This window comes from Agelaius phoeniceus, chromosome Z, assembly GCF_051311805.1.
Source record: "Agelaius phoeniceus isolate bAgePho1 chromosome Z, bAgePho1.hap1, whole genome shotgun sequence".
Taxonomy (NCBI): Eukaryota; Metazoa; Chordata; class Aves; order Passeriformes; family Icteridae; genus Agelaius; species Agelaius phoeniceus.
Window position 1 is genome coordinate 47,951,619 of NC_135303.1, and position 129,395 is coordinate 48,081,013.

The window sequence follows — 129,395 nt, forward strand, 5'->3', positions numbered from 1 at the left end:
GCAACATCAGAGAAAAAAAAAATCAGATATCCATGTCTTATGGCTCTTTTTCTTTGTTTGAAAGCTCCCCACCTCAGAAACCATGGCAGGAGCCTACTGTTGGCAGATCGTGATGGAGTAACCCCAGCAGGCAGCTAAAGCCCCATAACCACTCCCAAGTGGGATGGGAAAGACAATCAGAAGTCTTAAAGGCAGAAAAATAATGTATTGTGATAAAAATAGTTTAATCAGTTAAGCAAAGTCTGCACAGGCAAGCAAAGAAAACCAAAGTATTCATTCATCACTTCCCCTTTGCAGGCTCTAGGAAAACAGGGCTCCATCATGTGTCCCTACAATCATCACTAAGGTACAAAACATAAATTAAAATTTCCTTCATAAATCTTTTCCAGCTATCTGGACCTTTTTACTCGTCTCATGTTTAGTCAACTAATATGCAGACCTGCTTCTGATGTTTGGAAGACTAATAAACTTGTCATGTGAGGAGGGTTGTCCAATGACTTCCAGTTTCTCATCAGTAAATCCAAACTTGGTCTTCCTTGGCCTAAATGGAGGACAGGAGAAGGGGGAGAGTAAGCAGCTTTTACTGCACTAATCAGCCCACATCTTCAAAATGAAGACTGTAACAGTAGCCACTCACATGGCTGATGTTCTTCTATGTGCTGAAAGCATGAACAGCATTAGAGTTCCTAGCACTAAGCTATAGCCAGCACTGTAGATTTGGAATTTGCATTTTGCAGAGAGCAGCACTCATCTGCTTGTGCCATTTTTAGTGATGAGCTAAGAAGCATCAATAAGCAGAGTGGAATTTATGACCCAGTTAGCAGTGATTATGACTACTTATTGGCAAAAGAAGTTTTGGATTTTTTTTTTTAACCAAAAAAGGAACTGACATCTTACTTACAGTGAAGCTTTCAGAGATTATGAAGTTTCTACATATCCTTTGCTTCATCCTTTTATGCTTCTGGGTGTATTTGAGTACACACGTACCCGTAAGTGCATTATGTATTTCTGTATTTATGTATACAAACAGCAGGAGTATAGCCCATTACTGGTAGGATTGCTGTGAAATTCTTTCAAGGAAAGGCCAGGACTTCCTGTGGTCATATGCATAGCTCTAGAAAGCTCTGCAGGTTTGATCAGAGAAGCAAATATAGAGGAGCAAATGGTGCTTGTCTTACAATTTTCTCAGGAAAAATATAATCCGATTTTGAAGTCTTAAAAAAAAATACCACTAGATTTTTTGGAAGCCAGTTCAAAAACTGAACATCACCTGTTAAAAATGTGGTAGTTCATTCTTTGTGCCATCTAGCCTTGACATCTCCTGCCTCTTTTTCAGTTTTTATGCTGCAAATAAAATAATTCTCCAGTACTTCCTGCAACCCAGAGGAAGTCCCTGTACATTTTTAAGTTGCTTCAGGGAGCTCCATTTGGTAAAGCTGCACAGGTCCTGAAGTTTCTCACTGGGAACAAGGTCTTCACATAGTATCAGAAATGAGGTGAGAGCAGAGATGAAAAATACGCCCTAGTGGAATCTAGTTGGTTTGCTGGAGTCAAATTGGAGAGAGATTTGGTTTGTGCAAGAATGTTATAGCACAATACCTCAGGGCTTCATAGTCCTCCATGTTGTAAATCTTCCTGAACTGTAGAAGAGAAGAATTGGGGTGGAGAGTGGAGATTACAGAATGGAAACAGCTGGGACACAACATGAAGTCTCATAATTTCTTGATCTGCAGAGACATGGCCAACACAGCAGCAGTTCCAGAGTACGGTTTATTAAATCAAATTGAAGAGGATTTCCTAAAATTTCTCTTCCTGCAAGGCTGTCTGAATTGATTCTGGATCTTGTTCCACTATCAAGCTCCTGCCATTTGCATCTTCTCTACAGTCAGTGAGGTACAGTGAGGCTTGTATAATGGAAGATATTATCAAGTACATGCTACATTGGATTTGGGGGACTTAGCTCTACCTCGTAGCTGGGCTAGAAAGTTCTTATGCCGTCTTGGGCACCATCATCCTGACCTTCCAGCAAGAATCCTTCCACATATTTATGGTCAGAGGGAGTTTTAGGAGCTTGTTCTTCCCTAGACTCAGTCAAGGTCTTTCAGCTGTGTGCCACACACAGGGAATCAAATGCTGATGCTGCTGGTCCCATTTAAGCTGATGCTAGGTTTTCACTCAAGTTTCAAACATGGGAATCATAGTGGTGATCCTGAGCCTGGCAAGATTGTGGCTCAAGGCACTCACCAGTCCTTGCTCTGCCTCTTTGCTTGCCCATGCCTTAGTTCAGTGGAAAACTCCAGTGAGGGTTTGTGCACCTCATGGATCCTTTGATGCTCTCTATAAAGTGCCCAGTACAAATGACTGAGGTTCTCTGGTCCCAGTTCAGTAAGGACTGATTTCAAAGACAGGCCTATCTTCAGGAATCTTTTGGCTATATGTCACAAACAAATCAAATGGCCCGAATCATACCTGTGTGTGACCTCATCCCTTTCACCTCCTCCCACTGCCCACTGGGATGATTTGTCTCTCTGTCCTGTCTGTACATGGTACATGGGTACATTGCTCTATATGTACCCATGGCCCGTCTCACTGTGGACAGCTGCTGTCAGACCTACTTGGAGCCTGAAATGAGGTTATTTGCACTAATGCAATGTGATGACTTGGCCAGGCAGATGTTTACAGGACGAGCATTTTCTGCAGGAATTTTAATTGATTCAAGCACCAACACCTTCCCAAAACAGTTAATTCAGGACCACAACAGTTGCATTTTCTTTTCTGTCTCCTGGACATGATGAGGTAAGAGGCAGACACTATAGCAAACACTGAGTGGGTCTGATGTATTTCTTGGCACAGCAAAGGTGGAACACCAACTGAGCTCTCCTCCCCACATCAATCCCCACAGCCAGCTCTCAATGTCTCTGATTTCAGCAAGGTTCTTTCATCTTTGTGAAAAATATGTCTGATATTTTTTTAGGGATTCTGGACTCTCTTTTGATATATTATTGACCACTGACACAGGAAATTGACCTTTGGAGACCCTTGAAGATTTGTATTCTATTGATACACAAGTGAAAGCTCTTGCTTGGGAGTATTTGCTCCTCACTGTCTGGATACATTGTGTGTTCTGTCACAAAATCCTCTCAGAAACTTGCATGCTCCCAGTTCTGCTGCATGCAGACTCATGATCTATCTGTTTATCTGTTACTGCAGTACCTTGCCTTGCACTGTGAGTCACTAAAGGCTGCTGCGAATCAAACACTAGCAAACAAACATCTTCTAACAAACATCACAGGGGTTGAGCTGTTCAATCTGTTTCAGCACCAGCTGTTATCACATTATGTTACTCATAAACCGTGCTGATAAAGTGACAAATGACATTTTGTTTTAGGTACTAATCAAGGAGTTGTGGTCCTTCAGTGTGTCCCTTTCATCTGGTAAGTAGAGTGGCTTTGTAAGGGCTCAGTGGAAGAGCAGACATTCTGACAGTGATTCCATGCCTCAGGAAAAAAAGGCACTTGTTTGGCCAAATTCATCTAGAAAATCTACTATTGTGAGATATGACAGGGTTGTACTGATCAGGAGGGAAAGGCATCTTAGTCAAAGAGGAATTAAAATATTCATTATATCTCAAGCATGTCATCCAGTGAGGGAGTCTCCTTTTAGAGCCTTGTCCTGCCTCCTTTAATCAAAGTATTTGCAGCACCTTGTTCTGGAAATGGTTTCACAGAAAAAAAGGGCTGTCCACAGAGAGAACCATTAAGAAGTTGGGTAAGACACAGCACACCTAACCTATTGTACACTTCACTGCTTAACTGTCTCCACGTGTTGACTGAATGCACCTGAGGGGTTTTTCTGAAAGTCAAAGCAGACAACATATTCTACCACCCCTCAGAACTATGTACATACCTCGTGGCTACAACTGTACACCACTTACATAACCTTAAACAGCCAGTCTGTGGCCATCTGGAGGATCTCCCCCGATCAAACCAAAAGAGGTTTTTGTCATGAAGGAGAAATTCAAATGAAAATTGCTCAGCAGTGGCAATTTGTGACAGAGAAATTACCTGGCGTAGTTCACAGGAAGATTTAACTGCAGAACTGGTTTAACTGACTGGAAGCAGGGTTGCCAAAAACAGATCAACCACACAAAGGAGTGAAGATTCCCTTGCTGATGAGGAAAGAAATGCTTCAGAGTTATGTTACAGGATCATGTAATTCAAGTGGTCAGGGGCCACTCTGGTAGACAGAGCTGATGGTGGAGAATTAACCCAATGCTTGGCTGAGGTGCTTTATGCAGCTCATGGAACATCATCTGGTGGGTGGAGGTGCAAGTGCACATACAGATTCAGCGCATGCTGCATCTTTGTAGACTCCTTGGAGAACCATCAGTGAAAGGAAAACTGTATCCAAGGCACTTCACATCAGGTCTCTTTATACTTAAGTAAAAACACATGTTTAGTTCACCCCAAGGAATACAATAAAATAGTCATTACCTGTGTATTCTTATGTAATATAAAGTCATATTTGCCTAAACATACCAAGGATCAGTTATCAGCCTTTTTGCTCATATGTCAGCCAATACTTTACCACAAAGTCTTCTTTTAGTTCCTTCCTCTGTATTTCTTGAAAAATGTATTCTGGAATTGCCTGGAGTTTTTCCTTCTCCATCCACAAGGAGGTTTGTTTTTTCATACATTCATTCTGGATGGAAAATGGCTATCCAGACTGTACACACGGACATTCACATATGGTCATGCACACACAACAACATCCTCTTCCCCCATTACAGACATTCACCAATCTCCAACAGGAGCCTTAGTCTGAACCTAAATTAACCCACTGAAATTCATTTGGCTTTCCAGAAGTTTGTAAATAGCAAAGCCTTCAAAGATTAGTAGGCAAAATAAGCAATGCCAATCTTTGCCACCTCATCCTAGATTTGTTTCTCTGTATGCATGGACATGTTGGGGTCTCACTGGAGAAAAGAAGGAAACTCAGTACAGGTTCTCCTTTAACAGAGACAGCTATTCTCCTGCTCTGTTGGCAGAATCCTTCCTTTTCACTGAAGTAATGCAGCATGTCAAAGCAAAAGAAAAAGCATGTGCATCAATGAAATATGTAGCTCTGTCAAGTGAGAAGATAAATATCACAGAGTAATCAGTGTCCCTATAGTTGTGTTTTCTGGTTTTGGTGGATGAATAAATAATTTCTCTACTTCTTGCTAAATATGCCTAAGAGTGAAATGCAGCCCCAAGAGGCACTGAGAGACAGAGCCTGTCAATTCTGAATGTAGACATCTTGTAAATTCTCTTTGTGCCTCAGACCCACACAGTCACTAATGATGGGTTCTGTCATTCAAACCTATTTTTAAATTTCTGGTTATATTTCTCCAAGAAACTTTAGCCTGGGATAGGAGAAATTACTTCAGTGTGCATTTGATGGGAAACTACAGACAAAGCCTGTGAAACATTAAACAAGGCAGTAATAAATTCTGTTACATATAAACAAAACCACCAGTGCTAATATTCTGTCAATGCTCTAGCTCAAGGTGTATTACTCTTGCCTGTCCTCTTCTCGCTCTGTAACTAAACTCCAGTCACTATGATTGACAACACCTCTGTTCCAAATCAAATGGCTGTTCGTTCCTCCCTCCTTTCCTGTACCTTTTAATTCTTTAGGGAAGGTACAATGATATTTAAAGGCATTCGGTGGGAAAAAAAAATTAAATTTGGCCACAGGTCAAGACTGCATACTGATTATTTCTTTAAACCTGGCTCTTCAGCTCTGTCAGTGAATAAGCAAATACAAACCTAGCTTTCAGAGTGCTCCTTGCAGGTCTTCCATTGATTATACATACACTTCTTACACACTACGATGCAACGTCAGGAAGGAGATAGAATTCTCACTGGTAGGTAATCATTTAACAATTGATGTGTTAAATGTAATATATTTTTGATATGGAGAGAAAAGCAATATGCAAATATAGCAGAACAAGAATATAAGAGCTAATAAAACAGAACACAATATTACAATGAATCATAGCATATAAGATGTAATATGCCAGATACAGATGATGTGAATCCCATAAAAATATCACACCAGTAATGTCCAGCAGTTTGTTCAATTTCTCTTGTGATTCAAAAAATTCTAGCAGGTATTATGGCTGATTGCAATAGTCACTTGTTTTTGTTACATAATAGCCTTTTCATATCTATTTTTTCAGGTTTCCAGTTTTTCAAATTGAGAGCATGTTGTGTTCCATATTGGTCCTAAGGCTACAGGCCAAGTTGAAATCCAGAATTCTGCCATTGAAGTCCATCAATTCTGCCATGAAGTCCATCAATCTGCTCATTGATGTGAGCTTTTTGATATTTGGACCTCACTGTCTAAGTTACTGCAGAATTTACCAACTTCTGTGGGTTTACAATATAGAATACCAGACTTCTCAATGCAAGGGTTAGCATTGTCTGATACATGAAGCTTCCTATCTTTTCAGATGTCGTCAACACTGTCTCCAGTTATAACACCTCATCATCAGTGTATTAATAAAGCTTCAAGGAATACTTAGTATACTTTCTAAACAGTTACTTTCTGTAGTATGCAAATTGAATGACAGCTTTCACTTACTCTTTTATCAGTTCCTAGTGGAGGAGAAAGAAGTCTTGGATTGTATCCAAGCCTCAGTAATGACTAGTTTCACTCTCATAGTTTCCCTTATTCCTTTCCCTTGAAGTCCAGCAAAGTGACTCTGTGTTTTTTGAGTGATAGGTGTGGAATCCTCTCCTGATTTCCTGAATACCACACCAAGATATTTAAAGTATACTGCCGGTGTTGTTCAGTACATGCATCATATTCATTAAGGATATTAACTATATCACTTTTCCTGGGAACAGCTGCAGTGAGTAGTTCAGGGACACTGAACTATTCACTGTTCAAGGCTCTGTAATCTACGGGCAGTCACCATGTGCCGTGAGATTACTGTCAGCTGTACAGGGAGAATGAGACTTGATAACAATTCCCCACTCCTCTAGTTCTTTTATCAATTATGATAATATTAGTATATCAGTTCTTCTATCAACATAAATTCAAAATAATGTCAATTCAATGATCTAATTCTTTCATCAATCCACAGGTGGATAGCATTAGAAGGAAACTTGGAATGTGAAATGTCAACTAGATTGCTATGGGATAAAGGAGCAGCTGTTTGCAACAGATTGACAGCCAGGGATGTATTTGCATAAAGCAAACTGTGAGTCAAAGGGTGTGGTGCCCCTTTTTCCACTTTCCCCATGAGACCACCCATGAGTGTCCCTTGAATACACACTAGCTAAAATCTGAGCAGGAGATGAGTGAACATAGTCCAGGAATCTAATTGCCTAAAGGTTAGCTTTTAAATCTGTAATAGCAAGTCCACTTTTCTTCAGTTTGATGTTCCTTTCAGTCTGGCAACACTCTTCTACCATTACTTGGTAGCTATGACAACCATGAACTTCACATTGGGTTTAAATATTAGCCACCATGTCTAACAGTCATTTGAAAAAGCTGGTCTGTATTTCTGCTACTGCTTGTTCAGAAATAAAGGGATGCATAAATGGTGTTTTCCAGTGTGGGATAAAGCTGCATTACATACTACAAACAATGTCATATTCTCCACTGTAACATGGAAGAGCTTCACAACATCCCTCTTTGATGGGCGTTTTAATATATCTGAAGACTAGAGTATAAGAAATTTAGAATGACTGAAGCTGTTTTACCTGGGTTTTTTGTGGAAAACTTGTGCCATCACAGGTCAAAAATCTTGTAATCTACATAGAGCCTGACTGTTAGGGTTAATCCAGAGCAGCTACTGAAAGGATGAGAAACATCCTGCCACTGACAAAATAAAATGCATTATGAAACCACCTATCCTTTTGACTTCACTGTCCCTTCCACATTGTATTTCTCATACTCATTTGAACCATGTACTTTTTCCCTACAAATCAAAACTTATTAGAGAACAGTCACTCTAAACCAAAGAAGGGTTAATTTAGATTAGGTACAAGGGGCTTAAGAAATGTCGGAAGAGAGTTTACCACTGAAAACTGAGGCAAAAAAATGTTGAGTGCCTCAGCCTTTTCTGTACTAGACCAGTTGTCTTGTCTTATTTATTGGAGGCTTACATTTTCTTGGGTCTCCATTTCTGACCACATACCTGCAGAAGTCTGTATTATTCTTATTGTGGTAAAGTTTCTTCTCTGGTTGGGCTATCACCTGGATTAAGACCTCAATGCATTCCAGAAGTCTCCTGGCCTGCTTACGGGAGACAGAAGTTGCTGTGCTACTTTCCCAGTAGATGTCAGAGTATTTGAAATCCCCCATCTGGAACAGAGCCTGGAGTGTGAATCTTCCTGTAGCTGAAGTAAAACCACTTCATTAACAACCTCCCCTAGGTCTGGTGGCCTGTAGTAAACATCAGCCATGAGGTTTCCCTTGTTGGCTTGACCCCAATTTTTACCTATAAATTTTTACCCATTTCACCTGTTCCTTGCTGGTTTTGTATGGCAGCTCTCTGCAGTTCATCCATTTTCCACACAGAGGGTAACATGTTCCCCACTGCTGCCCACTCCTCCTTCCTTGCCTGTCACTTCTGAACAGTTTATAGCCACTGATGCAGTGCTCCAGCCATGCCATTTGTCCCTCAGTCACATCTCAGTGGCACTGATTCGACCACAGTGTTCCAGCTGCACAGAGGTTTCCAGCTGTACAGAGGTTTCCAGCTGCACAGAGGTTTCCAGCTGCACAGAGGTTTCCAGCTGTACAGAGGTTTCCAGCTGTACAGAGGTTTCCAGCTGTTACCCGTGCTGTGGGCATTGCTGCACGGGCACTTCACCTGTGCTGCAGATTGCCTCACCTCTTTGGATGAATACTCCCCAGTGCCATTGAGGCATTCCATAGGTCAGTTATCACATTTCAAGGTCCATTATCAGTTTTTTCAATCTCGCCAGCCTTGCAAATTACTTGCAGTAATTTTCTAATGATCAGGGACTTCAGCAGCACCAACAGAAACAAAACAGAGATAATGAAGGATTCATGGTAGAAATAATCCCATTGCAAAGTCTGGCTTATGCAAAGTCTTAAAACACCACTTCAGAGGCTATCAGATTTAAGAGATCTGGGCACAGTGGATGTTTAACTTTTTAATTTCTAGTGAAACAATATACCTAATCCCACAGTTTTCAACATTGTATCACAGTAAGACCCTGAAAATCATACATGTAGACTTCCATTTTTTATTGATTTTTTAGGAAGCATTGCAAGTTTGTAAACTTTATAACAAAAATCACAACAAAGGAGAAAAAAAAGAAAAAAAGCTTTTTATAACTTTTCCCTGGATCTGTTTGATATAAACTACCAAGGAGTGTAATTCTGGATAGCCAGCAGTATGTTTATTTAGAAAAATGAGTTAACAGTTTAAAACCTTAGACAAAACCTTGTGTTTAAGTAACTGAGGACCTTAAGGAGATTTGAAGGCTTTTTGTACACTGCTAAAAGCTTGCCTGTTTTCCAAATATGGCACTTACCCTAACAGGGTATTAGACTAAAGGTAGTATCTCTTATCATACTTGATAAAATGACTCCAGGAAAAAAAAAATCTGGATCTAGCTTTTGCAATGATGTTATCTTGAAAAGGCTTTATTTAAATTTAGAACTAACAGGAAAATGGAACACCAAAGCTCCAGAAGCAAATGAAGTGCAGTGCACCACAACTGTCAGGTTATGTCTGCAAGACTCCTGCCCCAAATTGCACAGAAACAGCTTTCCCGAACTTCCAGACAGCCTGTAGTTTGGAGTGTGCGTTAGACTAACAGCTGAAGTAACTTTGTATTTCAGAAATATCTCTTCTTTACTTATTTCTGGAAGATAATCTACATACAAAAAGATTAGAAAGACTGTCTTAGCTGAACGACTGGTGCTATTTTCACACCTTTTCCTGTAGGGTATAATTAGTATTCAAATTTGCCATTTTTGGAGGGCTCACAAAAAAGGAAGTCTGTGCCACTAAGCACTTTTAGGTATTACCTTCAACATGGGAGTAGTTTTAATGCAACTTCCCCCCAGGAAGTGAGTGAAAAATGAATCATCACAAAAGCAATAGTGGCTCTGTTCATGACTTTCTGCCAGCTGTGAACTGCCAAGAGCTTCACGCAGGCTGCATGTGCATGCCAGAGAGCAGCAATCTGAAAGAAGTGTAGACACCTCGGAAAGGTGAAGTGTAAGGAAAGTACTTCAGACCCTCATGTTTCACATAATCAGGAAATAGGAGCTGTTGAAGTTGTTTCCAATTTCAGGGCTGGCGACCTGAAACACTCCATGAAGCTTAGACAAACAAATCAAGAAATGTTCTGAACGACCTTAAAAAATTGTTGGACATAAGAATCACATCAATAGTCTGCTACAAACCCCAGAGTTGTTAATCCTCTGGGGAGTCATGATCATCTGCTCCCACACTGGATGAAAACCTCAACCAAATGATATGGAGAGAAAAAACTGGCACAGTGGGGCAGGCAAATGCACGATTTGTGGAAACGTTTCCCACTCATAGCATGACACAGGAGAAGGCAGCACTGCTGTGATGTGCAAAATGGAACAAATTCTCTGTCTGCACATTTAGATCTCAGAGAATTACTGTTGCTCCACTGAGGACAGCAAGTGCACCCCTCTGGCTAGTAAATTTCGCTATGCATTTTCTTTGTTAATGCATGTGTCATTTTTCCCACTATTCCACTCTTTCTGAGAGCCAAACCCGCTGGGCTCACTCCGCACACGCAGCTGTTTCTCCGCATCGCAGAGGCGCATGGACGCACGTACAGAGGCATTTCCCTCGCTTTCAGAGAAACTCTTAGCTGCGTCTTGGCTGCGCTCCTGGTGTCTTCTCATGCAAATGGATTTGCCAGAATGTTGTTCGTCTGACAACGAAAGCGGCGTCACCGTGACAGCTTAAGGAAACCCCTGTCCTTAACCTATCCCTTTACCGACATCCTTGACTTTTTTGCATATATACCGGCAGGCGCGGTTTGTCCCCGTGAGAGATCGGTACCCACCGCCCCCGGCTGACGCCTAGATGGGGCGGTCCCCGCTCCCTACACGTGCCTCTGGGGGCTGGCTCACCCCTCGATGGCAACCTTTGCCCCCGGAGCGGCGTGCCGAGTCGGGGCGGGGGGGGGGCGCGGAGGCGGACAGCGAGGGCGAAAGCCCGCGGCGGCGCCCTTGCCCGCGGAGACGGAGCGCGGGTCAGGGCGAGGATGGTTCCGGCCTCTGGGCGCAAGGGTTGCTCGGGGAGGGCTGCGACCCGCCGGGGGTCCCGACAGGGACCCCACTCCCGCTGTCCCGAGGGGGCACCGCCGCAGGGCGGTGCAGCCGCGCCTGTGCGCGCCCCGCGGGTCGTCACGCCCTGCGGCAGCGCTGCTGCGGGCGGCGAGAGGCCTTGGGGAGGCGCCGGACTGCCTGCGGACCGCTGGGGCTAGAGGCAGGGAGGGAAGGAGGGAGGCAGGGAAGGAGGAAGCAGGCGGGGAGACTTCCTCCTCGGCAGCAGTAAGCAGCTGCGCGGCTGGAGCGGCCGGCACGGCAGGGCACTGGCCCCCCCGCCCGGCGGTGGGCTGCGCCCCGGCCGGAGGCTCCCCACGCCGCCCATGCCACCCACGCGTTCCCGCTAGCGCTGACCGCTCCGCCGTCCCCGCGGTGGGGCTGCTCCGGGAGCGGCAGCCACCGCCGGCCGGCCGGAACGGGCAGCGATGCCGGTGGCCGCCCGCTCGGCAGCCCCCGGGGCGCAGCCCGACGCCGGCTTCCATGCCCCTGCCCGCCAACGGGACCGCGGCGTCGCTCCGCGCGGCGAGGAGAGCGGCGGCGAGCGGCACCTCCGTCAGGCCGGCGAGGCGGGCCGGCGCGGCAGATGGGTGGCTTCTTCCGCCGCCCCCTTCCTGCCTGCCTTCTCCTCCTCCCCTCCGCCGCCCCCCGCCTCCTCCGTTGCCTCCTCCCCCGCTGGTGGGGCCGCCGTCGCCGCCTCCACCTCCCCCTCGGCTGCTTCCCTTCTCCCGGCACTCCCCCAGACCCGCGCCCGTGTCCGCTCCTGCTCCGGCTTCCCGGGACTCGCCATGAGCGGCGGTTCCGGTCGCTTACCGCCGCCCGCCGCCCTCTGCCCGCCGCCGCCCCTCCACGGGCCGAGCTTGCCGGAGGCGGGAGCGCGGAGCCAGGGCCGGGGCAGCCCCGCCGGGCACGGCGCACCCCGCGGCGCCCCGGGCTCCAGAGCCCCGCCACCAGGTGAGCAGGAGAGGGGCCCCGGGGGACTGGGAGCGGGTCCGGGCGTCCCACCCCCGGCTGGCAGCGCAGCCGGCCCGCAGGGCCGCGGAGTTGCCCTCCGCAGCGCCCGGGGTCCCTCCCGGGTGGGGGCCACAGGCGGGACGGGACGGGAGGGAGGGCAAACTCCCGCTGTTCTGAGCACGGCGAGGCGAATCGCGGCGGCGGCTGGCGGCAGGCCATGTGTCGCCTGGCCGGCAGCGGAGTGCTCGGGGCCGCCTTTGAGCCGGTGCCCGGCGCGGCGATGGCTCTTTCCCCGACGGTCGGTCGGGATGCGGCGGTGCGAAGCTCGGGCAGCCCGCAGTGCTGGCGCTCGGGCGGGCGCCTCAGGCTGTGGCGCTGCTGCCGCCGGCGCTCCCCAGCCCCGCGCCCCTGCCCGCCCGTGCAGCTCCAGGGGTTGCGCTGTGCGGGGCACCGTGTGCCTGTGTCTTATCGCACTTTGATGTGTCCTGGGCAGCGCCGGGGCCTCGGCGGCTCTGCCGCCCTGCCTCCCTTACGCAGCGGCCGCCGGCCATCTGCTGCCTGTCGGCTGAGCCCCGCTCCTGGAAGGATTTTTGTGTGTGTGAGCGTGTGTGTGAGAGAGAGGGAGGGGGCGATGTGTCCGTATCCGTGCCGAAGCCAGGCTCCGCCCCTCGCAGCGGGCTGCCGGTAACTGCGGGAATTCACGGAGCGCAGTGACCGGTCATACCAAGTTCTTTGGTGGTGCTCCTAAATGCTGATTGCAAGTCAGTCTTTTGCCTTGTGAGACCCCCGTTGAGTGTCTTCGGGGCTCTCATCGTCAGTTCCACAGACGTGTTTTTGCATTTCCTCTTAGAAACCGCTCCGCAGCAGGGTCCCTCTGAGGAGCTGGTTTCGAACATGTGGTTCGTTCATCCTGAAGCTTCGATGTTTTCAGGACTGTGGTCCTAACATATGGGTTGATGTGCTTGTTTATAGTCAAACACAAGAGCCGCTTCCAAGGCTGTGCTGGAGTTTCCCACATGCTTATATTTAAACGCGTGTCTGTGTGGTTTTGGGATCAGGGCCTTAGATGTTTTCCTAAGCTGTTCTTTGTGAATGGCAGCCAGAATTAAGTTGTTTATGCGTATATGAAGTTACTAATTAGGAAGTGGTGTGGGAGAAGGTCAGAAAACAAGACATTGTTCTTTGGGCCTGGAGGGTGAAAAAATGAGGTGTCTAATTAAGTCTTTTCTTAGAATATATTTTTAGTGGTGCTTATGTCTTGGGCACTTAGTTGAGTGTTTATACTGATAGAAATCTTGCTCTGAAATGAGGTAGAGTTTATAGACAAGCTCCTCTTGAAATTCTGACTGACAACATAGTAAAGGATTACTTACAATGCAGAAAGTTGAGGGAGAACTCGTATTTTTATCTTTGCATTTTATTATATAGTTCAAAAGCAGCTTTTGCTGTGTCCTGAGACCTCACAGTACATGGGGCAGATTCACCCTCCCAGGCCTTCCAAATAAAATATATTAGGAGAAAAATATTTTTCCAGTATACATTATTTGGAAATGGAGGTTTTGTCTGATGAAACTCTCTTTCAACTTTTTGTTTTAAAATTGCATGGACATTCCTGGTGTAGATGATAACCTTATCTTAAAGCCTGATCTCAAAACATCTCTTAATCTTCTTAAGCTCTCAGCAGTCCTATAGACAAATTGACCTACTATGCTACTGTTGGGAGATAAAAGCTTTTGTATTTTCCATGATTTGGAAAGTCACGGTGGAGAAAACTATAACCTTTACCGTATAATATATTCATCACAGGCCTAGTGTACAATGACCTTAATGTTGGATTAAGGAATACTGGACTCTTTTTTCTCCAGAAAGGGGCTTTTTTGGGGTTTGTTCTGAAGTTTTGGTATTCATTAGTACAGTTTCTGTGTTTAAAAGCCCTTAAAAGTCCTGTGTTAAATGGCAGTTGCAATAACCAGAATGATTTTGCTCAGAAGAGCTCTTGCAGACACACAAATTGAAAGATTAAGTTTTACAGTATACTTAAGTCGCAGTAGCAGGTGAATGCTTGTTACTAGTCATTGTAACTATATATATATATTTACATTATATAAAAATATATAAAACATTTTCAGATAGAGTGATATGTGATTAATCTTATAATTTTGAAATAGTGTCATAATTAAAAGACAAATCCAGGAGATTTCTAGATTGGGCATGAGGAGTGTCTGTTTCTTTGCTTGCTTTTCTCCAAAGGAAAAGACTCATCATGAAGGTCTGTCTTTTTCAGTCAAATATTGGTCGCCAGAGGGAAAAACGATGAACTAAACTCAGGCATCAGGGCCAAAGTTGGACTGTTTTGCTGAGCATACTCTTAGTTGTAGTCTTAATCATAATATATTAACTTTTGATAAAAACCTGTATTGTGACCTAATCTTCAAACGTCGAGGGGCAGTGAAATTGCTGTACTTTGCATGCAAGGTTTGGAGAAACCTTGCATTCTCTGCTAGGAGAATGTTTGCTATGTTTCTCCTAGCAGAAAAATGTGCAGTGGTAGTTGGGTCTCTTTTGGTGTTGTTTCTTTTGTGTTTTTTTTTCCAGTATGTGTCAACAGAATGGAACATCTCCATTCATAGCTGTCAAATGTGAAAGGATATTGGACTAGAAATTCTGATGATTCTTTACTTCATTCAGAAAATTGATCCTGATCTTAAAAGGCATTTCACTGTCCATGAAGTAATTTGCCTCCAGTGGGGTACCTGCATCTCCTTGGTGAAAAAAAGTAATTCACCTAGAGGAAAGGTTGTCAGCTAGGAAAAGTATGTCTGTAGTGGAAGTTCTTTTTTTTTTTTTTTTTCTCTTAAACATCTTTGTTACTCATATCAGCTCTTTGGATGTCATCTGATGAACTTGGCTATGTCTACTTAATATTGCTTTTTCTCCTTCTGTGGCTAAGTCTTTAGTTAGTTTAATTGTTTTTTAAGGTACCCACTAAGTTAAGTCCTATATTAAGAGGGGTTATAAGAGGGGGGGTGCTTATTTTGGCAGATAACTGTGTTTGCTAAGTCTTTCAGTATGGAGAAGCTGAAACTTCTGTTGAAAGGATTAGTGCCAGTTTTCAAGCCTAGCTGATTGTAAGAATGTGAGGAGTTTGACTTCTTGTGAAGATTGTATGAAGTGTCAGTTAAATGCAGTAGAAAGCAGAATTATTAGTGATTCTGCTTAGTTCTGTATATGCTGAGCAGTTGTACTAGAATTGTATGTTCATATTGACACATACAAATTTTTGTGCTTTTAGCAGTTGTGCATAGTTATACCATCTCTGTGTGGTATTTGTGGTTTTGTTCTCAAACTGGAGAGCAGTTAATGTGGCTTTACAGTGAGAGTCACATTTAATTCTGGCATGCCTGGTGATAGATGCTAGTTTTTTTATTTATGACATGGTGATGCATTCACAGCCTTATAACCATATAAAATAAAGTGAGATGGAAAGACAGCTTCTTGGTAGGAACAGGTGAAGCATATTCAGTATGTGGAGACTTCTCAAGAGTTATAATTGATTTTGAGAGATTAAAGAAAAAATAAACAAACAAACAAAAAACCTCCCACTGAAACCAGAAACTATCATTAGAGCATCTCCATTTTAATTTGGTCAAAGTGTGATGTAAAAAAATGGCTTGATGGTACTTCTTGGTTAGAATTACCACAGTATTGTAAATCTGTAACTTTGTGTGTTTGAACATATTCTGTTTTGCACATGAGATTGCAATTACCTTTAGCACACCAGAATTGTTTATTATAGTGGTGGTATGTTAGTTTTGCTATTTTTGAATTAATAAGGAAGATAGGAGGCTATGTCTTTACATAAACTAGTTGTACTTTTTGAATAGATTATAGTAATTACAGATTTAATGTTAACAGACATATAATAAATGTTTGTTTCAAGAAGTTAGTTATAAGATATACGATCTGCATATTTATCAGATTTATTTGGGAAATAAATACAAATGTATTTCCTTAACAATTATTTTTAGATAAGGTGTATTCATTTTAAGCCATGCTCTGTGACTATCACTTTTTTATTTTTATTTCACTTTTAACTTGTAGTATTTACAGAAGCTGGAAATTTTGATTTTATGGCCTGAAATTGTTCTTTGGAAGTGTGCCTTTTAGGTGCCAGCATCAAGGCAGCTCAAGTGGATGCTAGCAAGTGTTAATATACTGCCATCCCCTGCCCCCAACATAAATATTTAAGGATAAAGTGAGGCTGAAACAAAATTTTTTAAAAGAAAATATAGAATATAAAATTAATATACAGTTCTTTTGATTGTAGTTCACAGAGTATGAACAACCTGATTGTTGTCTAATCCGGTATATTTTAGATGTAAAATGTGCAAAAGCACAGAAATTAAAAATTCAGAATATTCTCTAAAGTACAAATTTCAGTTTAATAATAGCAAGAAGACCAGAGATGTGTCTTTGATTTGGAAATGCATGCTCTGCTTTGTAACATCTGCTTATGAAATAATCTAAATTATCCTTTTGGTCTAAGTCATCAAAATACTGAGCTTGAGAATTATATTTGCATTGTCACAGAAAGGTTAAAATGAAAAACTGTTTTAAAGAATATTAATGGGCATGATTGAGAACACTGTAAATTCTTGGAAAAGCTGTGCTCAATTAAAAAATAATGGTGAGGTTCAGAGTTTTTTCTTTGCCTTTTAATGTTTAGTTTTGCTGTTTATACAGCCCTTTTTTCACCCACAAATTATTTTGGCAAAATGAAATCCACATGCAGACAGAATCTTTTTAACCAATTTTTTTTTTAAATTTCCTGAGAAAGATAGGCTTTAAATCTTTTTCAGTGGATCACTTTGCAGCTTTTTTGTTAGTTCTTGCACCCTAGGTATTTTAAATGATCTTGTATGGCATCTGCTTCATATTAGAAGTTCAAATGGAGATGTGTCATCTGAATGTAAGGATTGTCACTTTTAATGTGATGCAAGATGTGGATGGGTTAACAGGAAGGTACAGTACCAGAATAAGAGAGAATGTTACGAATTTTTCAGTGCCTTAGTTTTCAGTGGAATAGAGTTAATTTTCTTCCTGGCAGGCACTTTGGGCATCAGCCAGTGTGTGGTGATGGTGGTATTGTGCATCATTTGTTTCTCTTGGGTTTTATTTCTGGGTCACCCCTTCCCCTCACCCCCTCATCTCCCTGTTGCTTATAATTATAATTATATCATTAATGTTGATTTAGTATTTTATTTTATTTCAATTACTAAACTGGTCTTATCTCAGGACATGAGTTTTACTTTTCCTGATTCTCGCTCACATCCCACTGGCAAAGGGGGAGAGTGGTGGAGAGCTGCTGCTGGTACCTAGTCAGGGTTAAATCATGGCACACTGAGAGCTCCCTTTACATGAATATTTCAGTAAGATAGTACTGCTTTTCCCCACCTTTGTTTTACTGGGTTTTGTTTGTTTTGTTATGTTACACCTTTTTAGCGCCTTTTTTTTTTTCTTTACACCTTCTTGTTGCATTCTTCTATGCTTGTTCTAAACCTTTCTTTTCTTGTTTGTGTATGTGGAGTACAGTAAGTGCTTGGTTGTTAGAATTCCTTGCATAAAGAAAAGATCCTCCATTCTTGATAGGAAAAATAGTCCTATTCTTGTGTTTTCATTACTCCTTTCAGGAGGTTGCTTGATGTGTAATGGTAGGGCAAAGAATGCATACTTCACTTAAAGAAAGATGCAGGAAGTTTTTTAAATAGTAAGTCATAGGTATTTTCACAATTATTTTAAGCAGGCATGACATACAGTGTTTTCTGAGCTTCTGAAATGTACACACATGCTCCAAATGTTCATTCTAAAAACACTCTTCTTTAGATTTTCTCAAGAGAGAAAAGCATCCTGGCATCCCAGCTCTAAGCTCCTGATTTGCTGTTCCTATTGTCCCTGGCACTGTGTTTTAGGTTGAGTCTCTGCAGCCTCCGTCTCAGGCAAGCCCTTTGCCACCGCAGTGTATGAAAAAGTAACATCTGTTGTCAGTCTCAGGGTGGGAAAGTGTGTCATCAAGATGTTTCTCTAATGTCTTTTGTAATGACTGGGGTTCTGCATCCAGACAAATAATCTGTGTTGCTTGCTGCATTGTCTGGCAGCTGGTGTGGTTTTCTTGACCATGGGCTGTTATAATAACCAGCCTTCATTGTAGTATTTCAAAGCTCACATCTCTAAGCATTTGGGCTCGGTCACTAGCTTCAGGACAACCCCAAATGGGAAATTAAAATATTAAAGGAAACGTACTTTAGCATTTCAATTACTAAGACCAAATGAAACCCAAAGTTCCCCAAACCACAAGAAGATAATTCCAGCAAAATATCCCCCTGAAAAACTTAAAGTCTTTAACTGAATTTCTCTTCATCTGCGTAAGATTCACACAGCTGTAGCACAAGGGTGTGCAGCCAATATCAGTAAAGAATATTGCTTAAACTGTTAGAGGGTGTTTATGATTGTTTCTGATATCCTTTAAGAATAGAAATTGCATTTCTTCCTGTGATACTACCAATCTCTACTTCCAAAAAAAAGTTATTTGTGCTTATGCACATTTTTCTGGAAGGAAGGTACAAGGAAGGTAGTGATGTTATAAATTTTCTGCTGGCCTATGGAGGAGTAAAGTATATGAATTCTGTGAATCTTATTAAAATACTTCATAATCTGCATGCCTGGAAAAATCTCTTAGGAATACTCCCCTTAAATAGTCTAAATAGCACTAAAAGCCATGCACTGTATTTGTTTGCATGACTTCTAGTTGTGCAAGAGCCCAAGGAATGGCCATTAAACTATGAAGTATGGCTAGAAACATTGACTGTGTGTATAGAACAGTTGTGTCTGTCAGAGAATACTTAGAACAGCTCCTGTGCTGTGTGATTGAACCTGCACCATGGAACACCAACATATAGTTTGGAAACTTCTGCTGCCTATTTTTTCAGCATAGCTGAAAGTTATCTCCACTTTATCTTTTGCTGCTTGGCACCTAAAGTATATTCAGGTTCTGGAATGAAAATATTAGAGATTTATGTTTACTTTCTGATTGAGTTCTCGCTCTGTGAAGTTTTGGCTTTTAGGCACATGGATTCTTCTGCTTTCATTAAGAGCCTGTGCAAATGTTTGTGGGATCTGGATTGTGGTGGATTTTTTTTCTCCCTACCTACAAGTCAACAGTCTAAAGTGATTTTTTGAATTTCCATTAAAAATGCGTAAAAATGTGATCATCTCCTTTTTTAGTGTGTGCAAGCTCTCTGTATATATCTTTTCCATGGCATGGCTTTTTTCCTGTTTATAAGTTGAAATGGCCCAAAGCCAAGCAGAGTAAGCAGTAGTTTTTGGAAAGAATTATCATGCAGATTTAGTAGTAGGATATCGAGCCTTTTGGCACAGAAACCCTGTGAGTCTGTAATCGTTGTGGTTTGTGTGTGTTTTTGAGCAAGTTTACATGAAGTGTTTATGATATGATCTGAAAATCGCTTTTACAGCTTATTTTGGAGGTTGGGTACAGGTTAGACTTCTCAGCTGTTTCAGAAATGCATTTTGATTTTTGGAGGCTTGGAAGTGAAAGCTTTTAGCCAGCAGTATGACAAGTGTGTCCTGGTTTTATCATTGAAGACAAAGTGTCTTCAAACTTGAGAAATATGTGATTATGCTTGTAAAGATGAGCAAACTGAGGTACACACTGCAGGGGTGTATTTCAAAAAAGTGAGAGTCAAGATGTATTTGATGTTGTTTGTCACAAGGGCCTGTTGAGTTGGAAAAAGTGAATGAGATAGAAAAATAGTCTTTTCTTTATTAAAAATTTTAATTTAATTTTTATAACACTGTCAGTCTCTTGTGCCCGTACAGTATTGATTCTGCTTTTATGCACTGAGATACCAAAAAATATTACTAATGAAGAATTTGGACACTGAGGAAAAATAACTTAAAGGATTTGTTACATTTTGACAGCTTTTTATTTTATGAGGCATTCTGAACATGAAGGATTAGGGAAAAGCTATGAAAATGGTAAATATGGTTAAAATTATTGGGTGGGTGGCACCCATTCAGGGATAGCAGTTCCTGACGTAGTGGAGCTTGCTTGCTCAAGGGCAGCAAGCTGATGCAGGGGCTGTAGCGTGGGACCTGTAAGGAGAGGGAGAGGACACTAGGATTCCACAGCATGGCTGAAGAGATGGCCCAGGCTAGATCCCAACGGAGAGATCCCAATGGCCTCTGTTCTCTTATGGCAGATGAAGAAAAGGTAGTGCCAGACTTTCGCATGTGCTGGTAAGGCGAGTCACTGGGAATAGGGCTCAGGCAGAAATACCTAAATATCTGGCAGATAATTTTAGGAAGAATCTTTCTTCACTGTGAAGCAGAGAACTGTGGACATGATGGAACTTACAACTTTGGAGAGATTCAGAACTTTGCCAGACAAGGCACTGCTCTAAATTGGCCTGGTCTGAGCAGAGGGATTGAATTATTGGATATCCAGCAGTCTTTTGAAGCCTGAAAAGCTTTCTGTTACAGTGTAGTGAGCATGTTATCTTTAGCCTGGGGATGCCTGCTTCAGGCATTTCAAGTAGAGAAGGAGCAGCAATTTGGGACTGGTTTAGTTGCACGCGGTCAGACGTGATGGTGAGAACTCAGTTTGCTGAGTGTCACCTCAGTCTTGTGAGACTGCTTTTTTTTCAAGCTCGATTTTTTCACATGCTTCCTCCCCACACACTCAAAAATCCCTCTTGTTATGGGTGTTTAATATATAAATGCTTCTGGGTAAAACATCAACAGCTGTTTGTATTTAAAGCAGAGCTATACTTCTGCCTCTCATTCCTTCTTCGTAACTTACTTGCTGGTTAATGTACAAACAGTCTGTTTTCATCTGACAGACAAAAATATGCACTTCAATTCTTTATTTTTCAGTCCTAGAAGTGAAGGGGATGTTGGGTTCTGTCTTTCCTGGTAAACTCTCAGAAAGTGCCAGATAAATTAATTGAGAGATGTGTTCAGCAATGAGAGGGACTTTGAAATGCTCATTCTGGGAGGGCTTGTCCTATTTTGAGAAACAAGGTAACTCATCAGTAACTCATCATTTTGGTCTGATAACCCCATTGTTCTTGGGTTGTAGATGCAGTGCATCTGAAAAATTGTGGTTAACAAATACACTTGTATGTTCTCTTATGTAGACTACCAGCTTGAAATTTCAAGTTCCTAGCAGCTGCTTGTGGTACTGAAAACTAATTTTCAGCCATGTTGGGACCTATGTACTGCCTGTTTGGAGAGTGGGTGTCAGCTGCCTCTTCCTTGCAGTCAGTCCATGTGATGAATTGAAGAGGTGATTTCCTATAAAACGTTTGTGTTTTAAGCCTTTGCTTTGCTTTGCCTGGCTCTTGGTGTCTTGTCTGCTCCTTGTGTTTAAAAACTTTGTGCACCCCTCAGCTCTTTTGAAGATGTTCATGCTAGAACGTCCTGGATCGTTCTTATGGCTGTCCAGGCATTTTCTTTGCTTTTGCTACCTCCTTGGCAGATTAAGCTTGTCTATTTCAAGGCTATTGCTGGAGGAACAAATTTCAAAGTGCAGTGAAAAATCTTTGGTAGGCTGAATTCCACCGCTTGCAGATTATTATATTCAGCATTCTTGTGACCACTGAAGTTTTTTATGTTATCATTGGAGCAGTGACATCAAAAGGGGAGAGCTATCACAAAGTCTTAAGAGAGGGGAGACCGGGACATGTGGTTACGTATTCTCCAGGGCTGCCCAGAGTGCTCAATGGAAAATACAGTTAGCAGGCTGAGAGTGAAGAATCATGTCCTGGGAGACACATTTCTGGGACATGAAAATGATTCTCAGCACTGGTAAACAAAATGCTGTCCTGTTTCAGCTGCTTGGATTCCTTGTGATGATTTGATATGAACTGCAAAACTGGGCTTAGAACTTTTTTTTTATGGTGTTACCAAGAAACACTTTTTCACATGAAGCAAGCTGCTGTTGTTACGACTGTGTTATGAAAGAAGGGGAAGTAGACTTTGGTTGTTGTATACATTTAAAAGAAATGTGACAGTCTGATCTCTGGTTAAATCTGAACGTGCTCTTGCTGTAGCATATTTTGTTTTGGAAATACTTGGGCAGTGAGCGCTTAAATTCTAAATTTACTCACCCAAGCACTGCAGATGTTGCTTTCCAGAAAGCATTGTGAAACAGAGCAGATGGAGGCAGGTTTTGAGGAGCAGATTTGCTCTGTTGCCTTCGGAAGTGTAGACATAATTCTCAGCATCAACCACAAATAGTCATGCTTCAACTTTGCAAATCAAGTATCATTAGTAAACGTCTGATCTACTGGTCTGTGTTGATTTCACTCTTTATGCTGATGTTCAACAAGTCATGTGCTATTTTACTCTGAAATCTGTATTTGTAAAGAGAAGGGCAGGAGAAGTTCTTCCAGAAGTCCAGTGGCTGATCTTCATTACTATAGAGAGGCTATTAGAAATCTTTGTTTTGCTTTGAAGATAACACAGAAGCTGTTGAAATTGAAAAGGGTAGTGTGCTGAAACAAAAAATTGATACATCTCAAGTCACAAGGTTGTTACTCATTTGAGCTCTCCGTTACATATATATTGTGTTCTGGACTGGAGAGAGGTATGCCTTCATTAAGAGCAACAGTGGTAGTTTGTTCAGTTGTATAAAAACACTGGTGATAACAATCCCCACCAAAAGAAGTTAGTCTCTTAAAATGACCTGGATATAACTGCAGTAACTTGTCCTCTTTCTCAAAGTTTTCATGTCAAAGGGGTATTTTGGCTGCTAAGCTGCTAGACAAACAACTGAAAACTGGTGAGCTATGTGGATATGTTGCAGGTATTGGCTGACGTGCATCTGTGTTGCTGCTTTTGCTTTCAGATGTTACCATGAGTATCAGTTGGAGCACAAGGAGCTATGGTAGTAGGAGTATTTGGGAGAGCTGGGTCTTGTTTACTTGAGAAAGGTAAGAGTGTGATGGGGCTGTGGGAATTCCTGATGGAATAGAGTGAGAATGGGTGATAACTAGCCAGGCAAGATCACCCAGCAATGACATGCTTTACCTTACTAAGTCAAAGAGGATATCACAAGCTGAGAATTGGCAGCTACAGAGAAGGAAACACTAAATCCACATTGCCTCTGTAGCATGTTACTGAATTAGGAGGTATGAAGCAAATTCCAGAGTATAGTTCATTTCTGCAGAACATATGAGACAATATAGAAACTAAAGTAAAATTCAGTGGGGAAAGGAGGATATGTTGTGATGAGATAACTTTGAACACAAGGTGCCCACCAAAGCCACTCTAATCACTTACCTTCCTCATCTGGATGGTGCAGAAAAAGTATGACAGGAGGTTCAGGAAGTATGGTCAGTGCAAACCAGACTTGGTTCAGAAAAATTAATTTAATTAACTGCCAATGAGAAGCCAGAGAAGGATAATGAGAAATAAATACAAACCTTAAAACATCTTTCACCCACCCCTCCCTTCTTCCCAGGTTCAACTTCAGCTCCAGATTGTTCTTCTCTTCCATCTGAGTGGCTCAGGAAAATGGGGGCTGTGGTCAGTTTGTCACACTTGTCTCTGCTGCTCCTCTCTCCTCAGGTACTTTCTGTGAGGTCTCTCCCAACTTTTCTAGCATGAGTCCTCCCCATGGACTGGAGTTCTTCATGAACTGCCCTAGTGTGTCTTCCAGCATGGTTACAGCCTCCTTCAGGCACCTGCTCAGGTGTGGAGTCCTCCGTGGGCTGCAGGTGATCTCTGCTACACTGTGGACCTCAGTGGGCTGCAGAGGGATAGCCTGCCTCATCATAGTCCTCAGCACTATGGCTGCAGAAGAATTTCTGCTCCAGTGCCTGAAGCAGAATTTTCACTGACTTTGAGGTCTACTTTGCTGTTGTTGTGCAGGAGTTTTTCCCCTTCTTAAGTATGTTCTCTTAGAGATGTAGTCACTGTCAGCGATGGGCTTGGCCTTGGCCACTGGTGGTTCTGTTTTGGAGCTGGCTGCACTGGCTCTTGTACATAGAGGAAGCTTCTGACATCGTCTGACGGATGTTATCCCTGTAGCCAGCCACCAAAACCTTGCCACACAAGATGGTCTGAAAAAAATTTCTAATTATCCACATAAGTAACCAGTGCAGACAAACATTGCCTGTATGTATGTGTTATCTGACCTTTGTCTACACAAAGATTTTGATGTCATGATTTATCCACAGCTCCAAGACGGTTGCTTGAAGAAGGAAATACAACTTATTTCCATAGGGTGTCCTGGAGCAAGATGAGTTATATGATGAATTGGGTGAAAAGGGTAATGCAGGGAAGTAGACTGAATTCAGCATGTTTTATTTTCTGGATGGTGATTGCTTATGACTTAAACAGTTTTCTGCCTAGAAAAATTCTACAGCTGAAAAGGGTAATGTAGTTGACCCTAAAGGCAAGTTTTTCTGGGTTTCACATCCTATAACTTGCATTTAAAATTGAAAGTGAACTGCATTGCAGCCATTATATTGAAAAAAGAAGTATAAATATACAGAAGGAGCTAGATAAAGGCTGTGAATCCTACTAGATTACTCATGTGTCAGAAATAAAGATGCTCTTTATACTTGTAAGTTTGCCTTTGGGGAGCAGTCTGGAATTATTAAAAAATACAATAATGAAATTCCAATTAAAATGCTAAACCACAACTTTTTGATGTAGATAGAGGTTCATGTATCATGTCTTTTTTTAGCTTTTTGGGGATTTCAAATTTTTAACCTAAGATTGGAGGATTTCAAAAAATTGTGGGTGATGTTTATGTGTTGGGTTTTGTTTGTTTGGTTTGGGGTTTGTTTTTTTTTTTTTTTTCTGTGTGTCTGTGTGTTTCCCCCCCCCATTCCCCCCCCGCCACTGGAGAGAAAGCAACTGCAGAGCTAACAAAGCTTCAGAAATAATCCAGCTGTATAAATGGAATGGAAACAGTAGTGTTCAGACTAATCTGTGATTTTCAGTTAAATCTACTTATGACTGACCTGCTGCTTTGCCATTTGATTGAAATTTTTGCACTTTTTCTGTTGTCTTTGTAAATCTGGTACCTGGATTTTTGAGAGTGTTTTTGCAACAATCTTTCAGGTGGATTATTTCTATCTAGTACCCATCCTCTGGTAAAATATCAGTGGCTGTGATGTTCAGAGTAAACTTCAGAAAGCAGTTGCATCCATCACAATAATGGAGGGAGCTTTGAAAACATATTTTCATGTAAGGACAGAGGTCAGCAAGGTTGTTGACAGGAATAGAGAGTAATAAACTTTACTCAGCAGTGAAACCATGTTTCTGGAAGCGTGCATGGGTTTATGAGTAAGGAGAAAAGGGAAATGACTTCTGTCCTAGTGTGTGTAAGGAAGTGCTCCTTTCCAAGTAGCACTTGGTTTGCATACCAAGGAAAAACTGGTATTTGAAGGAATCAGCTGGTGTTGCTGTAGCTGACCCAGCTTGTATTTTGTACTGTGGTGAAAATGTGCCCATTTCTAGGCTTTCCAACGTGATCAAAGACATCTGTATTGTTTAAAGAAAATTTTCTGATTTGCGTTTGAAGGGATCTGTTTTTCACTGGAATGAGTGTGTATGGAGCCTCTCCAGGAGCTCTTAGGTAGATTATCCCTCTGTGAAGCTTTCACCCTGATGATGCAGCAGTCTCTTTAAAGAACACCATCTGAACCCTTTGCTAGAAGTGCTTCAGTGTTTCCTTTTATTGAGTGTGATACTGTGGACCTTTGGAACAAACAAAAGAATAAGGCGAAATCAAGACATGTGCAAGAGCTGGTTTGGTTGGTGCGTTAGGTTGGCATTGGGTGCTCAAGGGAGATAAGGACAGCCTTGGTCTTTTCAGAGTTCATAAAGCATTTGGCTTGTGCATGTATGTTTTCTCTACTTCATGTCATCAGGCATCTACTAGAATCAATGCAAGGAATATCCCAAAAACTGTGTTTCTAGGGTAATAGCTTTATGTATTCTTAAGGTGCAGCTAGGAATAGCAGAAATAGCTGCACATTATCACCTGGCTTCTGACCACCTTAGAACCTACTGCTGCAATTTAACACTAGCAGTAGGTGCTAACTGAGGTAAACCACTTGTCCAGGTCCACTGGGTGTTCTTACAGATACATACCTATGGTACGTAGGAAATCTGGAAGTGTTTCCCTCATTGGTAGTGCTGCTCTAACATGGGATCAAGAAAAGAAAGCAAAGAGATTGCAACCACTTTTTTTCTGCCTGTGTAGTAACTTCTAGGTGGTATTTGTTTCCTCCTTTCATCATCCATTGTACCTATTACAATCCATTTTGATACTCTTTAAAGGGCTACTAGGATGTACACAGTAAACACAAATGAGTGCTTTGTAAAAGTAAATAAATAGTGATGGCATTGATTTTTTTAATTTTTGGCTGTTAAAAAAAATCACCATGTGGAAATAATGATAGAGATAGCATCAGTGATGAAGGTACATATACTTGAGAACTTGGGAGGAAGAGAAAAAGAGAGCAAACTTTTTTTTTTTTTCAGGAAGAAAAGCCAGATTGTTCATGAATCAAAGTCAATAGCTTATGCAGTCTGTAACTGCAATTTTGAATAATCCTCACAAATCAGGGGGCTGAAGCTAGTACCTCTCAATTTGAGGTACTGATCCTTCCTGCCTGACCCTAAATAATATTGCAAAGCATAAGTTTGCAGGCTGGTAAATGTCAACCTCAGCTGCTGAATGTAATTTTTACCTGACTCTGCTGTATGGTTTGCTCATGTAGCCACACTGCTTTCCCCCTTTACAGTAATAGTACAGGGTTGTTGCTCTTTGTCTGGTACTTGATATGCACAAGCAAATACGATATAAACCATGTACAAGGCTTATAATGAATGTTAGACAGCTTTTCTTTCATATCAAGTGAAAAGCAGAAAACCTGAATTGCCCTTATCACCCAGAACCACGTTATCATTTCACAGAAACGTATTAGCCCTGTCATACTAAGCGTTTGACTGCACTTCCTCCCCCAGATGAACTGTTAATTAAAAACATTTTTGCATCACTTATTTTCAACTTATTCATTCTCATAAGCTTTTTAGTATGGGTGACATTTTTGGAGAGAAACAATTTCCTGTAAAAACTTAGAGAGTTTCCCATAATAAGGTGTTGCTTCTGTTATGAAAACAATGTAGGCACATTGGCAGTTAGACAAGTGAGGATCTGTGTCTAGAAATCCAGAGCACAGCTTAGTCATTTGATTCTAGGAGAAATGACATTAAATTAAATGGTTTATTGAGGCAAACTACTGATACCTGAATTAAATAATCTGAATTGTGTTTTTCTCTCTCAAACTGTCTCTTGAAAGAAGATCTGGACCTAGGTCTATTAGGAGCACTAAGCAAGGCTTTCAATCTTTCTGAGAGATTGTGTTGAGAACTTTAGTCACTGCTCTGTGCTGGGCTCTCTTGAAAGGATATTTTGAAGATGTTATAACATCCCACTATTAGAAAAAGTGGAAATCTTCTAGTATTAGACAGGTTGAGCTTGTGTCTGGCAGGAGCTCTCTGCAGTTCCATTTTTCCCATGCTTAAATCTTGGCCACACATACCATTGTTAATTTCCTTGATATTCAGATCCTTATTCCTAATATTTCCCTGTATTCCAGCTTGTCTTGCCATCCATCGCCTCTGGGTGTCTTGAGGAAGAAGAGAAACAAACCCATAATTTCCTCCAGAAATTCTTCTATTTTGACTTATGTAGTCTTAATGTTATCTGCTGTTCTTCTCTCTGATTTCAGTTTCCATGAAGGGTCTGTCACAAAGAAATTCAGCCTTCCCTCAGTGCTTGTATACTGCTAGAAATTCACAGCTGATGCTTGGTCATGTTCTAGGAAAATCATAGGGTTGGTATTGGGCTTCTGAACCAGGAAACAACATGGCATGCTTTTTTCTTCATGGTGCAGAATGCTTTTAGGTTCATTTCTGTTGTGCTTGGAGAGGCTGTATTTTGCAAAGTGCTGCAAACAGATGTTGCAGAAAAGAAAAAATTGTAATCAAGCAGACTACTTTCAGACTACTACAGAAAGTGTCAAATAGATTTTATCTGACCTGGGATCAGGAACATTCTTTTGCCTTGTTCAGGCACTTACTAGTCCTATAGGAACTACTAGGACTGTGAACAACTGCTTGTCCCTAGTAATTACACAATGTCTATTAATGGGTTTCTTCTCCTGAAAAGGACTGCTGTCAGTCCTGTTGATGGTGCCCTGTTCTTTATCAATAAAGCCCCAGCTTTACTGATACCACACAAAAGTACTGAAGAGTTTTCCAAAACCTGGAACCTGTCTACAGCTGGCCTTGCAAGTCTGGAAGGGAATGTTTGTAGAAGGTGAACAATGGCTTTTGGAGCAAATTGTTCTTGTTTCATCAGATACTGGCTAGTCATAAGCCAGTATCTGACAAATACAAGCTGACTGTACCTGTCCCATGATATTACCAAGCTTCAAGAAGTCCTGGTCAGGGACTTCCAGAGGGGGAAGTTCTACCAAGCATATTGTGTTCAGTGGGCTGGACTTTTTTTGAGGCACAGTGAGTGTTCTTCATCAACGTTCTTTTTGGCAGTATTATACTCAAGCGGTTTAAAAGCTGAAGAGTCTGTGTGCTGTCTTCTTGCTTTTCCCCACATTCATCTATTTAATCAGTGTTCTCTGACTAATTACAGGTTCTTAAGAATGCAGTTATCAAGGTACTGGAAAACCCTGAGGTATTGTTCAGTCTCATTCTATAGTCTTAATGGGACTACAGAAGGGGAGAAGGCAAAAGGAAGGTTTTGGTTCACAAGTGTAGCTGGAATGGTCTTTCTCCTTGTGTGGACTCTTTTGTAGTTACTGGCACTGTATTTCATCAGTCACTTTATTTGCTCCTCACTTGCAATTGTTAAATACTGTCATAATTCTGTTGTATATTTTTCTTCCATTTGACCCCAGGTCGTGCCCGCTGCTGATTTAATAGACTAGGAAATGAGGATTGCTTTGAAATGGATTGCTTTGAAACTTTGAAGGCCTTGTCCATAAATTGCAGAACCATTTTAGACAGATGAGGATAAACCCTCCTTAGTTGAACAATTCTGCCCACACTTAATCAAGCATATTTGCCTGTCTGTGGAACTGGCTGGGTCATGTCTTCCATGTTTACTTTATTAGCAGTGTGCTGCTCTGCTTGCTCCTGAATAGAGATGTCCTGAGGATATTCTGGAAATGTGGCGGTCATGCCCTGGCAGTGGGAACAAAGGTTGCACAGAGTAACTCCCTCTGATTTCAATGATGATTTTGTCTTCTTGCTCCTCCTTTCATCTCCTTAAAGGTATTTTTTGGCCCTCTCCTTGCTTCTACTTATGAAGTTACTTAAATTTGATTTTTTCCTCTTTAAAATGATAAGTAACCGGGTCAACAGCCTTGATTTTTAATTGCTTTGAATAATTAGGAAGCTTTTATAGTAACCCATCACTGCTTCTTCAAGATGATTTAGCGAATCTTCTGATCTCTCCATCCTCTGCTTTCTGGGAGTGTGTTCACTCCACATTCCACTGCTGGGATTGCCTTTTTTCCATGTCATTCCTAAGAGATATCTTAATAGAAAATCTTTCTGTTAAGCAGGAGTGTACAAAGCTGTAATTGCACTAGAGTGGGATGGAGTTTGGAAGATCTTACAAAACCCCCACAAATCTAATGTTTTTTTTTAAGGAACACTTCCAGCTGTTTACTGTATTCCAATTTGAGATTGTGTTTTTGCACCTGCTTGAGAAGTCTGGGTTCTGTCCACTAGCTAAATCAACTTGTTGCTTCTTTGAAATTAGCAGGACCAAAAAGTATGCCTCATGTCTGCTTTGTGTTCTAATCAGAGAAGAAAAGGCATGTGGTAATTACACTGCAGGGTAAATAACTGTAAATTTCTTAAGTAAGATTTGAGCAATGCAACTGAGGAAAAAAAAATCTCCTGAATATAACTGCCTAGTTACTTGTATTAGTACTACTAGTAGTTAGTAATACCACTAACTGGTAGTAGTACACCTAGGACAGTCTCCCTGTTCTTAGAAGTTCGTTTTTTAGAGGCAAAGTGAACTATGTTCTGAAAACGTTCCTGTAAATATATTTTCTTATTGAAGTAGTGTCACAAAAGGAGAATGGACTAAGCTTGTATGGGCTTTTGCAGTAGTCCAAATGCTGGAGGCAGTATTTATATTTTGCATCTGCAGTTGAGCTGGTGGGAAGAGAAAAGGCAGAAGGATTCGCCCTGGGGAGTTGCTGTACTTCATGTGCCAGCCATGTCCTTCATGTTTTCCAAATAAGCTTTGATTGGAGTTCTAAGCTTTCTGATACATAACATCTGTTTGCTGTCCAACTTAAGAAACAAGTGAATATTTGAGTCTTCTGATGGATGAGGAAGCTGAAGTGTTCTCTCTGATTAGCATTAACACTTTCAATTAAAAAGAAGTCTTTGGTGAGATGTACATTGTCATTAGCATGCTAGTTGGTCTGCATTATTGGCTAGACATTTAATGTCATGTTGTCAGTCTTGTATTATTTGGCAATATGCCTCAGATACAAAGGAGTATGAGTGAAATAAATTTTTAAAACTGCTGCAGTGGGAGAAATGGATGTTTTGATATTTCTGTACAATGGTATAGCAGATCTAGTCAGAGAAGCAAAGAATTGTTACATATTTGGGGTTAAGAGAGAGGGAAAAATGAACAGTTAAAGTAATTATGTGTGATACCGAACCCTGCATGCTTCCAAGGATGAGCTTCCAAGGGTTACTCAAAAAACTTGTGTTGTGTGGTTTAATTTCAGCTACAGCCATGAAAACATAGGATAACTTTCCTGTTCCTCCATTCTGAGTTAGAAAAGATTGTTTAATGATCACAGTTCAGCTCCTCAGTATTCAGGTAGCTACCTGAAGTTTTTCCACTGCTGTTTTTCTCCTGTGAGCAACACGTGCAGCTTCTTGTCCCTGTAAAGCCTTAAGTTTTAAAATATCTTATGTAAATTAGGGAATGGCAGGTTAAATATGTGTGATTATCCCAAAAATTGTCTGATGTGTGATTATCCCAAAAATTACTGTCATATTTGTTAATTTTGAACAATATACTTCTATGATCTCTGTTTCATGTGAGATACACTTAGTGCTTTCTCCAGTTTTTCCTGTGTAAAAGCTCCTTCTGGGTAATTTCTTTTAGAAGTTTTGCACAATTGCCCTCCTTAACTTGCGTTATGCCCTATGACCTTTTGCCTTCTCTTTTAGTGTGTCTTTCCTGTAGTCTTCTGAGATATTCTTCCTTGTCTGGTCACTGACTTTCATACTGTTATGTAAACCTACGACTTCTCATTTTTAGGCTTAAGTGTTGTGTCCTTTAGTTACTTCTTCTGTAAGTTAAAATGTACTGGTCTTTTTATGATCTCTTCATGCCCTGATCATTTTTGCTCCATGCTGTCTGCTGGCTTTGAGCATAACCTTTGATTCTTGCTTCTCTGCTTCGGCCTCCTTTATAAATTCAGCTTTCCTATAATTGTCACACCTCAGTCACTGAAAGCTGGGGAAGAAGAGACATATATTAATGTGGAACTAAAATATGCTCTAAGTGTGTTGCTGCTACCGGCTACTCTCTCCCAGCCTTTTAAGCCTTGCTGTGGCATCACCTTTGTAGCCTCCTAGTGCATGTGGTAAGCTGTTGCCCTCAGCTAGCCTAGCTTTGAGTAGCGGACTTTGTCTAGCATAGGTATGCTGCACTGAACACTAAGCAAATAACCGGTTAGGAAAAAAAGTGCTCACCCCAGTACCTTGATAATTAGCTTCATTAAGTGTATGTTTTTTCATGTAGGGAGTGAATCAGAAAGCATATTAATTCTGGAAAGATTGTACAGTTGGGTTTTTTGTGTTCCGTCATTTCTGTATCAAATATCATCATTTGGAGCGTACAAGATTGTCCTGACTGTAAGCAAAATTCACATTGTACTTTAACTTCTTTCCTCACTTTGCCTAGTAATAAATAGTGAAGGCCAGGTCTCTGTTGCTTATGTGTCACCTCACAACAAAGTTTTGACAGTCTGAACTAGCAATCAGTATGTGCAATAAATAGCACTTGACTCCCTTCTCTGAGCAGTGCTGAAACTTATCTTTTGTCTTCTCTCAGCATATGGTATCTTCAGGTTTTCTCTTTGAAGTTAATCAGACTTTTAAGTTCACAAGAAACTGAATCTTTGATGCAAGAGTCCACCAATATATATAATTGGTTTTTTGGAAGAGAAGCATTTTTGTACAAAAACTTAATTTGCTTATTTCCAGTAGTTAGTCCATAGTTTTGATCACTGTATTGTACTACAGCTTTTTCAGATGAGAGCACAGATAGTGAACAGTGTTGTAATGAATTTCCTTAATATGAATAAATTGCACCATTGGCTTTAATGCTCTACTGTAAGAGCAATTTGGATAAGTATGTAAATTCTGTGTTTACAATAATTACAGCTTTGGCACTACATTCAGTTTGTTTTGTAGTCAGTTATGTAGGGTCCTCCTCTTGGTAACTCTGCTGCTCTTACTTCTCAGAAAACAGCAAGCTGAAAAAAGGGAGCATTTTGTGGAAAGCTTTTAAAAGGTTTGCAGGTTCTAATGAACTATTGCTTTTCAAGGTTTGTAGCTGCTCCTATTTCTTGTCACATACGTGACAGAATTAATTGATTGTGCATTGCTAAAATGGTGGGTTTAGAACTCCTACTCAGCAAGTTTCTCCCAAATGATGCCTTTTTTAGGAGGAAGAAAGAGTTAGGGCATAGTCATTTCTAGTTCTTGCATTGAACTTTTCTAAGTTAGCTTTTAAATTGAACATGTTTTCTAAATTCATGGCTTTTGATTGTTTGAACATGTGGGGTTGGGGAGCTAACTGTTCTTTTACTGTATGTTTCCTTTCCACTGGTATACTACCTCCTACTGAGGATAAAAATGCCTTTTTATATTTTGGTGTTGCAACTGAGAAGGTTGCAAATGCACATTGAAAAATAAAAAAAGGAATTAATGGATTTTCTTCCTTGTTCTCCGAATAGGCAGACAGCAGTATGATTTTTTAATTTCATTTTCTTTGGCCTCAATATATTCTTGCCCTAAATCAAGTGGACAATATATTATGTTCTTGCATCCTCATTTGTGGATTGCGTGCCATCTCAAGAAGTGGCCAAAATAGCTGAAATTTAAAGGAGAAAGTAGTAGCTGTATTCCCTTCTGTTATGCCAGCTCTGGTTGTGGGATTGAGGAATAGAAGCAGTGAGCACAAACTGAAACATAGGAGCTTCCTTCTGAACATCAGGAAACTGTGAGAGGACTGCACGTTGGAACAAGTTGCCCAGGAAGATGTTGGAGTCTCCCATGTTGGAGATAATCATCTGGACATAGTGCTGAGCAACCTGCTCTGGGTAGTCCAGCTTGAGCAAGGAGGTTGGACAGGAGGACTGCCTCCAGTGGTCTTTTTCACAGCAGACTTGTTTCCATAGTAATCAGCAATGATGGCAGATTACTTCTTCCACATTAAAAAAGCTGTCAACATTTTTCTCTGAAGCATGAAATGAGAAGTTCCTACCTTCAAAAAATGTTATCTTTGTTCCAGAAGTGCTTCCTTTTCTAATACTTGGAAGTGACTTTTGAGGCCTTTCAAATTAAAACATTTTACCAGAAATTGATTTATACTAACTTCAGAAGGTAAAAGTCAAATATTTATTAAGTTTCAGTTTTGGGCTGTAGAGGAAAGTCAGTTTAGATAGAGTATCCCAGCTTCTGTTTTGGAGAAGGCAATCTTCCCATAGTAAACTCTTCGGAGGAGAGGGACACCTGAAGCAAGTATATATTTATGCTAAAGCATTTGTACCTTAGTAATGTATTAGGCAAATTTAAACTTTAAATTTTTTTAAGAATATCAACTGTTGCACTAATTTTGAATTTAAATAAGAATTGGCAGCTTTTCAGAGACTGGAAATACTGTTTTCTGACTGTATTTTGTAACATACCAGATGAATTTTATGAAGGAAGGTTAGGGGTATTCTTCGGCTGAACAGCTTTGATTTGAATTTGTCATCCTGTTCATAACTTTTCATGTTGCTGAGAAGTATAAGCCCTTGAAAGCTTTGTCAGTAAGCAAGTGTACTCTAACTTGTAACCCACTGGGAAAATTCCCACTTCATGAAGAGAAAAGATACAGGGTTTTGTACAGTGAGAGTGAGAACTACTTCTCTGGGACAACAGCAGCCCTCCAAGCAATCCTTTTTAGCTGGCTCAAAAAAAAACCAAACCCAAAACAATAACCCAAACAAAACACAAACAAACAAAAAACCCAAACAAAATGCCCCCAAACAAACAAACAAACAAAAAATCCAAAGCCAAAACAAATCACCTGGCTTTATTGCAGAAACATCTTGTTTTGTTATGACAGTCTTTTTGAGGGCAAGGTCATATGCTTATTTTCCCATTGAGATGATAAGGTCTTAAAGCTCTTTAGTTTTATCTGTTGATAAAAGGAGATTTTCAGGAAAGAAGAAAAAAAAGAAAGAAGTTATTTGAAAAATGAGGTATTTCTTATGAATCTATAAAGCGAAAATCTGTATTCTGCCTCTGGAGTGCCAAATAGATGAGGTGGTCCAACCAAGGCACACATTCAGATGTGTCAGCAGTAAAAATTGCTGATAATTGAAATTTTTTTCATGTATTCTTTAATTAAGTGCTGAGGTAGTACTTTACCTTTCAAGAACCTTCCCCCTTCAATATGAAAGAAGAACTGCCAAAAAAAAAGCTCATGTCATTCCAGAGTAATGCACAAGACAAAAAGATCTGTTGAGCAACTTTTACCAACTGTCACTTCTCCACATAGTTTTTGTTAAGTACCGCATATATGAATTTTAGGTTTTAGCAGCAAAAATTACTGGGGGTAGGGGGCGGGCTGGCAGTCTGTGAAGCAGTTTGCCATCTGGAGGTGGTATAAGCAATCTGTTCACCAGGGCTTTCATACAGAAATGAACTCTGGACATTTTTTCAGAGGACACTGGCAAAAGAACAGCTAGACAAAAGCAAAGCTCGTCAGAAAAAATACCCACACCTTGCAACAGCTACATGGTTTTCAGCCTCAGAGATCATAACAAATTCATCAATAAATTCGTGGGCTAGCAAACATGGTGTTACTGAAAAAGGGGAACACTTTTTGTGTGCTGTGGAAATCCAGTGGTCACTTCTGACCTGGCTGTTTTGTGCATTGCTGTCAAAAAAATATCAGCTGGATGTCCTGTGTTTGGTAACTGGCCATTGCAGCTACTCTGACTGTGAAAGTTGTTCAGAAAACATGAGAACAGGGGATTTTTTGTGTGTATGGTTGTTGGACTTTCGGTTCTTTGCTCCAACTTTCTCATATTGTCTAACCTACGTAATCAAATGTTGGTGAGGGTAGAATTTATGTTAGAAGTAATCTTAAAGCATTTTATTCTTAGAAAAGAAATGTTCATGTTTTGCAACAGCTTTGAAGGTTTGTATCAAACTGCTCACTTACTCCAGCAGAAATTGAGCAGACTGAAATAGTTCATTATTCTGTTGGACTGGTATTTTCTTTGAGCTCTTTAAGAACATGTCACCAAAATTCTGCATCAACAGTTAAGGAACATTAGTGGGCTTTTGGATAAACTGGAGCTCCAGCTGAGTGTAGTGACAAAAGCTTGACTGAGCTCACTTTAGTCTGCTCCATGCATTTTTTCCTGACCACCGACATGTCAACTACATGGCTCTTTGATTTGCTGGTAGCAGTTTGTTTCTGATGGCCAGTGTCCTCCTTTGCATGGTAGATTCACTGACAGATTTACCAGGCTGTGGAATTGCCAGCAGCCTGTAGGTTTGTACACCACAGCTGATGTGCAGTGACTGACTACTGCCATGGAATAGCAGCTTTTAGTGCTGTGTGTGTCCTTTTATATTTACAAGGATTTAAAGTTATTTGTACAGCATTTTATTGCTCTTTACCTACACAGACTCCACTTCTTTCAGTGCAAGAGTCTGTGCATTTTATTAGAGAATGTTAGTCTAATATTGTAAGCACTTCAGAAGTGCTGGTGAATGTGAAAAACACCAGTATGGGTTGCATTACTGTAGAGATGCTTCTGATACTAGTCTATGTCAGGGAAAAGCCTTTTCTAGTGCTCTAAATTTTTATCAAAGTGAAAGAGACTCTCCAAACAACCTAGGGGCTTCCAGTTTAGCATTAAGACACAAGCACAGAAATTCTTGGTGTTTCCCCAACGGTAAAACAGAACTCACTGAAACATTGTAAAAACCAAATGGTCCGAATGATTTTGACTGATTGGCAGATTTCAATTTAAATGATGCTGAGTTTGTCCCAGGCTGCTCTACTTCTAACCCTCAAATTATGATTCATGTTTTCTTGCCTTTAATGCTCTTCTGCTTTCCGTCAGCCCAAACAGCTGACTTCAGTAACTGACTTCCATTGTTGCTCAAATAACATGTGGGGCTTTCTTTCTATGTCAGGTGCACTGTTTTGCAACCCTTTAATACTTGGATTTTTTGCTGAAGTCCTTCTCTCTGTGTCTTTCTCCCCTCTCCCCCCTCCACCCCTCCCCTCTTCAGATTACTGTTTTCTACTTGGCAAAAACAGGAAAATCTTCATATCATTCAAATCTTAGCTAAGGGTACTCTTCTGGAGCTGGTAACTGCCCCATGGGTTTATATGTAATTTTTGAGTATTGGAATGGCTTAAGTTTGTATGTTGTTCTTATTGATTAGAAGTCTTGGTTTTTATTAGCTGTTTGTCCTCTGAGGAAAAAGCACATTTAAAAGAAAGATCCATAGAAATTTGAGGAGGCTGAGCTCAATCACGTCTTTTTCAAAATTGTTTAAAAGTTAAGTATGCTTGACAGTAGTAGCTATGTAAATCAAAAAACTGTTGATTTTTCTTTGGAGACCATGCAGACCAAAAACTAGAGAGGTCAAGTGCATGTTTATTGTGCCAGTCTTGGCTTGTACAGGGAGATCTTGCTTGTTACAGAGCAGTTAAATTAGCAACCTACCTGGGACTGTAGACCTGTTGGTAAACTCTGGTGCTTCATTAGACAGTTTTAAATATTCCTAAAGTGCCCCATAAAGCAATTTGAGTTACTTTAAGCCTACATTCTACATGTGTGCAGTGTGGGAGGGGATTAAGTGGCTGAACCCTGCTGTCCAGTGCTGTGAGTGAATTCCTTCACTTGCAATGACTGCTGGCCAAAAGCAGGCATTCACTCTTCTAAATGCAGATGATAAAAGTAAAGCAGAGCAAGATCATATTAAAGATCTGCATGATGTACCAAGAGAAGATAGCCTGCAACACCAACAAACATGGATTCTGTGAAAGTGTCAGAGGAACTGGCTTAGAAGTTATAAGGCAGTGGTGGGGAGTCTCCTTAGCAAATTTTTTTTACTACAAGTTTATTACAAATTTACTTATATGATCAGACAAATTTTATAAAACATTTACAGCTTTCCTTTCACCTTGGCTGGAGAATGAGTACATTCTCTCCCTGTGATATGGCTCTTTAATTAGTTAAGGAAAGAAACAGAACAGCACAGTAGTCCCCATTTGGAAAGACATAAACTACATTGTTCTAAGTGGGATAAAGTCTCTTGAAGCAGTTTCTGGGTACATTAAGTAGGAGGTTTCATTAAACTGATTATCTTCTGTGATGAAATTACAAGATCTATGAATGATGGGAGAGTAGAGGCTGTCATCTGCCTTGATTCTTAGTAAGGGTTTTGCTGTGGTCTCCTATGGCATCATTGCACCCAAGTTGGGATGGTAAAGTCTAGATGAACGAAAAACTACTAGATGAGGGTAACAAGGACAGTGAAGGTTCTTGAAGGAAGCTGTATGAAGAATGACTGAGGTTGCTTGGTCTGTTCAGACTGAAGAAAAGACTGAGGGGTGACCTCACTGCAGTTTCAACTTCCTCATGAGGGGAAGAGGAGGGGCAGGCACTGATAATCTCTCTGTAGTGACCTGTGAAAGAACCCAAGGGAATGGCCTAAAGTTGTGTCAGGGGAGGTTTATGTTGGATATTGGGCAAAATTTGTTCACCCAGAGAGTGCCTGCACACTGGAACCAGCTCCCCCAGAGAAGTGGTCCCAGCACCAAGCCTGAGAGAGTTCAAGAAAAACTGAGACAATGCTCTTGGGCATGTGGAGTGATTCTTGGAGATGTCCTGTGCGGGGCCAGGAGTTGGACTTAATGTTCTGATTTGATTCCTCCCAAATCAGCATAGTCTGTAATTCTTTGATCTGTGATTCTGTAAGTGAAAAACTGGTTAGATGTTTGAGCTTGGGAAGTAGTAGTTAACGGGTAATGCTACTGGCCTCTAGATAATAATATCACGGATGTCTGTCCTGAAATCTGTTTAATATCTTCACATTTCCTCGTTCAGCTGTTGATCATGCACATCACTAAAATCTGTGAATGACTCCAGTCTGGGTTTGCAGTTTGTACACTTGAAGTAAGGGCTGCCATCCAGAGCAATCCTGACAGGCTAGAAGAGTGTACCAACAGGCGTGTTGTGTAACAGAACAGAGACACAGGCAGTAGGAGTTGCTGTTTGCCTCAGACAGAAGCTTACTGCCTGGGGAATTGCTGTGGTGAATAGCTCTTAGGGATCCTGGGTGACAATGGCCATGCATGAACAGAGTGTCCTCTGCAGCTGATAAAGACCAGCAGCATCCTGGGCTGTCTTAACAGGAGCCTAACAAGGAAATCAGACCAAGTGATTCCTCTTTAGTTATCCCTTGTTAAATTGCATCTGGAATACTGCATCCACTTTTGATGCCCCAGTACGAGTAAAAATGATGCAGAACTGTCTTGAGCTCAGTAGAGGACTATGAAGTACCACAGAATCTGGGGTGTGTGGTCTCCGAGGAGAAGCTGAGGGACTGGGGCTTGTTTGGCATGGAGGAAAGAGCTGTAGAGCAGGATCTGTAGTAATAGTCTGCCTACATCTATAAAGAAGTTGCTTACAATACAGGTACAGACTCTGTATTTGGACATAGAGCAGGAGAATGAGAGAGTGATCATTAATTGAATCAGCTAGTATGGTGAATACCATGAACTATTTTTAAAAATAGCTTTTTATGCTCTTTTTGGAAATTTTCTTATTATTTTTAATAATGGCATGTCATACAGTGTTGTCTCTAAAGTGGTGTGGCAAGCTTTAAAATACCACATATTTGCTTGGGATAGTGTAGCCTTTTCTGGAGTAGATGGCTTCCTTAGTTAGCCAAAAGTAAGCTATGTGATTGTACACAGATCAGAAAAGCATGGATGTTGGAAGGCATGTTTTGAGACCATCTAGTCCAACCTCTTTGCTGAAGCAGGGTCATTTAGAACACGTTGGTCAGAACAGTGTCCTGAACTTGGATTCTTTTTAATATCTCCAGATCCTGAAACTGATTTTAGGATAGATGCTATTGTAAAATTTGATGTGGAGACAGGGCCTCTCTGTGACAGCACAGTTCAGGTGGAAAAAAACTACGTAAGAGTCAAGTAGTCCAAATAAGTTCAGTCAGTGTTATGAAAAAAAAGGCAAACAGAAACCCAACAAAACCCTACACCAAAAAAAGGACCTTAAAAAACCTAAAAAACAATGTCTCCCAAAGCCAACAACCAAAAATACCCCAGACACAAACAAAAATCCCCAAATAATACCCCTTCATATGTCACTTGTTAGTAAAAAGAGCCTGAGAAAGAGTAGCTTTTTTGCCCAAATTTCACTACTGTTAAGACTTCTATACTCTTTCCAATTTGTTTTTAAGCATGTGTATCCTTTGTTGTGGTATATAGATAGAATGCAGATGTTGCTTCTTTGACCTTTACAAGTTGTATTTATTTGCACTTTTTCTATGAACTGTAATCATGAACTGTTATATGTAACGTTTAAAATTGACAAGTTTAGAAAGCAGTTGGGAGAGTTTGGAGTGTTTTTTCTTATTTGTCAAGTTTAAGTATGTGATGACAATTGATGTATGGAGTCTTATTCTTTGAAACTTTAATCTACTTCCTCAGATCTTTTCCAGTGATCTCTTTTGTGTGTTTCTTTCATGTATCATTTAAGCAAGGAGAATGTTGTTTTTCTGCTTATATGTACAGTTACAAACCTACTCAGCAGCTGGTGTAGATACTCACATAAAACCTGAGTGGTTTTCACTATTTTTTTTCTCCAATTCCATAGCAAATTTGGCCTAGTTTTTTAAAAATTGTTCAAATGTTCTGTCTTGAGGTATGATCTGTGAGTTTTAATAGCCAAAATGCATTTAACTGTTGAAAAGTCAGGGAGTCAAACTTCCTTGCTGTTTCTCTACCTACAGAGCTAGCGAAATGTGTAGCTTTGTGCTTAACTCAGTCAAAAGGGACGCTGACCCTAATGTACAGATCTCATTACATTTTCTAGGTTTGAAAAAGGAATTATAAAGAACTACAGTGTGCCTGAGTGCTGCCTGAGTTGTGTGTCAATTGTGGGTGTCACTGCAGGCCAATTTACTGATGTTATCAGCCTACCAACAGGTGCCTGCCAGCAGAGAGGCTGCTGCTTGTATACACAGCAGGGAGCATCGTGAGGGCTGTGAACCCTTAGACCCTTCAATGGCTATTGCAGGAGGACATTTGTCACCCAAGGAGACTAAGTAAACGTGGCATAGCTTTCTAAATGGAGGCTATGTATATACTTACTTGAAGGCTGTTGGGATGAGAAAAGAGAGCTTGAATTAGGTTATTCCCAATGTAGCTTAAGATCATTTAGTTCCAACCCTACTGTGAATAGAGACAACTTCCGCTAGACCAGGTTGTTGAGAGCTTTGTCCAGCATGGCCTTAAACAGGGATGGGGCATCCACAACTTTTCTGGGCAAACTGTGCCATATCACCCTCACAATAAAGATTTTCTTCCTAATATCTCATCTAAACCTGCTGCCTTTCAACTTCAAGGTGTTGCCCTTTTTTCTGTCATTATACGCCTTCATAAATAGTTTCTTTTCATCTATCTTGGAAGACTCTTTTTAGGTGCTGGAAGACTCCAAACAGGTCACCCCTAAGCCTCCCTTTTCCAAGCTGAACAATTCCACTTCTCTCAGGCTTTCAGAAAGAAGTGTAACTATTCTGTTCTGGTTGTAGAAGGTAGAAGGAATTAGGGTGTGATTTAGTAATGGTGCTGCATTCACTTACTTTGTTTTATCTGTTTCATGTATTAACATAGAAAGGATTTTCCAGAACTGAATCCTCAAGAGAATATCTTAGAAATAAACCTGGTAACCAAATTATTGTTACAGATGTTTCTTCAGGCTCCTGTCACATGCTAGATGGTCTTTTAGACTGGTACGGAGAGACAAAACTACTGCTGGTGTAGCTTTTTCAGTGGATTTCTGCATCTGGACATAATCTCTCTGACTGCCCTTTGTTTGTCTGTATACTGCATTCAATTGTGTTTCTATCCTCGTTTTTTAGCTATGTTGTCATGATTCCTTGCTTACTTGGGAGTTGGGCTGTACTCAGATTGTGTGTGTGTGGCTTTCAGTCTTGCTGTTCCTGCTGAGTAGAATACCAGTAAGCTATACAGTGAAGATGTCTTTGGATTGTCTTTGGCTAAGGGAAACTTGGAAGAAGTGAAAACCTTGAAGAACAATTCCGAATGCTGGTGGCATTTGGATCGAGACATTCCTGGCTAAAGCAAGTACCTCCCCTAAAGAGAGCCAAGCACTATCCACAATTTTGTCCCTGGATGTTGTATATACTGGTTTCAGTCACCATATTAGCTAATTTATGTAAGTGATTCTCTGCCTTTCCACATAATTTGGAATAATTTGAAAATAGAGCTTAGCTTCCTTAGAGAGTGTTTTTTACTAGCTAAAAGTTAGGTAAATTGTTAGATTTCCGGTCTTTAGTAAACCCAGTAAAATGTTTTACTCAGTTTGTGATTTTATAATTGTCCGTCAAATGTTATAATTAAAAATCATATTGAGGGTCAGCATGTCCTGCATGCAACAATATTTGTGTGTGTGTCTGTGTATGTGTGTGTGTGTGTGTGTGTGAGATTTCCTGATGTACAATTAATCACTGAAAAATGTGATTTATACACTGTAGTAGTCAAAGCCTAACAGAAGTTCTGTACATTGCTGGGAAAGACCTTTCTATTTTTACCTGTATATAATTTTGTCATTCCCTTTATATTTGGTTTAACATGAGGGGTGTGTGGGAGTGTTGTCATTTTAAGATTTGAATGTTTGCTGAGTTTCATTCAGCTTTTCTGAGTAAGCCAGGGTGGTAAGAATGGTTCATTGCACGTAGTCTACTGAAGCTGCAATACACCAAGGTTTAGTTTTGTGTTTAGACATCCAGTTTATTTCTCTGATTAATACATCTGTGCTGGATCTACTGTACTAGTTTTTTTCTTTGGTCTGTATGATAACATGAGGGCCTTCATCTTGGGCCTCCTTTCTTCTCTATAAGATGATGAAAGTATTATTTGCACTTGGTTTAAAAGGATAAGGCATAAGAACTAAGAAAGTTTATCAGCCTGATGAAGATAGTTATTTTTTAAATTTTGGTTAAGAAAAGCAGGTGTGGATGTGGTTTTCTTACATCCCAATTATTTGTAAAAGCAAAAAACAAAACTACATAATAGACCTAATCTCATTTAGTTTACCTTCTACAAAATGACATCAACTGTAAAATCATATTATATTTCAGACACCCATTTTTCTGGCCATTTTTCACCATCATCTATATCACATTAAGGCCACCATTGATTTCAGTATCTTTTCAATTTCTCTTGAGTCATGGGCTCACTCTGAAATTTACTCCTATTCTTTAAGATACATCCAGGGGCAGAGCAAATTAGAGCAATTTTTTTGTAGAAGCAGAGGAGCCCGTTTCAGTACTAAAATTCCCAATGTTCATAAACTGTTCAAATGCACACACCTTAAAACAAGTTTTCACATTTCCGACAAGTGTGAAAATGTATGTGCAAAATACAGAAAATTCAAGACACATGTTACCAAAGTGCAGAAACGAAATATTTGCTCCTGCAGCTCCTCCAGAGCCCCAGCCCAAAATCCTCCTGCCTCTTTATCAGTTCCCAATCACCTCCTTTTACTGATGACAGACGTCTTTAAAGCGTTGTGCCAGTTGTCCTAACTTTGGGGTTGGTTTCCTGAAGTCCCCAGTCAGAAGGTGGGTGTGCACTGGAATTTGTCCAACTGCACCTGTTTGCTTGGAGTGGCCAGTCAGCCTGGGGAAGGCACCTTGTCTGTCCCACTTGGGTTACCAAAAACTTATGCCAATTGTGGGCTCCTTTCCCAGTTGGCAGCGCCAACTCACACACCCAGGCAAGGTATTTCTACCTCTTATTCTGGTTTGTGCAAAGGAGGGAGCAGGGTGGTAGCCCACAAAAGACTGGCTCCCCAGTCATCAAAACTTTACATGATTTGTACATTTTAACAAACAAACATCAGCATTCATTGCTTACAGATTACATGACTGCCATTAATTAGTACTCAACCCCCTATTTGCCATGCTAATTAGTCTGTAGGTGCAGTTCTTCCCTCTGTCTGACTCCGGGGTCTGTTTGCAGTAGGTGGTCACTGAGTTGGTGGGCCACTGCTGGAATTACGTCTCCCCCAGTTACTGCTCAGTCCTGACCTTACTCCTGGTGGAGTCTCATGCAGACAGGCCATTCATCTTGGGATTGCTTCCCTTCTCTCTAAAAACTAGCCAAGCATATAGTGTTCACAATGCAATTGCTTAATCATAGCTGTCTAGTTATGATCTACATCTACTGATTGACAACAACAACAACAAAAAAAAATTGCAAAGTTTGCTTCAGATCTTGAGGGGCTTGATCCAAGATGTGCATATGCTTTTGTTTGGATTCTGAGATCTGCAGCTGGCCTCCATCATGGGAAGCGGTGCAAGGGTATGTGCCGATGGGGTGGGTGAACTATAGTGGGTTACTGTGAGGAAATAAAACATCCTTGAGGCTCTGTATACTTGGTCTGGGCATGCTGGGAAGTGATCTGTCCCAGCCTACTGTAACAACAATAAGTGTTTCTGACTGCGTACTTGGTCAGGGGAGCTGGGCTAACTTGGGTCCTCACAGCAGAGTTTTCTCTTGCCCTACACAGGGTTACAGGGTTTTCCTGCTAGCTCTTGAGTGTACCAGGAGATCTCTTTACATGTCACAGTTACTAGAAAAATCATCTTTGTGTGCTTCATTGCCCCATGAAGTCTGTGTGAGACAAAATACCCAACTTTACTTTTACTACATAGCCTCTGCACTTTTTCTGGTCTTTTTTATTTTGTCCCCTCTCACATTTACATTCAACCTTTGGACAGTGGGGGCAAAGAAACTCCAACAAACAAATGAAAAATAACCAACCATGTGCTCACAATATTTTTGAGAAGAGATGGTTGTTTTCATTCATTCTCAGTTTTTCCTTTCTCAGAGTCAAGCCTCCAAGAGGCCTTGGTATGAGGAGGGAAGAGACTTTAGAAAGGATATTGTACCACAGATTCTGTTACATGAGCATGGGTTTTCAGTAAGTAATTTTAAGCCAGGTATGATACACCAGCAGAACAATGTAGATGAAGAATGAGAGAGGATCTGTGTGACGCTGCAAATTACTCAAAAGCTTTTTAGTGAATGTTTCTGGACAATAATATTGTAATGAGGGAGAAGCTTGCATTTGTAGAATGCAAGCCTCTTCTGTCTGAGGGGTGGTCTGTGCCAGAACACAAGGGGTGCTGCCATGTTGTGCTTTGAAAATTGGGAGGATGCTGATGCTGAGGGCATCTCAGTTCCAGCTGAGTTCTTCAGAGCTAGCTACAGCTGCCAGAGACAGTAATTTTGAGGAACACCTGCAAATATTCCTCTTTTTGAGAAAGAAAGCCCATTCATATTGTTTAAGAAGGTGTGTTGGAGTTTCTATATTGGTGGATTTCAGTGGAAAAGACTGGCTTGCAATAATACTGACAGTTTGGCATTTAAAAAGCAGTTTCTATCCCAAAAACTTGAGACTTTTGTGAGCTTCCAATGGAAGTCTTCCTGTTGTTCTTCTGATACTTGCAAGTCTTATTGCTGGTGAGCTTTGCCTTTCCTAATGCCATTCCTGCATGCCCAGGCAATCTATGTAAATGTTTCCTTTGTAGCCTAACTTTGCTTTCACCTCCTGTATACTGCCTTTTAGCAATGGAGTTCCACCATAAGTTCTTTGGCTGAGCTGGTCTTCTGATATGTGTACTTCAAATTATTGGGCTGGACTGTTCTGTGCTCAGAGAATGTCCTTTGACCTGACTGCTTTCTTGTGATCCTTTACCATCACTGCAGCTTTCAGTGGGATCATACCTACCAGTCCCCAAATTTGCTTTCCAAAAGTCCATGGTCTGTACTCTACTGCTCACTTCCTCTCTGCCCCCAGGGTTTAGAATTCCCCTATGTCATGGTCATTACCACTGAGGCTGCCAGTGATTTTTGTATCCTTAATTGGTACTTTCCAGTTAGTGAATCGCAGATGTGCTTAGCTGTACACCAGCCCAGGTTAGCCTGTATAGTACCTATATTAAGGAGATACTCCTTAATAGGAATAGAAATTCTGTTCTATTCTATTCTATTCTATTCTATTCTATTCTATTCTATTTTTTAGTGTGTGTCCCTACCTGCTCTGTTGTTTTTCAAGGAGATGTCAAGGAGATTAAAATCATTCACAAGAACCAAGGTTGTGATCAAAAGCAACCCTCAAGTTGTTTAGGGTGCTCTCTCTATGTGGGAGGTCTGTAAAAAAGGCTTTTATCATGATGCCACGTTTCCTGACATCTTTTCTGATGTGGATCCATAAACCCCCACTTACCTGTTGTCCACTAAAAGAGCTTCATAAATCCACACTGGTCTTTTGCATAAAGGCACCCTTTACCTTCATCTTCCCTGTCTGCATTTTCTGAATAGCATCCGTATGTCCATCACAGCTCTGTCATTCCTGCCAGATCTCAATTATTCCAGTCATGTTGTGTGGTGACTGGATGCAGAGCTCTTGTTCCTCCTCCTATGTGTTTTCAGACTGCATGTGTTGTTACATGTACACTTCAGACAGGGGCCCCTTCAGCCTGTAGTGTTGCTGCTTAAGTGACTCTTTTTCTTGTCACTCAGGGTCCTTTATTCTTTCTACTGCTACTCCCCAGTTCTTCACTTATCTGTGAGTGTCCCTTCCTAGCTGGAGATAATGTGAATTTGAAAGTAACTTGGCTGGTAAAAATTGATGTATTGCCTTGACTGATGCTGCTGTGCAAGGAAGTGGAAAGCATAATATCCATTCACACTATCTTCTGCCTGTTGCAAACACTGGTACCTCCTCTGTCAAAATCTTGTGTGTTAGTTTGTGAGTTTTTGGGTTGTTCGGTGGTTTTGTTTTGTTTTGGTTTTTGGTGTTTGTTTTGTTTTGGGTTTTTTTAAAGATTGTTCAAGAAAAGTAAGAGAGGAAAAGGAAGAGAGTTTGGTGACCAACTTCAAATCTCAAAAAGATTAACAGTTTTATGAAATGTGCTAAAGGCTGTTCCTATTATTAGGGTTGTATTAGAGATTGCTGCTCATACTATAACCTCTTCTGTGGCAGGATTTATCACTTTGCAGTGAAAACATACTGCAGGCAATAGAATTTGGCATTCCTGGCCAGAGTCCAAGTAAACGCTAATGTTTGGTTTCTTTGTTCCTTTTTTAATTTAAAAACATAATTTCATTTTGATTTGAAAGAGTCTAAGTAGTAGAGGTTTTGTGGATTTGGCTGGTGTTTATAGTTCCTGCAGCTATATTCTGTTTGTATACAAATTGCTGGGTAATTAATAATGTGATCTAATTTGTTTCCATTATATGTACACAGTGTTAAAATTGAACTTGAATGTTTACTGTTAACTAACAGTAAAGCTTATATTGAGAATGTATTGGGTTTTTTTTTAAATACCCATTTGAATACATTTTCATGCTTCCCTATAAACACACAAACCCACCATGTACACACACAGTTTGTTGGAGCAGGAGAAACAGAGCTGTGACTTCAGCAACTTCAGTTTGCTTGTGAGTGCTCTGAACTGATTCCAGTGAGACTGATAGCATAGCTTTGCCTTCCTGGGCTGTGTCTCCTGCCATCTGAGTGCATGCACATTTCTGATCGTTCTTCATTCTTTTCAGTTCTTCTTGCTGCAGTCATTGTGCAGTGACCCAGTGATTTGAGCAGGTGATTAAAATGAGGTCTCTATTTGTGAATTACTTTGCAAGAGGGTGTTTTTGAGAGAAGTCTGTTCAGCAGATGTTTACTGTATAATGGTAGGTAGCTCTGCATCAAATTCCAGTTTTGCTTGCTAGCTTCTAATGTTTTGGAGAAGTGCAGGTGAACCTTTTGTACCCATAAGTGGCCTGTGGTGTGTAGGTTGTGGAGAGAGAGCTGGAGTAGGACTATAAACAATACTTCATTTTGTAGTGAGTTGTGGGGGTGTTGTATGACATTTAGCTAGAACAAGGTTACTGGTGTGTTTAGGAAACCAAGGTTACAGCTCTGAGGCAGTTCATATTGGCAAAAGCATATTCTGCTTGAAAAACTGCCTCATTTTAAGTTATTTAAAACTGTCTTATAGATAATTTTTATCTTTAACCTAGGATTGCTTTTGAAATGAAGTAGTGTATATGACTTATTTTTAAATTATGTTCATGTTTATGTGTATTGTCTTGGCCTTTTAAAGCTGATGTTAAAGTAATAAAGTTAAAATTTGTGTCCCACTAATTTTAACTTTATTGAGATGTGTTGAGGCATCTCACAGATTTTACAAACTATCAAACGGGCAGGTATAGTTACACACACACATTGAAAGAAAGAAAAACATGACCCTCTCTCTGCTTCATTTAGGATTTTAGTTCATTTGTGTGGTAGCCGAAGGCACTTTGCTCTCAGCCTAATGTTTGTCCAGTACAAAACCATACCTAGTTTTACTGGGTTTTAGTTAACCTGTGACACCAGGTGGAACAGGACTGGGAAGCATTCACAAGCAAACTGTGCATTGCATGTTTTTGTGAATGGAGCATTTATGGCTTCTTGATTTTCTGTTCCTTTATTTTTCCTAGGTATAGTGAAGTGACAAGACTGTTTCAATTACGACAGAGGACAGACAGTTCTGCATTGGGAAACTTTTGTTAGGCAGTTTCTCTAGGTTATAGACTTAAAGTAGATGCAATCCTTAGGGCAGAAAGAAAAAAATTCTTTATATCCATCATGCTTTTGATGCTTAAAAAATGAGCAGTAGTTTAAGTTATTCTTCTCATGCTACACCTCTGTTTATAGTAGGAGGGCAAGGGGATGTACTTCTGCTCATAGCAGAGAGTTGCACTGTGGCAACTTTGGTCAAAGTCACTCCAGATGTCCCATTCACAATTGAGCTCGGTAGTGTTATGCCATCTTTTCAGGTAACACCCCTCTTGGTCAGTTAGTGACTTCTGAGCATGGAATTAAAGGATATGTGAGAAGACAATGGATGCATGCAGAGAAATATTTCTACTGTTGTGCTAGGAGTCACTAAGCAGGTCTGTTGGAGACTGATCAGGGGAGCTAGCTGCAAGGTCCTGGACTTTCTGTGCACATTCTTGGTCATGGATCTCTCTCCTCATTGTGTATGATCCAGGCTGCTTTTGCTGTTGGCTGAAGAAATTCTGAAGTAGCAAAGAAAGGCTCAGTACATGTGTGGTGCCTGGCCATGAATGTAGGTACTGTAGGATTGATAAACTGTATGAGGGGAGGCTGATAATTGGAAGGCATCTCAAATGTCAAGCATCTATGGGTTAAATATCTGATACAGTTAACAGTTCAAACATTTTTACAGAACCATTTTTAATAATCATCCTGTAGTTAGTTAAAAATAATTTATATTGTGGTTTCATAATTGTTCCATTCAAGGTCTTTGTTTATCTGTAGTAGTGCTTCCAGCAACTACCCAACCCCAGTAACAAACCAGCAATTTGCTTTACATTTCAGAGAAACAATCTACTTAGGTTTTGCAGCTTCATACCTTGAAAACAAATGCTGTTGTAAGTCAAGATATGATGTCCCTTACTTTGTTGTTGGTTTTACTTAGCATATGTTTATGCTAGTATGCCTTACATCTTGCTGCTTTTGAATTTATAAAGGTTGTGCATGCTTTCTGTTTACCTTTAACATGGGAGGAAAAAGCCTGAAGCAAAACCCATAGGCTGCCACAAAAATGTCTTTACAGGGAAACTGAGTTAGGCTGATTTTAATTAATTTAAATTGCCAATTAGGATACTTCTTTGATTCATGGTTTTCAGTTTAACTTGGAGAATTCATCTAGAGAAAACTTGAATCTTGGTAGTCAATAAGTGTATTTCCTATTGAACATAACATCTGAAATCGTATTTGCTAAATTTTGTGAGGAAAGGAGGTAACTTACAGGCACATTTTAGAAATTTATATAACTGCACATTATATTGGCTTCTTATGTTCTGTGTTTTAGGCTTTTGAAAAATTGTACAGTTTGCTTTGTTTTCCTTGTTAAGACTAATTTTTATTTCTTATTTGATGATGGGCTTCTATTTAATAGAAACATAAATTATATTTAGACAACAAACTTGTTAAAACAGTCTTGAAAGGCAGATGTGTTTTGTCAGTATGCTGAAAATAAAGTGGCTTTAAGAAATCAGGAAAATAGAAACAAAATTATTTGAGGAAGATGGAAATTTAAGCTTTTTTTTCTTGATTGGTAGTATTTGTAGAACTAGTGATTTAGCATTCACTTGCACTTTGCCTTCTTTTTCTGGTATGTAAAAATTAGACTGTTTTCTCCTATAATTTGTAATAAATTTCCTAACTTTGAATGAGCAAGCTATTAAACTCTTTTCAATGGGAAGAGGAACAAAAGGCATCAGCTTCTGAAAGAAAACCCTAAACATCGCTGACTTTATTTGATTGGCTAAGAACTTCCTTCAGAGACTTGACTGATCCTAAAAGTTCAGGACTGATTTCACTGTCTGAAGTATTTTATTACTTTTTGGTTTTGTTCTAGACAACTTAGGTTTGAATTTCTAGTACATTTGAAAATAGCTTTGATTGAGTTTAAATTCAGTATCTTAATTTAAATTTTTGTATTTTTACCTGCTGGTTTCTGATACTCAAAGACTTACTTGGATCAGAGATTGTAATCAAGGTTGTGCATACAATTTTTATATTGGTCCATCATGATTTTTCTTAGACGGCATATTGCTATGGCATTTAATTTTTCTGCATTTTTTGCCCTTTGTTGTGAAAGGGTTTGGAATAGAAATGCTCTTCTGAGAACTTCTCAGTAATCTTATCTTTTAAAATACTGACAAGTAGAATGTACTTTCCAAAAAATGGGTCTGTGTGGCTATCTCAGTGGACTTCCAGGTAGAAGAATCTTTCTGTCTGTGTATTCTGTATGCTGTGAATTAATGAGAAACTGCCTGTATGCTGCATATTTTATAGAGCCAAAGGGAGCTAACTTTTACCCCTGGTATTACTCATCCTGTTAGTTTTGATGTTGGCTACATTAGGCCATTTGATTCCAAATATTTAACACAGACAGATGGGTGCAATCCAGCTTGTGTTGCTTGAATAGATAATTGACAGAAAGGTAAATTACCTTTGTAATGGATATTACCTGCAATGATTTCAAAATAGCATGTTAGTTGGAGCTAATTTTGTTAATATGCTCTTTCCAAGAAGAAAAGATTCTTTTCTGTTGAGAACCTTCAATGAGTTTTAGAAAATGCAAGGATTATCAGAAGTGAAAAACTGATTAGAGTTTAAATTAGTTATGAAAAGTAGAGGACTGAGAATAGTGCAAATTTATGGGGGATGGATCTGTCACTTTTCACTTGTCAACACATGCAACCTGCAGATCCAGGGTCCCAAAACTATTGTTTATTTTGAGCTTTTTTTGTTGATGTTGATGTTTGGCTATGCCAGAAGGAGAAATGAAGTGCTATCTTCTGTGCTCTCTCCTGACGTAATTGCTATTGACCAGTACTGCAACAAGATTATCCATTTGTTCTGAAGTATCAAAGCTTCCAGAGTTTCTTTGCTAGAGTTATTAACGTCTAACAAAGGTAAAATAAATGTAAACATTTGTTCCTATTTACAAATTTAACTCATTCCATGGCTGGCAGGTTTCTAATCTGAGTGTTGAATATGTACCAGAAGAATGCTTATGTTAACATTTAATGATCTTGCTGAGAGTGGTAGCCTGTGGAATGTAGATAGACCAATTTCTTTGTTTTTAAAAGAGAAAAGGCAACGTTGTGCAATAATGACTTATGATAATGACTGATCCAACCATAGTGAAAAGTTGCCCTATTTGGTAAAAATACTCAATAGGGGAGTGTGGGTGTTCTTCTTACACTGAAAAATAAGCATATTTAACCCTGGAAAGTTTTCACCTCTATCCTAGGGCATATGGTTGTTTTCAGAAGACTTTTTCTGTCTGCTGGTATTGCTGGAAAAACTAAAGAATTTTTCCTGTGTTAAATTTGGGAGGACTATAGAAGATACATTCTGCAATCTCCAGGGTCCAGGACAGAGAGAAATGCATTTTGGCTCAAGAAGTGAACTGTATCCTGAAGTGATTTTGCCCCTCTTCTCTGCTCTTATGAAACCCCAGTGGGAATTCTGCACCCAGTTCTGGAGACCTCAGTACACAAAAGGCGTGGACCTATTGAAATGGGTCCAGAGGTCAGCCACAAAAATGGTCAGGGGGCTGAAGCACCTCTCCTTGGAGGAGAGCCTGAGAGTTGGGGTTGTTCACTCTGGAGGAGAGGAAGTCCTCCGGGAAGACCTTACTGTGACCTTTCAAAAGTATGAACAGAGATTTACTGCCCAGGCTTGTAGTGACAGGACAGGGAGCAAAGGTTTTAACTGTAAATTTGTCAGAGTACTTCTTCACTGAAAAGTTTCTAGTTACCTAATATGCCTTTCAGACTTCAAACTTGGCACAGGCTTGATCTCCTGTTCACTGAACACTATGCCAGTGTTCTGATTTACTCTCCTTATGGATGTTCTTTTAAATTAACCTTTAACACTCAAAATCATCAAAAAAGAAACCAGATTTCTGAAAGGCTGGAAACTGAAAGCAAGAAACGTGATGCTTTCTGCATACCTGATTGCTGGCTGAATTACTTGCAGTTTTACCTGTTGGTTATGGCTCTAATAACTGTCTCTCACATTTGCACCAGAACTAAAACTGGGGATTATATACCAGTTGATATCCTTCCTCAGGATAGGCAGTGCAGAAGAAAAAGGTTTTGAAAATAAGCATAGAGTGTGGACAAGGGCAAGTGGGATATAGGTGATGACAGGGAGTGGGAGCTGTGGAGATGCCTAGGCATCTTGGGAAAGGAATATCAAGATTGGACGTAGTAAGTGGTAGTGCATCTTGGTTTTAAAAGCCAGAGTACACAAAAACAAGTTGCAAAGAGTTCCCCATTACAGAATTAGCACAGAATTATTATTCTGTAAAGCTTAATGTGATTTACTTACTGAATGTTACTCCAAAGACTTAGAATCTGCTTTTTCAGAGAAACATTCGTCATTTGATGATATGTAAATATCAAATTTTATTCTAATTCTCTCAGAAGCTTTTTCTTATTGGTGATAATGACACTGCTGCTTGTGATAAACCAAGTAGAGGTTCCTCAAAATGTTTCTGTCTTTAGAAAAGCCTTGTCAGCTTGAGACAGGATACATTCAGAAAGGGAGGAAAACTGTGATATTGTGGGATTGAAATCTCTGTTATACTTTTCCACTGGGTCAAAAGCAGCACTGGGTTAAAAGAGGAGTTCTGTTGACCTTCTGTTCTTTTCCTCCAAAGTAACTTCTATGTTATCGTCATAGCTTGGTTAGTTCAGGAGACAGAAATATTACTAAACATTTGCTATTAGTTTTTTGACAAGTTGGTGTGGTGTCTCAGGCTTCTGATGGCCTTATACTCTGCACGTACGAGAAAAAGACATAAAATGTTGATTGTTAACATGGTTTTCTTTGAAACAAGACTAGGACAAATGCTTACTAATTGGAGCAAAACCAAGAAAGACAGGAAGAGAGAAAGTTATTTTATGGCCTGTCAAATGTAAATTAACTTTTTCATTTTGTTGGGGCAAGTCATTCCTTACTGATTATTAATGTAAGTTGCAGTTGTAAGCACTTAATGGGCTGCAGGGAGATGAGGGATGTGGAGAGCTCATACACAGTAACAGAGCACTATTAACTCTCACTTCTCTGGATTCTCTCTGAGACCAGTTTTGATTGTGTTGAGGTTTTCACATTTCATTAAATAAGCTGTCTTTGGAGGGAGCTTGGGCTCTCTCTTGTTTGAAACAATTTCCTAGAGGTTGCTTGATCATGCACTTTTAACCATGCTTTCAGAATTAATTCTGTTTCAAACAGATACTTGCAAAGTCAGTTCCTAAGTAGGAAATGCCTCTTTATTACCCTTTGCTTTATGGTTAGATTGAATATACAGTGAAAAAAAAGACAAAAGAATAAGTAATTGAGGTGCATTTAAAACTTTGTTTCTGGGATTACACTGACGTTCTTTCCTATCTGTGTCAAAGATTACAGGAATTGGTACCAACATTATTTTTACCACTGAAGCATTTGCTTCTCCAGGCTAGGTTGGATGGGAGCTTTAAGGCTGTTATTAGGAAAACCTGATCAAAACTGAAAAACCCAACCAAACAACTACCACAGCCTTTCTGCAAATTAATGCTAAATTTCATAAATGATACCATAAAGAAACAGGCAGGGGGTAACAAGCTAAGGTTTAGAGTTAATATTGCGCTTCTATGCCTGTTTAGTTTTTTTGTGGTAATGATGGCTAGTTTATGTTGGTAACAATAAATGTAAGCCATAGAAAACCCTTTATTCATTGCATCCAGAAAGTTTTTGTAAGCAGTTTTTTATTTTTCAGAGACTAAATGAAATTCTCAAGAGAAGATTAATTTCAAGAAAATCAGTTTAATAATGTAGTTACAAATAGAGAAGAACAAATGGCTTGAAATTTCAGGTAGCTTTTGAAAAATAACTATGATTCAGGAGGCACAGAAATTCAAGACAACTGAATCTTCAAAACCAGTAATTCAAAATCCTACAAAGATGGAAATAGAACAGTATAGAGGATATCTGTGTGATCTTTTATGCTTATACCAGGCCTTTAATGTAATGTAGTTGTGCTTGGTATTTGCATCTCTTGCTTCAGCTCCCACACAGTGGTTGATGAAAACTGAATTCCAGGACAAGATTAAAAGATTTTATCTTTTTTAAATGCTTTGTGGCTTGCCAGTTTTATTCTTTGTTCTACAATTGATTTACTTTCAGTAAAAGTCAGCCTTGAGTTATTGAAATACCTGTTTTTTCTCCTTTTCTAGCTGTTTATATAGGCTTTATAGCAACTGTGTTTTCGATGCCTTTTGGGCATATGCTGTTAGCCTCCTTTTGAAACACAACAAGAAGAGGCAAAAAGTTTCCTTCTTTCTAAGCAGATACTGAACGTCCTTGAGGAGAGGCTCCTTATGAAAAGGCACTGCTATATTTTGGTCCTTCAGTACTATTTTCTGTGGTGAGTTACTACACTCTCTGTCTATAAATGAATGTTACCGTTCTCTCTGGAATGGCAGTAATTGTGCATTGAAGGCTGCGAGCATCCTTTACTAGACTATACTTGCACAGAAGCAATCCCAATGAAACAGCCTTCAGGGAACAGCAAGGAAACTGTGACTAGCTACTAAGCAAAGCAGCCACAGGGACCGGCACCACAAATTGGAGATGTTGTTCAGAGTTTCTTAGCAATAGTGTCCTTCTCTTTCAGGATTTTAATGCAGAAAGGGAGTTTCCTTTTAGCTTGTTAATAAACTATTAATTGTTTTTGTTATGTCTCAGGGATAACTCCAGTGTAGGAGCTGTGAATCTTACTGTACACAGGGGAGAATAGAATGGAAAATAAATCATTGCTTGTCTTTAATCTCTGTGTCTTAAAGCATCAAGCTTTGTGTCTCAAGTATTCTTTGTTAGGTGGGTATTGTAAGAGTCCTGCAGTACAGCAGTTAAGAGGAAGTGTGTTTTTGTGCTTTAGCTGCAGAGGTCATATGTTTCAAGCTGCAACTTAAGTTTATGTCAGCTCTTCAGAAAATCACCTCAGAATGATTTTGTCATGAGAGAAGATCTAAAGAGAATCAGAGCTTAGAGGGGGAGGAACTGGTGATTGTGTTGTTTGCTTGGTTCAAGTACCTGACTGCCGTGTCCATGGGAGTAAACTCTTCTGAATCTGTACATCTTGTCTGCAGCAGCAGCAGTGTTTTGAGCAACCTGGTCTAATGATAGCTAGACTAGATGGTATTTAAAATCCAAATGGCTCTATGATTCTTTGAAATTAGCTTGTACCCTAATGAATGAGCAGTGAATTTTCTCAGTGGACTTGAACTGTCATCTCATGCAGGTTTTTTGGTTGTAAAGTTCTTAAATGATTTCCTGGTCCTGATTTATTGTCAGTCTTTCATGTTTGACACTTGCATGAGACATCTGGAAACAGTGTGATTTTTATGAACTCGGTTCATCAGAAATAGGAGGATACAAAGGTAACAGATGGGGAATGGTCTAAATAGCTTATCTGAACACAAAGAGTACTTTTACTGTACTTCTATAGTTCTTTTTCTCCAATTGTGACTTTCTACTGGGGACCAGACTTAACACCTTGCTAACATTTTGTTGATGCTTGGCTGTGTAGCCTCTTCAGATACAGTTCGTGTCTTGACATTTTGAGTGTTAAGAGCACCAGTAAAATATTGGTACTGTGTTTATAGGTGTAATAGTATTTCTACATTAAGCTGATTTTTAAGGTTTATTGATGCTGTAAATTTTTTCACCAGATGATTTCTTGCTGAATAGCTCCTTGAATGAGCAGGAGAAAATGATCCCCAGAGCAAAGCACTGCTGTCAATAAACCTATGGAAAACATTCCTTGCTTTTGTATGTGCACTGTAAAGATATGAAACCTCAAATTTTAGAATACTTCATGGTTATTGAGTCTTTTGTAATGCTGCACTATTAGTTCAGGAAGAAATCTTTTGATGTACTTGATACTCGAGATGTAGGGTACGTGGGGAAGCAAGTTGCTGGTGATTTGAATCCTTCAGACACTTTATCGTGTGAAAGTGACTCATTTTTTTTGCAGGTATGTGTTTAGCTTAAAAATATGCAAATATTTTCAGAATTTAGACCTTGCAAGATTAGGTTGGGTGGCTGCCAAAGCAGTGGCCTCTCTCCTTGTCCCGGACTGCTGTGGAGGGGATGAAACCATCTGGTTGACTCTGTGGGTTACCAGGCCATCTGAAGTGTAGTTATCCTCATTCTTCACTAAAAAAACATGTAGCTGCTAAAGTTAGTGGAGAAGGAAGAAGGCAACTGCTAGGCCAAGTACTTTCTTGTATGAGGTGAGGGGGCTCTTATCATAAGTGTGTTCGTAAGCATAGTGTTAAAGAAATTTAGATGAGTTTTGTTTTCATCTCCATTAGGTAGGTTTATTGCATCTCTTGTGTGACAGTCTGGACAAATAGCAATGTTAAGGTCTCGGGTCTTGCGCTTCATTGATTCATTGTTACCAAAGTTGCCTTGTGGTCATCTTCACACCTTAGGTCTTAGGTTGGTTTTGGTGGGAGTTTCTGTTGGTTTTATGTTGGTTTTAATATGGTTGTTACAGTTCATAAACCACAATCTGTGGGTTGTCTAACTATTTATTTAAAAATAATATTTAAGTTGCTAGGTTTCTCTTTACTAACTATTATTAATGTTCAGATTTTTAGCTCCAGGTTTTACTGTAATACTTCTTCGACTTACACAACATAGCCTTATAGTTCAGATAAAGTTCAGCTTGCATCCTAACAATTCAAGCTACTGATATCTACTTCCAAATAATATAAAATTTTCAACACTAAGATAAACAGTATCTGGATGGGGTTATATTCAGATGGCTGCTATAAGGGCCATTTTGTGGACAGTTCCTGGAGTAAGCTGTCCAGTTTGTACCTGTAAATTTAAATTAGATGTTCCTTGAAGTAAAAGTGTTTTTGCAGTCTTGTAGAGACACAGCAGAAACTTAAAGTAAAAAGATCTTTCTTCAGTTTTGATTTATAGATGAGTTTTCTTCAGTTCTGATTTTTAGATGAGTTTTGTTTATGAAGCTGAGGCCTGCCTCATATTCAGGCTTTTTGCTGTACTAAAGTAAATTTGTCTGTTCTTTTTTTAATCTCTGATATTGTTAAAATATGTCAGACTTCAAGACTTTTAAAATATAAAAAACCCTTTAGGTTGCTCTCCTTTTCTCTAGAAGTGTCTTGGAGGTGTCATACAGTCAGACTGGAAGATACACTTAATTTATATGCAATTAATGTAGGCCCAGATTTTGTTTTGAACTCTCAGTTTTGTCATTTTCATCCCATTTTCTTGCTGGTTAGTAAGCATGCTGTGTGTTTCTCTGGTAGCTGCAGAAAAAAGAAAAGCTGAGAGAGCTTTTCTTGCAGAGTGTTACCGTGCTTCCTGATGATTACTAGATATCTCAAGTTTTCACTGGGTGTGTGGAATTAAGGACAGCACTCCTTGGCTGAGCATTACGGTGGGGAAACCAGTAAGGTTGACTCGGTCAGGATATGGAACGGGACACCAGAACTCAGAAAACACCAGCAAACCTATGCTGGTTGCAGTTTGACAAAAGCGTGGATTTCTTGACAAGTAGAAGAAGCAGGAGGAAAGGAAGGAGAGAAGTTCAGAAGGCATTTAACCTTTTTTTTTTCTGCTTTAGTGGCTTTAGGCTGCTTCCTGGCTAGAATGTGTTCCAGAGTTTTATCACAATGCCTCAGATAGGTATACTCTATGCTGAGGAGTTGCTTTAAATTATCAGTGTTGTGTCCCATACCATGCAACTGAAAATATTAGCTCTTCCTAGAGTGTAATAAATTCTTTCATCAACTTAAGTTAAAGTGGATGAAAATCCATGGGAATTTCAATTTGTTGGAGTTTATAAAAGAAGGAGTGGAAGGAAGAAGAGAAGAATGGCAATCCTAGTATGAATTCTATGCAGCTAGCATAAATGTATCATGTTTCTTCTTTGTGGTCAGATTTGCACGCATCGAGAAAAAAGTTTTAAAGTATTATATACTTAATTTGCAGCCTTGTTCTTACTTGACCAACCTGAGTAGCTGTATCTTTTATTGAACTCACCTCTAACTTTTCTGTCGTAACAGCAAAGTATTCTGTTTACCCCATTGAGTAAGTTCTTCACTGCAGTTTGAAAGGTTCTTGATTTAGAAGGTGCCTCTAAAATCTAAATAATATGCCACAGGTACAGGAACATTGTTGACTAGTACATTATAATAATCTGCAGGAGTGGTTTGCACTATTTTGTTGGAAGTTGAGGAAGATCACAGATAACTTAATCTCTCTTCCTTGTATCTTTTCAAATAGACTAGCCATCCATGGCTATATCTCACCAGATATATGCCGTTCAACTCACAGGTTTTTTAAAGGGAGCAGTTAATTAAGAGTCTAAGGTTGATCCAATTGAGACTTTGTTTCCATGCATTTCTTACTTTCCAAACTCTAGTCTGCAAATCAAACAGCCCAGAACTTGTCTGATTCATGCAAGTTAGTAAGACTGAATAGATTCCCTCTAGATAAAGTAGGTTTAATAGTATAGGTATTTCCAATGAGACTGGTGCTGGAGAGTCAGTGAATGTATTAATCAGCATCATTCACTTAAGCAGTGAGATACTTCCAGTAGCTCTGAAGTTTCTGAATTAAAAGATTTGAATTCACACCTCTTTTTCCCTTGGACCAGCATTGTGTGTGTTTGGATGGTTTAAATTGGCAAGCATGACACTGGCCTTTCAAACCTGATACTGATTCTCTTTATTACAATGCAGAAGTTAGACAGAATCCATGAAATTCTGAAGATTCTGTTTGCTGTTCAGTTTAATGTGCTGTTCAGTTTCAGTTTAGAAAAAAAAAATAGCCCCTTCCCAAGGTAACTGGGAGGTGTAGCAGTCTTTCTTTCTCGCCTGTTCCAAAAGAATGGATATTTTTCCTGGAGTGCAAGTCATAATATTAAGCTGGTGTCTCACTTTATTTGAAGAAGGGTATGCAAAAGAATTTAACAATTTAACTGTGTTTAAAGAGGTCATATATATATATATATATACACACACACACACACACATAGTGCATCAATTGAAGCGCATTACTCTCTACCCTGTCTGATACTGGTAATGGTGAAAGGATACCTGATCTGATGTTTCACGTATGCCTGCTGTGTTTTAGTGGTCTCAGCATAAGTTGAGGCTACTCTTTTGTCACCCAGGTATTGGAAGCTGTGAGTGAGAAAACCAGCTGTTAGAAAGTGCCCTGTTACTTGCACAGCATGGAAATTGCTTTGTGGGAGAGAGGAAATTCAGACTAGGATTAGGCTTGAGAAAATGATGGGCATTAGACCTCACAGTTGCATCTCCTGAACACAGTAGCAAGGAAATGCATTTGGGAAGGTGCTGTGGGCAGTGGCCTATGTGCTGTGTTCTGCTCCTTATAGGAATAGGAGTCTTCGTGGCATTTTCCCCACTCTCAGTCAGCTTTGCAGAGATAATTCTTCAGTCAGAATTAAAGCTTTGATTGTAGTAGCCCTAGGGTAACCTAGCCCTGGAGTGCAGTTGTTCTTGAGTTGGTCTGAAATTCCTGTCAATTTGGGCATATGAAGGCAGTTGAACTGAGTTTGTATTTACTCCCTGCAGTTGGTGCAATGCAAATTGGCTTTTGTTCCTTTCAGTCCTCGGGCATCTTTAACGGTTAAACAACAATTGAAAAGTCTTTGGCACAGACTAGAGAGCTGCTGAGGTCATCTTTTGAGATTCTGACTCTGATCTTCCTTGCAGGTAGGTGAAATGTGATTAACCTGTCTTCAGGTTTGTCTCAGTGCAATCTGTCAGAAAGACAATGCTTTAAAAACATAACTCAAACTTAAAAACTGCTTTTATATTTTATGTGTATAAATGTAAAAAATATTTTTAAGATCAGAGAAGCCCTACAGGACTTTCCTGATCATTGAACTCAACATTATAGATTGCACTGTCATGAAGCAGAGCCTTTAGCTGGTAGTCTGCTGTGTCAGTGTCTTCAGATCTGTTACCTCTGCTGGCCCATTGAAGGGATTGTACTCAATGCTGTCTTTGATGTAAACCCTTTTCCAAAGGCAGCTTTTGGTGAGGCTGTTGGTGAGGTCAGCCAGCTCCCTGGTGCAAAGCAGCCAGGATGTGTGTAATGCCTTCACTTCTTGCAGTTAAGGATTGTGTCTTATATCTTGTTATTGTACTGTAGAGTATTAGTTGACTGCAAATGAAACAAATATGTCATAAAGGCCATGAAAATCCTGTTAAGAGGAAAAAAAAAAAGAATTTAAAGGAAAACATTGACATATTCTCTGCTAACTGCAGAACAGATTGGCTGGTTAGCAGGTTCTCTGCTAACTGCAAAACAGTTGAGTTTGACTGAAATATGTAGATAAAACCCAAGCTAGAATTTTTTTTTGGTAATGTGGATATTGTTAGAATTTAAGGTATAGCATCATGAAAACTGATGAGCTGCCGTGGTGTATTATGTTGCATTAACTAACTGGAAGCTCTGCTACTGGAGCTATGTTGCTTCTGCTGGTATCTGTTATAGCTAGAACAAAGTCAGCTTATCATCGTGATGGTGCATGTGATCACAATTTGTGAAAAGTCTATCTGTAAAGTACATAATATAGCCTGTAATGCAAGGTCCACATTCACGAATTTTAATTTGTTAGGGAGTAAGTCTTAGGAATTTAACCTTTTGAAATTCTTTTCATTATCCACATGCGTGGATGCCTGAAACAAGTTTATGTGTATTTTTTGTAATTTGGCTGAATTTACCTATTTTTTGTTGCCTATTTCCTTATTTTAGACCAATTCAAAAGGTTGTATTTTACATCAATTCTGCCTCTGGTGTAATGGTCAGAACATTATCAAGCTTTACCTTTAACACTGTGTTCTCCTAAGTTTTGTAGCTTGCTTTTGAGCTTGAACTGATTCCAGTTCAAGTAAACATGTGGAGTGCTTATAGTGAAACACTTGCAGTTTGTTGAAGTCTAAATCAAGTGGGAGGGGAGCACTGCATATTTCAAACAGTTTAAAACTAGTTCTTTTTTCCCCTTTTCACCTTGAAACTTCAACTGTATAGTGATTTCTTCTTTGCCTTCTCTTCCTACAAAAAATACACAGTATGATCATGCGTTACTGTTGTTCAAGCCAGTGCAATGACTCCTATTGCAAAATAATATTTTTTCTGAAGTGGTAAGTCAGAAAGAAGCTTTGGAAAATATTTTCATACATTCTTTGGACAGAAGTCTCAGGACTGGGGTAAGCCTTTGTAGGGGTGTAGTGTCCCTTTTGTTCCTAGGCTTAAAGAAACTCGTATAGAAACATTAAGCAGGCAGAAATTCCACTACAAGAAAATTGGACACAATTAAAACTTTGACCTTGGAATTTTCCTCTTTTAGTCTTAATGTATTGCTGGAATGAGGCTGCTGGTTTGTGGTTACCCAGGGTGCTGAAAATGTTCTGTAGTACAGTATATGAACTTGAATTGCGTAGCTTCTCTTTGTTTTTATATGCCCATATGTACTTCAGTACATTTGTTTGTTTTGGATTGATGAACTAGCTATAATTTAATTCTGTTTAAAATTCTTAAAAAAAAATATGTGAAGACATTGGCACACTTATAAAATGTCTCTCTGATGCTTGTTCTGTTATCAAACTTGCTGTTTGTTGCTGTTTGGCAACTAAATCTTGAGAAAAGAAAGTTTGTTAAATTTACCTTTCTTTTTAGTGTTCACAGAATTTGGGTTTTCATTTTAGTTATTTTTTTTTCTCCCTTCCCTCCTTGTTTTCCAGGTAGTATTGGTACAGCGTTTCAATGCCACACAATCCATCAAGATCACATTTGTACTGATGACAGTGACAAGGTGAGATTTATGTGAATGTTTCATTCACAAGATGAATATGCATTGCAGGGTTTTTATATATTGTTTTTACTACACAAACATATATTGTTTTGCAGATATAGCAGTCAGTTTTCAGAGTTACTTTTTGAACTGTCTCTATCATAGTAAGATATTTTTTTTTCTCCAGACAATCTTTAGACAGTTAATGAGAAACTTGTTTTTAGTACTGTGTTTTTATTTTTGCTTGTATTCCTTTGCCATATTGACACCCTCAGTTAATAAATAACAGCAATGGCTTTGCCAATTTCTAGATAAGGTAGGATGTCTTGTTTCTTCTGACTTTAGAGATTAGAGTCTAGCTAAGTGTTCAAAGCATTTTTTTGGGTTTTTTTTTTTTTTTTCACAGTAGCCATATTTTTCTGTTTTTGAATTGGGAATTGAAGCTTTTACATGTTAGGACTTCTTGTTCTGTCGTGCATCTTCAAAATAGCAACCTGTCTAGTTGTGTGCATGTGTTTCCCTAACCCTTTTTTGGCATATTTGCAGATTAGTTTGCTTGCGGGTCAGTAGAGTACTGTGTATTAAATGTTCAGTGATACTTGGATCACTACTGTAATTGTGGCATGCAGAAAAGAGTAGTTTTGACATTGAACTCCTTGTGAGACTGGCTGTTGATGGTTTTACCTTAAGCTTTATTGTCTGCAAATTGATTAACTTTAGTTCAACATGTAATGTGTCTTACATTGTATGCACATATGACACGTCATAGTAAACTAACTTCTGGGCTTGACATGTCTGGGAAGTGGTGGGTATTGGTCAAATTCTAAATCATTTTTCTTGGGAAATGAAATGCAACCTGTGGGGTGCTGCCTTAATAAGTACACTAATAATTGTGCTTTGAAACTCTGGAAGAAGTTAATTTTATAGTTGTTTCATATTATCTACCTTATCCTAGAGGTAGAGTTGTTTTCAGAAAGAGCTTCTTTTTCTGTTCTACTGCCTTACTATCTTTTTTTCTCTCTCACTCTCCTTCCTCTAGTTTTATAGGGAGTGTTTTGTTTGTTTCTTTGTTTTGTTTGTGGGTGTTTTAGGGGGATTTTTTTGTTTGTTTGTTTGCTCAGGGTTTTGTTTGGTTTTTTTAAATTTTTTTTTATTTAGTGTATGTGTATTTGTTTCTTGTTGGGTTGGTTTTTTTGGTTTGGTTTTTTTTTTTTTTTTTGAAGGTTTTTTTTTTTTGTATGGTTTAGTGTTTAAGTTTAATTTTATTTTTAGGTACCGCCCTAGATTTGGTTACTGGTTCATCCTACAGATACTGATCAAACATGCTATCTAGAGCATGGCTAACATTATTTTAAATTTCCATTTGATAATCTGGTTAGCTATATTCCACAGTATTTAGTGCTTTGTTTTTTGGGCCTTTATACTCTGCACTGGAAGATTCTTGGATGAGGAATGGGTAGGGGAAATTTCATTTTAGAGCCATCCTAGTGCACCAACCTAACCATTTTCCTTTTGTGAGTCATTACATGGAATACCATTTCTTGTGTTATACTGACTGCCTTTCCTTAGTTTTATTTCATATCAAGGCAATTAAAACTTGTTTAAATCTTGTTGGAAAATCTGTTTGTTAGGGGCTTCACTGGTTTGGGGGCAGGGGAGTAGGAAAGGGTGTAGCAGCTTGCCTGGTATAAATTTCAGGAGAGTGGTTGTTTGTCACACCACCTGCCTCCATATTAATAGAGGAATTAGGCCAAATGTTATTTTTTGCATATTTGGAGATGGTGGAAAAAAAGAGAATCCTTAGGGTTGATTCTGCACCAATTGAGAAAGAACTTCCAACTGTAAATTTTAGTTAAGTAGAATTAGTATAAAAAGCAGAAAGAATATGGTTTTGGGTCTGTTTAAGAGACACGTTTTTCCCTCAGGTATCAGGTTTATTTGGTAAGGGTTTTGATTTTTCTGTAAGAATATGTGAAGCTGTCTGACATGGATTTTGTAGGAAATTCTAGTTGATTCCTTGATTAAAATAGTCACTTGTTTGGAAAAACAATGAACCGTCCTCTTGTCCAGGTCACTCTGGATGGCATCCTGTCCTTCAGGAGTGTCAACCACATCAGCTTGGTGTCATCCCTAAATTTGCTGAGGGTGCACTCGATCCTTTCATCTGTTTCACTAATAAAAGTATTGAATAACACTGGTCCTGATACAGATCCCTGTGGGACATAACTTGTCACTGATCTCCATTGGGACTCTGAGCTTTTGGCCACTGCCCTCTGTATGCCCACTGATTGGGGTTTGTTGGTTTTTTTCCAAAGGATTTGTGTATATGGATAGACTTTTTTTAAATCATAAGTAATGCTTCCTTAAAGTAGCCTGTGCTACGGTACAGTTGCAATCCCCTCTCACTTCTTGCTTGTATTCACATATGCCTCTATTCTTGTGTTAGTTTTGGTCACAGTTTCCACTGTGAATTACTTTGAAAATCAGGTTCTGATTTATTCTGCTATTACTGAGAGATACCACTTGTTCATTTTGGTATGAATATAATTTAAATGATACTAAATGCTGGATTTAATAGATTTATCTACAGATTTATTAGTTGTTGGGCCTTTTCATATTCATTCTGGAAACTTTATGAAAAGCATGCATTTAAAATAGTTTGACATACCTTTGATTAGTCAACAGGCATATTTCAGCAAAGTTATTTACTACTTTTTGCCTGATTGTGCAGAACTGGTTTTTGCATTTTAGAAGAAATATAAAGGTTAGTATTTGACTGGAAATCCAGATATATTTTACAGTAGTTTCTCCACAGGCCCAGATGTCATTTCCTGTACAACAGCATGAGAAAAGTTCCACACCACACATGCTAAAGGAATGTTGCAATCTTAATGAAAACAATTCCCAGGCTTCCAGTCCAATTACTTGATTTTGTTGACTTGGCACATGAGAATCTTGAATTCATGTTCAGTGACATCAGCAGAAAACCAAAGTGTAAGATTTTTCATGTGTGGACTCACTGCATTAAGTGAACTTGTCTAATTTTGTAGCATCAAAAGCAGTGCTTCTTGTATTACAGAGAAATCTAATATAGCATAGGTATAAAATACATTTCCCATTTTATTTGGTGTAGTAAAGTGAATAGAATTAAAATTCATTTAAAAATAATTGTTGCTTTGGTGGTGGGAGCTTTTAAACCTCAGTGCATGAGTCAGGGCACTGTTTTTTCATGTTTTTAATTTCTTTGATTTTTGCTTTAAAGTAGAAATATTAAATAAAAACTGAATAAGTCTCTTTATTGAGCACAGCATTTAGGAAAAGATACTTGTAAGAAGGAACTGGTATTCCTTAGTATATCACTTTAATGCTCAAGCAGTGGATTCCTACTAGGGTTAGAAATATATCTCTATATACTCTGCAAGTATATCATCCTGCAGAGGCTTTCAATCATACCAAGTTTATTTAGTTTTTAAAATACTTTTTTGTCCCTTGGGTGGTTGTTTCACCAGTGGTGTGCTTCTGTTAAAGAATGCTGATTCATCTTGAAAAGAAAGTCCAAATATACAACCCTTAACTACTCTTGCAACATCCCTTTTCACAGATCTCATCAAGTTACCTATTCCATACAGTTAAAAACCAGATTGGCCACCTGATAACAAAAAAAAAAAATCACTGGAATTTTTTTCAGGGAAATTTCTGGGAAAAAATCCCCTGGAATTTTTTTTCTAGTACTAAGGGGTTGGTAATTATACTTTGCTTTTCTCCTTTTTAGCTTATTGTAATTTATTCTACTTTCACAGTATGTAAAGAATTTTTTTTTTCTTTTTGATACTTATGACTGAAATACATAGCTACATAATTTATTTTACTATTTCTAACCTTTAAATTTCCCAGCTATAGTTGGTACATCTTCCACACACATTTTGTGTCACCTGCTCGAGGTCACCCTGCCTTGAGAGGGGAATTGGATAGGATGATCTCCAGAGGTCCTTTCTAACCGTAGCAATTCTGTGCTTCTATGGACTTCCTCTCATTTGCCTGTCTTAACGAAATTGTCATGGACGTTATGTACTCAGTCTGTAATACAGAGGCCTGTCAACTCATTAAAAAGATGTTTTCACAAGAAGGGAAGCATTTTTAAGTTCTAATCCTAAAGTAAAAATTCTCAGCCTTCTGTTCCACTTTGGATGGTGCAGCATCTGGTAGCATAAGCCTACGAAATTCACATAATGAACAAAAAGTGATTAATGAATTCGGGTATTTGAAGGACCCATCACATTTATTTGTATATGATGTATTATATAGGCCCACATGCAACTCTTGTGGGGAATGTGTGAGGGGCAGTACATAGAAAAATGGGAATATCGGGAGGAATTTCTTTTGTCCTCTCCAATTTCAAAACTGGAAAATTTTTCTTGTCCAATTAAGACAGGTCAGATTTATTCTTCATGTCGTGTATTGTTGTCACATCTGCATGCCCACACACTCGTAGTCCCAGTTCATTCTGTCTGTGTTTATTGACATCTGCATGCCCACACACTCGTAGTCCCAGTTCATTCTGTCTGTGTTTATTGAGCAGCTTTATGCCTTTTTCATTTCACTTTTGGCAACTGCAAGGATGTCATTTACCAATTTTCAACCACTTTCATGCCTAGTGAGTCATCTCCTTTAGAACCTTAGTTCTTTATACCTACAGCAGATGTTTGTTTTCCTGGTTTAGAGTTGGGGAAAAAAACTTTTAATTACGCTGAGGTAGAGAGTGCAGGGAGGTTGGAAAGGTGAAAAGTAAGGCGGTAGTATCTTATTTGAGGGGAACAGCTCGAGTAAATCAGTTCAGTGAGGCTCCGTTTGCTGCCTTTGCTGATCAGGGCTGCATCCCGAGCCGGTACCCGTGTGGCACCGTCAGCAAATCCTGTTTATCCAGTGACTCTCGAAAGGGGGTTAGAGCCAGGTGAGGGTCGGTCTCCTCAAACGACAGAACCAGAGGACGTTGCCTCAAGCTCAAGGCCTCGGGCTGGACGTGAGGAAGGATTTCTTCAGCGGGTGGTCAGATACTGGAACGGGCTGCCCGGGGAGGCGCTGGAGTCTCCGTCGCGGAAGATGTTTAAGTAAAGACTGGACGTGACACCCAGTGCCACGGTCTGGGTGACAAGATGAACATTGGCCCCAGGCTCATCTCGGAGGTCTCTCCCGGCGCTCTCCCCTCTCGATCCTGTGAAACCGAAACTAAAACGGGGCCAGGCGGGGGGGGGGGGACCGTGCCGTCACCGCGGCGCGCAGGCGCGTTGGGCCCGCGGCCGCAGCCGGGCGCAGACAAAGAACGCCTCGCGCCGGGCGTGTTGTGACGTCATCGGCCAGCGGGGAATGATGTCACCAGCCCGGGGGGCGGGGGCCGCGCTCCCGGAAGCGCTGGCGGAAGGGTCGGGCCCGGCCCGGGGTGGCCGCGGCGGCCCCGAGGTTGAGGCGGGGCAGCCCCGCGGGAGCCGCGGCGGAGGCGGCGGGGCCGCAGGTACCGGTGCGGGGAGCGGCGGGGGGCGGGGCCTCGCCGGCGCCGCCCGGTGCCCGCGACTCGTCAGCCGGGCAGGGGAAGGCGCGATGTCCCGGCGGCGCCGGCCGCCCCCCGTACAGGTAGAGGGCGAAGGAGGCCGTATGGCCTGGGCCGACGGGGAGCCCGAGCTCGTTCCACGTGGGCCGCCCGCGAGGTGGACGAGAGCTGGGGAAGGGGGTGTAGTTGACGTTGTTAAAGCTGCTTTATCTGCTTTGGCAAAAGGCAGAACGGGAACCTGAAAATTATCAGGCTTTCCTGGACTGAATTGCTGTGTGCTGTCTTCAGGAGAGGCAGGTTAATGTGCAAGGCGGTAGCAAGTGTTTCTGAAGCACTGAACGTCTTCCCATCCGTGTAGTAAAATGACGTCTCTAGGTGTCTGTAATCCCCTTAAATTAGTCGAAAGAACAACTGTTTAAGGAAAGACCGATTTAGCAAGCATAACTGTTAGGGCATTTGGTATTTTTTAGTGCATGTGACTTAATTCCTAAAGAACACAAACGGGATTTCTTTTTTTTATGCTTGAACTGTAAAATTACATCTTTTATCATTTTATCCACACGACGTGTGTTTTTAAACGTCCGGTGCATTGAGATCTGAAGAGGGGACACCCATTTCAAATTGTACCTGTTTAGAGAAAGTAGCTTAGTTATTATTTACACAGAAGTTCATTGAACTGGAAGTCATGACGATGTTTTTGAATTATAGTATTTGCATTTTGAAAGAGATTTTTGAGGGTGGTATTTGAAGCAGACCTGCATTTTCTGATAAGTTCTTCACATGTAGAGTGGCAAGTGGAATGGTAAGATGAACAGGATTAATAGAAGTCTTCCATATTCAAATACTGAATTACATTACAATTTAATTCGGTGTTGCTGATGATGTCCTTGTTCTTAAATTTAATTCACTGAAGCAACTGCTTTGGTTTCATTTGCCAAATTTATGCTATTTATCCACATCCTGGGGATCTTGCTGTCTGCTGACCCAACAGACTCCTTAACTGCTTTGCAGCATTATATTACATTACCTTTCTTACCTTCAAAGGGGTATTGTGGCTGTGGTATTAGAGACTCATTGGTCTGAGAGAAGAAAAAACTCCTTTTAGATACTAATGTGTGAAGTAAGAGAAAGGAAGGTGCAGTCATTAGACTATTAAGTCTGAGATGGAAGAGCAGATAGGTTTTGTGGCAGGTTTCATGGCTAGTGATAGTTCATAATGTTTTTGATCTTCCTTACTCACCAAATCTCTGGGCAAAAATGAATTATATGCATACATAGAGTAACGTGTAAAGAAAGTTCTCAGGGAATTGTTACTTGGAGTTATACTACTTGTGAAAAGTGTCGATTGTGAAAAATTGTATGTAATTAAAAGGGTCTTAAAAAGTAAAGATTTCATTATCTCCTTTGTGAATCTTACTTTGTTATCTCATGGACTTACAGAGTAGGTTGAACTTCATTTGATTCTTATCTGGTTCACTTTGTGGGGTTTTTGTAATTAACCAAAGTATAATAAATAGTGAATTGAAGTTGCATGTTGTTAAGTCCTTGCTTTGTACCTACGCTGGTGTTGAAGTAACAGTATATAATTGTCTTCTGAAGTACAAGGGATTTGGCTCAGAAGCTTACATTAGTTGAATCAGTTACTGCTGTGATTTGTCAAGTTTATGTATCAGCTGTTCTAAATATGTTTTTCTAATATGGCTTACTGACATTATAATAAGAGATAATTTTTATGATTTAAAGTGGACTGTTGAGGAAGTCAAGTTATTTTTTCAACTTTTTGCTAAAAAAGTCTTTGAGAGTTGTGATGGTTTTTATGCAACATCTTCCTAAAATATAAAATTTGTGTGGTGAGGGAGGGAAGTTACTTCTTCAGATCTGCCTGCTATTGAATTGTAGTCTTGTACTATGAAACTGGTGTTGTCATAAGTCAAATATGTCGTACATGTTTGTTTGTAGAGACTACAAGGTCTGAATTGCTGGGGATCTAATGAAAATTTGTACAGAGCAGGTCTTTGAGTTACAAAGTTCTCAGGTTGTCTTTGTGTTGTTTTACCATCCCCACCTTGCTTCAGAAGGATGGGAAAGGTGGAAATAAGGGTAGAGGAAAGATACAGAACTTCTTTTTTCCTAATTTTAGTCAGAAAGTTGTTTCACCTGTGGAAGAGTGATTCTTAAAACTTGTGGAAGATACAGGCTTGAATTAATCAGTTCATATGGAAGTAGAACTTGTGGTTTCCTTTTCTATATAAGAATTTATATCAAGTTAAATTATCTAATACAGAATATTTAAATTCTGCTGTGGGCAGAACTTGATGACGTCTGTGATTTAACAGGATGGTTTTAATATTTTTTACTCTTCAGCTTGGCATGGGAGTGGATAGATTCCTCTTTTACTAAGCTCTTTAAAGATAAGGTAACTTGTTTTGCTTTTTGGTGCCCTCTACTGGTGCCTCTTTGTCAGAACATTGAAAACTGGTGCTGGTTTTGGCCTTTAATAGCACTGAATGCTAGCAACAGCTGCCCTTTAAAAGCAGTGGGAAGGAGAAAAAGAGAAAAGAAGCCCTTTTATACCTTGAGTATTTTGCTGTTTGCGTTCCAACCTGATTGCGTTGGAACTGTACCTCACCTGGTAGAAAAGTAGGTAAGCAGCAGACACCTGACGTGCTACTGTCTTCTGTTGGCATTGTAGCAGTAGAAAGACTGATTCTTTTGCTTTTCTCCTCTTAGGAAAATAGGGACATTCTTCCTTTAATGTATGCAGTTCCTGGTTCTCAGTAAATACATTCCAGGCTTGCTGTCTCAGAATTTTTTATCTTGTTGTTTATTTTCAATAACTTTGCTTTTTTTCTATTTCCCACTAGTACCTTAGTTAATGTAAAAAATAACCAGTGCTTCATGTGAGCGCCACTACATAGGCTGTGCTTTGCTTACTTTCTGTTTAAGTAGCTCTTTCATCTCATCCGTCTTGCAGTTTTGTTCCTTTGCAAAATCTGTGAACACTTCTGTTCTAGAAAAATTCAGAAATTGCATTAAGCCAGCCACATTCTCTCTTACCTTAGCCTCGTGGTCTGTCTTTGCCAGCTTTGTTAATTTCTGACGGAAGTGGCTATTTTTTTTCTTTTTGTCACACTGCAGTAACTGCAAATTGTGTGAGAAGGGATGAGAACATTCATGGCACAATTTATGGTGCTGCTGAGCAGATGCTCTGTCTGTCAGTCTTCATGAAAGCTTTAGGAGATGACTTTCTAGACAAAAATTCGGGACTTTTCTTCCTTATTCAGGTGACCTTATTAGATGACCTGTTGGGACTGTTCATTAAAAAATTTGTGGTGTGATGAATATTTTTGATAAACCTCATTTTGAAAATCTAATTCTTGGAAATTAATCTCTTGCAAGACTGTTTTGTTCGCAAGTACTGAGGGAGGGCATTTTTGATCTGTCTTCTGTGTTTGTGTCTTGGTAAAACATCAGAACTGAATACAAACAAAATGGGAAATGAAGAGATAGGAGACATAAAAGACTAGAAAATTCATTTAAAATAGCATTTTGGAAGCATTTGTGAAGACAAATGAGTATGGCTTTGAGAAAAACATTCAGATACGGGCACAAAGGACCTGGTAAGACCAATAGGCATTTAGTAATTTCGTATGTGAAGCTCTACTGAGCATAGGTTACAGATCACTTGTGACGCTTTCTTCCTCTTTAATTTCCTTACTGTATCAGAGAACAGCCAGAGTATTTTTTCTCAAATTCAAATACAGAGACCTAGTATAGTGTTTGTATTCTTTGGATCTGCTTTCTTTAAGTGAATATATTTATGTGAATCTGTTTTGTTCACCATTGGGCAGGACTTGAGAGTGTTTTAAAAAAGGACACATCTCACCAAATTTCTTCATGGTTTTAAGTTTTTAATGCCTGTTTTTTCCTCCTTTTAAAAGGTGTGGCATAAGGTTTAAGAAGTGAGTCAGCAAACCATGCTTATTTGAGTGTGTTTGGGGAGCAAGGCTGATGTTCCTTTGCCTATCATCTAATGTGTATCATCGTTTGTTTTTTATTGACCTTCCTTTGACTTCGTGTGAGAATAATCTTGTTTTCTAAAGTAAATGGAAAGATCTACACAAGTAGGAGCTGTTTTTTGAAGTTGAGAACCTGCAGTGTTTCCTCCTGTATTCCTTGTTAACTTAGCAGAAAATGCCAATTCTTTCTCTATTTCTCAAATAATTTGTCGCTTACATTGAGGAGTGAGTTCTTTACCCATTACATGACCTGTTTGATGACAGCCTCCCAACATGTGTGTTTTGCAGGGGCAGAGGAACCAGCCACTGCTGCAGTAGTTAATATGTTTACAGGGCCTTTACTGGGTCTGACACATGTAAAAAAGGAAGCTACTAAGGGTAAAAGGTGTGTATAAATCCCAGCTCTAGAGAAGAACATTTTTTTCCCCTAAGCTTTTTAAAGCAACTCATACTAATTTATCCAAGCTGTTAATAAGAACTAAATTATATGTATATATTTAAATCAAGTAGTCTCTATTATGTAGCACATCATCTAAATCGGATGAGCTTTGAAAAGAGTAAAAGAATCATTTAGATTGAAAAGGACCCATAAGATGATCAAGTCCAGCCATTAACCTCGTACTGTCAAGTCTAGCACTAAATGACCTCCCTATGTCACCTCCAGAGATGGTGACTCAGCTGCTTCCCTTGCCTGTTCCAATACTTGACAATCCTTTTTGTGAGGAAAATTTTCCTAATACCTGATTTAAACCATTTCTGTTGCAAACTGAGGTCATTTCTTCTTGTCTGTCACTTGGAAAACAGATCAACTGCCACCTTGCTGGCTGCCTGTTTTTTCAGGTAGCTGTGGAGAGAGACAAGGTCTCCCCTGAGTCTCCTTTCCTCCAGGTTAAACAACTCCAGCCTCTTCAGATGATCCTTGTAAGACTTCTGCTCTAGACCCACCATGTTCCAGCACCTCAGTGCTGGAACCCTCTTGTTGTGAGGGGCTCAGAACTGGACACAGCACTCAAGATGTGCCCTCACCAGTGCCAAGTCCTGCTGGCCACACTATTGATGACACAGGCTAGGTGCCACTGGCTTTCTTGGCCACCTGGGCACACTCCTGGCTTGTGTTCAGTGGTTGTCAGCCAGCAGCCCCAGATCCTTTTTGCTGGGCACTTTCCAGACACTGCCCCAGCCTTAGGCACTGCATGGGGTTGTTGTGATGCAATGGCAGGACCCACCAATTGACCTTGTGAACTTTGACCTCAGTGCATCCTTTCACCTTTGGTACATCCTGTCCAAATATATCTGCAGAGCCTTCTTACCCTCCAGCAGGTCAACTTCTGCCCAACTGAATGTCCTCTGCAAACTCACTGAGAAGTCATTTGATCGCCTTGTCCAGTTTCTTGATAGAGATGTTATGCAGGGCTGGCCCCAGTACTGAGTCCTGTGGAGCACCACTTGTCACCGGACACCAGCTGGATATAACTCCATTCACCACAATTTTCTAGGCCGGGCCATTCAGCTCGTTCTTTACCAAGGAAAAGGGACATCTCTCTAAGTCAGGAGCTGCCATGACCCAGAGTCCTACATTGTGCTGTCGTTGAGGCTGTCTCTGCAGTGTATCGACATTCTGTAGTGTAAATACATTAATTTTTAAAAAAAGTTTAACAAAATATTAATCATCATATTGTGCTTGGTGACCAACTGTGTCCAGCCATAGGTGATGAAGAGTTTACTATGTCCTAAACTGTGTGAAGGGCAGAGTTAAGACTTGGTATTGATTTCACCTGTGAAAATTTGCTTTTGTGTATAAAATTCTGTAGAATAAGGAAATAATAAAATAAGCATCATAAATAGAAGGATGTCTATTTATGATGCTTAATTTATTAAGTGAAGTGATGCACAGGGTGAGAAGTGTGGTGTTGAAGGTTGCTGTGACCGTTAAGGACAAGGGTTGCAGTTGTACTTTGTGCCATTTGGGATGTGTTTTCTCCCTTGCTCAGTCACATCTCCCCATAGAGAAAGGAATTTGAGGAAGGTTGAACTTAGCATGCCTTATTCTTAGAATTAAGTATCTTGACCTTTGAATTTTCAAGCCTGTGTTTAAATACAACTGTTTTAAGCTGTATCCTTTAAGAATTGCTTCTCTTGTTTTTTTTTATTTTTCTTCCCCGACTAATACCAGTGTGAGTATATTGAAGAGCATTCTGTTGTTAACGTGACAGTTTGGTTGTACTGATTAGGCAGGTAGGTTTTTGTGGATTCGTTGTGTAGTTTCTAAAACAGATGGAGAGTATTTGTTGGGCTTCAAATTTCTAACAATACAGAGAGACTGAAGCAATGTAGAGAGAAAATTGTGGTATGAACTGAGAACACGTAAACTACATTACACACAGAAATTTTTAACAGTATGGTGTGCTGACCAGATACTTCCATCTTCCTGTAATGCAGGTCAGTATTGTGATGACAAGCAACAGTGAAGGCAGCCAAGTGTAAATATGTGTTACTACAATAGAGGTTGAGTTATTATGCCATTAGTCCTCTCACTAGGAACAGATTTCAGATGCTGGCTTGTCCTTGTGCCTATTGCAAATATCAGTTATAGTAGTGTGAGTAATGTTTTCATTGGTGTAAATATTTGGATGTTCTCTTGATGCTATGTCAACAAATATGGTCAGCATAACATCCATTAAAACAAATAAAAGAGTTTGGTCTTCAGTGCTCAAGTGATAGCTTGTTCATTTACATATGTTGTGTTTCATATATATGTGTGCATATATATGTGTAGTTTGTGCATCTATATATGTGTAGTTTAATATAAGGAAAAAAATCTTAAAGTAGAAAGAGTGTGATTTTGGTTTTTTACTTGTAATGAATGTCCTAATTAACCTGTCTCCACTGAGGTACCTATTGTTAATTTCGCACATCTAAATGGCAAAATCATTAGTGAATACACACTGAATATGCAAACTATGTGTAGACTTACCTATTAAGCAATTTTGAGCCAGATTCTCTTCAGATCCCTGGTCCCATCAAAGCAGGAAGAGCAGAATTATGTTTAAAATTGAAAAGGTGATCTTTTTCAGATGTGCATATACCTGAACGCACAGGTATAAAACCTTGTCTTGATTTCCCCACTTCACTCTTGCCCTGGCATTACTTTAAGTATGTCAATTTCAGCACATTTTATGACATTTAAAGAATTTTTTTACAGTAATGAATACATTTTAATACATGTGCAAAGTTTTATGTATCTCAGCTTTATATATAGGAAAATTATAATGATGATGATGATGATGATAATGATGTGTAATTCTGTAGTATAAAATTTATCTTCTGCTTACATATGAAAGAGGGGATCAGGACTCTGTGGAGGCCCAGAGATAGCTTTTAACATCATCACCTGAAATAACACTTTCTGTATTGTGTAAGATGGTGCAGATGTCAAAACATGGACACTTTACCTCAGATCTTAGTAGGCATTTTGGAGATGGACTGATAGAAATTATCAATGGAAAATATTTTTTTAAATTCTTTTTGGATACCAGTACTGTTTGTTGCATAACTCTTTCAATTTTCAGTTTTAAGAAAGCTTGAAATGTTTGCTATCATAGTACATACTAATTGCATGGAACATCTGCAGAAATAGCACAACATTTTTTCCATTTTCTATCACACATACCACTGACAAAGCTGAAAACTGCAACCATAAATTGGGATTTTAAGGTAAAATTAATATTCTTCCAGCAATTGGATTTTTTAAAATAGGGAGGTATAGCTGAGGTTCCTTCCCATATTGATGTTTGGTTGGTATTTTTGAATTGAGAGTTAAAGATTCCCATTCAGAAGAAATACGATTATGTGATACAAAAATAAATACTTGCTAACATCTTTGTGAGTTTGGAGCATTGAAAGTGCTTTGATTCATTCCTGCAAAAGATGATGGCAAAACCTTTTCATATTTCAAAGGATTGTTTGCATGCAGCAAGTACTGCAAGCAGTTGCAAATATTAATTAAATTTAATATTTGAAGAACTTTGAGATGGTTATGTGCTGCCTTGGTCCTTAAACCTGCTTCACTGTTAGAAAAGGAGGTGCTACAGTTGTGATATATGGATTTTACTGTCCATTTTGTATGAGCAAGAGAGATTGAAAATGAGAAACATGTCGTCTTATTAAAACACTTTCCTCCTTTTTTTTTAATGCTATTGAGTTCTGTAGTGCTAAAAATGATGCTAATATTTTTACATTTTTCTAATGCCTTTGTGTGTTTTAAATTCGTGTGCAGCAAAGTAATATTCCAGTGTTTGGAATGAAAAATTGGTATCTAATAATCAAATTCTTAGGGCTGTTTCAAGTACTTACTGTGTGAAACTTCAGCAGTTTAGATGTAGTTGTCTCTTAATGTTGTTTTTTGTATATCCTTAATAATCATTTAAGTGAGAAACGCATTTCAGAACAGGAAAAACATAGAAGTGTCAGTCTGATGTAGAATAAGCAACAAATCAAAAATTCAGCTTATTAATGGTGTTTTGACCATAAATAAAGCAAGTCTTCATTGGACTGTCCTGTATGTCAGTGTTTCTTTTTTGTAGTAGCCCAGAACTGCACACAGTACTCCAGATGCTATCTCCTAGGACTTTTGCAAGAATTCTCTCATTTTGGCCTTTCTTTCAGTCACCTGTTTTTTTTTGAAACAGTTCTGTAGATTGCTATGTGGTTTGCTATTGCATGCCTCAGATCTTCACAGATAAACTTTGCATGAAGTATTCATTGTCAGTTCTGATTGCTGAAGAACAAATTGGCTTTTGTGCCCACTGTCAGTAAATAATGAATTAATCCTGTTAGCCAGAAATGAATTATAGATGGCCAGAGATTACTGAGGCATGTTCTTGGTACAGTTGTTACAGCTATAATTTATACATACCACGTAATTCATATATACCATCACAGCATTGAAAGACAAAAAAAAAGAGATGAACTTGCACTTCTTTTTACCACGTCTGGTAATGTTGCTCTTGTTTCACAAATTGTGTTCCTTCTGCTAAATATTGTGGAAAGTTTTCTGCTGTTCCACACTCAGAAGGGATCTTTAATTCAGAAAAATTACTTAGAAACCTGATATATATAAAGCTGCTACAGAAGATTTTGTACCAGCAGCCTGACACATGGCTATTGAACTTTGGTTTCCATTTTAAGATGTAGTGGCTAGTTTTTTTCTTACCACATAATCAGAAGCAAGTTAAAGAAAATATTGTAGGCTTTTCAGAATGATGTGCCTTGCTAAGCACTATTCTGTCTGAATTGATATACTTTCTTCATAAATCAACAGAGATATCACCAGGAGCATGAAGTTTTTTAATTGCCTTTTTTTTTTTTTAGATTTTGCTGTGGTTATAGGAAACAGTGTCATGCTTAGTGTTTTTTGTTCTCTGTGGAATTGTCATCCCAAGTGCTAGTTACAGATTCATTTTCTTAATTCTTGAGAGTGTGAGAATTAAGACAAAAAATTAAGAAAAAAGTTCTCAAGTGTAGAAAGAAATTATCTTCCTTTTTGAATATTCAGATGTATCTAGTGTGCAGTGGGGAACTGTGGATACAGGGATACTTCACACCTCAAAGGTACATCTTGAAGTACCCTGAAGTCCTATATGAGTTGCACTTCGCTTCTTTCACAGGAAAAAGGCTTCCAAAAGCCTTGTGTTTAGCATCTGCAGAATCACAGTGGCTGGAGTTGGAAAGGACTTCTGGAGGTCATCTGGTCCAGCTCTTCTACTGAAACAGGTCTAGGTAGAGCTAAGTGCCAAGGACCATGGCTTTTGAGATGATCCAGGGAGAGAGACTCCACAGCCTCCATGAAACCTGTGCAGGTACTCAGTCAAGTTACTCATGTTCACATGGAGCCTGCGATGTCTCTCTGATGAGATAGCCCTGAGCCTTCTCTTTTCTAAGCTGATCAGTCAGTCCGAGGCAGTCTCAGCCTTTTTTTGCCCAAGAGATGCTCTAGGTGCTTCATCATCTCTGTGACCCTTTATTGGAGTCTGCAGTATGTCAGTGTTTATCTTGTGGTGGGGAGCCCAAAACTGCACACAGGCCTCCAGATGCTGTCTCCTAGGACTTTTGCAAGAGTTGGCTCATTTTGGCCTTCCTTTCAGTCACCTGCTTTTATTGAAACCGTTTGCAGATTTGGGAAGGTCTGCATTTCTTGCCAACTTTTTATTAGACCAAATTCAGATTTCCCTTACTGATCCTTCATCAGGAAGTTGTCTAGCATGTGCCCAGACAGTCAAGTTTCCAAGTTTTATCCTGGTCACAACTCTGAAATAAAAGCTTGACTAGAAAGTAAAAAAAAAAAACAAAAACCAAAACCACATGAAGCCTTATTTACATTCTAGGATTTCTGTCTAGTGCCTGGCGGATGCAGGGTGTCAGTATTAGATGCATGGACATCAATATTAGAATTTTTATTTTCTCACCACATACCCATTAACCTTGACTTCATAACTATGTTATACCAAGATTGTGCTCATCGTCAACAGCTGTAACAGTTTGCAGTTCTTACTAGAGAAGTCACTGCATCTGTTCCAGATGTTCTCTTATTCATGAAAAGAGGTATAATGGTTATGTGAATGGTGGTGAGTTGAAGCAAGGGTTCTGAATGCTACTACCCTGCAGAAGTTGAACGAGCAGTGTTACATGCTCTAATTGGACTGGCACACAGTTGGCAGCATGAAAAATATCACTGTGTTGGCCAGTGCAGCTAGGCCAGCAAAATTCTTTAGGCAAATCCAATTATACTAGCGAAAGATTCTTATTCCTGGTGTTTATTTTGTCAGCTGAAGTTCCTCTAAAGAGCTTTTGACAGTGAAAGATGTATGTCATTACAGTATGATTCTGCCGGCAAATCTTTATACATGGATAGGTCCTTTGTCGTGCAGCTTTGAGTCCAACTGGATAATCCTTGTTTATTTTGTCTTGAAAAGAGCACACCAATTAGGCTTGGAAGTTGTCCACTTTTTCATAAAATCTGTTACTTTTCACCAGTTTTGTGGCACAGGGCTTTTAATTTACTGCCCCATCGTTGCTTCTTATAGTTTCTCCTTTCTGGTTTTATTTAAAGCTAGAATTTTAAGAATGTATTAAAAGGAAATGTCAAACTTCATGGTCCCCGAGAGCTTTTAATCTGCCAGCTTACAAGTTAATATTCTTTTCATCCTATTCTTTTTTTTTTCCCCCCTCACTGTTATACAAATTGTAGATGTGGATCCCTCAGGAATAAGGCAGGACAATGAGCATGTGAAAGCTTTGGCTTTCATGAAAGTTGAGTTATCACTGTGGGAGCCCTGGGATACCAGTGCTGATCAAATGGGGACCTGATTGGGAGTGAAGCTCAAGGGAAGGCACAGCAGGGAAGGATGATAAAACCTGTGCTTATTAGTACACAATGTATATGCAGTGTCCTGTTTTGCTCGTTAGGGAACTGGCTGATGAGTGCAGGTGCTGCTGTCTGAATTCTAAGATCTGCAGCTGGCATCTGTCATGTGTACTAAAGTACATATAAATGGGGGTGTGTGAACTATCCTGGGTTATCATGGCAAAAAGATAAAATGTCCTTTGGACTTTGCACACCTGGATGGGAGAGACAAACTTTCCTGGTTTACCATAACAAATTCATCTCATCCCCTACAGCAACCCTTTGATTTTCATTAAATATTCCTGTTTAGGGTAAGGGTGAAGGGCTGTTGTTTATTCCCATATTCTTCTTAGTTTTTACTGTTTTCAGAAGTAATCTTCATTTCACTCTTCCTGGACTGACCAAGTGATTACAGTTGTGCTCTGTATTGTTCGTGAAAGAGTTTTGTGATCTGTAAGGGAACATGGAAGGAGAAACCGTCAGCTCGTGTAAAGTTGTGTCTGGTCAAGGAACATTTGAATGCCAAAAGGGGATAAAAAGAAAAGGAGTAATAAATAGGAACATTTTAAGGCACAAATCTGTTGAACCAGAAAATAAGGGAGGTAGATAAAAGGACCAAACCGGATCAGTCACTAATTGAAGAGGGTATGTGGAATGTAGCAATGTTGAATTCAGTGAGATTATTTGATTGTAGACCTCATTGCATGGCATTATGAGAGAAAGGAGAGAGCCATAAACAAGGTATGGAGAAAGACACAAACCTGCCAAGCAAACTTAATGGAGACAAAGACAAGAAACAAAACCTGGTCTGTCACAGTAACTGATGAGCTATCGAAAATGTGCACACAAACAAGGGTTCTATGATTGATCAGAATGCAAACCTGAGAGTCTAAGATGTTGGGGCAGGTCAGTGAGACTATGCCATCTGAGAAGGTGATTTGCAAGGGAAGGGAGTTGGAAAAGGGACAAAATGAGGCCAGACAGAAAAAGGACTGATGCAGGTGAACTGTGGCTAGTCTTTACCCTTGTTTGGCTGAGCCCTGTGCCTGATCTCTGCAGTCTGTCTTGTTTTATTAGATCTTTTCTTAACTGCCTCTATATGTAATTTCACTTTCTGTACCATGTGTGTGAGTGCTGCAGGGGCTAGGTGAGACCAGCTTGAGAAGAAACTAGGCCAGCAGCTGGAGTCGCTCTGGAGATGTTGGCAACAGCCAGGTGTGCTTTGCCAGTGGTAGAAGTGAGTGAGGTTCTTGGTGGCAGGAGCTGGAGGGGATGTAGCTATCTGAATTATTTTGTTGGTTTCCTACAGAATTTGTATCTATAGTGACAGCTACAGGGGAGTTGTGTGAGCTTGTAAACTCTGCATTGTAATGCCACACCAAAGTTAAACTTCTGCAGCTTCTGGTTTCTGTGGAAGAGATGGAAGAAGACAGTAATGCTTACAAAGCCATCTGGCCTTAAATGGCTTCATCTGTCACATACGTGATTTCCCTTGCCTTGGTTTTAGGATTGTGGGCAGAGCTTATTCGACCTTGGCCAAAAAATGTACTTAGGATTAGTTTGGTCTTGGATAATGAACAAGCCACTGCATTTGGATGTAACTGTCTGTTCAGCCCAAGAACTTACTGTTATTATAGGTACAATCAGACTAACAGAAATGTTGAAATGTAATTCATATTACAATTGTTAGAATTGTTGGAGCAGATAGGATATGCAGAATACTCAGTTTACTAGATGTCTGTAGTTAAATTTGAAAATGCTTATAGATGTTGATGTTTACCAACTTGTATTGATGCCTTGAGAAAGCTGACCTAGAACAGAGGCTAGACAGAGTTAAAGAATTAAATAGGTATATGTTAAAAGTTAAAAAGAATACACCTTGGGCAGTGTAAGAGCCTGGCCAGGGCTACACCCAGGATAAACCCAGACTGGTCACCAAATGGATGACCGGTTACGAGGTCCCATACTTCCTTAAATTTTGGTCTATTTGCGTATTGGGGTTAATTGTCCAATTATACCTTCAGATTATGAAGTCCCATTCTTCTTGTTTTCTCTCTACAGTTCACCCTTGTTTATGCTCTTGGGCCTTAAACTTGTTAATGGTTGTCCTTGGTCCCAAGCTAGAAAAAGAATTGTTTTGTCTACCTACTCTGTGAAGAGAGCTTAACAACACTTAATATGAAGCTCAGAACTACACACCTAGGCAGTACAGAATCTGAAAAATATTAAAGCTAAAACTTAGGGCTTCAGTGTCATGGGGAAAAATACTTTCCTTTTCAGTATGCAGTCATGAAGAACAAACATGCAGCTGATGATTTCTGGTCAGCCTGTGGTAGGGTTTTATAGGGCATGCCCATCAGATTATGTAAAGCCTTCTATGGGCTATGCATGAGAATACTCCTGAAGTACTAGTTTGCTTTTAAAATACAGGTTTTTTGTGGGCTACAGGATAGATGGAGGGTATGGAGTAGTTTCTTGTGTTTCGCAGGACCATTAAGTGGAAATATATAGGGAGTTGGAGAGGAAAATGATTTTCAGATATTTGCAGTAATGGCTTTGCTAATAATTCCATTCTGTGATGGTTAATAATCAGTGTGTGGCTGCAGTATTTATAATTTTACTGGAAAAGGACAGTGGCAAAAACACACCTCAGAGGGTGTTGTCTTGGTGAAAATACCTTGTTTTTCCCAAATAAAATGGAAAAGCTTTCAGATAAAACATTACTGCAAGAAACCTATACAGAAATAGAACAAACACTTTTAAACAGTGTTTTACAAACGAGCAAACTCTGTATTCGCCTTTATTACCATTACAGTAATGAGAGTTTATGGGGTGCACGGATGAGTATGAGACAGCTATGCTACGTATGTCAGTGAAATGATAACTTTTGGGAATATCAGTGGAATGCCCACTTTTAGGGATGAGATTGTATATTTTAGTGGCCTGACATAAGCTGCTTCTTTTACTAGTAAAAGTCTGATGACTTTGTTCTGGTACTGCTTTCTTTAAATACGAAGTAATCTATATTCCTGTTCTTCGTGCTCTTTTGGTTCAGTGTATTTTAAAGAAGGGCAGTGAGTTTATCTTGTTAGTTAAATGCTAGGTAGAGTGTTCTTGATAACTGCCATCAGTCTGTTCTTGTTGCATGTTGGACATGAGAAAAATACATAGTGTATGGTTGAAAAAATTAGGAATAGTGCCAGAAAATATTTTGAGTACTAACAAGAAACAGTAAGAGCCATTTGGGATTTGGAGACTTGTCATTTTGGAAATTATCGTATATTCCACAAATAAACTACTGAACTTAGTGGCGAATAATAATAAGGTAGGCTGAAACAACTGTCTAAAATACTGTCAATATGTAGTTATTCCACATGCTGATTGAAAATAACATGAAAACAAAATTATACAGGATATGCGTCTCTTATTAGCTCCTTGTACTTTCCTGCATGCTAGTATTACCTTGATACAATTACCACATGAGAATTGGTTTCTTAATAAAAACTAAGACAAAACATGAGGTCTTCAATTAATTAGGTTTATATTGCGGTTTTTATAGAGTCTGTTTGCAAATAAGTTGAGCTTAGCTTCAGGTTACTTCTTTTTCAGTACAGAAAAAGACACAATTACATTTTAAATCTCTGTACATGTAGTTCCAAAAAATTACTTTACCTTTATTTTTGTTCCAATGGGAAACAGTTTTGAGTAAAATTACTGTTGATTACTGCAGAGGGCAGTTAGCACTTACAGAGTTTGAAATATCTGTGAGAGTTAGTAATCTGGAGTGGTGATGAAGGCAATCTGCTTAGCAGTTTACATCTCCACAGTCTTGTGAAGTGGTGCACTCCTGATGCAAAAGGAAAAATAAATAATAATAGAGGAGCTGTTTTTGCAAAGTTGACTGGTTTCTACGGGGCAGGGTATATTAGTGTTAATGCTTGGGAAGGGTGTCACATTTAAATTAGGGCAGTACCAGTGGGAGATCCCCAGCCACAGGCGCGTATAGATTGTATTAGGATAGAAGTGGTTATTGTATTCTTTCAAGATTTTGTTTTCTGCCAGCTTCACTAAATCCACTTTTTTTCTTCCTCCATTTGCCATTTTCTTTTGCACTCACAAAATCCCAGCATACCTAATTTACCAGCACTTTTATTACCTGTCTTTCTCTTTGAATAGGCTTAGTCATCATGGTGTAAGAAGTTGGGCCACAAATCATCCTTCTCTCACTCTTGTAGCACAGTTGCTTTAAGATTTGTCCTTTGGCAGTGTTCTCTGAAATCTGATAAAATATGTGTTTTCACAGAAGCTGTGCTCTCAAGGCACTTACGGGGTATCTCCTCCAGTTGTTTTTTTTTTGGTGTTGAGCTGCTCAGGGCTAGCAACCTTCTGGAAGAGTCACCCTTTACCTGGACATCTACTGTCATGAACCATCAGGTGCATACCTGCCTTTTAACCTATTTTTCTCTAAAAAATTAAAGTGCAGTTGGTTAAGGAGTTCAAAAGAGATTGAGCAACAAGCAGATGCATGGATTATCAGGATGGTTCTCTAAGGAAGATGACTGTTTTAGATAAGATACAGTAGGGGAAGACTACAATCTGTGTTAAAGTATTTGAAGACAAGAGACTGAAAAGCTCTAAAATTTTGTAAAAAATGGCCACAAGTCAAAGAGAGGAAAAACCTTTTGTCTTTTGAACACCTGAACAAAACTTCTCGTTCTTAAAGGAATGTCCTTGCACTGCAAAGAATGCTGGAGTACAAACTATATGTTGATGGAAACCTACCAAGAAGCAACAAAATACTGTTCAGAAAATAAAATGCTCCTGTAAAGCTAAGAGGCAGGAGAGGTCCAGAGTCCAGTCTACAGATAAGTCTGAAGTGAGACCTCTAACAATCTAGGGCGAGGGGGCAGTTCTGGAACACAAAGCCGTTGCAGACAAGTTGTTTTCTCTGCTTCAGCTATCTGCAATTACATGCAAATGTGATTGAAATAGTGCAGTGATGGACTGAAACAGGAGTGGTGGAGTGACTGGACAAGCTGGAGGCCAACTAAATACTAGAAGTTTGCTTGCACTAGGAATTCTGTCAGAGAAGTTTGCATAATGCTTGGACTCAAGGATAGTTCCAGTGGTAGTTCATGTGGTTTTAGTTTTTTGTTCAGTTGCTGATTTCTGCAGTTTGATGTGTATTTTTCTGTATTTTCAGTTGTCATGTCTATTAACAGCATAACGTATTTTAATTTTGGCAGAATAGTGGGGTGGAAGGGAGGGATGTTTATTGCATTTTATGCTGGCTTCATAGGCATTGGTGGGAGCTTCTGAAAAGAATGACAGCCCTATTAGATAGCATGGACACACAGTGGAAGTTGTGTTCATAGCCAGCTGGGAAAACATTGCTTGGAAGTGAATGAACTTTGCATCAGCACTGGAAATTTCAGGCTATGAAGGAGTAGGGCTTGTGGAGTTAAGTTTAACTGGAGATTGATAATTTTTTTTTCAGGTTATGTGTATGAATGGTTATGATTACATGAATAACTAGAAGGATGAAGCATCTCTGTGCTGAGTTAGCAGAATTAAAATAGGCTGCAGTACAAAGCAAATGTCAGATTAGCTAGGTACAGATCTGATAGGATGGGGGTCCAATGCAGAGAGCAAGCTCAATGTACCAGCTGCTTACTGACTAGTACTGATTCCATTGCTGTGAAGATGTGTTTATACATCTCCTTCTGTAGCCTGTAAGTGCTATGGCAAGAGGAATGTAAAATAGGTGATAGGTTACTTTCTTCATGTTACTCTTTTCTGATAGAGTTTTGATTTTGCATGGATGTTGGAATTTAATATTTTAGTGCTGCTAAAGTGTAATTTAAGTAGTAATTTTTCTAGAGGTTAGGGAACCATAAAAAAATCAGTGTTTATAAACAAAATATAAAGGTGAATACTTGTAGGTGCTAAATTTCATGATGTTTTCAATTTTCAGTGAGTCACTTGTAATGCTAGGTGCAAAGCAATACTGAAGTATGGTTTGCAATTCACTCATCTGGAGGTTGGTTTTGTTTCAGTTTTGTTTTTGTTTTCTTTGCACTGGTGTAGAGTGAAGACAGTCCTAGTCCCAAGCGACAACGCCTTTCCCATTCCGTCTTTGACTACACAGCAGCATCACCAGCCCCATCACCACCAATGCGACCATGGGAGATGACATCAAACAGGCAACCTCCTTTGGCTCGACCCAACCAACACCACTTCTCAGGGGAACGATGCAACACACCTGCACGAAACAGGAGGAGGTAAGCAAGCTCGGTAGCTTGGGAAACAAGTTCTTATTCTTTCTGATTTTAGCTCAAGGAAAGTGTGTTTTGCGTAGCACTGATTAGATTACACATGGTAAACATGCTAACATTTCCTTTGAGCTGTAATATAATGCAGTTGTGACTAAAAGGCTACTGGAAGTATTTCAGGCTGGTGCATCATCTTGTAATTTATCTGAAAAGTCAGCTTGAGGAAAAGAGAGCTCCAAACGTTTTTTATTATGGATGTAATTCTCTATTACTCTGTGCTGAGGTAAAAAACATGTAGAAAAAAAAGGAAAAATCTTTCTCATCAGGGTACTTTTAAAGGTGTTAAGAATTACTCGTGTAATACCATAATTTTCACTACAGTCACAATTATTATTGTACTTAAAACCAATCAAAATAAAGATGAGAGACACCAGCTGGAGATGAGAAGGTTAGCATAGTGTCACATGTTTGCTGAGGTGGGTGATTCATGTGCAGTAGTAATTAGATTTTCATGTTGGTTTTAGCTTGTGGCTCATTAACTTCTCAAAGCAGAGATTTTGGAATAAGTTCTAATGGTTATGGAAGAGAGAAATTGGAACTGGGGCCTGGATGGATGATACTCTAGCAAAACATGAACGCACAGATTTTTTTTTGCTATTCTAGTTAAACAAATTATCCAAAACAGAAGCTTTCATTGCCTCACATTCTGCCTCAAATATACTGAGTCGTCTTATGCAAGCTAAAATACACTGTCTCTGTTTGCTTCTAAGAAATGTTTTAGCTTGGTTTGTACTAAAAAAAACCCCATGTCTGCCCTTTTTCATTAATATGAAATTTAGGTTTAAGATCTATTTAGCTAGTTTTCTTCAGATTCCACGAATCAAATTTGTCAACAATGGTCCCCCAGTACTTTTGCAGCAAGAAAGCTTAAAGCATGCTATTTTTGTATCTTTGCTTCAACTTCATGAATTTGAAAGTCTTCAATCAGTGGCATGTAAAATGTGCAGCTCTCAATGCAGCTTGTCAGACTTAGGAAAGAGATTAAATTGTGAACTTAAAAGGGTTGTTGCGAAGACAGAAGATCAGACCTTTCATATAGTTTGGTACAAGGATGCTCTGTTAGGGGCATTTGGTCCACAAAATGATCTTGACCTCAGATGTTTTGAGCTGAGATGCCTAGCTTATGTGCATTCAGTCATTTTTGTTTGGTGTCCAGTCAGCTTACACAAATTTCTTTGCAGTGTTCATTAACATCTGCAGAGTTAAACAGCTTGCTTAACTGACTATCTGTCTAGTTGTCTAGCTAAATGCTTGACAGCAGAATCTAGACAGTTTGGATATACTGTGGAATGGAGAATAAGAGTGGAAATGTATAAGGGCTGAATGTGCTCGGGCAAGTGTCTTGCTGTTCAGATACAGTCAAGTGCTAATGAAGTAGTAGCCTGTGGCTTTTCACAAGTAAGTCATTGCAAAGAGAGAGACACCTCATTGCCAGGCCATCTTCAGTCTGACCGGAACTGTTAGGTTGGCTGCAGCTTTATGAACACAAACATTACTCTTTTTAGAGCCAGCTCACCTGCTCCTGGGTAATAACACAAGATTTTGCTCTAATCAGAGACACCTGAATGTATCAGTACTTTGTTTCCCTGCACTTGAGTCAGTGCATTTTTTAGCTTGGGTGCAGTGTTGCATTTGAGCTAGCTCCAGTTCAGTTCCACAATAACATTGCACCTAGTTTCTTCTAGAACCAGTGTTTTTAGGGAGAACAATGTTCTTGTTTTGCAGGAGTCTTTCTGAGTCTTAAGAGTGCTGTGGAGTCATACCAGAACTAATAGCCATTCTCATAGATCAAAAGCTTGAGTCCTTAAGATCACTATGAGTGCATCTGTTATTAATGCTTTAGGTGAGGTTATGCTTATGCTTTTGAAGCAAATTTTTTTGTTTTCCCTGCTTTGTTTTCCCTTCTCATTGCAGAATGGTTTCAGAGTTTAGCAGGCTTTCAGGTTTAAGATAAGATGAAAGGTGAACTCCAGCAGCAAATGGTCACTGAGCTCAAGGAAGCAGGCTAGGGCAAGTGCAGGCAAAACCTTTGAAGTGTGTCTAGTGTGGACATCACTGCCCTAGTGTCATCAGCATTAACTCCTTCATCCTACCAGTTGACTCCTGTTGGTCAGGACAGTCTGTCTTTGGTATTTTTATTACCTGGATTTTTTTTTTTTTTTATTACCTACCTTACTATTTTGACCTTTCCTCTTGGTATCAATGATTTTGTACTGTGCCTAACACAAGAGTGCCCGGATTTATTGTGGTTTTTTATTCTGATTCATTGTAAGCAAACAAATACTGCATTAATAAAGATAGCCTTCTGGCGTGAATTTGCAGAAAGATTATTTTTGTCTAGATACTTATATATAGTACAGATAAATTATGAATGTAAAAGCATAATGCACGCCTATGTGAAACAGAGAAGGCCATTCCAATTTATCTTTATCAGTCATTGTGAAATGGGGGGATCTGTACCATTGCTGTGCCTTACCTTTCATCTGTGTTTCCTTTCCTCCTTGTCTTGAATGTAATTCTGAACTAAAGGGATTCAAGAATGTCTTACTGCAAAGAAATCACCCTTGTTAGAAATACTAAGATCTGCACGTACTAACTCTGCAGTTATGGATACATTTTGATGGCTGTTCTTACCTGAGGGTAGGAATTCCTGCAACTTTTTCACCATTTTCATCCTGTCTCTGTTTTAACCTGGCATTTACCATGTTTTTAGTGTGCATTTAGTAACAGAGGATTTTTTGTGGCTGTTTTTAAACACCTCAAGCACAGATTCATTACTGAAGTTTAATAATAGTTTAGACCCATGTCTTGACAATTATTCTGAAGTAATTTCCAATAATTCAGAAGCTAATAAAGCTCTGTATCCAGATATTCTGACTTTTGCTGACTGAAAGGATAGTATATTTATAATTCTGCACAGGAAAAAATACAGCTTTGCTTTTTTCCAGAGAATGATACTTATTCATTCATTTTAAAAGATACTCCAGAATTTTTGCCAGCCTTTGTTGGCTTTTTCGTAATTCTGGGTTCATGGAAAAGTAAAACCAGGCCTTTTAACTAAGACAGAGGCAAGACTAGTTTTATGAGAACTACTGCCTTGTCTAAGAAGCCACCTTGTCTAAGTGCTGGTGGCAGTTAAGAGAATTTTTGTTCTTCTGAAGCAGTGGTACTGTCTTTTGTAACTTTTCTCTATTTTTGGAGCTTTTCCAAAGAAAAATCCTCACATAGGTATTTTTATGTTAAGTTATTCAGACCATTTCTGTTTCATAGCAGGAAATGGCAAATTTAAAACAACTGAGTACTCCAAACAGTAGAACATCTTCTGCATTACTAGTTCCATGATTAGAAATGATATATGCCAGTTTTACCTAAGGAGAATGTAGCAGTTATACCATATTAGTAATAAAGCAATGCAGCATGCAGCAAACACTTCAGGAAAGAACTTTATTACTAATATGGTATAACTGGGTTTAAAATATACTTGTAAGAACTAAAATTTAGGTTTCTCAGTGGTTAGAAGAAAACACAGCTTGTATGTTTTGCCATGGTTGTTTATAAAAATAAAGGTGGCTATGCATTTTAAAATTTGTTTGGGTTTTTCTTTGCTGTGTTACAGCCTGGCCTTATGCCTTCTGTCTGACCGGTTGAGAATTACCATTTGTTTCAGTTCTTAGAGGCAATAGCGTCAAAAATCTTTGTGAGGTAGGGTAGGAAAATAGTGGCTTGAGACATTGTATCATATGCTTACAGTTGCATCTGGGTAGCTGGTGATGTGGTCTCGCTTTCCCCGAGTATGTCTGTTTCATGCAGCAGAAAAGTTGGCTCAGCCTGAGAAGTATCTGGGATTTGCCAACAGGTTGCAGGTTTATATGATTTTTATTTGATAATAGCAGAAATTCTGTTCCATGCAGTTGGAGAGGACATGTTCTAGTAATGGTCACAGATTCTTTTTGTCTCTTCTCTGCAGTTTAGATCCTTTAGCCTGTTTCATAAATGGGAAACCATTTCACCCCATGTAGCTTTAATATGCTGTTGCTTCTGGGACCTGTAACTTGAGTGTGTGGTGGAGATTGGAAAGCATGTGCTGAAAGTACTGCAAGATCATTTTGTGCTCTCAGTGCTTTCCCTTTCCAAATAAATGAGAAAAGACTTGTTCAAAACTTCTCATAGTGAGTTTATCACATCTGTGTGCATCATTTTCTGGGTGCTGAACCTGAGCCAGTGGTTTCCGATTTCTAGAACTTTTAGCTCAAGATAGTTGCAGCTCTACTCAGAACTTGCACACAATTATATAAGAATACATAATGAAATCCTACACCTGTAGATCAGTTGCTCTAGCAGATATATGCTGTGGTCTAAGTCTGTCTACAGAAGTTCTCCACTCTGGAAAAGAAACAGTGCCACAATCATAATTTCCTGGGACCTCCTGGAGAGCTCTCTTCTCCTGGAGAGAATTGTAGAATGCACTCAATTATGCAGTGAACATGTGAGAGCTGAAAAATTAATTTGTTTCTCCAAAGAAGTCTATTGCTTTGTCTGCTTTTACTAAGCAAGCAATCAGTCTGTGGTATGGTTGAAACAAAGACCCTGGGTAAATCTCTGATCATTTAATGAAGGATTTTTACGTAGATATAATAAAGGCATGGGAATATCATGAAGATTGCTGTCTTGACTTTTGGCAATCCAAGTGTTATTTTTTTAACAAGGTAATATTTACATTGCAGTTCTCCTCTTGGTTTCCCTAACAGCCTTAAGTTAAGCTCTGCTAAGCATTTCCATACTGAAAAAAGTGTCATTTATAAGGATTCTAGCAGTTCTGTCCTTAAAAAAATTTTATTCCAATCTACTAAAATTGTTCTAGTAAAATTTTGCAGTTCAAAAGATTCCTTGATATTTGATTCTCCTGACGTTTTAGTTAGTAAGAAGGATTTATGTCATTTACATAACCTCTAATTTTTTTAATGCATTTCCAGTCCTCCCGTTCGACGTCAAAGAACAAGGAGAGATCGTTTGTCTAGACATAATTCTATTAGCCAGGATGAAAACTATCACCATCTCTCCTATGGACAGCAGCAAGCAATAGAAGAGCCTCGAGCCTTTCGCCCACCGAATGTATCTCCTCGGATGTTGCACCCAGCTGCTCACCCACCACAGCAGAATGCAGTGATGGTTGACATTCATGATCAGGTAAAATTTTTACAGCACAATGAGAAGGCTGTTTGAGAGGTGGTGTTTGGTTTTGGGGGGGTTTTCCCACCATCTTCAAGATCCCTTTCCTCACCAAATCATCTCCTCTCATGATTGACAATGAAAGTCACAGAGCACTAATTTCTATTTGACTTCTTGCAGAGTGGTGGTTATTGTCGAATATTATGTGTATGAAGCATTGCAGTAGGCAGTAAAAAAAAAAACCCCAGACATTCACACTTTTAATAAAGAAGATTGATACTTAACAATTCATACTTAACAATTTGTCAGTGCATAAATTGGCATATTTCTGTATGTCTCTGTCTCAAACCTTTGAAATGCAGTTATTTTGCTTTTGTAATTAGTTTCTTGCAATAAAGATGTAATATGATACTATTAATTATGTATTCTATTTCACATGAAATGCTTCACCTTAGCTTAGGAGTCACAAAATAGTTAAAATGTATTATTTAGAGGTAGAATTACAATCCCTATAGTTGGTTGTCTGCATAGCAGCAGGAATCACAATAGTTTTGTTACATAACTAAATCAACTCTCCAAGCCTAATCAATTCCTCCGTAAATTATATGAAAAAATTATATTCAAGTTGGTCCAGAAAGTAAATAATTCCTCTCTGTGACAGCACTTTGTATAGAATTCTGTAACTGAGAACCTGTAAAAGAAGTTGTGGGCCTCTCACTACAAGGACATTGCATTGATGGAGCACGTCCTTGGAAGAGCAGTGGAACTGGTGAAGGATCTGGAGCATGGATCATATGAGGAGTGGCTGAGGGAGCTGGGTGTGTTTACCCTGGAGAAAAGGAGGCTCTGGGAAGACTTTATCAATCTCTAAAAGTACCTGAAAGGAGGTTGTAACCTGGGCATTGGTTTCCCAAGTAACAAGTGACAGGACAGGAGGAAATTGTACAATGGTAGTGTAGACTGGATATTACGAAAAATTACTGAAAGGTTGGTCAAGCATTGGATCTGGCTTCTCAGGGAGGTGTGAAGCACCATGCTTGGTGGTATTTAAAAGACACATAGGTGTGGCAATTACGGACATGATTTGGGGGTGGCAGTGCTGGGTTAATGGTTGGACTTGATGAGCTTAGTGGTCTTTTCTATTTCCTAAATGATTCTGTGATCCTGTTGAGGTAACCTTTGTTGTCTACTAAATTAACAGGCCATAGCACAAGTACACTGCTTGCTACATAGCTGCGAGTAGATCGTGGATGTCCACATTGGGAGCTGCACACGCACGGAATGCTGCTGTAACATCTGTGCTTAAAAGCTGGTTGGCATTCAGTGCAGATGCGTAGCACTAGTGTGTCATACTATGTGTGCAGAGCAGTTCTCAGCAGGGAATTATTTGCATTTGGAACCAAGTGAAAGGATAGAATCCAGTGCCATTCTAGCATCTCACAAACTTACATTTTTAGGAGTTCTTCTGCTGGAGGTCTGAAAATGCTCTTGCTTTATGTTGTAAGCTCATTACAAGTCTGGCTGAACAGTTTTCCATTCCACTGCCAAACACTGTCTGTGATTAGATGTATTTCCAGACTGACTGAGGTCTTCCATGGTGCTACTTTCCAATTCAGGGGCATGAACATTATAAGAAGTAATTTCATTATTATTATTATTATTATTATTATTATTATTATTATGAGCAACAAACATTCCAGGATCACATATAGCATTGCACTTATGCCCAGCTTTTTGTAGCAGAGCCAGAACTGGTTCAAGTTCTGTGTCTTTCCTGAACCTGGTTTCTGTCATTATTGATATTTGGGATTTTAACCTGTGTTCAGTGATCTGTGTTCTATTTTGGTTTCTTCATTTGGCTGTACACTCCCACTTGGTAGTTTAGCTCTCTTTGCTCATTCTCACCTTCATGAGGTGCTGTTCTTGTTCTGTTTTAAATAAGAAGGTTCTATTTTGGCTGATCATGAAAGAAGAGAGTGCTTTGAAATAATTACTTTCAATTAATCTGTACTTCCTGACTCTTAAACCTTTTCAGTTTTACTAGAGCATGAAAATGTTAAAAGATCGTTCAGTGTTAAAAGAATCCAACAAAACCAACAACAAAATTTCAAACAAACAAACATCCCATGTGGTTTCTAGGTGCAGAATACCTTTGGATCTTGGTTTGATGATTAAGTTTTAGAGATTGCCACTAGTTAGAAAATTCGGTTACATGGTTTCCTAATGTGAGTCTGGACAGTTAGGGTCTGCTGCCTCTTAGTCATGTTAACTTTTCCTTTTCGGCTTTCTAGTTAGCTGTTCTGTTAGTTAAGTTAGGAATTCAGCTTAAATGCTGGCTTGAAAGTGAATCAAGAGAGTGGTCTCTTAGGAAGAAAGAAAATCTGGAAAATTTTTTTGTTTTTTAAAGATACAAGTCTCTTGAATTAGTACTGAATCAGCCCTTCAGAACTGAGAAAAATTTTGAGCTGCTTGTAAATTAGCTTTTTATATGGGAGTTACCATGTGAAATAATAATTTCATAATTAACTTGCGGAGAGAAGGGAGGGTAGGCAGGATTAATAGTCTGACATGCTTCTGAGTGACTAAGGTGCCACTGAAGTTTTAACATGTTAAGCTGGGAGGTCCCTCTTGCCCAGAAATTCTGAATTTTATCAATAAATAACATTCCATTGATTAAAACATTTTAATGAACGGAAATTACAGCCATGTACCTCCTATTACACTTCCTTTGTGAATATATTATTTTTCTGATGTGTAAATAAAAGCTTAGTGTCTTACTGTGCTGTACAAGAGAGTTAAGACTTTACAGTAAGTTATTAAATACGTTTTCTTTTCCTTTTGCTGCAGATCCATCAGGGCACAGTTCCTGTTTCATACACAGTGACAACCGTGGCTCCACATGGGATACCACTTTGCACAGGCCAGCACATTCCAGCCTGCAGCACACAGCAGGTCCCAGGGTGCTCAGTGGTTTTCAGTGGCCAGCACCTTCCAGTTTGCAGTGTGCCTCCCCCAGTAAGTAGGTCTCTCTAACTATACCAGCTTCAATCTGGTTTTCTAGTACAAATCTAAAATGTCATATGCAGTACAATATACAGTGTCTAGTGTACACTTCTGATGTTGGTATAATGTTGGTCTCTGCCAGCAGTGTGTAACTTTGCTTTTCCTGTGGTGCTTTCTGTGAAATGAGTAAGCCTGTGTGGCACTGAAACAAAACCCTTGATATGACCCATCTATTTCTTTAGGCTGCCCATTGAAGAGTAAGGGTAGTTTGTGTTTATCATGCCCAGGTACCATCTATCCCCATGAGAGGCAGCAAGGTCTGCAGCATGATACTGGCAAGTCTGGATTATTTGTGAGAATCAGTTCCTTTCCTGTCAAATTGGTGAAACTCTGTTACATGAGCTGATGTGTATCCCTGAGGCAGCATGAGAGACAGGCTTTTTCTTCTGTTTAGTGGTGGTGGTAGTGGAACAAAGCAATCTCAGAATAAGTACCCAGAGACTGGAACAATTCGTAGTAAATTCAGCAAGGAAAGAAGGAACATATCCTAAGAAACAACAGAGAAAAATCTGAAACTGCATTGGGGCTTAGGGAAATCCATCCAACGCATACTAATAATCTTACCCTATGCTTTGAATAGGTATATTATCTGTGCAATTCATAAAAGGTTTTTTAATTCAACAATGCAGTTTTCCTTTTAATACATATAGGAGTAAAGCTCTGGTTTTTGTTTTCAATGTACAACAGTTAATCTAGTGTGTTGAGAGAATAGATCCAGTACAAATGAATATAAACAGTTCGGTTTCTGTAGCATCAGCAGGCAGATTTTATGCTTTTTTCTGTTAAAGCATAAAATTGAGGAATAGTTTTAAGTTAAAAGAGGACTCTGGAGGTTGTCTGGTGGTCACCTGCTGCAGTACCAGCTTCCAAGTATGGAGATTTCACAGCACCTGTAAGTTTCTGCTTCAGTGTTTGACTGTCCTTGTGATGAAGAACTTCCTCTGGATGTCTGGTTGAGTTTTCTTCGTTGCATCTTGGTCCCATTGGTCTTGTGCTCTTTCAACTTTGCTTCTTGAGGAGGTCTTGTATTCTTCCTGTCCACTCTCAGGAAGTAGTTAGACACAGGGGTAAGGTATTTGCTTACTTTTCTCTTGTTAAAGAAGAACAAGTCTAGTTCTGCCCTCTTTTATGCAGTTCTCTCCAAGTCACTGGCCATCATGACTTTCACCAAGACCTGGTTATCATGTTGTCATTGTCTGTGTTTGGCACTGGCATGCCCACAACTGGGCCCAGGAATTGAGATAAATGTTACAGTTTTTGAATGGAGGAGCAGAATCACTTTACTAGTTTCACCAGTTGCTTTCTTAGCCATGCATGCCATAGGCCTTTTTGGCTAAGAGCACTATGGGTACTATGTATGTGTCCACCATAACCTCACTTTTTTTGCTGCAAATCTGACTGCAACCAATTAGTCTCAGTATGTCCTGATCCATGAATTACTCTTTTTCCACTGCCAGAATTCACATTTACCTTGGAACTTTAAATCATTCCTGTCAGCCAATTTCTCCAGCCTATAAAAATATATCTCAAGGTAGCACGTGCCCTCCAGCATGTCACTTTGCTCCCCAGCTACATCTGTGAATTTCCCAGTTTCCTTTTCCCAGGTCATTTTCACAATATTTGTCTATCTCACTGCACGTGTAACTATGAAATAAACAAATGCCATTTATTAAACACCTTTATCAGTTTTAAAAGTTCTTCAGAGACCAAGATGGGTCTAGAGGGACATGGACAAACTTGAGAAATGGGCTTATATGAAATCTCATGGGGTGTAACAAGACCAAACACAAAGTGCTGCTCCTGGGTTGTACCAGCACAGGCTGGGGATGAGCAGATGGAGAGCAGCCCTGTGAGAAGGACTTGGGGTGCTGCTGGGTGAGAGGCTGCACATGACCCAGCCATGGGCACTCCCAGCCCAGAGAGCCAAACGTGTCCTGGGCTGCATCCAGAGCAGCGTGGGCAGCAGGGGAGGGAGGGGATTCTGCCCCTCTGCTCTGCTCTGGTGAGAGCCCACCTGGAACCCTGCATCCAGCTCTGGGGCCCCAGCACAGGGAGGACATGGAACTGTTGGAATGAGTCCAGAGGAGGGGCACCAAGATGATCAGAGGGATGGAGCACCTCTCCTATGGGGAAAGGCTGAGAGAATTGGGTTTGTTCAGCCTGGAAAAGAGAAGGCTTTGGGGTACCTTAATTCAGATACTTGAAGGGAACCTAAAAAAATGGTGGACTGAGACTTCTTACAAAGGCATGTAGTGACAGAACAAGATGTGGAATGGCTTTAAACTGAAAAAGAGTAGGTTTAAATTATATGTTAGGAAAAAAAAGTTCTTTACTGTGAGGATGGTAAGGCACTGGAACAGGTTGCCCAGAAAAGTTATGGATGCCACATACCTGAAAGTATTCAAGGCCAGGTTGGATGAAGTTCTGAGCAACTGGGTCTAGTGAAAGGTGTCCCTGCCCATGGCAGGGGGTTTGGAACAAAATGATCTTTAAGGTGCCTTCCAACCCAGGTCATTCTACGATTTGGTCAAGCTGAAGAACTTTTCTAAAGCTTGAATGAATAAATAGGTAATTTTCATTTCTTTCTGCTTTGAAGTTAGTGTCACCTCATTTGCTCTAGCTTTAAAAAGTGACATGGGAATAGCACAAATCAAACATTTGCAAACCTATATAGGAGCTATGGTAATCTCTACCATGTAGAATCCTATTTCAGTGTTTCCCAAAGAATCGCATGTTTTGAAGAAGACTGTGAGATGTTCTACCTGCAAATTTATCTTCAGCTATTTCAGAGGACAGTTTTCAATTTAGTAAAATACAATAAAAAGGTATTATAAGCATAGAAACACTTGTTTATGGTATTTATTTTTTAGAAAAAATTATGTAGTAACTGAGGGAAAAGTATGGTCAGCATTTAAATTAAAAATAGTAGTTGGATCAAATTCATCTACTAGTATTCTGGTGCATTTGGAGGTTTATGTTTGGTCATGATCATAGCAAATTGAGATGATAGTTTCACCTCCACTACTGAAATCTAATTTTAAATTCATTCCTTTTACCATTTTATGCTATTATAGTCAATATGTAAATGTATGCTGTGTGATATGATAATTTAAAAAAAAAAGTAAAAGATCAAAACTGGGTGATCTTACTTTTCAAGATTTGATAATGAATATCTTAATTAAATGCTCTTGTAATTGTTAAAAGTGTAAAAGAAATGCCTGACATTCTCATAACAGTTCAAAGTGCAACAAAAAGGAGATTGCAGGTTCCTTGCTCCTCCATATATAAAGTTGGAAGTAAAACTGAACAATGCCACAAAGTACATTCCTGTTCCCCTGCAGTGCTTTCAGCATTTTATTGTTCAAACATTAGTGCTGAAAGTTGCTTTTTTGTCAGGTATTTAAAGGAGGAGAGAAAAAGAGCTATTTTCTGTAGTATCTGTCACTAGGGAGCTGCTTTTAGAGCATAGGATTCGCCCAAAAGTGCAAAAGAAAGCAGACTATATGAATTATTCATTGTATATGAGGCAACAGAGGTCTTTAGGCACAGTCTGACAGCTGACTCCCTCATCTGCATCTAGAGCTTATAGTGCTTGCAAGACCATTGCTTTGGCATGTTGTTTTGATAATGATATGGGGGAAAAATAAAATTACTAGGATAGTTGTATCTGTTCATCACTTAGGAGCTTGTCTGGTCCTGGAGTATGGAAAATCCAGTCTCCTGATGACCCCATGAGCACCTGGCAGATATCATACTATGCTACTTCCTAGAGCCTGTTCTGTAGTAATCGCTGTTCCTTGGGTATTTGAATGAAATCTTTTTTATGTGTAGTTTGGAGGCTTTTTCAACAAGGGTGAAGAACTGTTCTCTTACAAATTATATCTTTCTGTAATAAATACGTAGAATATGGAACATTGTGTAGGGAATGTTTGTGCTACAAAAATGTATTGTTTTCATTGTATTTCAGATGCTTCAGGCGTGCTCAGTCCAGCACCTACCTGTCCCATATGCAGCATTTCCACCCCTCATTTCTAGTGACCCATTCCTTTTGCATCCTCCTCATATCTCTACACACCACCCTCCTCACTTACCTCCTCCAGGACAATTTGTTCCTTTCCAAGCACAACAGTCACGGTCGGTAAGTAATGCTTCTTACCCCACTCTCAGTAGAACTGGTGGGCTGGATGGGCACATAGTACTGATACCTGATTGAGGAAACAAGGATTTTTTTTCAAATTGTAGCAGCTTGGTATGAAGATGAAAAAATACTTCTGAAGTTCAGGTTTCACTTCAGGTTTCATCATTGCCTGTAGTGTTTGTCCATACGCTTTTACTTCTCTCAGAAAGATGGGTATTTCCTTCACCATCAGTTATTTCTTTCCCAGGAGGTAGAACAGAATCCAGAGGAGGTTGTGAGAGCGTAGTAGGCATCTCAGAGAAAAGCTTAGCGGAGAAAAAAGCAAAATGTTGCTTTTATTTTAGTTTCTTTTGTATTCTTCATTAATTTTTAAATAACCAGTCCTTTCTCTAGGACATTTTCTTTACACTTATGAAAATTACTGATGTTGCTTAAGGAGATTTGGGTTGGTGAAATGGGCTATGCAGACATGAAAAAATGTGACCCTGTTTTGGATTTAGAGGGAAATCAGGTTTACAATTCTGGCCTACCACTCTTTCTGTGTGGTTATCTGAGTACTTGTTTGCCCTGGTGCATAGAAGATGCAGATATTTCAGTAACACAGAAATAGGATATAGCTTTATTATTGCAAACATTGCTGAGACTCCTTCATGCCGTGTCTCTGGTGTGGATAGGATTGTAATCACCTCATTACAATGATGGGAGAACAGTTTCCATCATCCTAACAAAGTGGTTCTTTGTGGTAGAAATCTTTGCAAGACTTAGCTTTAGAAAATTTATGGACTCAGGTTTTACCTTGAGTTGCTTACTTGAATTTTTAACTAGGCTTGCCTGTCTGCTTTCAGCTTTGCCAAAAAGCTTGCATCATAGTGATTTAAGAATATTTTGTTCTGTATAACAGAAAAATAGTAAATTCCTTTGGTTCCACAAGGTGGCTTTCTTAGCTGAATTTCTTGAAATGGTGAAATTCAGTATCAATAACAGAATGGTGTATTTGTGAAACACTAAGAATTCCTTGTTGTTTCTTGGGCATTTTAATTAGATTTGACAAGCAACAAAACCAATCTGGAATCCCATGCTTCTGAAACCTCAGGACTGCTTGTTAGCACTGCTTGCATGATCCTCCTAGGAAAGCATCTGCTTGCTTTCTGGATATCATTATCAGTTTCATCTGCTGGAACGACCATGATTCCCCTCCACTTTTCAATTTTTCTGGCACAATTTCAGTTCTTGTCTATGGTTGTTTATTTTTTTCTCTCGCATAGTTATACAGTGAGAGCAGCCTGGCAAGAAGGAGAACAAATATTTGTCCTGAAAAATGCAAGATACAGGAAATTACAGCCACTCCTATATTTGCTAGATCGCATAAATTCCTGGCCTATAAGCATGGCTAGCTGGAAAAGGTGAATTTATATCAAATGTGTAGTGTTGTCTTTGCTCTTTTGGGTAGTGTTAATGACCTAGGAATTGCTCACAGAGTTACTATAAAATTGATCATGGCAGCACAGCTGGGACTGCAGTTCTTTATTGGGGAGAAAATTTCATCTCTGTTATTGCAACAAAGACTATCTCTGGTTTTTTTTGTAGCCACTTCAAAGGATAGAAAATGATGTAGAATTGCTTGGAGAACATCTTCCTGTAGGAGGTTTTACATACCCTCCCTCAGCCCATCCACCAACGTTGCCTCCCTCAGCTCCTCTTCAATTCTTAGCCCATGATCCATTACACCAGGAGGTGTCATTTGGGGTAGTAAGTATTGTTTTCTATGCTACATTCTCTTTCACACTACATTGACATTCTTGAGCTTTATTCTGTAGTACATATTGTTGACAAGTCGTGCTTTTGCAATCATATTCCATTATTGGAATAGCTGTATATTTTGGTATTTTCTTTAAGCCTAAGTTAATCAAGTTAAGAGTAATTTAATGACACCAGCAAATTATTTCCAGTAACATCTGCAGAGTGCAGCAGCATTTACTTAAAAAACTTTCCATGTCTTCACATAGTCCAGGATTTCTACTGCAGGTATGGGTTAGTATAGTTCAGAAAAACTGTTACCACTTTTAGTTAATTCTTCATCATATGTTGAGTTTCCACAGCTCAGGAAAGCCAGAATGTGTTAAAAACAGTTCTTTTTAAGCAGTTGTAGAGTGCTTCCATAATTCAGACTACACCATATATTATAAAGATAGCCATGTTATAAAGCTTGATTTAACTCAGCTTTCAGGGGATCAACAGGCAGTTCAACTGCAGCAGCACAAAATAAAATTAAAAGGGGTGCAGGATAAAGTCTGTGTTGGATTTTGCTGAATCATGTGCTTCTGTGGTGTGTCCACTGGTGCTACTTCTAGGATCTTTGTCTAGTACTTCAATTTGTAATTATACTAGTCTTGAGATGTGTCATGGTTTTGTTGTTGTGGTTTTGTGTGGGTCACTTCTTTAAAAAAACCAAAATACCCCCTCTCCTGCCTGTGTGATGCTGGGAGAAATAGCTAGATCCCAAGTTTAGGTGCTGAAATTTTTATTGTCTGACATGTACATCAAGTTGTCAGTGGTTTATGGGCCATATTGTTATTTAAATTTTAAATAATAATTAAATTTTAGGCCCTGCAGCTGCAGAACCGACAGATACTTTGTCTTCAATTACTCTTCTTGAAATCACAGAGCCTAATCAAATGGTTGCTTGCAGTTTTTGTAAAGGTTCAAGTAAATGTCCACCATTTCAAAAAGTGATCTACTTACTCCTAATCTAAAGGTGTACAGATTTTCAATGAAGTCTTCAGGCACTATGAGACACTCTGGAGTCCAGGACACTTGAAAGCTTCCATAAACTGATTGTATTTTATTCAGTATGCTTGTTAGATGAATTAATCTAATCATACATGTTTTGCTTGGACTCAGACCTTTTAATTTTTAAGTTTGGTTGTTAAAGCAGATCGGGAACATAGTTACCATTTTGTGCAGATCGTAGCATTTGTCCTCACTGATGCTTCAACTCTGCGTTGTTTATTGCTAAGGAGTAGAATAGAGACATATTACAAGTAACCATGTGGCCTTTTATAAAGTAATACTAAATTTTTACAAAGCTTTATTTGCATTAACATTAGAATGGAATAAATGCATTTCTGATTCTTTTTCTTTCAGTGAACACAACAGTTTCTAATTATGTTTTCGGATTGTAGAATTCACAAAGCAGTAAAATTAAGATTTCATATGTCTAGTTTGAGACTCCAACCAAAAGGAACCTGGCTCTTTTGTATTGTTCTTATATTCATATGTTCATATTCACATGTTAATTTTATGTATGACTGTGGCTACCTAATTATAATGTTTCTGTTGTAAAATTAGGGGATTTTAGGTTAATCATTGGGAGTGTTGGGCTCTTGTGCTTTCAAATTTCAAACATGTAAGAAGAAAAATGTGTTAGTAAAGGCTTGGAGTGTTCTTTGTTTCAAAAAAAAAGTCTTAAGGCCCTCAGATATGAATTTAATAGAGATACATGAATTTTGAAAAAATTCAAGAACATTAATTGTAGAAAATACAAAACCAGCTTTTAGTAAACGATTTTAGTAAAAGATGACAAAAAGTGCCCTGATTTATCCATAGAATGAATGCATGGAAACTTTGTGCTTGAGTGTCTCTCTATGTATGGTTCAGCTACAGAAGTTGTACTGATTAAACCTTCTACATACACCTCAAAGGCTTCAAGCCTTTAAGCCTAAATAAAAAAAAAAAACACTGCTTAAAAGTTAGGTATTTTTAAAAGAGATTTTTTTAAATTCTCATTTTTAAAGAGTTTTTTAAGGGCTTCTTTACTCAACTGCTTATCCACAGGCCTGCATAAGAGCACCTGAGCCTTTTATATTTAGAAGAGGTTCAGCAATTCATGTCCTGTTTCCCAAACTGTACTGACTGTAGACTAAACACACAAGAACTTGTAGGGATTTCTGTTGTATATTACCACTTTTTCACATTAATGGGTATGATTGTATATAATAGATGGGAATAGTCATTTCAAATTGAGGCTGAGATTCTGTTGGATTTTAGCAGAGGCAAAATTTTTTAAATAATGCTTTATTGAAAGTGAATGTCATTATTTCATTATTGATTAAGAATAGAAAATGTAGAATGATGGGCTTACAGACTGGATAAGGTTGGAAGGGAGGTCATCTGGTCAAGCAGGGCCTGCTAAACTGGGTGTCCAGGACTATGTCCAGCCAGCTTTTGAGCATCTCCAGGAAGGCAGACTCCACCATCTCCCTAAGCAACCTGTGTCAGTGCTCAGTCACCCTCAGAGTAAAGAAGTGTTTCCTGATGTTCACCTGGAGCCTCCTGTGTTTCAGTCTGTGCCCAGTGTCTCTGGTCCTGCCACTGGGCACCCCTGAAAAGAGCCTGGCTCTGCCTTCTTTGTGCCCTCCCTTCAGGTATTTAGATATATTGACAGGATCCCCCCGAGCCCTCTCTTCTCCAGGCTGAACAGGCTCAGCTGTTTCAGCATTCTTGCACACATGAAATGCTTCAGTCCCATCTTAGTGACCCTTTGTTGGACTCTCCCCAGTATGTCCAGGTCTGTCTTGTGCTGGGAAGCCCAGAACTGGACACAAGTTCCAGTTCTGCAAGTTTGAGTTGAAGCTTATTTTCTTCTTTCTTGCAGCCTTACCCACCTTTTATGCCTCGAAGACTCACAGGGCGCAGCAGATACCGATCACAGCAGCCAATACCACCACACCCTTACCATCCCAGCCTATTACCTTATGTGCTGTAAGTGAAAAGTACATTTGCTTCCATGTAGGCTATTAAGAAGTCAGAAAGCATCTTGGCACTTTTTATGGTTGGACTCTACCAGAGACCAGGCATATTTCACCTGTCTCAGAGGAAAACTTTGATTTATGTGTAAACTTTTCAGCTTACTTTTAATAACCAACACCACTGAGCAAGAAAAGATTTAAGTGAACAGTTTCGTCCAGTGTATTTTTGTAGGTATTTTGAGGCACAGTAGCCTCTTTTTTCTGAACTCTTGGTAAAATCTTCAACAGATTTTAAATCATAGTTCTATGATACTCTTACAGAGGCATAGTTACACTGTAGGATCAAGTTATAAGAGTCTTCATTTATGGAATAAATTTGGTTTGGTTCTTAATTGTAAAACACAAGAGTGGGGACTTCTGTGATGTGTTACTCTTTATTGGCTTTATTGGCTTAAGTGCTACTCTATCACAGCTGTCACATTTTTGTTCTGCCTCTGAGTAGCTGTTTCTGGAAAAGATGTGAGACAATTAACATTTAGGAACTATCTGTAGTGTGTTATGGTAGACTCTCTGGAAGAGAGTTTGGGTCTATGACATGTATTAGTCTTCTGTGTTCTGTACTAGAAGTAAGAATTAAATGTTTAGAAAAAAAAGATTAAGTTTCTGGTGGCAGAGGTGACACTGACAAGGAAATAATCAAGCACTGACACCAGATCTGTAGATTCTCTCTGTGCAATGTCAGACGTGGCATGAAAATGGCACCAGAAATCTGATTCAGCGAAGTTGTTCAACTTTTCGTCTTGCAATTTGAGAGTAGTGTCATAGCTTCTTGCCTATTCATTGAGGACATGATGTGGCACAGTAATTCCTGATTCCACTGTATTAGTGCTTTGAATTTGTGATTTCCATGTCTGTGGATGAAGTTTTGACCCATTGTACTACCTTGAGGGGGGGTAAAAAGATTTACTGAATATACAACCAGAAAAACATCTCTCTGATCTCTCAGTCTGAAGGGATTCTGCTTTTACCAGCATCACAGTACATGAGAAAGTGAATTTGTGCTTGCCTTCAGGATGGGTTTGTCCGGTACAAATCCTATTTATCTTCACTTTTGTGGTTTAGGCTTGCAGAAGTTGCAAGACTTTTATGTTGCAGATCTAAATGGACTTTGTATTCCTCTTTGATGGTCTTTTATCCACTTAAGGAAATAAAGCATATTTAAAAGCAGAATGTAATTTTTTTTTTTGTCAGTTTTAGGTCTCCATATTCTGTGATAATTAAGAGGTTGGTTTTTGTAATAAAGCTGAGCTTGGTTAAAAGTGTCAAGCGAAGCACACATGCAGTTAAAAGGTCAGCACTCCCAATATCAGAAAGTTAGCAGAAAAAGCATTTTTCTGTGACTCTTTCACTTCAAATATCTGTTCTTGACTTCAAACACAACATTTTTGCCAGTTCTGAGAACATGTTGATTTGAGGGGCATCAGAAAGGTTACTTTACCTCTGCCAGATGTTTCTGTGCTTTCCTTCAGCAAGATGCTGAACCTTATCCTTGTTTGCTCTCGTGGTAGATCAATGCTCCCAGTGCCACCAGCAGTTGGACCAGCTTTCAGCTTTGAGTTGGATGTGGAAGATGGAGAGGTAGAAAACTATGAGGTTGGTGTGTGAACTACAACTATCTTTAAAGAACAGATGTTAGCTCAAGCAATAGATAAAATTTTATTATATTTTGCTTTTAATCCTGGTTTTGCTTTTCAAATAAATGTGTAGTGACTATGAAGACAGAATCCAAAACTGGTCCTTTCAGATTTTTTTGTAATACTGAATATTAGAAATGTTTAGCTTTCTTTCTTGTCTATTGCTCTCAGAATTCCCCTTTCCAGGCTAGTAATCATTAAATTGTTCAACTTTATGTTCTCCATGCTACTCTTCTCCTTTCAAAATTTAATTGATTTTAAATACCAAACAGAAGTGAAGCACTTTCAAAAGAAAAGGGTAAGTTACTGGTTTTATGGGTATAACTTTCAGAATAGTTTTAATATAATAGGATTAATTAATCTAAACATATTTATAAAATTACCTTACTGCCTTTTCATCTTGCCCTCTGGAGGGGATGGTAATTCACATCTAGAGATGCAGAACCCTCTTCAATATCCTAGATAATTATGGGGCTGTTCCAACTGTTGTTTCTTTGCTGGTTCTGAAGCTAATGGATTCCATTTGATTTCTCTTGAGTTAGTCATCATTTACCCTGACTTCAGCATCTCTTTGCCTGTGCTCTCATTAAGATACTTGTGTAGTTGCACATCTTCAGTTTAACAATGAGTGCTTCTTTAATAAGTTGCACATCTTCAGTTTAACAATGAGTGCTTCTGTGGTGATTCAGAAACAGCATTGCCTTCTGAGAATTTGGGCCCTAGGTTCAGTAGTGTAAGAAATCAATACCATTTGCAGCTTTCACAGTATCTTTTCTCTCCATTGATTGTCTATCACACTGATGTTGTTTCCTATGCCCCTCATGAAGGAGTGTGAGTTAAATACATGACAGATTGCAAATTATATACATGAAAGGATTTTAGTTGCAATCGTTGGCTTACAGAAAATTAACATAAAAATGAGCAGCCAAAAAAGCGCCTAACGTTTGATGATATGTATTTGTTTTCCAGACTGAGGCTAAAGTCTCTATATTTTAATTCAACTAGCCCAAGACACAGAATGGGAATCATAAACTGTCCCATTAAATTTATGGTTTCTCTCACAAGACCAAATTCACATATTCTAACGAAGTAAATTAGTTGACAATTTCTTTCTGACAATTACCAGCACTGTTAATTGCATAGCAGGGTGAGGTGATCACTCAGAAGTGAATTAGTTATTCAGTCACAGGACTAATTGGAAATTGGGTCCTTGGATGGATCCCAGTCCCTCTGGGATGGGATTTCAAAACCCATGTCCTCTTGGGAGGTGGGTTTTGAAATCCCAGAGAAAATATCTTACATCATTATAAAGATGGTTAAGCTCTGAAAGACTTTCTAAGGAGCTTGTATTGTGTGGGAGAACTAAGGTTCTAAACATTTATTGATAGAAGGGTGTTTTGTGCTAGCAGCTGGTATAGTGAGATCTGATGGTAGTGCCAACATTAATGGAAACAGAGCCTGTTTGATCAGTGAATTTTTATATGTCTGGTTTCCATGTTTTGCAGGCACTGCTGAATTTGGCAGAACGTCTGGGAGAAGCCAAACCACGGGGATTAACAAAAGCTGACATTGAGCAGCTTCCATCCTACAGATTCAATCCAAACAATCACCAGTCAGAGCAGACATTGTAAGTATACAGTGGTCTCTTTCAAGTATCCATAATTTAGGTTGGCTTGATTTTAATTTCTTTAGCTTGCAGTCACAGCAAGGTAGAAGAGCAAGAATACCTGATTTGTGATGTGAAAGCACAGTAAATAAAAAAAGAAAACACCCATAGAATCCCACAGTCAGTTCTCAGTTTCCATTGTCAGATGTAGATCACTGTAGCTACTGAAGGAGTAAAATAGCCACTGTCTTGCATTCATACCTCTAAGGTTTTGTATGGAATGCATATTTGTTGTTCTTACATACCAGATACATTTGAACTTCATTGTCTTTTTTAGATGTGTGGTGTGCATGTGTGATTTTGAGTCAAGGCAGCTACTTAGAGTCTTACCCTGTAACCACGAGTTCCATGCCAAGTGTGTTGATAAATGGCTGAAGGTAAGAAAATGTAATCCTGTCTTGGATGAAATTGATTATGTGGTTTTGTTAGGAGAGGGTGGGGATATTTTGCTGTTATGCTTCATTTCATCTTGTTTTGTGTTTCTGATACTCAAAAAGGCAGCAGAATGGAACCACTGCCTAGGTATTATATTATTCTAATAATTGATGAAGACTGTTTCTTCATAATATTTGGCACAATGGAAAATTAATATGAATACAGTTGTTTTCATTTACAGCTCTTACTCTCTTCCATTTGCTTAAAACAGTAACTGTGCATTTGACTATTACACAACATTAAAGAAGACTTGAGAAAAAGTAAATAATATAGGAGGTATGATACAGAGCTTGGTGATGATGGTGGCTTCAACTGTTTTACATAGCTTGCCTAGCAAGAATGAGTACCAACAGATTTCCTTCCCCACTTTGCTGTTCATGTTGGTTTCTGGGGCAAATAAAGTGGATTACACATGTACATTTATGTGTATGCATATATAAAGAAATGTAATATATACAAATAGAAAGTACAGTTTTACAAAATAATTTACCCATCCAAGAGGATTTGAGCAAAACAGAAAGGCTCAAGCGTCAGGACCACCCAGGAAGAGCACTTATTAAATAGCAGCTGTGCAGAAGGTGAGAAGAACAAGAAATACAAGTAGATTATGGCAGACATTTCTACAGGCTACATTGAGCCAGATCTACTGCTAGCAAGGTATTGATTCCCATCTTGCTTCAGTTTTTCGACTATTTTATTCTATTCAGCTTTAATCGATTTAGTCTGTCATGTGGAACATTGGAAACTGCAGTGATCCTCTGTTGATATGGTCCCTAGAAAATTACAGATGGTGTTTGTTGTTTTGGAAAAAGAAATAAAACTCCCTTGCCTTTATGGCATCATAAATATGGCATCATATCTTAGGCAAGTGCTAAAATATGCAGTGGAAAGTCAATATTGACAGTATTTTTTTTCCTAAGAAGATACCAAGAATAATGAGAAGGATTTGAAAAAATGGGGTGTCAAATTGCCATTTGGCTACAATACCCATAGTTATGGAATATTAATCCCAATATTTCCAGGTGTGTCGTGCCTGGGCTCGTCTGACCCTTGCTGCTGGACCAAAGGCAGCAGCTGTGGTGTTTCACCTCAGAGACACCTTTGGCTGGCTGGATGCTGCAGCTCAGCACTCGGAACAAATCCAGGCATAGTAGAAACTCAGTTTACCTCTGGTGGAAAAGGTTCAGGCGATGGTGAAGAGAAAAAGGAGAGGATTCTGCTGTAAAGTTTTAATCCAGAGTTTTATTCCAGGATGACAGACCTCTGAATCTTGTAACAGCTCCCAACAGAATCCCAACCGCATGGTCCCGTCTCCTTTTAAGCCCAGGGACAGGGGGAGGGGAAGGGACAGGTGAGGGCCAACCAGGTGTGAGGAGGGGAAGGCTCAAGGGATACAGACACTTGGACAGGCCAATGAGCCCAGACCTGAGGGGCATCTTTTGAACTTCTGCAACCACATGATGCCCTTGCTGGAATGTTAAGATTGATGGACAGCTCTCAGCAGGAGGGCAAATGGGGAGAGGAAAGGAGAGGTTGGCACACCTGGGGGGTTGGGATAGGTGAAACAGGAAATGGCGTCACACTGCAACACATAGTAGTCTAAGTCTAAAGCTCCTACAAAATCTAGGGCCAGTGTAACTGTAATGCTCTTAATTTTTGGTAGAAATGGTCCAAAAGTATCTGAATTCACATACATGCTCAAAAATGAGCAAGAGTAATCGAAACACCTGTTGTTTTTTTTGTCATACTAAGAAGCCACATGCACACACTCCGCATAATATTATCAGTTTTCCTCTGCTAGACGTATGAAGTTTGATTCACTTACTACAAATTAAGACTATGGTCTGTATGTATCAAAGTGGTGTTCTTCAGTGTTCCCCTTCTCTTCTCGATCAGCATCCACACTATATGTGTAAAACTTTCATTGCATGAAACTCTCTAAGTCAGTTGTGGTATGGACAGTGAGAATCCAGGGATAGTATTCTCTCCACTTTATGGAAAGAAAGAAAAAAAAAAAAGTCATTTGACATAGCCTGTGAGATAGTGGATGCTATAGGTTTATTATGTGGATTTTTTTAAAGACAGTTCATTCCAGGCTGTTAATGCAAAAAAAATATATACCTCTGATTCATAGAACCCCTGATCTTCAGACTCCTGGAAGTTAGAGGAACATGTCAGGAAAGTATCATGCGCGTTTATCTTTATCTTATTGCTCTTTTCTTACCTGACATCCCACTCAGGAGTCTCTTTTGGACTCAGTGTGTTACTTTAAAAGTTAAAGAGTTAGTCCTTTCAATTGAACATGGCAATAGAATTTGGAACTGCAAAGTGAAAAAACCAGATTTAGTTTAGTCTGTTTTCATAATCATAGTGTACTGTTCTAGTAGTGAAATAGTTTTGCTGATGTTCCTGTCCCATCAAAGAATCTGCATTTTCTAACAGATCTTCACCTGTAGTATTTTCTAAAGGTTGTCCTTAGAATTAGGTGCAAGATATGCAATCGAAATGTAGAGGGGTGCAGTTAAACCTAGCAGAACTTGCAGAGCTGAGTGCAAAATAAGATAGAGAACTTTAAACCATTTTAGTGTAAGTTCACTAAGACAATACTTATACACCATGTGGGCTTAGTTACAGTGGTATGAAGATGATATTTGCAAATAAAAACTATTTTGCTTTGGAAGCTGTAACAAATTACCTGTAACACCAGTCTGTTTTAGTTACTGCCTCTGTCTAAACTTGGTTATAGTTAAGAAGCTAATATCTGGAAGTGATAATAACTGGAAAATATTTTGTGCTTTAGTTTTGCTTCTGTCCATTTGTTTATGAATTTGAGAGCTTTTTTAATATATCTTGATTGTATAATTATGTTCACATCTACCTAATTCACATCATCCAGCCAACATCATAAATTCTACAAGGGAAAGTTAAAATTCTATCTTTCAATACTTGTAATATTATTCCATGAAGTAGACAAAGAAAAATATTATTGGTTAGTCACTATTTTTTACTGATTTAATTTCATTTCTTTGAAGAGTGTATTTGTTATCTAGGACTATTTCTAGAACTGTGGAGTCAAATTAATTTTTTTTAAGTTCCATCATATGTCACTTCAGTGAAAGATGTAAGTAAAAGGTTAGTGATTCAATCTGAGTACTTTAAAAATACTCTGCTTGGGTTGCCTCTTGGTGATGATGGCAAAGTAAAAAAACTATCTAAAAACATTTTTAGATAGTGGCTTGTATGTGACAACACTATCTTTTTGGGTGGTGAGCAAGTAAGAGGACATGTTCTATACCAGTGCATTAAGTTGCCCACTTGAGCTAAAATACTTTCCTACGTAAGCAAACTTAAAGACTTAACAAAGAAGATGTGTGAAGGAAACAATATAATTAAAAGGAGAGAGGTTATCCTTTCACTTTTTGTAGTATACCTAGTTCCCATGTTTCACAGTATTTGGCTCCTTCTTACCCTATATCCTCTAGTCACGTATGCACACATGAGAAATGTGTTCTTCTATACGATAAAAATCATAATTCCAAAGGAGTACTTGACACCATGACCTGTCTTCACCTTGAGGGTTGAGAACAATGTTAAGAGGACAACCTGCCCTTATATTTAACCTACTAGGAAATGCTGTATTATATATAAGAAAAGACAAAATGTAACTATACTTCAACTTACTTCTGATAGACTAACACCAAAGCAGTGCAGTGGTTTTTAGAGGATTCTAGTAGACCTAGAGTTTCATTATTCTAAATGCAGCTCACTTTAACTATAAATTTCTATAAAATATTTTTTTTAATCGATTAATTGTGCAGCACTCTATAGTTACAGCCCAAAATTAATTCTGCCTGAAGGAGTGGCAAGTTAGAAGATCATATTACAATATTATGTCCTACTCACTCCTGTTTTGGTGTCAAAGAGTCATATAAAATGCCAGGAGGGGGCAATTCATTTAATCAAAGACACAAGAATGCAACTAAATTTAAAGCAGATGTTCATGTAGAATCATGAAAAGTTACTTTAAAAGCAGTGGTTTGGTGTCCATGAGTATTCATTTTATCCTGGCACAGTAGGTCTATGTCTGGAATTCCTGTCAGGAAATTACTCCTACTGAATGCTGTCTGTAGTGCAAGTAGTTGTTACTTCAGTACCAACTTAAGCAAATATGTTTTGATTTATTAATCCACTGAATTCCATGTTTAAGAACATGCCTTTTTATTTTAAACATTATATCAGTCAGGCTATATTTAGAATCAGGCACATGAGATGAAATTAAATTACTGACTAAGGACATTTTGAAACTGCTAGTGAAAGAGCAAGAAATATAAGTTTAATTGATAGTCCAATCCCTGATTTACAAAAACTACAAAGCAATAAAATTTATGGACAGTGCTAACAGTTGACAGCAGGAAAACTGACAGGAAAAATATACTGTAAATTTAATTTCCATTACTGTAAAAAATGACATAGTATTTTCATAGGATTGGTTATTTTTTGGATTTAAAATATTTGACAGAGAATTCTGAATTGTGGCCTACATAGTCATACTTCTTGATGCTCTTCATTTGTATTTTCATTGAAAAATCTGGTTGCCTTAGAAGACTTGGAGTACAGTGGTTGATCTTGCAGTTTTGGTAACTATGAAATAGAAATTTATGACAGGGAAGAGCTCTCTTCACTCTTCCCTTTGCAAGGGAAGTATTGACTCATGGATGTTATATATTTTTCTGGGCCTTTTTCTCATTATTTGCTAAAATGAAATTAGCCAGTATTTGAAAAGGGGAATGAGAAGGCAGAAATACTTTCCCAGTAGCTTAAGGAATATTACTTCTTATCTGCCTTACTTTTTAAGGAAGCTAGAAAAATAAATGAGTCACAGGACATACTTTCAATATGTGCTTTACTAAAGAGCTAAATATAGGCCTGCTGGGATGTGTTATTTGAATATCTGCTTGGTCAGGTCATCTTTTCTTTCTTTATTTTATTCCCTTTCCCCTTTACTAAAAGCCCCTCCCTTTTCCCCCTGTTTGCTTTCAGCTTTGACCAAGTCTATCTGATGTTTTTCTGTGATGATAACCAAATAAACAAAGTACAGTGTCATTCCTGATCAGTACAGTTTGTGACAATATGACATCCTCACACAAAATGTTTATTTGAGCCGAAGGTGTCTCAGTTTGTTTTGGTGGTTTTCTCTTTGTCATACAGTACAGGCTGTTAGTTACATCCATCTGACTGCAATACTCTCTAATTGTGAATCTGCATTAATGAAACCACCATCACTTAGCTAGAGCCTTATTTGTTGTCTTACTTCAGCTTTAAAGGTAAAAGGCACAATTATTTTTTTGTAAATGTAATTTTGAATTTGCAAACTCACCACACCATTCAAACATAACAAAACAAGAAAAGACATAAGCACATTCTGTCTTCTCTTGAATTGCTGTTCAGCAGTCACAGATGTCAGTGTCACATACACATTACTTTAACAATGTATTTGTCAGTCTGGTTAACCCTGTTTTGTTTTTCTGGTTTTACAGGCAAATCGCACCTGCCCAATTTGTAGAGCTGATGCTTCAGAAGTGCATCGTGATTCAGAATGACCAATCTAAGAGCACAAATCTGGTTTGGGTGTTTCTGGTCACGTGTATATATGAACTCTCTATTGAACTTACCTACCCATGTGGCTTCCAGCCTACCCTTTTCACAAAAGGGTCAGTGGACCTTACTTTGCACTGTGTGACTTAATCAATTATAAAGCTTATAACTAGTCTTCACAGTTACGGGATTGTTATACTAACAAGTGTGATTGGAACTCCAAAGATTTTTTTTTTAGCTTAATTTTGTGTGTGCACTAACATTCCCTGGGTTTTGTGTGATCATTCCAAGTATTGCTGCGAGATTACTGTGGATGTGATCTTTTCGCATGTGCTTTTATATAAAAGAAAAAGAAAAAAAAAGTGGTAGCTCCAAACAATATAGCAATCTACCTTATATAGAGCCTTCAGATACTGTGAGTGGGATTGAATGGTATGAGTGTGTGTTTGCCTGAGAGAGGGTGAGTGAAGTGTGCTTGTGACTGGGTGTGCCTGTGTGTTTGAGAACCTATATACCAGCATGTACTGAGAACGTATGTGTGTAGTAATAATTATGCTGCAATGTATTATCTTGTGTGTTATTTAAACAGTACTAGTACTGTACACTGGTTCCTTCCCTTGTGTTTGCAGTTGCACACTGAATGCAATGGGTGCAGCAATTACAGACATTTAGTATTTTGTCCCCAACGTACTTACAGGTGTAAAGACCTTTCTACCTACTACTATTCAAACAGCTGTTATGCTTCCCCTTCACTGGAGGCTTTAAGTGTGTACCACTAAAGAATGCATTGATTCTTCCTACATGAGTAACCTTGGGGGTTTTATCATATGTTACAAAGTCTGGATTTTTAAATGGCTGATTTACAAGTTATTTTATCAATTTAGAGTCACAATATCACATTTAGCAATATTAGTGTTTTCAGTTGCTGAAATATATCAATGTTTTTCCGTTTTCCTTTTAAATTTTTCTAACTGGGTTTACCAGTTATGTGTTTCTTCCATGAAAGGAAGCAGGAAGTACACTGAGGGTGTCCTGGTCTTGTGGAAAAGCTCTTAACTTTTGCCCATTGTACTTGCTAAGGACATAATCTTTTAGCTTATAAACACTGGCTTTTCGTTCTTTGTCATCTGCAAGGAAGTTGGTATGTAACTAAAATAACTTGTAAAAAGTTACAATTTTATTCCTGCGACTTCATGAATAAAATGCATTTTTAGCGTTTTCTCAGAGAAGTAGAATTTCATATTTCTTTCACCCTATCACAAGAGGAGGTAGGTTTTGGTCATAACCTGCAGAACTCAGTTGCCCTGATGCTGCTTCTTTCCCTTCCTTATTTCATGATGAGTGTAATAGGAAGAAGGAACTCCTAGGTTTTTGCAATCAAGTTTCCAGAGTGCTCCACTAGAGGAGAAATTTGGAATACTTTCCAGAACAGTGCTGTGAAAAAAGGGGATAATGTCTATTCAAGTGCTCTGAATAATATTTTATTTGGGCTATGAAAAAAAATGAACTTTTTTTGTAATGTTCATACTGTTAATGTCTGTGATGTGTTCTAGCAAAATACTTAGGTCTGCATATGCCACAGTTATTAAAAGGATGCACTTTTTGCAAGGAAATTCTTCTCATCAATTCGGTGTCATTTCTTTGGTTGCAGTAGCAGCACAATTACCAGTATTGCTTCAACTTGCTGCCAGTCTCAGCTTTAAGTTTATTCTTTATAATTTCTGATGCTTTTGTATGCTGCTATGCTTTAGTATCAGTTAAAATTTCAAACAGTGTTAGAGGTTCTCCATGCTGGTTTTCCTCTTTGAAGATTTTACAGACCAGTCACAGCTCTTGGTGCAGCTAAATAAAAGCACAATTTTGCCCCGTTTCAAATGTTTTTCCCTCTGTTTAGTTATGCAGGTAGTTCTCAAAAACAGTGATCCTTTCTGTACCTGTCCTTAGTTAGGAAACTAAATAAACAAAAATGCTGTTATTTCCACTTCAAAATACTATAATTTCTTTTTCCTCTCTTCCAGTGGAGTTAAAGAATAGGCTTTTCACAACAGCACCTAGCAGGTTAAATTACATGTAATAAAATTTATTTTTTTAACAAATAAAATCATGTTTAAAAAGCATATGCCACGTATGTCTTACAAAACTTAGCCTCTTTTATATAACTGCAAAAGAAAAAATCCATGTACAGATTTAAACATGACTAACATTTCTGTGTTTAGTATTCAGTTTAAAGCATGGAAAGAGGGTACTTTTTCTAAACTTGATACAAGTGAACAAGATATATACTTCTGAAGCTAAGGGAAAGTAGTTCTCTTTCTGGAACTGGAGAAATGTCCCTTTTCCCCCACTAAAATTCAGTGAGACAGTGGGAGGTCTAGGAGATGGAGGGTCTAAGTTGGTAAAATCCTGCAATTAATTGTTGCACTCTTATGGCTCATCTCTTCTGGAATGGTTCTTCAGTTTGCTTGGATGAATGGGGACTTGCTTCTCGTGGTCAGTGTGTACAAAGAGCACACATGCTTAATGTTTTGAATCAGCTCAGACAGGCTACAACCACATCTTTTGTGGTGGCTGTCAAGGGCAGGGGATTTATGTTCAGCTCTTAACTGCCATGTATTATGCACAGCTGCCATGGTGCCTGACAGCACCTGAATTCAGCAACACTTCTTTTATGTTCATTGCCTTTCTGCCATCCAGTTACTCTTTTCTTCTCCAAAAAAACAAAAATATACAACCTCCAATATATTTGCTTTATCATATTGGCACTGCTGTGTTTTTTTGCATAAACTGTCAATTTAATTTGACATTTTGGTGGATATCAAGGCCTACAGATAATTCCAGTGTCTCATTTTTTGGCTTTCTTTAGAAAAAGAAGTAAGGCCATGTATTGTACATCATTTTGTAGAGGCTCTTGAATGTGACTTCACAGCTCTTAATACAATGCATAATACTTGGGATGAGATTTACCAACTGTTTTAATTTTAATTGTAGAAAACAGTTTCAACTGAGTTATCTTTGGGCCTTTGTAAAAGCTGTGGTTTTTTCCTTTGGTACATTGTTACCTCATTTTGCTACTTGTGTTTCAGACTTGCTAATTATTATGAAAGCTTATGGTTTTTGTTGGAATCATATTTTGTTAAGTGTTTTCTTTAAATCATATGCTATTGTATCATTTAACATGTAGTTTTAAATGTATTATAAATATCTGTAACCAAATCATTTGAAGGCTTGATAAATTTTTAACAAAATTTGTACATTTTTTATGAGAGTTACTAGTAATGCTTTACTAGGTAGTGCAATGAATTTTTATTTTTAATCCCTGTGCCCAATTTTGGAGTTGAGAGAGTTGTTCGGTAATAAATGTATGATGTACACTTACACAATTTTGTCCTGTTCTTTCTTTGAGGAGTGTATGGTTTTCTTTTATTACTGGGCATATTTCTGTGCATCATCATGCAAATTGAAATATTACTGGCAACAGACACTTGTGTTGTAGGTGTTTTGCCACCCTAACTGTAGCACACAACTTTTTCTTTATTCTTATGTTGAGAGAGCCTCAGAAACTGATCTGAAATGCTGTACCATATTTCTGAGAGCTTGAGAATTGAACTTACTCAAAGCCCTGTGCTCTAAAGATCTTACTTACTTAGCCAGAAGAAACTTTGCTGGGATGATGGTGCTTCTAAGGCATACTATTTGCACTGTGAATCAGCAGAAGAGATGTGTTGCACTTTTGCAGTGCCCTAACAGTAGTAGGTGATAGATCCTATTATAATGGGATGGTAGAATTATAATGGTTTCATTAGCCAGGGTCACACAAGAAACTGGTAGTAAAACAAAAACAAAAAGAAAGAAAAAAAAAAGGAGTTGTGTGAGTTTTGGTTTTAAGATAATGTAAACTAAGTTGACAGATGTAGTTTTTTAAGAGGTTTACATTTACATAGGACATTTAATAGCTGCATCTATAGCAGGTGTTCTCAGTACTCAGACACATTTGAAGATTAATTCATACTTTTGAGAATCCTTATGCAGGTTCACACACATACCTTCTGGTTTTGGGAGATGTTGGAAAAGAGAAAGGTATCAATCTGTGAGCTCAGATACTTGCAAAGTCACATTTTTTGCACATGAGTATATTGCAGAGCAAGCTTCCAGTATCATCAGTAGTTTGGCCATGACCAGTCCTAACCTGAGGAATTGCCCTGCTTCTCTCTCCTGATCTGGTCGCTGCTCCCCACCTTTGTGTCACAGCATTTCAGTCTCTTCCTCAGCCTGTGCAGTGTCTGTCTTTGCTCAGAACCCTGTGTTACCACTCCTTGGGAGTCTCCTGGCATTCTCATTAATTACCTGACAATTTCTGTTGCTAACTTCTAGTAAATCATATCACTGCCACCAGATACTGCATCCTGTGTACTCTTTTGTGCTTCTGTTTTCCTTTCTTGCTTTCAACTACTGCCTACAGCTCTAGTTTCTCTATCTGGTGTGTCTGCTGTAACCCTCCTTCTCACACTGTGGTGCACATAACCATCTGACTTTTAGATGTGGTATTTCCTTGCAACTGATTTGCCTTGCAAATTCGTGATTTGCATGCCCACAGTGCTTATCAACTGATTCAGGAATGACAGCATGCTTAAGAAAAGATGGGAGTTCCTAATTTCTTATTTAGTCTTACATGTGCAATAGACAGGCTTGGCTTTTCAGGAGCAGTGGCATTGCTGCAGCTTTTGTCTAATTCTAGCCTTTACTAACATTGGTAGGTGTAGATGTATTTATTTAACAGCATAAGGATCTTCCCTTATCTACGGTGCTTTGAGGAACTAGGGTACACTTCCAAATCAACTGCCCTTGTCCTTATAGGGGAGTTCAACTTGCCAGAAATACACTGAGAGCCATCACACAGCTGGTACAACCCAGGTCATGACATTCTTAAAAACCTTGGTGACAGCTTTACAGAAGCGAAGGGAGCCAGCTGGGAAAGATTCCCTCCTTGACCTACTGTTTGTCAACAGAGAGGATCTCATGCGTGGAGATTGGCTCCATCTTGGCCACAGTGACCACAAAGTGGTTAAAATCTTCATTGATCTGAGAGAAAATCCCAGCAAAACCTCAGCTCTGGACATGAGGAGAGCAGACTGTTCAGGGAACTAGAAAGTAAAATCCTCTGGGAAAATGTTTGGGCAGATGCTGGGGTCCATCAATGCTGGTCACTTTCTAAACATCACTTAGGGGCACAGTAACAGGCAATTTCTAAATGTTGGCTAAGCAGGCATCTTCTCTCGGAAATAAGGCAAAAAGTAAGGTATATGCCCAGTGGAAGTAAGGTCAGGTAACATGGGGAGAAAGCAGAGATGCTGCTTATCATTGTAGAGAGAAAATTTATGCAGCCAAAGCTCAACTGGAGAGGAAGCTGGCCAGAAATGAGGACAATAAAAACAGTCTTTTCAAATATATTAATTGCAAAAGGTAGTGTTGAAGTAACATCAGCCTTTTACAGGATGAGCAAGGTCACCTCACAAACAGGAACAGGAGCAAGACAGAGGTGTTAAATGCATTCTTTGCCTCTGTCCTTTAACAGAGATAATGGGCCAGGGATGATGGACCCCCAAGGGGGTCTCAGTGCCCTGAGCTGGAGGACCATGACTCTGAGAAAGATCAATTTCTTTTTGACCCTGAACTTGTGCAGGATCTTTTCCATCTGGATCCCTGCAGATCTATGGGGCCTAATGGGATTCATCCAGGAATCCTCAGAGAGCTAGTTGATGTCATCACAGAGCCTCTCTCCATGGATTTTTAGTAGTCTTGGGAATTTGGAGAGGTCCAGATGATTGGAAGATGGTGAACATTATCCTGGTTTTCAAGAAGGAAAAGAAGGAACCTCCGAAAACTACAGTGAAGTCTCACTTCACTGCCAGGTAAAATTGTAGAAAAGATTATTCTGGGAGTACTGAAAAACACTTAGAGGATGACCCAGTCAATCAGTCACAGCCAGCACAGCTTCATGAGGGGAAAGTCCGGCTTGTTCAACGTGATTTCCTTCTACAGCAACATAACCCACCTAGCTGACCAAGGGAAGCCAGGTAATGTAATCTTTTTGGGTTCCAGTAAAGCTTTCCATCCTGGCTCTCACAGCATCCTTCTGGATAAAACATCCAGCCCACACCTGGATGAACGCATCACGTGATGTGTGAGCAACTGGCTCATGGGTCAGTGAATGGGGTGACATCAGACTGGTGACCTGTCACTGGTGGGGTTCCACAGGGCTCCATCCTCAGCCCTGCGCTCTTCAACAGCTTCATAAATGACCTGGACACAAGACTGGAAGGGATACTAAGTAAGTTTGCCAGCAACACTTCACGCAGCCCACTGGAGCCTGGGCTAGCTCTAAGAGCTCTGGCACTGCACCGGGAGTGGGGAACAGCCAGGGCTTGGGGTCTGCCCACAGGTCAACCTGAAGAGCCACTTGCTCTCCAGTCCAGACAGACACAGTGACAGGGAGCGGGTGGAGGAGAAAGGAGGAGGCTTTTCTCTTGAGGTTCCACAGGGAAGAGTTTATTACCAGTGAAGGGAGTAAGGTAAGAGAGCCCCAAGCACCATTCCGCACGGGTTTTTAATCAGTCTCGATTTAGGGGGTGGTTACAAACAATCATCCAACGGGGAATCTTCAGGGGCAGAGTGAGGGGAATACCTCACTGGTTTGGGACCCATCAGGACTGATGGGAGGAGAGGGTAGGTCACGTAGGCTAATGGGGTGTCGAGGTTTAGGGGAATTCCAAAGGGGTGTCACGATCAGGGATTGGCCCAAGGGGAGAGTGACAAAGAAGGTTCTGGAAAAAGCGACTGGGTTGCCTTGACAGGCAAGGGAAGAAGCTGGAAACAAAGGGTGGAGAAAAGCATGAGGGACAGCTTTGAGGGAGGGTACAAATAAGGGGTGAACCAACTTTGGGGAGAACATAGGGGTACAACAGAACAAACCATTGAACAATAAACTAAAACAAACATGAACCACAACAAAAACAAACACTAAATTGGGAAAGCTGTCTATTCCCTCAGAGGCCTTGCAGAGAAACCTGGACAAATGAGAGGGCTGGAGAGGCATCCCCTGTATGAAGTTCAATGAGGGAAAGTGCCTGATTCTGTGCCTGAGACATGGTAACCCTGTTGGAATTAGAGGCTGGAGAGTAGCTCCATGGAAATGGACCTGGGGGTCCTGACTGAACGTGAGTCAGCAGTGCCCTGGCAGCCAGAAGGGCCACCCGTGTCCTGGGGTGCATCAGGCTCAGCATCACAGCCAGGCAAGGGAGGAGATTGTCCTGCTCTGCTCTGCACTGGGGCAGCCTCACCTCAAGTGCTGGGGGCTGTTCTGGGTGACATAATATAAAAAAGACATTGAGCTTTTGTAGAATGCTCAAAGGGTGGTAATGAAACTGGTGAAGGGTCTGGAGGTGAAGCAGCGGGAGGTCACTTGTTCTGTTCAGCCTGCAGGAGACTGAGGGGAGACCTCGTGGTGATTTTCAATATCCTCAAAGTGAAGGGGCCGGCACTGATCTCTTGACTCTCATGACCAGTGACAGGACATGAGGAAATGGCATGAAGCTGAGTCAGGAGAGATTTAGGTTGCATTATCAGAAAAGGCTCTTCACCTAGAGGGCACTGGAACAGGCTCCCCAGGGAAGTGGTCACAGCACCAAGCCTGACAGAGTTCAAGAAAGGTTTGGACAATTCTCCTGGGGATGGTGGTGTGCAGGCCCAGGAGCTGGACAGAATGATCCTGATCCCTTCCAACTGATCATATTCTATAAGTTTGTGAATTACTGCATCCACAAAGCTCTGTGCTTTTTCAAACACACAAATATTCTATTTGAGAGCCATCAGTTCTGAAATGCCTGTTCTGCCTAGCACAGTCTCACACACTGGCCTTTGCAGTGGATTGCACTGTGCCACTTAACACATCACTGTGTCTCAAAGTGCAATTTCCAGTTGTGAAAGAACTCCAGTACCATCAGACTTCTAGCACTTAGAATAAAATTCAGCAAATCTTCATTTTGATATGGATATCTTGGAAAGGCTCATCCTGGCATCACTAGAAGAGTCTAAAGTTAACAGCCGTGCAGATGCCCAAGCCAGCAAGTCCTCCATGATAAATGTCCTGGGAGATACCCCACCAACTTCCTCTGTCTCACTGTTTCTTCCCATAGATTTGTGTGTGCAGGAGAATCATTTTCACCACACCATGTTTACTAGGGTTTGAAGAATGTTTATGTTTTTTGAGAGGCGATTAAGGAAAGAATATGGAGAGAGAAGTTAAGAAGCAATTCACAGCTCCTTTGAGTACTAGGAGCTTGGGCCATCATATAGTCTTATTTAAAAACTGAAGATAAATCTGTGAGTTCAGCAAGAGAAATGAGACAAAACTGTAGTCAAAACAAGGAATGGAAATCTTTTTTTCATGTGCAACAGACTAGTAATGAAATGAGGTACATAGACCATAACATTTACATGGTCTACCATCTTCAAAAAAAATCCTTAGCGAGTAGCTGTGATAGTTTTGCATAGTAATTAGGAAGTATTTCTGTAAAAATTAATGAAACAATTGTGCTAATTGAAAGAAGTAATTATGCATGCTGGTGCTGCTAAAACACATGTTTTTTGCAATATCTGAAGTATTGGTTCTCTCTCAGCTTGCTCTTGCTCTGTAATTTACTGACCTGCTGTTGATCATAGACTATCCCTTCTGTGTACAGAGGTTATTTCTTCTCTGTTGAAACATACTCTTCCTTTCTACCCAGATCTAGTCCAACCTGCAGGGCCAGGAGCATTTTGGGCCTGTATGATTTAATTTTGCTTGGTCTTATGGCATTTTGCTATGTCTTTTCCTTCTGAAGAGCCAGGCTAAATTTAAAAACTAGTTACTGCAAACTGCTTTTCATGTTCCTCTGTATATCATTGCATCTTGGTGCCAGCAAGAACAGATTTAAGGAAACAGAGCAGGGAAAGGAAGTTGCAGAGCATGAAAAGAAATGATTGCACTTCGTCTTTAAGACTTCAGCATGAAGAATGATCAGTTTGCCACAAAAGGAGTAAATGCAGTTGAATACTACAAATGACACAGCGTCAAAAAATAAGGATGTCAGTTTTGGTCTTGGATGGTTGCTCACTCACAAGCTAAAATGAATTCTATGACCAGACCATCTGTCTGTTATTAATAGGGTGTCTCATTCAACAAATTAATGTGCTTCTACAATGCACAATCATTCAGTGTACACGAAAGGACAGGAAACCATACAACTTCTGTAGGGTTTGACATTTACTGACAAATATCAATACCAGATGATGAGGGAACACAATCACAGTAATGAATCAGTATGGTCATATAATTCTGTGTATCCTCATTTTTGTGTACTGTCCTCAACAAGTCAAGTTTCATCAGTTTACTAGTAGAAGAAGAGTGGAGCAGATAAAGAATCGTTGTGTGACTTCAGTTTACCGCAGGGCAGGAGCTAGGGATAAGAGCCAGAAGTAAAAGCCTTCAGGTTAACTAAAGGTCATGTGGGATGATTAGCTGCCAAATTCATCCTGAAGTAGCAGGTAGGAGTGCTATTTTGACAGAACTCCATACCTGAAGTGAAAGGTATAATCTGTCTGAATCCATTTAGAAAAGAAACAATGATCTGCTTTGGTAAATCTTTCTCAGGGTATGAGACATTCAGAACACAGACAAGATTTGCTGAATTAAGGAAATTATTTGCTTATTAAGAAGACTATTCCTTGGGAAACCACTTATACCAAATGCCCCTGGGCTCTGGTCTTCCTGGGGATTGTCTGAGTGAGCCCATAATTTTGCTTATGATGGATTTTGCAAGACCTGACGCCAGGGGGAATCTCAGCATCAAGTGTCACAGATCACAGCATCCCTGAGCTTCAGAAACACTTCTGAGTCTGTCGGGTAGAATTTCTGCCCTCATTTTATGGACTGTTAGGTAGGTGGCTCTGTAGGAGAGTGGAAATGGAAAGATAAACTTCCATTTAGTTCTTGTTTTGGGACCTGGAGGAAAAAAACGAGCCGAAGAGAGATTGAGAAGACCGTACCCAGGCACAAGAAGCCCCTGCTGCTCTGTGCCCGTTGGATGAGGCAAAATGCATTCACCAGCAGAAGGCTTCCAGTCTCCCTAGGAACTGCAGATGGCAGCAATTCAACAACTAATTCTTTCTCATTGCTGCCGCTGCCCTGTGCATCTAGCTGTGTCTCAGAGCTGCAGTTTCAGAACACAAAATGTTGAAACATAGCGCGAGATCTACAATTCCCAGTCATCCTCCTTCTCTTTTGTCTTCTCCCACCTCCTCACATGGTGTTTCCCCTTCAGTAGTGGGAGGGATCATGGTTTATTGCCAAGCTGAACCAGTTTCCTGCCCGTTGTGACAATGACAGTGCAGAACAATATTGCAGAGCAAAGGACAATATTGCTGCCAATGTGACAGAGCTCCTTGTGAGCTGCGCAGACAGCTCAGCCTTGTTGCCACATGGTACTGCTGGGGGAAACCAGTCTCTAAGCTCTTTCTTAGATGCTATGGAGGGTGCTGTGGATGTTGCAGAAAGTGTTGAATCTTTTACAGTGAAGCTCTGCTGAAGCTCTGTGGCACAGCCATGACGTTGTTTTATTAGGTAATACCTTTCCACCTCAGAGATATTGCTGGCATTGCTGTTAGGTGAATGAGACTGGGAGTGCCTTTCTCCTCAGTGGGCTGTGCAGAGGGACAGGGTCACTGTGCAAAAATGGGCTGCAGATTGACAGCAAGCAGACTGTGTAAGGCACAGTCCTCAAACAGGGAGTGCTCTGCTTGGCATGCTTTCTGCCCTGTAGGTACCAACATTTTCCATGAAAGCCAGACTCTGTGAAAAACAAAGTGGTGTGTAGGAGCATATTTAATTTTGAAAGGGTGGTTTCCATTCATAAATGGCATAATTTCATGGACAGGACATCTAAATTATGGCAGATTGGTTTGGTTTTGAATACAAGTGAGGCAGGACTAATTATGTATATGCAGCTGTGGCTACCATTATTTCACAGTAATAATTACATTATTATTATAGAATAATTCAATTTTTACATAGTAACTCACCTCTTGCACCTCAGATAGTACATAAATGGTACCTACATAGCTGCTGATATTCCTGGACTCTTTTTCCAAAAATCTGCAGTTGTTATCTGCCACAGCTTGGTGGACCTGTTTCTATTTCCCAGTAAATTTTCTGGGGAGATGTGTTACATGCCTTTTGGGTAGGAACTTCAGCTGCTGTACTTTGGCCTCTGAAAGTCAACCATCTGTTACTCAGGCAAGAACCACCTGCTCTGCAATTGGCAGTGTGGAGCAAGCATTACAAAGAACTGATCACCAGGATAATATGGGTAAGCAGAGAGAACACCTATTGTAAGAAAATTTCAGTTCCCAATGAATGCAGATGGATTTCAGTGCTATCTTTGCTGGGCTGTCCTAGGAGAGTGTTTTTGAATGCTACTGTTCATCAATAACCTCGTGAACAAGCAAAATAGAAAAAATAGAAAGTGAAATCAGAATGCTGTTATAAATAGAGGTAGATGGGAAAAGATAACACAGGGAAAAAAAGATCTTTGCCTTGTTGCCAGTTAGAGCATTCTCTGTAGCAAACAGGATGTCACAGAAAGAATCCATGGCTGAAGTAAGAGAAAAAGTAAGAGAAAAGAAGAAAATAAAATTAAGTCAGTACAAAATAGGGTGAGTGGTCATGCAGGATGCATCGATAAGAATGCCAAGCAGAAATTCTACATTTCCTTTCCTTAAGTGGCAATACCTTTCCCAGCTGCATATCCAGACTGTGTGTTTACATTGAAACTTTCTGTCCCTTCCTAGCTGTTTTCTTTCAACTAAAACACATGAAACCACATGAAATCTTCCTTGATCTGAGCATCTCCATGCTGGATATGCAGCCTTGATCCTCTCTGGGACTGGTGTCACTATCTGTCCTTAGGAAAGGGTTTCATGATGGTTCGTTGAGTGATCTCAGAGTGCAAAAACCAACATGGCACAGGGGGTTTGCAGTAATAATCAAAAACCAATGCACCTTTATTGAATGACCACAGCAAAATGTGTTAGGGGGGAATTGGGAAAAAGGGAAGAATAAGGAAAAAGAGGGAGGAAGAGAAAGAAGGTATGTAGCTATCAAATGTAGAGATGAAGTCCATTGGTCCAGTCCAGCTGAGGATCTACCTGTTACATCGGGGAGATCTCAGAGATTCCAATCGGTTCCAACTCCTGTTATACTCTTTTTTGATGGGGGAAGGGGATGAATCTTGAAAATTAATCAAAACTAGTTAAGAACAGTCTACTGTAATTTCTGGGGGAAAGAAAAAGGGTACAAACAGTCCATATTCTCAGCAGTGGGCAAGAACCATTGTCTTCTTGGTCCACTGCTTGCACCTGCAACATCCATCTTGCTTTGGTCAGCTCGCCTCCCCACACAGCTCCTCTGGGTTGGGGGTTTCAGTCCCAGTCCTTGGAAGGAGGGGGGGAGGTTCCACATAGGGGTTTCATGTCTCAATCCTTGAGAGAGAAGCTGCTCCCATCTCAGTCCATCCATCATGGTGGTTGTAAAACAGGTGAGGGGTCTTCTGTGGGGACCACCAAAAACTACCAAAGGAAAAGTCCAGCCAGGCAGAGAGGTGGGGAAATTCCAGGGCCATTGTTGCAAAGCGGGTGCAACCAAAGAGAGGGCAGAGTGCCTCCTTTCTCCTTTCACCTGGCTCTGTGTTGCATACAGCAAACACACCTGTGAACAATGACTTGGCAATGCCAGAAGCTCTGCTCAGACCTCAGGGTCTTGGCAAGCAACCATCTCCAACAAGGCCAGGATTCCAAACAAAGTCTTTTCGGTGGCCCCAGTTTCTGTCCTTTCACAATGGTTGTGGGGCAGATGAGAGAAACTTCAGACAGAAACTTACAACTTGGAACACCAGGTGCTAGAGAATCCCTCTCCTGCCTGTGACAGCAGGAGCATCACTAGGGCTTTGCTGAGAGTTGTTTGCCTTAAACCCAGGAGCTGCCCGTAGCAGAATGCCATTTTCCTGAGCCCTCAGCTCACACTCAGTGAAGAATGATGCAGCTTCCCGTGCTCCAGGCTGTGGTTGCCCACACAAGGCACTTGGGTGATGTGGGACTCCTTGCAGTGGGGCGGGCAGGTGGGTCTGAAACTCCTGCCTGTCATCAAAAGGCAAATAAGCAGGAAGTCTGTGGGGGTGCTGGGCGAGTGTCATGTGGGAAGCAAGAGCATGTGACTGAAGAGGGAGGAAAGGAGCCAGTTCCACTTTAATGCTCTCCTGTCAGCTAGTTTTCAGTTGTGATACCGTGCTTTGAAAGGTGGCTGGGAGACCAGAGAGACTATGTAATAAAAGTGTTTGCTTGCAGCACAAAATCTGAAGTAAAGCAATGAATTAGAATTGGTCTATTCTATGTAAGTATTGAGTGCCGTGTTTCACAGGGGGTCTGGGATAGTGCTCATTCTGCTCTGAAGGCTTTCTGTGCACAACCAAGGATAAACTCTGACAGATACTGCTAAGGCCAAATCCTGGCCTTATGGCCTGAACTGTGGCCCAGGTGCAAGAGGACATGTTCACTTGTCCATTGTCAGAACAGAAGTACCTTATGCTACCCTGCCTTATGCAGGGAGGTGCAGGAAGAGGGATGAGGAGCAGCAGGGTTGCAAAGAGATGCTCTTTTGAGATGCTGAACACATGGCTGGGTACACTCAGGGATACCCAAAAGCTAACCCAACCCTTGCTGGCACAGGTAGCCCAGGATGGAGCAGCATCTCCCTCTAAATTAACTGGGGAGGTTTTTTTTAATTAGACCCCAAAACAGGGAAAGGGAGATGCAGCTGAGGCTGCTAATGTGCCCCTATTCCCTGCATGTATGCTGCCTCCCAAAGGAGGTGGGAGCTAATCCCAAGCCCTCGCACTCTTCTTTCTCCCCTTTTCTGTCTTCAATTTCCTGTCCTCTGTCTGAGGTCACTGTGCTGCCAGCAACAGTTGTCTGGGCTGAGAAAGGCTTGTTGGGTCATACTGTAGATGCCTCTGCCCTTGCTATTTTCAGGGAAAGCTGGTAAGGAACACCTAGGAATGCATTCCCAGGTGAGAGTCTACTTCCAGAGAGCTGCTCTCAGCCCTCACACACCCAGAATGAGCATGAAGTGCTGGTGTGTCAGAGTGCATTGGGGAACCTTGCCCAGACAGGGTGGTTGGCTGAATTTGCAAGTTGGGCTACCGCCTCTGCAGAAGTTATTCTGGAGAAATACCACCCTTGAAGGAAGACCCATGTCTCTTCTGCCCTTCCTCCCTCACCAGCTGATGGATTGAGGCTTCGGGGTTCAAAAGAAATGTTTTCAAGTCTCCACCAATATGTCCAATCCCATGGTATTTGGCAAACTGGGAGACTTTGGGGTTTGGTGCCTGTTTCTGTACAAGCAGCCAGAGAAGCAGCTAAATGAGGCCAGTGGACATGGCAGGTACTGAGGTGCCAGCTTCTGAAAGGGTCATACAGCACGAGGGTGAAAAGGCTCAAGGACCTGTTAATGAGCCCAGCTGTGGGCTTCCCAGTACAAAGGAGATAGTGGAGAGGGCCCAGCAAAGGGCCACTGAAAGGACGAAGGATGATTGCTGCCATGCCACAGTGTAGCAAACACCTACCTATTTGGAGGTAGCGAAGAGGGGGGGAAGGATTTTAAAGTTCAAAAAACCACTTGTGCTTGCAAGCCCCAAATGCCCGGCTGTGGTGCACAGTAAATCATTTCTGCTGGCAGGCATGCATCAGGGCTCTGGCTCCAGCTACAAGTGCCCAAATGCCCCCTGTGCCCCAGCCAGGCTCAGCTGCCCGCTCCCAGACCCAGGGCCAGCCAGTGCTCTCAGGGCTGCTGCAAGGATCACTGCCCTCTGGTGAGCCCTCCCAGCAGTCTGAAAACGGCACATCCTGTGTACCCCCTGTGGGGTCCCTGTGGGTCTTTCCAAAGGCAAGACTTGGTGCTGTTGGGGCTGTGCAGAGCTGCCTCTTATGTTGGCTGAGGTGGCACCTGCAGCTCAGCATCCAGTGCTAGGGATTTTCTCTAGGGCCACCATTCAGCTCCCAGCCTTCCCAGCTGCTGGGGGACTTCACTGGGGCTCTACAATGCCTAGATGCAGAGAAAATCGCCTTTAGAGAAAAGCCCTGCCAGCAGAGAAAAGCCCAATTGCTCTGGCTGTACCCAGCAGACCTTTGCACCCACCCTCCTGTCCTCACTGGGCATCCTGTCTCTGCTTCCCACACCTCCCCAAGCCTGATTACCAGCACGCTTGCCCCAAGCCCAAGAGCCTGTACTTGGAGCTTCTCTAACACATGGAGACTATTTCCCATCCCTCATAAGCAGGCAACTTCTTCTGGAGCAGAGGCAGATGTGCTTGGAGCACAGAGCAAAGCTGTCACATGTTCTAGCCCTAAACCTTGCAGGGAAATAATACTCCTGGGCCATGTTATAGTCTCTCACTGTGGCTCAGGTTGATACTGAAATCAAAGTAAAATTTTTAACACAATTTGAAGCATTAGAAAGCAGGCAAGTAAGGTCCTGGAAGTTCATCAAAAGGGGTCTCTGGTGGTCATATTCCCTGAATGCTTCAATATCAAATGCTTCAAAGGTGACCTTCCCTCAGACTTTTTCTTTGGGGATGCACTGTTGCTTCCTGTTACATAACTTGCTAAAAAACCACTGTAGGCCTCTTTATCTCCACTGATCCCAGCTACATTTATCATCCTTTGTGCATACCTTTACACCCGTTTATCTTTTTTGGTTTGTTTGTTTGTTTGTTAGTCATTAAGCTCAATTCAGCAACTCCAGGGCAGCTGAGAATTTCTATTCTCCATGTTACTTATCAAGGAGTACCTGAACTTGGGTCAGAATGACAATGAGTCTGTTTTCTTTCTGCCACAGGGAGCAATGGCAGCTCATTTTTCCTTTTCTTCTCTGCCTTGAGCTCTGACCCCCTTTGGGAGAACTCTAGGACTCAAATGAAGGTGGGGTCTGCCCAGCTGCCCTGCCCAGTTGCAGCCCAAGACTTCTCAGGAGCCTGCAAGTGCAAGCTCATGGACAGCCAAGTGTGTGTCATTGAGAAACCAGTAAGCCACTTTGATTCTGAATGGTTTCAAGCTGTGTGAGGTCAAGATTGTTCTCCTGTGACCGGGAAGGATCTGGATTAGTGAGAAACTCTGGGAAGGACAGCAGTCCAGTCAGCATCCATTCATGGTGCAGAACTAGAGGCTGTGGTTACCCAAGGAGAACATGTTTATGCCCACTTTGGCTTGTCCCAGAGAGCACCTTACCCTGTGTTTTGTTTAACCCCAGTCAACAGCAAAGCCCCACGCAGTTGCTCACTCCCACACCAGAGGCATAAGGTAGAGAGTCAGAAGGGTAAAAGGTGGAAAACTTGTGTGTTAAGGACAGTTTAACAGGGAAAGCAAAAACCACCCAAATAAGCCAAGAAAAATAAGGAGCAGTCCCTCCCTCAGTACAGGCTGTGGGATGAATGAGTTGTGACCAGTCCTGCAGAGAAGGACCTGGGGATATCAGTAGATGAAAAATTAGATATGAACCAGCAACGTGCACTTACAGCCCAGGAAAACAATTGTAATCTGGGCTGTCTTCCTCTAGTAAACCATCTGAAAGTAACTGCATCAGACCTCAGCCTTGAGGGAAGACAACAGTACCAGGTGGGTGAGTAAAAAACCTAAGAGCAGTGCATTCCCAGCCTGTCCCCCTGTGTGGCATCCCTTCTCTCCAGCACATTGACTGCCCCACACAGCTTGGTGACACTGGCAAACTTGCTGAGGGTGCCCTTGGTCCCAATGTCCATGTTGCTGACAAAAATGCTGAACAGCATTCTCCCAGCACAGACCCCTGAGGGGGTACCTGATCATCTCACAGTCAGATTCAAAAGGATGCTGTGAGGGACAGTGGGCCTCACTAAAATCCAGAAGGACTACATCCATTGCCTTCCCTTCATCCCCTAGTTTGGCTGGTGACATCATCATAGAAGGATAGCACATTAATTAAA

At 39.8% G+C, this 129,395-nt stretch overlaps 1 protein-coding gene and 2 long non-coding RNA genes across 6 annotated transcripts; all 3 read left to right on the forward strand.

Moving 5' to 3' along the window:
• The first annotated feature begins 3,386 nt into the window (after nt 1-3,386).
• On the forward strand, nt 3,387-7,597 carry LOC143692207 (uncharacterized). Its single transcript, XR_013180074.1, has 2 exons — nt 3,387-3,434; nt 6,224-7,597. It is a non-coding gene; the product is annotated as an uncharacterized LOC143692207 (long non-coding RNA).
• Nucleotides 7,598-11,332: 3,735 nt separating this feature from the next.
• On the forward strand, nt 11,333-115,673 carry RNF38 (ring finger protein 38). Of its 4 annotated transcripts, none has more exons than XM_054651925.2 (12): nt 11,333-12,297; nt 62,438-62,508; nt 85,541-85,734; nt 90,759-90,972; nt 93,802-93,969; nt 97,985-98,155; nt 99,743-99,904; nt 102,810-102,916; nt 104,472-104,556; nt 106,103-106,224; nt 106,541-106,640; nt 112,236-115,673. In XM_054651925.2, exons 1-12 carry the CDS (start codon nt 11,772-11,774, stop codon nt 112,296-112,298), a joined length of 1,983 nt encoding a protein of 660 aa, XP_054507900.1. In that variant the 5' UTR covers nt 11,333-11,771; the 3' UTR covers nt 112,299-115,673. The 4 variants fall into 4 exon arrangements, with proteins under 4 accessions (XP_054507900.1, XP_077027232.1, XP_054507904.1 ...); XM_077171117.1 differs by lacking the exon at nt 11,333-12,297 and adding an exon at nt 60,382-60,400; XM_054651929.2 differs by lacking the exons at nt 11,333-12,297; nt 62,438-62,508 and adding an exon at nt 67,840-67,996.
• LOC143691952 (uncharacterized) lies at nt 21,615-23,890 on the forward strand. Its single transcript, XR_013179754.1, has 3 exons — nt 21,615-21,658; nt 23,222-23,306; nt 23,837-23,890. It is a non-coding gene; the product is annotated as an uncharacterized LOC143691952 (long non-coding RNA).
• Nucleotides 115,674-129,395: the final 13,722 nt, after the last annotated feature.

Bases quoted from the DNA above. Each gene is read 5' to 3' on its own strand.
- RNF38 (XM_054651925.2), top strand. From the start codon at position 11,772: ATGCCGGTGGCCGCCCGCTCGGCAGCCCCCGGGGCGCAGCCCGACGCC. The intron at 12,298-62,437 runs GTGAGCAGGAGA...CTTGTTTTCCAG, and splicing joins CTCCAGAGCCCCGCCACCAG to GTAGTATTGGTACAGCGTTT. The intron at 106,225-106,540 runs GTAAGTATACAG...TGTCTTTTTTAG, and splicing joins CACCAGTCAGAGCAGACATT to ATGTGTGGTGTGCATGTGTG.